Genomic DNA, 143,198 nt, shown 5'->3' with positions numbered 1-143,198 from the left:
TTCATATGACATTTTCCATTTTAATTTTAAATCACAGCAAAGGGTGAAATTCCCACCTTGTTTTATACTATATGTAGACTTCAACTACACTTGAGGAGAGACCTTGGAGTTGCAGGTGTACCTCATTCAGTCTGTGGAACATTCTCCCAGGAAATCTGAATGGGAAAGCCAGTCAGTCCTACAGTCAGACCAACAGCCAGATGGAGTTTGCTCTCCGTCAGGAAAAGTCTGACGGCATTTTCCAGTTCAAATACACGTGCTCAGACATTGGTGGCCGTCATCTCATTTCTGATTCCGGATCTAGGAAGGAAGGGGGTAGAGGGGAAGAGAGAAATGGCTCCGTGCTCTGGTGGCCCCGACTCTGCTCGGGTCTTTCTGAGAGCCGTGTGTCTGTCTGCTCTCTTATGCTCATGGTAAAGCACAGGTCAGGGCTGGAAGGCTGATCACGTACACGCTTTCTTGTTAATAGATCCAAGAAGGAAGTTTTGAAGGGGAGGAAAGAGCATATTCCCAGCCAGGTTAGGTCAGGGAGAGAGTTCCCTTGGAGTTAGGCCTCCGTCTTCTCCCGAGGGCTCCTCTAGCTCCCCGGGAGCTGCCTGCCTGCCCAGCTCCTCCTTCCCAAGATGCAGCTCGACCTTGCCCTCTGCTTCCCCTGAGCAAGTGCGTTCTTTTTTTTATCTTATTTTAATTTTTTGGTGGTGCTGGGGATTGAACCCAGGGCCTTGTGCATGGGAGGCAAGCCCTCTGCCAACTGAGCTCTATCCAGCCCAGCCTGCGAGCCATCTTCTCACTGTCAGTTCACATTTCTTCCGTATCCTCACAGTGGATCGTGGTGACACAGTCTCTGCTCTTGTTTAGCTATTGTTTACAGGCTTCTGAATGCACAGGTCAAAATTAATTAAAATGTTTTCTTCATTCTAGAGCTTGAGCGTTTGATGGCGCTGAGCAATGAGATAAAGAATCCCAGTAAGTAATCTGCTGCCCTGCTGCATACTTGTAAGCCCACGGGGCAGCTCCCCAGGGCAGGGCAGACCCACCTGGGTCCCAGCCTGTGGACTCTAACTACAGTTGCAAGTGCCTCTTGATACTCTGGAGAGCTACAACAATGTGTCTATCAAATGCTGTCTTCAGTCCCGAGTCGCACTGAGCACGGAGGAACACAGGCAGCTGCAGTGGCAGACGGCACCCTGAAGGGGCCCCCAGGACAGGGTGCGAGGCGTCAGTGACGCATAGGCTCCTCACCGACTCACCCTGAGTTCTGGTTCCAGTGCTCAGTGCAGCTCTCCAGGGCTGTGCTGTCCCGTGTTTCAGGCTGATGTTTTTCTGCGATCGGCTGCGCTCCTCCCCACGAGGACAGGGCATTGACTTCAGGTTTCCTTCCTCCTGCAGCCATTCCTCTGAAATCAGAATTAGCTTATGAGATTTTCGACAAGGGCCAGGTCCGCTTCTGGCTCCAGGCTGAGCAATTATCGCCAGACGCCAGCTTCCTATTCGTCATTAATGACAGAGAGGTCTCAGACAGCGAGGTGAGTTCCTGGAGCATGCTGTGGCCCTGGTGGAGCCGGGTTTGGTGGCCATCTATGGCTCTGGATCAGTATTCTGTGTGTCCGCCTTCCTTTTGAGCTTTGGAAACTGGGGGTAGGCGGTTGACAAGACAGTGAAGATGGCGGGTCCTCGAGGTGCTCAGAGATTGCTCTGGGTTGGATGAGACTCAGTAGTCTTTGAAATCCAAGCCTGTTGGAATCCAAAAATGACAAATTAGGTTCTAGGGACTCGGAGCTCAGCCTTATGAAGAGGTTCTGGACCTGGGGAAATGTCCCCACTGAGCAGCTCCTCTGGGGGTGGCCTGGAGGGCTTGAATTCTGTCTCTGTCCTGAGAACCTTCCTGCATCCTGTCCCCGATGCCTTCCCATGGGAGAAGCAGCACACTGGAGCTTCACACTGCTGCCTTCTTGTGGAACATCTGATCTGGCCAGGGGCGGCTAAGCCACCCTGTGGACCTCTGCCCTGTTCTGCCTTAATTGTAAGACAAGCCTCACCATGACCATAGGCCCCTCAGGAGTCCTCCTGTGCTCTCTGAGGTGTGGGTCCTGTGGGATCTGTTCCCTCTTGCTGATACAGCATGCCAGCGCACCCCGTCAGGGGTCCACCTATTTGAAGGGGTCTGTATTATTTGGTGGTGGGGTTGGTGCCTCTCGGATCCTTGTGAGCTCTTCTGACCCCTCTTCTCTTGACACTGAGTGAGTGTCATTGATGCACTCAGCTGGCCTGTCACGTCCTGATGCCCTGGTCATGCTCGAGGTGCACGGGTCACCAGGCCATGTGGGCAGCCCAGTTCTCTTCTCCCGAGTGGCCGCCTCATCTTCAGTCCTGCTATTCTGCAAAGCCAAGAGGGGTCAACTGCAGTCCTTCAGATAGAAATCTCACATGGACGAGGATCGCATACTCATCACCTGATCTGCTCAGTCTGTCCTGAGGGAATCACAGCATGCTTTAGGACTTGTCCGGGTGGCAGAGTTGGCTAGTGGAGAGCACGTAGATTCTTTGGGCTGCAGAAGAGCCAGCTGTCCAGGTGCCATCATCGGGAGGCACTGCCTGATAGGGTGGCCGGAGAGGTGTCTCTCTGAGCAGAGATCACGCCAAGAGATGAAGCGGAATTCAGTGTAATTGCGCTTCATTTGCAGAACATCTTTTAATTAGCTTTTCCTACCTGCTTTTCCTACAATCTTTAGAGATTGTATCCTGGCTGCCCGGCTACACTTTGGAATGTGGTGCACTATTTCACTTCTTAATTAGCAACCCACAGGAAGCCTTTACACTTGAAGACTGATGCTGCTTTGTGAAGGTCACATAAAATCCTGTGTTTTTGGCACTCACAGAATCATTGAACTTTATCTGCTGCATAATGGCAGTAGCAGGAAACCTAATTATTTTTCTGAAATCTGCCCAGATACTGCAGTGCAGAAAAGACTGTGGCACTGCTGAGGGTCTGGTGGGTGAGAATCCTGCCTTCACGCTCATCAGAGCTGAGGAGAGTCTGCTAGGCTGGAGACTGCAGGCCTGGGTGGGCCTCTCGCAGGGTCAGGGGTCCTCCTCCGGCTCAGGTGTGGTCTCACACTGCTTCAGCTCCAAGGTCGAGGGTCAGTGTTGCTGCTGTGCCTCTGTCATTCATTCCCTCCCCAAACAGGTGGGACCACGCCTTCCCCTTTGCCCCACCCTCTGTCATGTAGATTCCCCTTGCAGGTCACCTTGGAACACATGTCCTGCTCTCTCCCACATGTTGTGGTTTTCAACAGTGAGTATTGGAAACTCTCATTGTACAGGTGATTTGAGGTTTCATGAAGACGAAGCGTGGGGTGGGGGAGCAGGCTCTATTCTCTTAAAACCTGAAGTCGCACTGCAGATATTCACAACAGCTGCATTGCAGTTAGCCCGGAGGACAGTATGCACCCAGGGGTGGCTGGAAGTGTTCTGCTCCTCACCTGGTGGCTTTCTGCTGTGGCGTCTCTCTTCTGCCACTGGAGTTTGGGTATAAAAACCAGAAGCAACCTTAATGAGAAAGGGACATTGTGGGAATAGATGGGCAGGTAGGAATTCCCTGTGGAGCCCCGAGGGGAGGGTGCGGAGGCCTGGGCTCACACAGGTGGCTGGGCTTTCATTCTGTCATGCTTCCTGAGGGCCCTCACTTTCATGCCTAAAACCAGGACATCCTTGACAAATACGGCCTGTTTTTAGCTCAGGCCCCGGGGTGCGGGGAGGTCAGGCAGAGGAGTCAGTCCTGCTGTGATTTACAGGAGGTGCCCTGGGCCCTGCCCTTTGAGTCTGGGCTCCCCCAGGTTCCTGCTGCATTTGGGACGAGCTGTTCATTCACGTGGGTGTGGCTCTTCCTCCACCACCCCTGCTTAATTTCAGATGGTGCATTATCTGGGGGTGAATCAAACACAGCACCTGAGCAACCATAAAACCTTCCCGTGTCTGTGGCTCATCACACAGCGAGAGGGCAGAGTCTCAGGGCATGTGAGGTGTGGCTAGGCTGGAGGCATTGAAGGTCACCAACCAGGGCCACCCAGATGGGCTGTGTGCTCAGGGCATGCTGGTGTGGTTGGGGAGTGGGTGGCTGTTGAAGGAAGGGAAGTGTCAAGGACAGGGAGGGACTGAGAAGGGAGGTCCTGGTGCAACCTCCCAGTTGACTCTGATCCAGGAGACTCGCCTGGTCTCCGACAGCCCCGTGGCCCTCACCTACCGTGCCCCTTCTGTCCCTGTTCCCTCCATGCAGCATGACTTTGCATCTGTTAGTCTCCCTGTTAGTGCTTATCCCTGAGGCCCGTGTCCTGCCTGGCTCATCTTCAGGTGCGTGGTTGTCCCAGCCAGGCACTTAGAGGGAGCTGCTTCCTTCTGCAGGGCCGCAGGCAGCTCAGAACTCACAGGTGGAGAGAGAGGAAGGCTCAAGGACTAGGATGCCCCCAAGGAAACCCCAGTGCCAGGCCACAGCTGCAGGAGGCCACAGGGAGAGCCCGCTGCCTCTCCACGGGGCTGACTTATTATGTTACTTTTATTGGTGATTTTTGCTGGCTAGGTGCAGTGCTGGGTGCTGGGAGAGGTTGCAGATAAGAGATGCCGGCTTCTCCAGGACCCATTGCTAGTGAGCCAGCAAGGAGACATTTGGATGGGGGATACAGAGACCCACAGGAGGGCATCCAGCCTCACCCAAAGGTGACTGGAGAGTCTCTCCTGGGGACTATCACAAGAAGTGGGGCTCGAGCGGGTCAAGGGCAAGAGGGCCACCAGATTGTCATTGGGATACAGACACTGAGGCTCGGGAGCTGGGGGACAGGCTGCACTGAAAAATGTGAGGTGAGGCCTCCCTCCAGCTCTCCCACACAGAGCAAAGGAGGCAGGGAGGCCAGACCTCCCTGAGGAGGTCCTCCCCTACCTGTATCCTGAGTGCGCTGGATGGCATTGGGGGCAAGGTCTCAAGCCTGCTGTGCTGCATCTGTGCTCAGCAGAGCCTGCTGCACCCACGTGGGCCGCACTGCAGAGGCTGTGGCTGTGCACCCCAGGGACTGAGGACCACCGTGATGAGGGCCGCACAGTCGTAGCTCTGTGCATGGGGTCTCTTCTTTCTTCTTTCTCTGTTGGATTTTAACTGTTTGCACAGATGCTTGTTTTGGGTACAAGGCTTCCATGCTGGGCATGAGTGTGTGGGGTGGCACTTCCAGGGATGTCCCCAGGGAACCTGGGCTTTGTCAGGATGCGGGCTCCTGCTCTTTGGTCCGTGGTCCACCAGAGGCTGAGTTGATGACATTTCACTGTGTTACTCTGCAGCACCAGCCCCTAAGTCACAATAGTCAATGCAACTTCTAAGTGCAGGGAGGGAGGGAGCCAAGGGATTCCGTGGGGTGACTCCCTGTCCCTTTACTTGCAGACACACAGAATCAAGTGTGACAAATCAACTGGCGTCATTGAGATGGTGATGGATCGGTTCACCATTGAGAATGAAGGCACCTACACTGTGCAGATTCAGGATGGAAAAGCCAAGAGTCAGTCTTCCCTGGTTCTCATTGGAGATGGTACGCTGTATTGCATACTTTCAGTGTCAAAGAAAATTCTTCAGTAGGGGAAAGCCAACCTGCTTATGTCTCTCTCTTGGATGTTGACCGTAGCCTTCAGGACCGTCCTAGAAGAGGCTGAGTTTCAAAGGAAGGAGTTTCTCAGGAAGCAAGGTAAGCTGCCTCCCCGAGGCGCAGCAGGGAGCCAGGACCGGGGTCTGAGCCCTCGCACCCTCTCAGGACTCTGCGTCTTCAGTGGCAAAGCCACGCTCTTCCGTGGCCGAGGGAACCTGGATGCTTCTCTGTCCTCTGCTTTGTGCGCACCCTGCCTGTTGGTCTAACTTGAAACCCCAGGACTCTCTTGTTCCTGTGTCCTGTCACAGCCCATGGGGAAAGTGTCCATCTGGCCAGTCTCTGTGCCAACTTGCTGACTAACTGGTGTTCTGCACGCTGTCCTTCCCAACCACTCCCTGGCTTTATAACACACGTTGGCAACTCCACACAGCGTGAGACACGTGGGCGCACTCCCACTCCGTGACCCCCGGTGTGACCACATCGTGTCTCCCACCTCACCCAGTGCAACCTCTACCAGTCAGCAGTCAGATGGACGTCTGCAACGGCCTTCACGGTCCAGGGGCCTGTCATTTTCTGGCTCTGCTTCTCCTTCTTACTCTGTCTCCATCTGAACCAGGGGCCTGTCATTTTCTGGCTCTTAGCCCGTCTCCATCTGAGCCAAGTGTGTCGAATGTGATTTTATGAAAGGAGTTGACACTTTCTAACCCTGCTTTGCATTTTTGTGTTGATGGGACAGTCGTATTGTTAATATATTGCTTCTACATTTATTTTAAATAAAAGTGATTGAGATTTTAAACAAATGTACATAATCTATCCTTGATTTTAAGAGCCGCACAAACATGCTGTTAGCCAGGTCGGCTTTAGGGCCGTGAAAGCACTCAGTTTCATAGTGAACGGAAGTGCTGTATGTAAGCAGTACACACATGTGTATATCCACACACAGCTAGAAGCACACACCACACATATGTGTATTCAACATCTGTACAATACACACTTACTCATGGGTATAAGCTCTTTCCCTTTTCCCCCCAGGTCCTCACTTTGCTGAGTATCTGCACTGGGATGTCACGGAAGAATGTGAGGTTCGGCTGATGTGTAAGGTGAGGACCTGGTTCCAAGGTGGAGCAGACAGGGGCCACTCTTGGTCTCGGCAGAGGTTGAGGGTTGGGCCCTGTGGTCTGGCTCAGGTGTGTGCAGAGGGACGGCTTGGTTCTGGTGGCCTTGAGGACTCGGCATTCAGGGCTTGCCCTTCCTTCTTTGTGAGAAGACGGCAGGATGGTGACCTGCAAGAGAAGGCTCAAGTGGGTCTTGTTTAAGTTTTGGCAGGAGAGTTTGTGAGAGAGCCCCTGATGGAGTCCACCCATTGTGCACTGCTCTTGGCACTTCACTGGGCACATTGGGAACGTGATGTTTTTCAAGTTTCAATAACTCAGCAGTTAATCAGCTTTCATTTTGGTTAGATTCATTTTCCCCAGGAGACCTGTGACGTGTTCGCCCACTCAGTGACTGCCACTGGGCTGGGTGGGGGTAAGAGGTCCGTTATGCACGGTCTCTCTCCTCAACGTAATCGCAGTCTGAGGGGACGGGAGACACAAGCAAGCAGGGAGTTTTAGCAAGGGGAGGACTCCAGAGCCGAGTAGGGCAGCCCAGGACCCAGGTCAGTAGGTGAAGGGCGGCCCGCAAGCCCAGGAGCAGGAGCTGCCAGGTACCCCAAGCCCCCGGAGGGGAGCACGTACAGTACCAGTGTCCTGTACAACATCCAGAATGAGGCTGGGGCCAGGAGGGCTGGACACGAGCAGAGCAGGAGGGTGGCCCCTGGAGGCTTGTCCAGGAGGGAGGAGAGTGGGGGGAGAGTGGGGGAGAGCTGGATGCACCCGGGACCCACGCGCTCCCTGAAATCTGTGGGACAATTTAACTGTCTATTTCCTGACCATCACTAGTGTTGGTGATTGATTTTCAGTGTCCTATTGACACATCTCTTCTTAGTGAAAACTAGGGCTAAAGCTTTGGCGTTTAATATGCTTAAGGTTATCCTACATTTATTATAAAAAAATTACTTAGTATTTTTGTAGTGAATTTCTTGCCCTAATATGTTTAATAGGAATATTCAAAGACAAATCATTTCTTTTTCTTTTTGTGTTTAGGATTGAACTCGGGGTGTCTTACCACTGAGCCACATCCCTAGAGAGTTTTACTTTTTATTTTGAGACAGGGTCTCACTAAGTTGCCCAGGGCCTTGCCTCCCCAGCCTCTGGGATTGCAGAAACACTTATGAAAGACGTTTACTTGCCAAGAGGTGGCAGGAGAGCTGCCTCAGCCGGGCTCCCTCAACAAGTGAGAGCGTTTCAGGTAGTTAAAGGAAGATGCCCCTGGATGGCCAAGGGTAGCTATCCACTAAGCTGTTCACGCTGGTAAACAGCAGTTTCCTCAATGGTCACCATGTGTGGGGAGGTGTGCGTCTTCTGGACATCAGTCCACGAGGTGGTCAGCACTTAGCACACACGGGGGCAGGTGCTTGTATGCTGGCTCTTCTCTTTCTTCTGACCACTGGGAACCCGGGGACATGCACAGCCATGGGCAGCAGCAAAAATAAGAGTTCTTCCCTGGGGACTCTGATGTCACCTCAGTGGTGGATTACTCTCTGCAGGTGTTTCAAACTACCCTGTGTCCTCGACTAAAGGCTTTACCAACCTTTAAACTCAGGTGTCGGAGAAACCAAATAAATATTGCTTGAGATCTGAGTATTTTTGCAATTTAATGCACCGACTTTACATGAGTAAAGTCAATTCTGAAATTCTGTGGACCAGTCTTCCACTGAGTTTTCATCTAACGATACTGTGGCCGATGGCTATTTTAAACTCTATGTATGTGACAAAATATGGGGAAGGTGGTCTATGACTTAGAGGAAGGTCCTGCCTCCCAGCCCCTGTGTACTTGTCCCCAGGTGATCCTCAGACACTGTGCCAGGCAGACTCCCAAACTGGGGGCAAGTGTGACTGGGCAGGCGGAACCCCTGCTTTATGGGGACTGTATTTTGGCATTGCTGCTGCTGATGATGACAGCAGTGCACACAGCTGCTGTGGGAAGCCTTCAGCGTGCTGCGTGGTCGCTCGGTCACCCCGAGTATGTTTCCTAAGCATCTGTGCTTCCCAACCCTGCTATTGTCTCCTGGTCCGAGTGGGTTAGGGATGCAGACTGCCAGGCTGGAGTGGGGGAGCACAGCTCCCCTGTGCAGAGAGCGATCTTCACCGCCCGCAGCCTGGGGCCTGTGTGCAGAGCACCTGCCTGGGCTCCCCCAGCCCAGCTTCTCAGCCAGAGACAGGCCGGCGGGCGGGGCGTTCAGGAGAGGGAGAGTCCTCTTTCTGCCTCCCCCTCTGCACGGCAGCACCTGGAGTCACACTGTACGGGAGCAGCCACTGGGTAGTTTCACATGCTCCAAGGACAGTCTAGCTGTTTATAAATAAGATGCACCGCTGATGACTTGTCCTGATTAGAGGCACTTCACATAAACCAAAAGATCTGATTTCATGGTCCAAAATGACTTCCCACCTGTGAAGTGGGAATCTAGGAAAGTATTGTCATTAGAAGTGATAAGGGCCGGGGTATAGCTCAGTGGTAGAGCACTTGCCTCACACCTGAGGGTCCTGAGAGGAGGGAAGGCTTATCCATGGGCCTCTGTCTGAGAGTACAGTGTGTGTGTGTGTGTGTGTGTGTGTGTGTGTGTGTGTTTAAGATCTTTAATTTACAGTCCTAAAGTCTTTCGACAAGCCAGAGTGATTCATGTGCTACACTAAAGATTTCTGTTTTGTAGGTTGCAAACACCAAGAGAGAAACGGTTTTCAAGTGGCTCAAGGATGATGTTCTGTATGAGACTGAGACCATGCCTGACCTGGAGAAGGGGATCTGTGAGCTGCTCATACCAAAGGTACTGATGCTCAGTAAAATCAGAGAACCCAAGCAAGTTAGGTTTTCTGGTAACTCCTGAATTCTGCATTGTCTTCCAGTGTGTGTTCTGAAATTCCATAGTTTGCAAGGAAATGGATTAGCATTTGCTACATTTTGTGCCCCAAACATATTGATCGTACATAAATATGGGGTGTGCTCTATTTGTAGTTGTCCAAGAAGGACCACGGTGAATACAAGGCGACCTTGAAAGATGACAGAGGTCAAGACGTGTCCACCCTTGACATAGCTGGCAAAGGTAAAAGGAACCCTTCATCCTGCCGGGAATCGCCCTGTCCCAGGACGAGCTGGCTGAGACGTGCGTGCTCCTGTGTCCTCAGCGGGTACACACACTGTTTCTGGAGCAGAAACTCATAGAAGGAAACATTCATTGCATTCAGAGCTGCTGAAGTGTTTTAGAGAAATGTATGATTCTACTGCAGCTTAGGGGAAATGTCATCTGGACCCTTCACGGGAAGCCAGCTCATCCCACACCAACAGAGCTGAAATGCTGGCAGCTGTGATGGAGAGGTTCATTAAACCTACAGCTGGATTTGTGCTGAATGAAATGTTCTTGCCCATACTTTGAAAGAGACTAGATTAGAAGGATTTATCGCCCACTTGGGCCTTTTACGGATGAATATTACCTTTTTCATGCTTCATTTTTCAAATGAACATCCTGGTTTCTGGCGTCTAATGCAATGTTGGAAAGGCTGCTTTCTGTGAGAGGACATGTGGTCACGGTGCATTCCCTTCTCCCTTCCAGTGTACGAGGACATGATTCTGGCGATGAGTCAGGTCTGTGGTAAGCAAGTGCCCTCTACTTCTCCAGTCACTTTGCATGCTAAAGTCTATTGCCTGAGGTGGCATGCGCCCCTCCAGGGACGGAGCCTGTGGGCCACAGTGCACGCAGCTCCATGGTGCTCCCTAAGTGCTTTTCCACGTTGGCTCTGGAGTCTGTGTTTTGCTTTAAAATCAGAATTCATCACCTCTTCCAACATGCCTTGGTTAAGCTGGACAGTTGCTTTATCCAAATTTGTTATCAGCATCTTTATTTCGAATGATAAATAGCAATAATAAAATTTTAAAACTCTGGCTTTGTGTCACAGGCATTAGATTAATTTTAAATCTGCAAATAAATTCTCTCTCTTGATTTGCCTTCCCGTGGAAACTGTGAGAGAAAAATATGGGTTAATAACTCAATAATAATATATGTACACAGTGGTTTATGCTGACAATCATGTGATTTCACTATGTAGGCTCTTTAGAGAGGTCATAATCTGCATCTTCTGATGCAGTAACCGAGACCTGGGGGTCAGGAGGTCTGACTGCATGGGCAGCCAGCTGCGGTCAGGACCCCAGCAGAAGCCCTCGGCTGAGCACAGGGTCCACTGCAGTCTCACACTCCGTCTCTGGCATTCCTGTGAGATTGCCTGTCCCCACTGCTTTCCCCAGGCAGTGGGTAAGGAGACTCTCCAGCTTTGCCAGCAAGCCTGCCTGGTTGTGCTGGACCGGTGTTCTTCTCTCTGGGAAGGTAGACCGGGCCCGTGGAAGGCAGCCTCTCCTCGCCCTCTCAGGAAGCCTCTCGTGCACGTAGGGCATGCAGCTGGGGGCCACCAGGGGTGAGGCTTAGATTTTTCTTCTGTCCTCTCACCCAGGAACTCCTGGTGCTGGAGGACTGACCCCAGGCCCCCATCTCCTTGACCCGCGCCACTCCTGCCGAGTGTCACTCCTTGGCTGACCTTCCATGACACCTAAGATGCAGGCCAATGAATGAGTGTTTTCCATGCTGCACGTTTATGCCCTTCTGGCTCGTCCTCTGAAGCGAAGCAGCTAGGGGCAGATGCCGATCCTCTTCCAAAGCCTTGAGTCTCTAATGTGTTTAGCAAAGGGCTTTCCAAATCATCCTGGCCTGGCCAATGCTCATGTAGAGAATGAATATTACACGGGAATGTGGAGCAAAAGTCTTTGGCTGCATAGTTCACCACCCTCCAACGAGAGGATGGGGGTGTGGGTGGACACACTGGAGTGTCAGGATCAGAATGGACACGGCCGAGTGCAGTGGGTGTGCCTGGGGAGGTGTGTGTTTGAAGTAGAGAGTGTCACTGAGAATAGGACCTGGGGGCTGGCACACACTTAGGGCATCCCTCACCAGAAAAGTGTGCTGTGTGGTCAGCAAAGATAAAGAGTGTGGTTACAACAGCGTGTGACAGCCTATGGCTCTCTCACCACTGCCAAGCAGAGAGACTTTATATGTGGAATCTTTAAGACATCCACAGTATTCCACACACAATATCCAGTGTGCCGCTGTAGATGGCTCACGCTGCTCCCCGACACCTGCGTGGCTCTGTGTCTGCAGGGGCGTCTGCCTCTCCACTGAAGGTCCTGTGCACCCCGGAGGGCATCCGGCTCCAGTGCTTCATGAAGTACTTCACAGAGGAAATGAAGGTCAACTGGTACCACAAGTGAGTACTAGGCAGCAGCCGTAGCCCAGCACAGGGCCGGGACGGGGCTGGGTGCCACGGCGTGGCCGGGACCTTCCCGATTTCAGTTCTGAGCCGTCGGGAGCCCTGGGCTGGGGTGGGGGCCGTCTGGCTGTGGGGAGGACCTGCAAAGGAGAAGGAGTGACTCCTGTGGTTGTGAGATTTTCCCCCTGCACCGGGCTGCTCCTGGTGCGCCTCACTGGGAGCGAGCAGGGAGGGAAGAGGGAGCAGCCCCTGGAGGCCAGGGTGCACATCCCCAGCAGCTCCATTAGGAACCCGGGGCCCAACATGCCAAACTGAAATCATGCAGAGGCCGCTCTCCTGCCATGCGAGCAGCATGGCCTCTGTCCCGCTTACCTGGGAGGGCCCCGGCACCGATAGAGCAACTGCGTGGAGCTGTCCCTCAGCCACCGGGGTCTGGCCCTTCAGATCTGAGCTGCAGGCTCCTACCTGAGACCAGGCAGGTGGCATCTAAGTCCCAGGGTTTCTGTGTTGGGATCACCATCCCGGACCCCACAGCTGCTGATGTGGGGACCTGAGGAGGGGCAGATGGAGCCAGTGCTGCTTTGCTGTCCCTCGTGACCCGAGAGAGGCCAGAGGGCAATGTCCATGGGCTGTGCTTCCAGGGTGTCCCATCTCTGTCCTGGGTGTCCATACTGTGCCTTTGGACATTGCATTTGCCAGAAGGCAAACATGGTCATAAACAGTATGATTAATTTTAAACAGTATCATTCTGTCCAGGTGGGTCTAGCTATGAGCAACTCCTAGTTTTAAAGCGCTACGTGTTCCTGTGTTTTTCTGTTGAGAGTTGGCATACTACAGCCTTGTCTCGGATGCTGGGCTTAGAAACGGAATAGTATGGCCCTCAGAGCTTGGTGCCTCGTGCTTGGAACTGGCGCTGCTGTGCTCTGGAGTGTGAGAGCCAGCACCGGCAGACTCCTTACAGACCCGTGCGGAGGAGCTTGGTGGAAAAGTGTATTGGAGGCAGGGGACTAACACTCGGGTACGCTTTGTGGTTTGTTTATAGGACTTATTTGTTAAGATGATGAATCTCTCTCCAGCTGAATCAAACCCCCGGAACCCAGGATCTATTTATTACCTCTTCTCTGTTTCCTTCTGGTTTTTTTTAAATCAGAAATTGAACCCAGAGGTGCTTGACCACTGAGCTGCATTCCCAGCCTTTTTTTTTTAAATTTGTTTATTCTGAGACAGGGTCTTGCTGAGTTTCTTAGGGCTTTGCTAAGTTGCTGAGGCTGGCTTTGCACTTGCAATCCTCCTGCCTCGGCCTCCCAGGCCTCCTCTTTTATGGCAGCGTGATTCATGGAAAGCTGTACACAGGTGCAGCTGTGCCCTGCATCTGGCCCTGGTGGGGCTGGTCATGGTGTCCATGCCTGGACAGGCTGCGCCCCTTCAGCTTGTCTGGCTTGTCCGAGGGGTGTGCTCTGTGCTGGGTCTGGGGGTTTGGAGACCACACTCGCCCATACACACCTGCACGGGCACACACAGTTGTGTGGATGTGCGATGTCAGCCCTAGCTTGTGGCACTTGTGCCCAACACCTGACACATGGTTTCATGTGGTGCCCACAGATGCCCGGTGACTTGGGTATTGATGCCCCATTTTAGAGATGAGGAAGTTCAGGCCTAATGAGAGAAATGTCCCTTGTTCAAGGCCACACAATTAGTAAGTGAGGAGCAGGGAACTGAATGGAGTCTGCAGTTCCTACCAGGCATTCGTGAGTGACAGGGAGCCTCATGAGGGTGTTCGTCCCAGACAGTCAGGGCACAGTGCACAGGTCTGACCACCACCATGCAGCATGCAGGGAAGAGTCACTAGAGACACAGAGAGGCAGAAACACTGCAAATTCCCGACTTGTTAAAGGGGCATTATTTCTGCTTGCTCTTCTCCAAACAGGGTTTGTTAGACAATAAAACTGGCACTTCTTTAGCAGTTTTATAACCCAAGTATAACCTTTGGGCCTCAAGGTGTTATATAAACTGGAAAGGATGTACTTTTGGCTACATTTTACCATTGACTATTAAACAGCATTGAGCTGTGTGTTCATCTGCTCTGTGGTTGTAGTCCATCACTGAGATGCAAGGCTTGGCCATTAAAAGTAGATGCTCTACTTGGCTATTAAAAGAGCTATCAGGTGGCAACTGCAGACAGAGAGCACTGAGCAGGGCTAAGGGGCCTGGGCTGTCCTTAGGAAGGCTTTGGTGGACCACCTGCAGACCCTGCCATCTGCAGAGAGATCGCCCAGGGGTCGTCTCGTGAGATTTTCCCACCCTTCCTGGCATGGGGCACTAATGAAAGAAAGGGAGATGTCTACTGTGCCTTGAATGACCACTCTGTGCCCGACGGTGGACCTGGTCCACTGCGCTCCTCCCTGTGAGGCTGGTGCTACCTCATCCCTGTTACTCCTGCAAGTGACAGGTCAGAGGCCTCCTCCTTGTCTGGAGCCATTCCCTGAGATCAGTGTGTGGGCCCAGGAGCTGCCTCCTGGCCTGGCCCCTGCAGCCCCCTGAACCCCATCCTGGGCTGCCGCCAGGGTGATAAGACACACCGTGAGTTCCAGGGCTGGCTCTCTGCAGAACCCCTACTTGGCCAAAGTTACTGCGGCCTCTGCTTGAAGCTGGTGGGTGGAGAGAGACCTGCGTCCTAGTGTGTGTCGCCCTGGAGTCTGCTTCCCTGTGCCCAGGACTGTGACTTCTGTGAATCTTTCCCTCACCCCCTAACTCCCAGTGACTGGGAGGTGGTCTCTGCAGGCCTGTCAAACAGGCTGGCCTCACAGTGTGGCCTAGGGGTCAAGCTGGAAGGCAGGGCTGGCACCTAGTCCTTGGTCAAGCTTGAAACCCCCTGTAGGTCCACAAAGCGGGGGCTCAGCGCCTCGGCCGTCTGTAAGCTGACAGCACGATGACACGGAGCGCAGCTGGCCCGGCTGTCCTCCTCGGAGCTCCTTCACCTTGTGGACTGAAGCTCTGTCCCCACGGAACACCGGCTCCCTGGCCCTCCCCCAGCCCCTGGCAGGCACCAGCCTACCTCTGTCCCAGGGCCTCCTCTGAGTGGGCCCCATGTGGCTGTCCCTGTGTCTGCCGTTTCACCCAGCTGGCGTCCTCGGGGTTCACTCAGGCTGTGCTGGGGTCGGAAGCTCCTTATCCATTTAGGGCTGAGTGAATCCCGCCATCTGTAGAGACCACCTCGGCTCATCCTTCTCTCAGGGGACATGGGTTGCACACATCTGGCTGTGTGTGCGGTGCTGCTGTGAGCTTGGTGCAGGTCTTTGGAGTGTACTCCCATAAGTGCAATTGCTGCGGCATATCAGAGTTTCATTTGCAGCTTTCTGAGGAGCTCATGCTGTATGAAGTATTTTGAAGTTGATCATGTGACAGGTGTATATTATATACTCATGCACCTTTAAAATTAAGTACAGTATAATTTCAGGAAGCCTCAGGTTTGAGTTACTGATGTTCTGGGTGAAACTGTAGTAGCCAGAACATCTCCAGGCCATTGGCATCAATGAGCAAGACCCCACCCCAGCGTACATAGTGTTGCCCCCAGCACTCTGCGTCGGACATGGAAACTGAATCGAAGTGTTGCTGTGGCTTCTTTAAAGAGATGCCAAGATCTCGTCCAGCGAGCACATGCGGATAGGAGGCAGTGAGGAGATGGCCTGGCTGCAGATCTGTGAGCCCACCGAGAAGGACAAAGGCAAATACACTTTTGAGATTTTTGATGGCAAAGACAACCATCATCGCTCACTTGATCTCTCTGGACAAGGTAAGAGACCTGTGCATTATCTACCCGTGCCTGGTGCCCAGTGATCCCTTCAGATCCCACACACGGGAGATGTCCTGACCCTTCACCGAGTGTGTGACTTCATTCAGAGAAGATCTCTTCTGGGCAGTGCATTGCTCATTTGGTCATTGATCATTTCTGCTGCTCAAATCTGTAGTGGAACATCTGCAGATAGGAGGTGAGCTCTTCCACAGTTAGTAACGTGTGCACTGTTTCCTTGCAGCCTTCGATGAAGCCTTTGCGGAGTTCCAGCAACTCAAGTAAGACCCTCATACATGATTATTTTTATATCAGAGCGTGGTCTGGCTGGCTCAGGGCATTTTGCTATGTGAGGGAAGGTCTATGAACGCCCAGGTGATCCCGGGAATGTGCTGTTCAGGTGGTTCACTCTGTAGCGGGCAGCATTCTTCTAAACCAGAAACACATTTATGAGTCAGCTTTTCAGAGTTGTCACGACCCTGCTTACTTTACATGATAAAATTTCTGAAGTCATTGAAATCATGGTGACACATCAAACAGAACAACCTTTAAACAAATGATTGGGGGTTTCCGCATGCCTGTCTGAGTCTTAGAGATTCAAATGAGCGCTTGCTAGTCATGTGTCACATCTGCACAAGTAAGATAAACCCAAACCCACCAATTCAGAATCACTTTAAAAGTCTTCAATGTGATCTGGTGAATTTGGTGAAAGAAAGTAAGTTTCTCCACCTGGTGGGTCTGCCTGCGGCCTTACCTCTGCGACCCAGCGTCTGCTGGTGCTCCCCATCACAGAAAAGGCAGAGGAAGAGATCAGAAAAGTCACCTTTGGCCTTCGTGAGCAGAGGGTCCATATCCCTGGGTTCAGCCAACCGCGGTAAAAAGTACTTGGAAAGAGATTGCATGTGTGCCGACCACGCACAGACTTTTCTCATCATGATCCCTAAAACAATTCAGTGTAAGTGCGCCTACCAAGGGTCCACATGCATTAGGAGTTACAGGCAGTCTAGGGATGACTTAAAGGAAACCAGGTGCACTAGGTTCTATGCAGACACCAGTCCTCTTCATCTGAAGGGCTTGCGCACAGTGGGGTTTGGTGTCTTTGGGGACTGAGGGAGACTGCACAGAGGAGCAGGGGCATTCCCCTCCTGTGCTTGTGTGTGGTGCGTTTTGACAGCAGCATGTCTGTTCTCTCTCTCCTCCCCGTGGTGTTAGGGCTGCGGCTTTTGCAGAGAAGAGTAAGTACAAGTGGGATGATAACAGGACGGCACGTGACCTGGGTGCAAAGGGTGCACGTTTCCCGTGACTGACTTGGTGTGCAGACAATAAGCGGCCAGCGTTCCTGCCCCCATTCAAACATGTCCAGCCTCCATCTAGATTCGCTTTTCTTAACCTGGACCTTTCTCCTTCCTGTCTTCCACCTGCCTTTGCAAATCCTGCTCCCCATGCCACAACCCCTCTCCTCCTCCCGGGTATGGGTTGGCACTCTTCTGTCACCCTCGGACACACATCCCACATTTCCTCTGGAGCCTGTCGCCTGCCCCTCAGCAGGGTCTGCTATTCTGGCCTGCCTGCCCGTGGCCTGTGGTTCCTCTCCACCGTGCATGTATCCTTCTCTTCCCTGTCCCCTCCCACTTCCACCTTGGTGCCACGTGGTGCCAGGGAACGTGCTGTCAGTGCCTTCCCAACACAGTGGCTTCCTGTTGCAGATCGTGGCAAGGTGATCGGAGGCCTGCCTGATGTGGTGACCATAATGGAAGGCAAGGTGAGAGCAGGCTGCAGCGTGCAGAGCTGGGCCAGAGGGCCGCTACGCAGGGGTGTGCAACCCCATCCTCAGGGCAGAGGGCAGCCAAGCAGGGGTGTGCAACCCCATCCTCAGGGCAGGTGCTGCCTCCAGCTTGCTAGCTGTCGGAACACGCGTTCTCTGGGTGTGAAGAGGAACTGGTAAAGGATTCATTTCTGACATAGAGGAACGGTTGGGGCACCTGCTAGGAGATGCAGAGCTCGATGCCCACACGTTCTTGACCCCCCCAGGCCCCCTCCCAGCTGGCGCTCAGCCAACCACGCCTTTGGTTTCTGGTGAGCTGCCATGAAGCGGGCCCTCCTCTACCTGCTCTCCCAGGACTGTGAACAGGAAGGGCTGTCAGAGCGTGCAGCAGGGGTCCCAGGGCGTGCAGGGAGGGCTCTCTGAGCTGTGGGAAGGGAGAGGTCTCTGAGGTGAGCAGGGAGAGGTCTCTGAGGTGATCAGGGAGAGGTCTCTGAGGGTGTCCAGTGGGCTCTCTGAGTGAGCAGGGAGGGCTCTCATGGCTTGTGTGGTTCTCTCTGACGCTGTCTGGGGTGACTTGCTGCCCGGGTGTGGGACAGGCTTGCAGACTGGTCACTGTGGGGAGACGGCCTGACCTCCCTTTTCCCCTCTCCCCCCCTCCCCCCTTGTCCCCCTGAAGACCCTCAATCTGACCTGCACGGTGTTTGGAAACCCGGACCCTGAGGTGGTTTGGTTCAAGAACGACCTGGGCCTGGAGCTCAGCGAGCACTTCTCAGTGAAGGTGGAGCAGGCCAAGTACGTCAGCCTGACCATCAAGGGGGTGACCTCCGAGGACTCCGGGAAGTACAGCATCAACGTCAAGAACAAATACGGGGGAGAGAAGATCGACGTCACCGTCAGCGTGTACAAGCACGGGGAGAAGATCCCGGACGTCCCGCCGCCCCAGCAGGCCAGACCCAAGCTCATCCCAGCGTCCTCCTCTGCGGCAGCGGAATAGGGTCCCAGCCTAGGGTGGGCGGGAGGGGCTAGAGGTCACGGGGTGCCGTGTGCTGTGTGAGCGAGTGCCACCTGAGTGGGCTGCATGTGCGTCCAGAGCGGTCACGCGTTAGTTTCTGGTTTGGGCGTTTGGTGATTGTCCTCATTGGCTTTTCCCAAGGCTGGACGGCTTCTGTGCTCGTGGGGCCAGGACACAGCTCTGTTCTCCTGGTTGTGGGTGGGGCCCAGAGCTCTCACGTCCCACTGTTCCCTGGCCAGCTTTCTCTTGCTCTCAACTAATAAAACTTTAAAAGTCGCCTTGTGTTTCTGAACTGATCTTCCTGACTCCACGTCCCCTCCTGACTTGACCAGGTCAGGATTTCCCTGCAGTGGCACGGCTACGTCCAGAGGAGAGCCAGGGATGTGGGCGCCCCTCCAGGAGGGCTCCACCTCACAGCTCCTCCCCTGGGGCTGGGCAGCCACCGCTGACATGGGCAGAGGGGCCCTGAGCGCCCAGGTCCCCGGGAGTGAGCCTGTGTGTGGGGCTGGAGAAGCTTCCTGGTGGCACCAGGTCCAGATGCCTCCGCGGGAGAGCACAACCCTGGACGGCTGCCTGTCCTGTTTCAGAGCTCATTAAGTGGGAAGGGAGGGCCACCCACAGGCCACTCACTGGAAAGACCCAGGACACCTGAGGGGGCAGAGACCCAGCCGACCTTGGGCCTCCTGAGAGGTTCCAAGGCTTCACGTGTGAGCTCTCCTTCCCTCGAAAACTTCCTTTCTGTTTTGGAAAGAGGCTGATTCCCCTGGCAGAAGTGACCCTACCCAGTGGTTCAGTTCTGTTTGCTTTATTTGGGGTGTTTTTTTTTATGTGGTGCTGGGGGTGGAACCCAGAGCCTCACACGTGCTAGGCAAGTGCTTTTGGCCGCCCCTGCAGGCCAGACCGAAGGTCATCCCAGCATCCACCTCGGCAACCGCTGAATAGGGGTCCCAGCCGGGGGTGGGCGGGAGGGGCTAGAGGTGTGGGGAGCCCTGTGCTGTGCGAGCCCCCGCTGAGCCCCGCCCGACCTTCTGTCTGCTGGATAGCAGGAAAGCGTCAACATGACGAGCCTTTTCTCTCTCGCTGTGTCGGCCAACACAGATCCACCGTTTTGGTTGTCTTTCCCTGAGGTTTTACTAGCCACCCACACGTCCTCAGGAAGCCACAGCCTGCCAGGAGGTCCCATAGCTGCAGAACCAGGGCCAGCAAGAATTTTGGGGTGTCATTTTTGCTTCTCTGTCAGGTGGGTGGCTGTGGCATTGAGTGGTGGCCAGCGGTCCTGGGAGCACCTTTGGTGAGGGTGGGCGTAGGCAGAATGTCCGGCACTTGACCTTTATTTTGTGACCAGCTTCACTTATTTTCCAAGTTGCAGTAGTCTTTTTGTTTAGCAATTGTGGTTTTTAGGAAAGAAGCAAACAAAGAAATGAGTACCTTAAACCACATCTTTAAAATTACAGGAGCAGTTTCAGGTTCAGAGAAAAATTGAGAGGAAAGCACACAGACTCTTCCTACACCCTGCCCCCATTCATGCAGAGCCTCCTGCCAAATTAAACCTCCACAGAGTTGTGCACGTGTGTGGGCTTGCACAGACATGCATGCCACCACAGGCCACCGGGCTCACCAGGGTCCACTCTCCGCCTGGTTCGTTTTCTGTTAATGTCATGCAGTGCCTGAGGCCTGGTGCCTTGGCTGACTTTGGAGGTTCCAGGGCGTCTGCTGATGGCTGTCATCCCGGCTGTGGTGAGGACTCGCGGTAGGTGGCATCACAGCAGCAGAGGTGCACAGAGGGGAGCTCGCGCCACCAAACAGAAACCAGAGCTAGCGAGGGGCTCCTTCCTAATAGCTTGCCTTTGGGGCCCTACGAGGACTGTGCTGTCCCTTTGAGGGCACACCGATGGCCTTGGTGCCTCCTCTAAGCCCCGCCTCTTCAATGCCGCATCCCTGCCACACTGGGCTCAATCTTCCAGTGCTGCACCCTGGGGACCCGTTAACCTACCCAGCCCCCGGGAGCAGGTGGGCAGGTGCCATGGCATGGGAGCCCCGGGGCCTGCACCGTCAGCCCCCACGCCTCCCCGACCACTGATCTCTCCACCAGCACCTTGGCTGATACCTTCAACGTTTCCTGAGGAAACCGCCTTTTGTTCCGAGTGCTCCGAGCCACCCTGAGGCTGTACAGACGAGGCAGAGGCCCGCAGCCCCGGGACAGGCTCCGGTCGCCTCCCGCTTTCCCAGGCTCTGGCACGGCTGAGAGCCGGGAGTGTGGTGGCCCTCTCCTCCCTTCCTCCGAGGAGTGGGCCGGTGTGGCTTGTCCTCTACTCCAGGGTGTGGGGTGTTCTTCCATCGTGTCGGGCGCCCGTCTCTGTCAACCTTCACGACTTGCTGAGGTGGTGTCCTCTGCTCTTGCCCATCTCTACTGTGGCCCGAGCCCAGCCCTCCCCTTCTGCACGTACTAATTGAAATTCTCTCCCAAGTAAGGCTCGCCTCCTCTCCCTCATTTGCTCGTTCATGGGATCTGTGCTGTGCACCGGCTCGGAGTCCACACCGCCCTCTGTCCTGTCCTTCACATTGCTCCAGCTCGGCCACGTGCCCTTTCAGTGTAGCCTGTGTGCTCCCGGCTTGGTTTGCCGAGTGGCCCCAACCTCTGGTACCATGCGACACCAGGGTCATCTTGTGCCGTCTCTGCTCCAGCCTGGAGTCTTCTCCCAGGGCCCGTGGTTGGAGAGTGGGGTTAGAAACCCAGACGGGTGGAGGGTCCTCCGGTGTGTCACACACCTTCACCCCACTGCACTGGAGTAAGGGGAGGACGAGTGAGGGGGAGACTGCTCTGACGGCCAGTCGCCCCTCAGAGGCCGGTGGGAAGAGCCAAGGACCTGGGGAGGATGTCTAGGCCGTCCACTAGCTTCCTGTGTGGCTGGGACCGTGGCCGAGAGCGGTGCTGGAGTCAGGAGGTGGGAGGTCGGGCCACCCGACCTCCCTGGTTTCCCTCTCTGTCGGCCTCACATGGTGGCCAGGAGCTGTGCACGGGCCACCACACCAGGCAAGGAACAGTGGGGAAGTGCAGAGAGCCCTTCTGGGCCGCTGATCTTGGGCGGGACAGAATGGGCTCTCCCAGGACCCCAGGAGAGCCTCTGCCCAGGAGCCGTGCTCTGCCTTCTGGTCGGTAACGCTGTGGCCCACGCTTCCTAAGGGCAGAGGACGTGGGGCGGTCTCCCGTCACCATGGTGCAGCCATGGAATCCAGGGAGCTCAGGCTTGGCACTGTGCACCATGACCACACCCCAGTCTCCCCAGTGGTCACTATCGTCCTTCACCACCCGTCTGCGGGAGTCCAGGCCAGGGGAATCAGCCCTGTGATGTCACCACTTTACTTTGCAAAAAGAAGTTTGTCTTTAATCCACTGATGATTTTGAAGGCAAGAAGACAGTGACTCAAGGCCAGCCTCAGCAACTTAAGAGAGACCCTGTCTCAAAATCAAAATCAAAAGGAGCTGGGGTACAGCTCCGTGGCAGAGTGCCCTGGGCTCCATCCCCTACCCCCGGAAGCCCAGGGTGAACGATGCCACTTGTGATGAGGATGACACCCTCAGAGGGCTCGGTGGTAGCCGGAGTGAACTTGGGTCCTGTGACCTTGAAATGGGGCACCGGGGCTTTGTACCCGAGCAGCTGCCTGCCGAAGCGTCCATCAGTGCCACAGGAGGTGTGGGTCCAGGCAGCTCTGCCGTGGGCCGTCTCACTCCAGGAGCCTGGAAAGGGACTTCTCCCGCTGCTCGATTCTTAGCCGAAATCCCAGATACCAGGCCCCGGGGCCAGGGCCATGTGTGGCCAGCGTCCCCGGTGTTCTCAGGCGAGATGGCCCCACCATGCGGCAGGCTCCAGGCAGCACCCACCACATCAACACAGGCGGCTTCTCTCTTGATTGCTTAGAAAGCTTTTCTTCACCAGCACTTTCTTTCTTTTAATTATTCTTCTTTGTGATTTCATTAAATTTAAGCCATTCTTTATGGAATCTCCCATTTTGTCCACCGAATTTATTTCTTAAATTTCATCTCAATTGACAAAATGGTTGCATATGTGGATGGTGCAATGTTCTCATGCCTGTTTACAACCTGGAGTTGTCACACCGGAGCCACCAACGTATCTGTGGCTTCACATACTTGCTTCTCTTTAGTGGTGAGAAGTGCAGACTCCACTCGGTATCGTGAAGTGCAAGGTGCACTTCTGTGTGGCTGTTGCTCCTCTTGCATGGGTCGTAGCCTCCTGTCTTTGGTCAGCCCCCCCCCTCCCTGCCAGCCCCAGGTGGACACGGTCGCTCTTCCTGGGGCTCGCTGCTCGACACTCCACCGGGGGACGCCCATCCTGGTCCTGCAGCTGCAGGTTCCCCAGGTCACCTCGAAGAGCAGCACCCCCCCTCTGAGGTCGGGCTTCCCATCGCGGGCACCACCTTGTCCTTGAGACGATAGCCTGTCCTCTCAGGGTGGCCACTGCCTGGTGCTGGGTGCCCTGCTACCTGGGCTTCGTGCCCTTGGGAATCATGCTCAGTGGTGGGGCCACGGCATCCTGTGGCGCCCCCGTCAGTGTCCTGAGGAGCCTCTGCAGCTCCCCGCGGCCCCACTGGGCACGTGCCCTCTGCCTGCCCTCTGTGTCTTTGTGACAGTCGCCTGGGGTCGATTGGCCCTTCCCTGACGGTCACAGTGAGCAGCCCTGTGAGGACCTTTGGCCGTCTCTGTTCTCTGACAAGTGTTCATTTGGGCCCTGTGCCCATTTTGGGGCATTTTGAGCTATTGTGCCGTGGAGTTGTGCCCTGGCGTGTCTGTGTCTGGGCATTAGTTCTTGCCCTGCATGGGGGTCACTAGGTTTTCCAACCCCTCTTCTGACTTCATCTGTGTTCACGTTTGCCGCCTGTCTCGGGGTGTGTCCACGGAATCTGTGCAGACCGAGTCCTGGGGCGTTCCCTGCAGCCTCCTGGAGTTTCCAGGTGGGGCCTTCCATCCCACTCCCTGATCCCTGTTGAGAGACTTTTCCCTGCGGTGGAGGTGAGCCTCCAGTTCCACTCCTGGGCTGTGGACTCGCAGTTTCCAGCAGCATTTGGAAGAGACGATTCCAACTTCCTCCTGTGTCTTTGGCAACTTTGTCAGAAGTCAGGGCCGTGACCGCAGGTCCAGGTCTGCCCTCTGCCCTGGGCGGCTGTCCCTGTCTAGCTTGGTGAAGTGTCACATGGTGTCAGGGTCTCTCCCACACCACTTGCACGTGGCCTTAGAGCCACGAGGAAGATTCTCTTTCTGTCTCTGCAGTTCACTGGAAAAGCAGGGCAGTTGGGTGCCCCTCAGTGGTGCAGTGCCGGCCCAGCGTGCACGAGGCCCTGGGTTCTATCCCCAGGGCAGGGGGAAAAAAGAAAAGGCTGTTGGTAAGTTGGGGTTGTGTCTCACTTCTTTCAAAATTGCTTTCCCCCCAGCAGTTCAAAATGGAATTTTGGATACATCAGAGGCCATAATTACAACAAGACTTGTCAAATGTATAAGTACATGACCTCCGTTCAAATCAAATCACAGTTAACCCCAGGGTTCTGCATGAAGAGAGTCGCCAATGCCGGTGACACCCAGCCTGACACTTGGTGCAGGAGCCCCCACAGACACACTCACGGCCATGTGGCTTTGCACAGCCTGGCGCCCTCTGTGCATTGGCCCGCCAGACTCACAAGCTCTGAAATGCCCATGGGCCCCTGGCTGCTGCGCCCTGCACCGTGTGGGCCTTGGTGGGTCAGCGGGATGTCGGCCAGTCACAGGTGGGGGACCCCTGAACTTCTGAGCCGGTCAAGCTGAGAGGAGGGGCTGCCCAGGAAATGTCTTTTCAAGTGTCTGCGTCCCGTGTGCGGCCTCGACGCCCAGCTCGCTTGTTAGAAAAGCTCTCCTTTAAGGCTCCCAGCCTGAGCCTCCCAGCGGTCTGCAGCTAGCACAGTCAGCCTGGTGCACCCCGGGGCGCTCCGGGGCTCAGTGTGCCCCCTACCCAGCCTCAGTCCTTTCCTAGGACCTGTCCTCTTGGTTTCTTTCTGTCCTGGCATGTGACCCATGGAGTTGGAAGTTTCAGCCTTTTAAAGTTTTTAAAGGCCTGGCCTGCGGTCATGGTCCTGGGGGACCACTAGATGGCGCTCATGCAACAGACACGGGGGGGGGGGGCATGCACAGGCCAGCTGGTCCCCTTGTGCAAAGGCGTCACTTAGGGAGTGAAGATGGGCTGAAGGCAGAAGGCTCCACCCCAGTGACAAGGGCGGGCTGGCCAATGTCCGTTTCCAGGAACTAGCAGGCCATTTTGAAGGCAGATAGAGCTTCTGAATTGTCCGGTGATTTGCACCTGGAGGAGGAAACACACCTGGTGAGGTGCAGGGCTCTGACTGCCTCAGCGCAGCCATGAAAGCGTGATCTACCTGGACAGCAGGTGTGGGGCGTGGATTCTGCACCCCGTCAGGGAGTGTGTGAAAGGCAGCAGGTTCCCTTGTTTGTCAGAGCCATAAATCAGGGCACTGACATTCCCCCTGGAGCGCAAGACGGCTTCGAGCTGTCACAGCAGGGCCTGACCAGGACCCCGGTCCCTGTCGTCCTCCGACACTTTCTCTGCCCTTGTTCTGCTTCTTGATTTTATAGGACTCTCCTGGGCATCTGGGCGGAGCTGGGCCTGCAGGCGTTGGATTTCACGGTGACTAAACATGATTAACTTTTGTCATCTTTGCTTTTCTGTTTTAATTGACTCTGTGAGGTTTAGTTAGTGATGAACGGGATGAAAGCTTACTCATGATAGTCTCATTTTTCACTGGCTTAACGTGGATTAATGTCTTATTTAGATCTTACCCGTGGAAACATGACCGTATTTTATAAACAAAGGGAGCATCTTACAGAGGCACACTGGAGGAGGACGTTGGAGGAGGGTATGGAAAGAGTAGATGGCACTTGACACCGGGCAGAGAATCGGATCCCTTTGCTCTGGACCCCAGCAGAGTGCGCAGTGGCCTTGGGCTCCCTTTGTGGCTTCACTCCCCCAGCCCTGACTTTCTGCTTTGGCGCTCTTGAGAGTCCGCTGCTTCCCCAGCAGGACTGCGCCTGTGCTTGGCCGAGTTGCTGAGAACTGGGACCTGGAGGAGAGTGGGGGGGATTCCAGATCCACAGCCTTGACACCCGCGTCCTTTCCTGTGCCTCCATTTCCTGTGGCACCAGCATCCTCAGGCTCGGTGGTGTCTGTGTGTGCTCCTGGGTCCCCTGGCCACAGCGGGGCCTCCTCCCGGCCCTCCAGGTTCAGCCTGTCTTGGCCTCGGGCTTTCCCATGATTCCCTCCTGCAGGCTCTCGGATGCTCACTTCTCATTTAGGATCAGGTTCTTTCTCAGGTTCTTCTTGTGAGAGATAGAAAGTCCAGTGGTCCATTTTCAGAATGCACTATTTAGCCTTAAAAAATCGGCTAAAATTGGGATGTAGGAAAGGCAGCACATGGGAAATAGCAGAATGGAAAGCACCTCAGCCTACGGATGTGGCAGATCCAAAGTCCACCACCTGAGCAGCCCCTGGACAAGCAGGTAGGGGAAGGGGTGGTCTGACCAACAAAGAGAATCTCTCTGTTAAGAAAGAGTAACTTAGAAGAGGAAGTAGGAGCTGCATACATGTCAGAATGCATGCACCCCAGGAAGGCTTTCCCGCCACCAGAGAACAGAGGGAGGGGGGCATAACTGAAGGGGTACTTCTTAAATAACCCAATTAGCCAATTGTGTAGATTGTAATCCCGAGTTCTTCCTGTCAGGTCAGGGGCACTCAGGGATAAGAGCCGGTGGACGCCCACCCGGTGTCCTTGCTCTCCAGGCCTTGTTTGGGAGCACACCCTCTGCAGAAGTCCCTGGCCTTGCCTGGCTATTGCAAGCACCTGTCTAATTCCTCATGACACCCGGCACACCCAACAGCCTCAGGTTTGTCTTTTTCTGATGACTGTAAACACAGAACCACAGTTCCTGGCCTCGATGAGCTGAATGTGGCTGTGCTGACCAGAGGTGGGCGCCAGGGAATGGGCACTGCTCCCCTTCCTGCCTTCTGAGCCATGTCCAGGCTCCTGCCCAGGCAGCCTGCAGGAATCTGAGGTCCACTGGGGAAGTCCTGGATCCATGGTGCCCACTGCAACAGCAGACAGCCTGCTCTTTCTTCCTTTGGCATTCTTCACAGGTCCTAGTCAGACTGTTGGGAACTCATCCGTAAAACTGTGAAGGGAGAGGGCAGCTGGTCCCCAAGCTCCCAGGCAGAGGGCAAGCATCTCCAGGGCTCACCCGCAGCCTCAGGAAGCAATCTCAGGCCCGTGTAGCACAGAGGAGCCCAGCAAGGCAGGAAGGGCATCTCCAGCAGGTGCAGAGGGAGGCCAGTTGGGGCATGAGGAAAGCGGGGTCAGCTCATGGGGTATGCACAGGTTAGAATCCAGTAGCAAAGTAAGACTAAGACTTTCCAGGGTTCTGGTGCCAAGGAGCATGCAGCTCCCTGTAGGTGCAGAATCCTGCTGAGGCCCAGGCAGGGCCTGTGGCTTAGAGGGAGCGGGTCCTGGTTGTGCAAGCCCAGGGAGGCTGCTTTGAAGGGTTGGGGGACCTGCCGGATAAGGTGCAGACCCTCCCTGCCACCCAAGGATGGCATCTCCGCCAGAGTGATTGTTTCAAGGTGCTCCACATTTTTTCTTGAACACAGAAGTTCCAGGCATATGTCTCCACATTTCCCCTTCTAAAGATTAAGAGAAAGAAACAGAAAATGAAAAGAGAGACGAGTTCTTCTGTTCATCCCTCTGCTAGGCAACCTGAGTCAGCAATGGAGACCTCCCAATGAAGCCAGATTTAAAGTTAGGTAGTCAGTGCAGTTAGGTAAATCGGGTCTAATACCGAGTGAAATCTAAAATGGAGGCCATGCTGGGAATGACTCAGGGAAACACAGGACAACTCATGGAATGTTAATGAAGTCCTGAAGAGGCCCTAGGCCAAAGTCCACCTGGAAGAAGTATTAATGAATAGCCCCCAGCAGATTTGGAGATAGCCCATCACCAAGAAGTGATAATGAAGTCCTTCCTGCTCAGACCACTTCTTTGGCCCACCTGTGTCCACCCCTCAGGCCTTCCAACCTACATTCCATCACTGAAAGAACTATAAAAAGGGGAGACAACTGCACTTCCACGGATTCCACCTTCTGGGTCCCCTTCTTCCTCCGGGAGAAGTCTTTTCTGCTGTCCTTTAATAAATTTCTAATCTCTACTCTGGCCTTGCCTCGGCGTGCTTCTTTGGTGTTATTCTTCAACATCGGGGAAGCAAGAACTCGTCACCGGTCAACAGCGGTAACACCACCGGGCCCCAGCCACCTGCTTGCAGACTTTAGAAGTGTCCTTTCTCTGGCCAAGTGGTGCAGCCTCTGCTTCATCCCACCGCTGCCCAGGGCAGTGAGACCAGGCAGCATGGCTCTGCTGGCCCACTGAGCCCTCCGGTGCATGCTCAGCTGCTCACAGGGTGTTAGAGGAGAGCAGAGGTCAGGGAGGATGTGTTTCTTTCAGCAGGAATCCGCTTCATCAGCCGGGGAAATGGTGCTTGAACGGGCAACCTGAGATAACGCAGTTCGGTACCCACGTAAGTTTCATTCAGAATTACCCACGAGCAGAGGATTTACCAAGCATGATGACGAGTACGAACGAGGTCACAGGTCTCCTTGTTCATACAAAGCTGTTTTCCTGTCATCTTCAAGCACTATTACATCAGGCAGTGAGCCTGTGGCTTCTTTGTGCCACGGCTCCCCCAGGGCAGAATGCGGTGCTGCTCCCTGCTGCACCTCTGCTCTGAGAGTCATGCAGCAAGAACCAGCAAGGGCATATTCTGTTCACCTCCAACAGAGCTCGCAGCAGGTGCTCCGTGGCTGTCCCGCAACGTGGGACCACCGAGCTAGCCAGGGGAGTCTCTGCTGGGCACTCTGGGCTGGTCCACTTTGCATTGCTAGAGGGAGCTGAGGAAGCACCAGGTCAGAAGCTTTGAAACTCAGCCCTGCACACATCAAAGGGAACATAGTTGTATAAGTTGTAATCTGTCAACCAGACTCAACTGGTTGTCTGTCTGTGCATAACCAATTCAAGGACAATTTAAAAGCTGATGGTGGTGACTTCTGGACGGGTCACCATCCTCTGTGGATTTTCTCCTCTCTCCTTTCCAGGCACTGTGTACTGTGCTGCTTCTGTTTGTAATGTAAAACCTAAGACAGAACGCTTTAGGAAACTGTGGATAAAGGGCACACACACACACGTGTGCACACACCCTTGGATTCTGGATGCAGCTCAACCTCCTTCCCTCCCCTCTCCTTCCTTGCATCCAGAATTGCCACCGAGGGCCCAAGGCTGAGCAGAACTCCCTTAGAGCTCTGGTTCTTAACTACCTGTGTAGTTCCACCTGCTCCTGTTGAGAAACAACTGGCCTATTTCCAATTTTTGATGTCGTAACCAGTATTAAATGAACGTCCTTATTGCTGACTTTTGTGCATTTATGAGCCTTTCCTAGGGTACAGATGCAGAAGCAGGAGGAGCCACATGCCATCGAGAGTCTGGGCACTGCCAGGCTGCTCTCTGCAAGAGCTGTTACACTCATGCTGCAGCTAGCTGAGTGTGGCGTTCCCGTTGCTCTGCGTTCTTGTGCACACCTGTCCGGATGGCGCACGGCCTCGGCTGCAGGATGGTGTGTAGTTGGAGACAGTTCCCTCTGGGGTTGGTTCTGATGGCTTGCAGATCCACTTTGGTTTTTTCAGCTGACAACTGCATGGCTTACAAATGCCCAGTTCCTTTCTTTCTTTACGGTTCTCATGAGCTTTACTTTTCTTATTGGGTCTGCAAGCTCCACCCTGGGGACCCTCTGAGTAGGCACTGGTGTAGGAGGTGGCAAGTGCACTGGGCACTGTTTCTAGGTCCGCAGGTGCTTTTGTGGACACCACGTGAGGGTTAGTGAAGCCCCTTCCCACTCCTCCTTGCTGGCATGGCTGGTGTTTGATTTCACGTCACAGAATTCTTCGGTGTTCATCAGGTCTGTTCGGTGCTCGTTAGCAGGTTGAATCAAACACAACGCCTTCTAGGGTTCAGCTGTCCTTGAAGTCTGGGTCATTTACAAATAACTGTTGCTGGGTTATTTGCAGCTGTGTAATTGGGGACATTGCACTGGTGTTCCTGTGACCAGCCCTGTCACTGCTCCTGGTCTGGGTGTCAACCAAGGTCTGGCAGAAATCTCCTGTGGCGTCCTCTGGATCCGGTGCTCTTTGGGATCTGCCCTACAGTATCACAGGTTGATTGTGCCCTTCTGTGAATTCTGAGGCGACCAGAGCAGTGTAGTCTTACTTTCAGGTTCATTTTGTGCACACATGGCAGGCTCACTACGGCGGAGTCCTGCAGCCTGTCTTGTGACTTAAACCCCCTGTTGTTGCCAGAGTCGGACCCCCACGTCCATTGAGTCTGTGCTGCACTCTTCAGTCGACGGCGAGGGCCTTGGGTTCTGCTGTGCACGGCTCAGGCGCAGCCTGTTTCTGACGGCCTCCTCGAGGTCTCCGCTCACAAGTTCCTGCTCTATTTTGCCGTGGTAACTCTGCTGCCCTCTCCCTCAGGGATGGACGCCTAGTTCATTACTCTCCAATCTGTTTCCCTCACTGAGGCGGGCGTCAGACACACTTTCCACCCACCTGCTGTAGCTCCCTCCTGTGCCCTGGGGCCTGGCCGGTCCCCACCGCGGGCTGGGGCTGTCGCTCCCAGTGGCTGGCAGTTTGCCAGGGCCCAGCATGGCAGCTCAGGTAGGATTCTCACTCCCTGTAGGCCTGAGCCTTAGAGAGTGCCTGTGCACTGGAGCAGCGACACGGAGGGAAGCCCCGCCCGCACCCTGGCTGCTCCCCAGTCCAGACCCCCACCAGAGCATGGCGTCTCTCAGTCAGCCGCGGCCACACGTCTCCCGGGGCCCACAGCTGATGGACCAGGGGCTGCTGCGGGGCTGCGCATGTGCCCACTGTTTCCACAGCTCCCCCTTCCCCCAGGTGGGATGCAGCTGGACTCACGCTGCACCTGCCCCCTCAGATTGGCGGGTCTCACTTCCCCTGCACCCAGGCTCCTCCTGGTCCTCGCCGTTGGCGAGTGGGTCTCTATTGCTGACAGTGCCTCCGTCTGCGTGTGCCACCCCCCGCTGAGGGCACCTGGCAGCGAGTGTGCCTGGCAGTTATGGGAAGCCGCTCTCCACATCAGTGGTTTCCCTTGCTCCTTGTTACCCCTGTCGATAGGCCACTTCTCTGTTGTGACCGCTGCCCTTCCAAGGGCCGCCCGGTTCCCAAGGCCGGGGTGTTCTCTAGGAAGCAGAGCTGGAGTTCTGTAAGGACATGTGATTCCCAGGAGCCTGGAACCCTCTTCACAGGTGATCCACGTGTCTTCTTGCACAGTCCAGGCCAAGCCCTCGAGGGCTTCTGGTCTCCTGCCACCTGACCACCCAGCTCCCCGCTGGCCTTCCTAAAGCAGAGCCTCCATAGGGACCCCTTCCAAAGCCTTCCAGTGACTCCCTGTTGCCTACAGACGGAGTCTAATCCAGTCCACCTTCCCTGAACCACTTCTTTATTTAAAATATTAATTAATTAATACATTTGTTCTAATTTGTTATACATGATAGCAGAATGCATTTCAGTTCACAGTACACATAAGGAGCACACTTTCTCATGTCTCTGGTTGTTCAAAACATAGAGTCCCACCATTCCTGTCTCCAAGCATGTACCTAGGGTAAGGATGTCCATCCCATCCCACCGTCTTTCCCGCCCCGTGCCCCTCCCTCCCCTTTGCCCTATCCATGGAGACATTCCTCCTCCCCCCTCCATTATGGATCAGCATCCACTGGTCAGAGAGAATGCCCAGCCCTTGGTTTTGGGATTGGTAACTTCACTTAGCATGGTATTCTCCAGCTCCATCCACTTACCTGCAAATGTAGAACAGAGGTTGAATCACACAGGTCACTTGCTGAGTGCTTAGATGGATTGAAAACTGAGGTCCTGCAGTGCCTGGTGTCCCAGGAACTGCTGCCACTTGGAGTCATGTGACAGTTTTGGTCATTCAGATGGATTTCTGCAGCTGCCTCCTCAGGATCGAACCCTGTCTTGAACCACCTGCCATCTCTGCCCGTGGCGAGCTTGGTTGCATTGCCACATCTTTTTTGAACATTTAGTGAGTGTGTTTGCCAGACACATTGGTATTTATTATGTACGTGAAAACACCGCTACTCAAAAGGACCCACGTCATAAGAGACTTCTTCGAGTTTCTCATCTTGACTATAGGGGCTTTCAGATTCTCCCCATCTAGGACAGTGACATCTAGGGTCGTGGCATTAGTGAAAGCATCACACAGCGTGCTCCATGACTGAGGTATGCACCTCACCTGTCACGGTCAAGACCCTATCGTCATCCCGTCATGCTGACACTATTCTCTCCGAGATGTGAGTTTGCCCTGTGTCTTCCACCTCACGCCGTCAGAACCCCCGAACAGAGTGATGGAACAAGTTAGAATAAATCGACCTGAGTTGGACACCCATGTGCCTGTGGCAGAGCCTCTGCTTCTGAGCCTGTCTCCCAGAAACAGGAGGACTCCAGAGGCCTGCGTAAACAAGGACGCTCATTCTTAGTGACCAAGAGAGCCCTGGTGGGCGGTGGGTGCTCACGAGGAAGGGTGGAGGTGCTCACTGGGAAGGTCAGAGGTGCTCACGAGGAAGGGCGGAGGTGCGGGGTGATGCCAGGCAGCCCTGGAGCGAGTATTGACCCAGGGCACTGACCTCAGTGGGTTCTGCACAGCGCTGAGAGTGAGACGGATCAAGGATAGAGACATGAGCCTGTTTCTGTAACGCAGACACTCACCATGAAGGTCGTGCAGCGAGGATGGACGTGGGCATGCTCAGGATCACGTTAGTGGGGGAGTCGTGCCTGCCCCTTGCCGGTGGCCTGGGCGTCTGCAGGATAGGGGTGGTGGTGATGGTGAGGAGGCCAGCCGGGGAGCATGCGTAGGAAGGTACTGCACATGTAATGTGAATCCTGAGCAAAAAGCTGCGTGTGGGCCACAGGGATTCAGACCTAGAAAGACAAGATCGTGGCAGTCTGTTAGAGTGAAAGCAAACTTGCTGCACGGTGTCACAGTAGGACTGGGCTGTGTTGACAGGAAAAGGAACAGGACGTGGTTATAGCTCAGTGGTAGAGCGCTTGCCTAGCACGTGTGAGGCACTGGGTTCCATCCTCAGCACCACATTAAAAAACAAAAACAAAACCAAGAAACAAAACAAAAACAACAACAAAACCCACAAAGTGATCCTGTCCATCTACAATTACAAATGTTTTTTAAAAAATTAAAGGAAGAAAACCCCGTGCATGCAGACAGGTGGGAGATGCCCCGTGCCCCAGGTCCCTGCTGCGAGGATAAGCTGCACTTCATTGTCCTTGTTCATCCTGCAGAAATCATCTAGCAAACAAGGAAAGGAGAGCAAACAAGCAGAGGCCAAACGCTGTTGTAAGGAGCACAGTGGGCAGGAGAGGGGTCAAGGTGAGGGACGGGCCTGTGGCTGCAGGAGGAAGGCCGCGGGGCCCTTTCCTGGCCTCTCCCTCTATGAACATGCACCTTTCTGCTCTGACACACCAGCTGGCCTCAGTGTATCCACTCCTGAATTTATGCTCTTTTTGGAGCATGGGGCTGAGCACAGTCTCTAAGCCAGAAATCACGATTCACAGGTGGGACAGATGACAGCCACAAATCACCTCCTGTGACTTGCAAGCCATAATGTCAGCCAGATTTAAACAGAATCACATCTGTTACTTACAGAAATCACCATGAATCAACTCTCGAAAATTTTGAAGACATTCTGAACCATACCACTACTTTTCAGATTTATAGACTAGGTTTGCAATGAAATATTGAAATACAGTGCTGGGGAGCTGGGTTAATGAAGGAAAGGAAGGTTTTTAAAAATCCAGTTGAACACCATGGATTGAGCCCCCACTCTGTGCGAGACACATGCTGTGTGTGCAGGAAACGCGTGAGCCGTTCTCCTCCCAGTCCAGGGCGAGGCGGACCTGAGAGCCGCGTCCTTGTTGCTGGGATTTGGAAGGATGAGCCCACTTTCCCACGGGGAGGGCGACGAGGAGATCAGATCCTTGGCTCTGCCGCAGCCTCAGCCGCACTGGGACCACCTGACCGCCCAGCTCTCCCAGGGTGGCCCTTCCTCAGTGACCCCTTCCCAGGCCGTCTCTGTGCACACGCACTGGGGATCTCCTCACCGTCCCCATCAGTTAGCAAAGTGTGCTGCTGTTACCTGTGGGGTGGAGCCAGGGGCAGTGGAGTCTGGCACTTTCCAGGTGTAGATAAAAGTGAGTGTGGCTCTGACCTGTGTCTCCCGTTGGCCTTCTTCAGGGGCAGATCTCTAGCTCCAAGGGCCCTGCTCTCGGTGCTTCCTCTGCTGACCCTGGAGGAGCAGAGGCAGTCGCCTGGCGCCCCCTCTTACCTCCCACACGTGCCGGACGCTAGGCAGACACAGGCCCCTGGAAACTTCTGGAGCCCTTTTCTTCCTGGTTCCCGTCCTTCCTCCCCTTTCCTCCCGGCCTTTCCCGAGGCCAGGCCTCTGGTCTGCTTCGACTCCTCCCTTGGTCAGAAGGACTTCCTGCACTCGGGACCCTTCCTCCTTGGGATGTGAGTGAGCCTCTGGGAGGAACCCGGAGCAGCCGGGGCTCAGGTCACAGACTGCCGCCCGTCTCCCTGGGTCTAAGACCTGGCTCCGCGGGTCTCAGCCGTAGTCCCACTTCAGGGCAAAGGCAGATCCGGAGCCTTTCGCTCCAGCACGGCCCAAGTGGAAGCCTTCACCCTGCGTTCCTGCATGTCCATGTGAGTGTGACTCTGTGGTAGCTGACCCTGAGTCTCCTCAGATACGCAGGTGCGTCCTCACTGCGGAATAGCCACCTCTGTCCCAACCTGGAGTCCGTCCCTCTTCACCTGTGGCAGGCGTCAAGTCTCAGAGACAGGACGAGCAGCTGCCCTGCCCTCGGCCAGCCCTGCTCAGCTCAGAGGGACGCAGACAGGCCTCTGCAGGCCCTGCAGCAAGCAGCAGCCTCCCAGGTGCCTCCGACACCAAGGCCAACGAGCTTGAAAGTCCCAGATCACATTACCGTCTGGATTCACTTAGGGACAGCCCACCAGGCCCACGGAAACTCACAGCAGGGGCCCTGTGGGCACTGGGTGTGCGGGAAATCCCACCCAGTTCATTCAGACATTCCACATTTACAACCCAAAAGTGCAATCGACTCTCCTAATTTACACCAGTTCTGTTTTTGACATTTCTCACTTGAAATTGTGGACATTTTCCTGCACTGCTCTGCTTTTCAAAGAACCAGAGATGCTGCTGTTGTCTTGGTGCCTTCCAGGTCGTGCACACCTGCTTCTATGGCAGGGCTGTGTTCTCTCTGCATTCTTTATTGTTGTTACTTCTTTTTTGTTTTCTAATGGTGAATGCTGAAAATACCTTGTGTTTCCCATGGTTGGTAGTAAAATGTTCTAGACGACTAGTATTCACAGAATCACAATTTTGTCCAGATAGCCCTCACACCTGCTTCCATGGACCCAGGGTTGCCTTTCTTGAGGACCCTCTCGCTGGCTGCCGTGGTGAGTTAGGTGCTGCTTCTCCAGGGAGCACGCAGGCTGGGCCCAGGCGTGGCCAGGTGTTCAGAGGTGGTGCTGGGAGGAGAGGCAGTTCAGACACAGACGGCCTTCACATGTGCAGATGGTCATTATTATGGTGACTTTCTCCATGACAGTGATTGTAGGACCAATGACAAAAGATTATTCGATTATTTAATGTTCAAAAAGTCCTTCATATTCGGGCTGGGACCTCAGGGGCTGGACTGTTAAAGCGAGTGTCCAAGGAAACTCACAGGTGCTACCTATCACTAATGTCCACTGAGCAGAGCAAAGAGCCAGAAGCCAGAGCAGAGCACACAGCGTCTGTGCTGGTCAGACTCAGTGCAGGACACCAGCACTGATGGCTTGGGCCTGGTGGGCAAAGGGCAGCTGCTGACACAGCGTCCCTTAGCTTTCCTTCCTCTCTGGTGACCTGCTGTGGACTGGCTGCATTCTTCAGAGCAGTTCACAGGTCGCAGCCTGGTTTCAATAACCAATCAGACCACGGAGCTGCTGCCAGGGCACTGCCGAGTCAGTGACCCCCACAGAGCAAGCCGGCAGACAGCCGTGGTCTTGCGATGTGTGCACCACTGGAGAGCCATGCAGGGCCCTAGGCCGGGTGTCCAGGTTCCTATGGGCGCCTGAAGCAGGTGACCTGGTGACACGTCCTGCCCCGTGGGAGTCAGGATCAGTATCAGACACATCCCGAGTTTTGGGTCTTTGAGTGGCAAGTCCCAGCCAGCAAGCATCCTAGCCTACCTTCCCATTCTGGGGTTCAGGGCATTTCAAGATCCTTGTTAAGATAAAAATGGATTCAGATGAATTTAGAAAATGGACCTAGATGTTGGCCTTGGCCTGCCTGTGACCATGACCCTGCCTTCGCCGCTGCAGGTCAGCAGGCCCACTCTGGGCCAGCTCTGCACTGCCGTGCGGCAGCCCTCACTGACATGCGGAGACTTGCTCAGCTCCCAGCTTCCCCTGCTGACCAGCTGAAGTCTTGCATGGGGGACCATCGCTCCTGCAGAGACCTGTCTCCCCCTTAGATTTGGGCTAATGGGGAGCCCTAAACCTCAGCTCTCCTCTGCTTGAAACTGTGGCTTCAGAGCAGTGCAGCACCCCGGGGTGACACGGCAGGCTCCCAGATCCCAGGAGGAAGCCTGAAGTCAGTGCAGCGGCAACGGGCTCCCTCTCCTGTTGGCGGAGGGAGGAAGTGACGTGGATCTGCACACCGTGCTCACTCACGCTCGGACATAGTAGATGAAGCAGTCTGGAAGGTCCAAGTTTAAGGCCGATGCTTCCAAAGCCGGTCGGTCTCACTCTTCACGAGCGGTTGAGCTGCGTTCCAAGGAGTGCGTTTGTGACTTCCAGTTTGCTTCGTGGTCTTCTGGGCCTTCACGTCTTATTGCTCTGCCCCTGGGCTTGGATTTCTCCCAGACTCCAGAATCCCAGCCCAACAGTCACGTGTAGAAAGCAAGGGACAAGTTGGATGTTTGTGATGAAGTATTCAGAGTCCTCCAGGAAGCCTGGCCTCAGCCTCACACTCTGCCACTCTCTGTACATGGCCGGAGGCTGGGCTGTGAAGCCACTGTCCACTAGGTCACCAGTGATCAGAGCTGACCTGCCCTGCGCCAGGACCTGTGCTGCGGGACTGTGGCGCTGACGGTGAAGGCGCCCAGTTCTCCGGCTGGGGAAGGGACCCTCTAGCCCCCCGCCAGGGGCTCACAGGAGGCAGGTAAGATAACAACCACCTCCTCCTGTGTGTTTCCTGACTATAAATCAGACTTTTCTTCACAATAGATCTCATAAAAGTGGAAGTTCATTTTATCTCTTTTAATTTCTATATTTTCTAAATAAAAGAACTTGTGATTTTTAGGATGATTTTACAGAATGGGTGACGATCAAGTAGGGCGCCTGCTCTCACCTGATGTCCCCTGCTCTTCTTCACTTGGGGCTTCCCTGGGGTCCAGAACTCGCTGGCCACAGGAAGCCCACCACCACGTACAAAGACCTAAAGGGACTGCAAAGCAAGTCACAGCCAGGTCTGGGACTTTGGTACGCCCGCCGTGTGCTGGCTCAGGTCTGTCCCCCGCCCTGTAAAGCTGTGAGAGTCCTCGTGGGCCCACCTGACCTCACCACCTCCCCAAGGCCCGGCCTCCAAGTTCAGCCATCTGTGGACTTGGGGTGACCTGTCTGGCACATGAGCTTTGGGGGTCACACACAGGCAGACGTCCTTGGAGCCCCTCGATGCGGCAAGTGATGGCCCAAGAGAAGGCCCTTGGCCTGGGTTCCCGCGGCGATCTCATCATCTGGGGAGTCCTGGTTCACAGGGCGGACGGGGGTCGAAGCCACGCCAGGCAGACTGCTGGGCCACACCACACTACAACATTAGGTGGACCCTGTCCAGAGTCCCGTGGGAAGTGGGACTGCCCATGTGAGTAAATTCCCACCTGGGCTGGCTCCAGGGGAGGTGAGTGCAGGTGAGGGATGTGGTCTCCCACTGCTGACCTGTGGGCCTGACCTGGCGTTAGCAGTGGAGAACAACAGGCTCAGATTGAGCTGTTGTGTTCAGATTCCCCAGAGCACTGAGGGACAGGTGTGAGGGCAGGGCCGGGGGGCGGGGAACTGACTCTTCCAGCAAGGTACTCTGCAGGCATCTGGGTGGAAAGATAGCAGGGCAACGAGCAAGGAGGACCTCCTGTCTTGAGATGCAGGGGTCCTGCAGGAACACCAGGCCCAGTGCCCACCTAGCCATGGCACGGCTTTGGATCTCCTCCAACCCTGAGCCAGATGCGGGTCAGCCACTAATAGTGACATGAGCATGAGAAAGACCTGGAGCTCACACTTCCCGTGTTCCCAGGGAGCGGTAAGAGTGTCCCGAGAAAGGGAAGGGCACCCGAGCCCCTGGCAGTGCACATGTGGGGGTCAGCCTCACGGCAGCCGTCCAGCTGAGAGCAGGCTCTCTGGCCTGGCCTTAGCAGTTCCTTCCTTCCGCAGTAGGACCAGCGAGCCCACGGCGGACAGCAGTCCCTGCACCCGTGGCCTGTGGCTGCAGCTCTGTAGGGGTGACCGGAACCCCTGATTCACATTCCTCCTGCTCCTGGGTGGGACGGAGATGAAGGCAGCCTGAGCTGATAAACAGAGACGGATCAGCACCAGACTGGCAGTGAGGGCCTCAGCCTGGCTGTGAGATGATGAACCCCGGCAGTTAGATGATAATGAGGCAGACCATGGAGGAGCCGCGCCCGCCCCTCATCTGGCAGATCAATGAAGCTGCCTGGTTTTGGGTCTCTTTGGAGTCATTGATGGGATGCAATATTTCATCTAGCATTAGATATCACAGCATTATAATTAGTAAATACCAACCTCATTATCTCCTCTGACAAGAAGTCGTGAAATTCCCTTGCTGCCTAGAGCCAGGTTCATGTTTTGTTTCCAGGCAGAAGCCACTTGTCCCTGTGGAAGGGGGCGTGGCACTCAGACCCTCTCCGGCTCCTAAGTACCCGCCTTCCTCTTCTGCTAAAGTGCTGGAGTCCCCAAACAGAGCAGAGGGGCAGTGGCTTCCTTTTGGATTGGCCACAGGTTCTGCCCTTCCTTAGTGTGACCCGAGCCACTCAGGACCCCTGTTGCGGTCCCACTGCACAGCTCTAGCTCTGCGTCCCTGACAACAGGACCAAGCAGGACATGGGGCCCCAACAGAAAGGAGGACCACCAAGGTCTCGGCAAGACCACCAGGAGCTGACCCTGGATCTGAGTGGGCTGCTCGTCCACCTCCTTCCGCCACACATTGTAGACTTTCGTGCTTCTGACTAAATTTCATGAGTTCTCATAAAAGCCCTTTGTTGTAGGTCACTGTCATTACAGTGCCCTCACATGGCGGAGCTCGTGTTATGCTCGGATTCGGGACCCCCAAAGACCACCAGAGACCCAAGATCGATGCAAGCAGCAAAGAGGTGTTTATTGCGAGCTACTGGGTCCTCCGCGGGCACACACAGCAACTGGTGACGCTGAGAGGCCCCGAGCCCAGGGTTTGCAGCAGTTTTACACATTCTCTGGAGAAGGCAGGGACCCCCACATACATCATAGCAAATCATCACACACCGCGGGAAAACCAAATAACAACTCTAAAACATGATTAGCACATTCACCGGCGGGAACAAGTTGGGTTAAGGGTGATTGGTCAGTACAAAAGGGGGATTCCTTTGAACTGATTGGTTTAAGCCAAGAGGGGTGTTCATGCTGAACTACATGGTTTCCCAACACCATAAACCACTGGGAGGGTCACCTGGCATCCCAGGTATTTCCCTGTCTCATGCTGATTGGTGGCTGCTAGGGGTTGCTCAGGGTCCCCACCTAGCCTGACTGAGTCAGGGACACCTGGCGCAGCTGATCTCTCCTGTTATTTGTAGATAAACAACTCAGCAGGGTGGGAATGTGCCTAGGAGTGCTCTGTGGGTCTTTCCAAGGACAAAGGCCATGTCCCTTCCTTGGACAGCTTTGCTCTGAGATAGAGGCTGGCTTTTCACTCTGTCCCCACGTCTGTTCTACTCCTGGTGCTCACCAGAATGCAAGACCCACAAGGATCCTGAAGGGCTTGGTCTGTTGAGAGCTCGAGCAGCCCCTGGAACAGGAGAAGTGCCAGAGATGCGGAGGATGAGTGGAAACATGCCCACGGTGTTCAGTGAGGGACACTTGGCTTCTGGGGACAGCTTCCTCTGGCTGCCCTCCAGGGGTCAGATTAGATGAGAGCTTTTCCATCTGCCCAGGGGGTCGCTAACTCAGAACGAACCCCCACAGGGTGAGAGGAGCTCTCCTCTCCTTCCAGGGTCCCAACGCTGGGGACAGCATGGCATAGAGTCATCAGGCTGCCGTTGGACTGTCCCAGGGAGCAGGGTGGACGCTTTGGTGGACAGGGGCCAGCAGGGTCTCACTGAGAGGACAGGGGAGGTGCCCATGACTTCCAGCTTGTGCTCCCTAACTGACCAGGTGGGATAAACAGCTCTTCTCAGGCACACGGTGGGGGGTGTCCTGGTGTCCGATGCAGGATTCACTATAGAAGTTGGAAACACACGGTGACTGTGGACAAACGGGAGGTCACTCACCTCGAGCAGCGAGCCACCGCCTGCTGAGGCCAGTGGCTTGGTGAGTTGTTCACTCCACGGTTCATTGAGAGCCCGCTCGTATCCTCCTTTGACTTTTAGGATGGCTGTTTGGGAGCTAAGTGACCCAGAAGAAGATGAAATTAAAATAGATTTATAGCGGGAGTACCTGACAGTTTGGAGTTTGATAGCCTATAAACACTCGAAAATTTCTCTCTTTGTATTTGGCCCTAGGGCATGAGTCATTGATTGAGCTGACAACCTGGAGCTGATGTAGTGCAAGAGCATTTCACCCATCATGTCTCTGTTGCTTATCTAGTGAGCACCCTCCGCACGAAGGAGGAGGAAAAGAACCACGTGGTGAAAATACCGCCTGCCAGCTGCCCCGGGCGGGAAAGGCCAACAACCAAGTGGCCCTACCTTCTAAGCAGGACTCGTCCTCCTGGCATGGCTGACTGCTCTCTGCAGCTCCGGGCCACCCTTCTGCCCTGAGCGGCCCAGCAAGGGCCACTACCCATAGGCTGCATCCATGGGGCCCAGCGAGGCTGTGGAGGGGAGCTGTGCCTACTCCAGGCTGGCCACCGCGCGGGACCAGGGGCTGGCCACCGCGCGGGACCAGGGGCTGGCCACCTGTGGACAATGCTCAGACAGTCACCAGAAAGGTGGTGTCTTGCCTTGTGACAGGTCTGATCTCCATCCCTGGTCACCAGTTCACCACAATGTCGTCTGCAGATGACAGCGTGCACTGTGTTTCCAGGAGCTAGATGAGGGTTTTCACCACAGGGAGGCGCTAAGGCCTGAGGAGCCGCCGTAGCCTGACCTGAACCTTGCACACTGTCTCTTGTCTCCAGATGTCGCTGGGCCCTCCATGAACATGTGCTATTTCTATGTTTTTATGTATCAGTTATACATTCCTTAAATTTATGATATTTCAACCTGAGCTAACCTTTTTCCAATTTAAATGATTTTATCTCTCTAGGGCTGTGTAAAATGGATTTTATGCCATTGTGGGGGTCGCGTAAGATGACTTGGAGAGACGCCCCCAACTCCAGGTCCCACTCGGGACGTGCTGTGTGGGTCCTGCCCGGCAGCAGGAGGAGCACTGTGTGGCCTTCGTTTCTCTCCCTGCAGATGGACGCAGGCGCAGCCCGCAGTCCCTGGCAGCTCAGAGGAGCCACAGGTGCCGGGGCTCTGCTCCTCCGCCCAGGGCAGGCGCCTCTGCCTCCCGCCCCTGGTGCAGCCGCCAGGTGGAGTCGGCTGCGCTCCCACAGGAAGGTGGTTTCAGTGCACCTCACAGCCCCCTCCCAGTGCCTCTGGGGTGACTCTGGAGTGGGGTACTCGGAGCCTTTCCTCTGCATACGTGTGAGCAGAATCAGAATCACAGTGATGTTTTCCTCAGTTTTGTATTTTCTTCCCATTTCACTTTGTGAAGGTTTTTAAAATCTGTAGCACCTAGAAATAAGGCTTGCACTGGATTTTCGTGGTGTTTTATCACAGGAAACCGGACGTGGATGCCCTTGCGTGTGAAAGCTGCATCTCCTTCGCACTTGGTCGTTCCTCATCCACCTGACCCGCTCTTCATGTGTTCTTGGTCCTACCACAGGACATTTGCCTTTTAAGTACTGTGGGCCCATGTGCTCTCACTGCTGTTCCCTTAGTTATGCACGTGGCTTTTCCCTAGTGAGGCAGAGGCTCTTGTCCCCACCATGCAGGGGACAGCCCACAGACTTCCTGAGCACTCAGCACAGTGAGTAGCAGGCTGGAGGCTGCTGGAGGTCCCTGGGGCCTCCCAGGTGACAGACCCACACCTGAGGTCTCCACCAACTCCTGTGGTCAAGTGCCATGAGAGGGAAGGACCTGAGCGCCCCCTGTGGCCCCACACTGACAGTTCCAGGCTTCATCCTGAGGTCCCACTGTGTGCTGAGTTGGCCTTGAGGGTGTGGCCTCCAGGAGGGACAACCACAGTCTTCTTGGGGAGGGTGGGGCGTCTGGGAGGAAGCAGGGTGGCAGCCCTTGGGGGGCGTCTAGAGGGCTCTGGGAGCCTCCCCAGTGCTTCCTAGGAGGGCCCCACACCCGGGGGATGGTGCTATGTGCGTTCGAGGTCCTCGGGCTGCGCCATTGGCTGGAGAACAGAGCGGGCTGCAGGATCCAGTGTGTGAGCCTGTCAGCCCGGAGCAGCTCCCGGCCTCGCAGGAGGACGGGGAGGTCCCAGTGCAGCGCGTCCCTCCCGAAGCCCACAACACCTGGCACCTTGTGTCGTTGCCTGGTTCCCGTGAGGTGGGGAAGCTCGGATTCCTATCATGTCGAACATCACGAGTGGGTTGTAAATGCATCTGTACTTAATTTATGCTTTTAATGCTTCTAGATGCATTTTTTTTCCTCTCCTGGGGTCTTGCCTGAGACCAAGAAAATCGCCTGTTTCAATTCCCCGAGAGCCGAGTTTTCCCCGTCCTGCACTAACTAAGGGAATATCTGTTGGTTCTGACGATTTCTGCTTCTGGCTGGCTGGGAGTTAAGCAGTGCCCTGCTCCTGAGGGTGCTCTTTCTCAGCACCTCAGCAGAGACACGCAGGAATCCAGTTCTCACCTCCCTGCAGAGCACCTGATCCCCCAGAGACACAGGCAGCGCCTCCCATGGTCCATGTGGCGGGAGGGGCGACTTGGAAATTGAGACCCCCAGAGCCCAGCAGCCTCCTTGTGCACGTCTCCTTTCCACCCACCGGCGTCAGATGAGCTCTGCTAACAAGCAGAAGCACCTGCGGCTCGGATTCCACCCCCTGCCTCCTTTCACACCAGTGCTCCCGGAAGAGGCCAGACATGAAGCCCACTGCCCTAGAGGAGCACCCACCCCCAGTCCCTGGCTCCATGGGGCGTGCACAGGTTGGATTTAAAATCTCTTAGAAGCTTTCTCAGGGGGAGCACACCGGGTCACCAGCACATAGCTGTGATGTTTCAGAGTCTGAAATGCACATAGGTGCACAGACCCCTGCCCGTGGCTCACCGTGACCCCTGTGCTGTAGATTGTGCTGTGCCACTGTGCATGTCTCTTGTTTATGACTCGCTGTCACCACCCAGCAGAGGCAGAAACAGGGGCTCCTGTTATTCCTGCTGCACCCTGGGTTCCAGCGGAGGGAGATCATGTATGTGCATGTTTCCACGTCACGATACATGAGGTGTTTGGCCTATAGGGTGCTACACACCATTCTCTATTGTGCAAGAGGCTCCCGTTATTATATTTTTAAAGGAGAGGCCCTCACAAGCTTGGCACACAAAGCACACATGGAGTTCCGTGAGGCCGGTGGCAGGAGGAGCACCTGTCAGCTTGACTGTGAACCTCTAGGAACTGCCCATCTTGCTCAGAGAAGCTGAGATGATTCTTTTGGAGAACAAGTCACTCACCAATCAGTGATGCCTGTCCTTCCCTGGCCTCTGCTCTGGAGGGGCCCCGAGCACGCTGGACGGCTCCCGGCCCTCTGCACACTCTGCCCTGGCTCTCGGTCCCCCAGGGTTTAACCGCAGTGATGGGGACCTAGGGTGCGGCACGGAGGTTCTCCTGTGTCAGGGCACACCCTGGCTTGGTGAACGGGGCAGGAAGGAGCCGTCACAGACCTGGCCGCAGGCTCTGAGATACTCCATGCTTAGGTTTGGTCTCCAGGCCATCCATCATCAGTGTGAAACAGGAAGTCAGGTGGCATTTATTCCCCACGTAGATCACCGCTGTTGCCTATGACTTTCCTGATAGCAAAATTTGGCTTAAACTATGGGGAAATCTCGTGATGGTGTTTATGGCAAAGTGTTTTAAAAACGGATGACCACACGTTTTCCTAGAGATTTCTAGGAAATCTCTAGGAAATCCAGAGTGCGTGTCCCAGGTGGGGTCACCTGACTCTCCTCTGCGCTGGCGCTGCCCTGCCCCTCCCTAACAGGGGGACTCCCTGGAGACCTCCCTGGGGCCCACCTGCAGCTGTTTCCAGAGACTTTCTCGGCTCAGCTGCTTTCTGGCATGTGGAATTCCTCATAAAATGCGAGATTCTGACTGAACGTCCACCTCTCCTGTCACTGGCCAGCTGAGGGCAGTCGCCCTGGTGTTGGACACACAAGGAGAAGCCATGGCACCTCAGTAGCCCAGGGAAGCAGAGAGATGACTACGACCTGCAAACAGCTTCCAACTGCACCGTGCGCTCCAGAACAGGGCTGGGGTAGACTGGGGTCGCCCTTCAGATCCTATCCTGCTCCTCCTCCACAGGACGCCAATGTCACAGCAGCGCTGAGATCACCGAGACCAGAGGGAGGGCACACCAGGACAACCAGCATGAAGCCTCCAGGGGAACCTCCTGGACTCGGCTGAGGCACTGGGTCTCCAGGGCACCTCCGGGACTTGGCCCACCTGAGTCTTGTTACCGCTGCCGAGGAGGAGCCCTGGGAGGAGGCCATCCATCAGGGGCCTGTGGAGTCAACGCTCCCAGGCAGCAGTTCCTTCTAGATGCCCAAACTGCTCCCCTTCTGTGAAGGAGGGAGGTCCCTGCTGTCTTGGGGGCTGACCTTCAGGTGGCCAGGCTGAACTGTGAAGAAAGAGCACGGAGCCTACTGGGCGGGAGATGGCCATCAGGTGGGTCAGATCCCTGGGCCCCGAATGACCACGTGCTTCCCTGTGCCGAGGGGCTGGGCAGCAAGTGGTGAAGGAGCGCTCTGGGCCACAGGCCTCCCCAAGGTCAGTCAGCAGGTGCAGGAGGTGCCTGCGGCCTCTGGGGAAGGCTGGCGGGAGGGCGGGAGGCAGGGCGCCAGGGCTCCTCCCCGACAGTCTGCAGACTCCAGTTTGCTGGAGTTTGGTGTGTGAAAAGCTGCAGCTGCAAACTGTTGGAAGACACCAGGAGGTGCCCCCATGCCAAGGTCTAGGGACACTTAGGGGAAGTGACAGAAGCCATTTTCTGTTCACAGCTGCTGTTCACGCCCAGTTTGTGAAAGGCAGGACAGAACCTGAGGAGTTTGCTGGGCGGCAGGGATGGGGCCCTCTGGTCCCAGCCTTTGTAGTCGGCTCTCCACAGCAGGGTGCTTACCTTGCCGTCACAGAGAGGCTGCGGACACACAGGCATGATTCGAAGCTCACCCACCTCCCCTGTCCCCCTCGCCCACTCAGCCCCACTGGTCCCAGACGGACCGGAGCAGACTGCACCTCAATGACGCGAGCTCGGTTCCTCTGCATCCGGTGTCCCTGCACACGCGTGGAAGCAGCCACACCCTAAGCAGGCGTTGGCACCTACGGCAGGGCCTGGCTGCAGAGGGCCTCTCATGTGGTATGTCCGCATGGGGACTGTCAGCTGAGGGGAGCAACGTGCTCCCTCCGTTGTTTTGAACCCTGTTTATCATCCCCCAAGTGCAAGCCCAGAGCTGGGAGGAAGACTGAGATAAAGTGTTCCCTTGCTTCAGACACAGAGAAGCCTCTGGCGGGAAGCCGGAGCAGGAAGCCCAGAGGAGGAGGGGTTAATTAACCCTGGAGGCTGTGGTCCTTCCTCCACCTCCTCCTCCTCCTTCTTTAAAGTGACCACTAACAGGCAACGAAGCAGAAGGAAAGTGTGCCTTCAGTGAACCCCTCTCTGGACGGACCTGACCACGCTGCCTGCTCCCGGGGCCCACCGCGGGGAAGACCCGGCTGGACTTTCACAAGGGAGTTTAGATGTATTTTCAAGTCAGGGGACTGGGGACTTTAGAAATGGTCTGGTGAAGGGCGTGGATGGAATCGCAGACGCAGCACCCACTCACACAGCCTCCCTGGGAGGAGGTTCCAGCAGGGCCACACGCCGCCTGCGTCTGCACAGCCCAGGCATGGGGTCACAGCTGCCTGCGTCTGCACAGCCCAGGCATGGGGTCACAGCTGCCTGCGTCTGCACAGCCCAGGCATGGGGTCACAGCTGCCTGCGTCTGCACAGCCCAGGCATGGGGTCACAGCTGCCTGCGTCTGCACAGCCCAGGCATGGGGCCACAGCTGCCTGCGTCTGCACAGCCCAGGCATGGGGTCACAGCTGCCTGCGTCTGCACAGCCCAGGCATGGCCTGCTCATCTTTTCTATGAAGATCTCTTCTAGCTGGCTGATGGGATGTTTAAGTTGCGTGGCCAACTGAGCAGGAAAGCGTTGGTCAGACGGCAGACCTGCTGGGCAGTGCCCGCCATGGCCATGCGTCTCCGGCCTCTGAGAGTGGCCACTGTGCAGTCTCACTTTCCCCTTTCCTCTGTGGCCTGCTGGGGATGAGTCACAAGGAGGCAAAGCCAGATCTCTTCTGTTTCCCCAGGTCCAACTTCGGGAGTTCCTTGGTGGCTGACCCTGGTTTATAGGGAGCAACCCCGATGGAGAGCTGCGTCAGGTCTGGCCGCAGGATTGCCCTGGTGTGAATCACATGCTGGTTCTCTACCTGGGTCACAGGTCACTTTGCCCTGAGGTCCTGGGACCTCAATTGCAGTTTTCTTGCAAGTACATTTACCCTCCCGCAGGCGGAGTGCATCTGTTGGCTGGTCCATCTCTGCTCTAACCGTGAGAAAGCAAGCGCAGCAGGGACCGTGCCTGTGCCGTCCACTCTTTCATCGCCAGCACGCGGAACTGAGCCAGGAGCTTGGCGATTGGTTACTGAGGGAAGGACCACAGGGGACTGTGTGAGGAGGGCCTGTCGAGCCCCTTAGCTAACCTCAGCGGTGCTCTTAGCACTAGTGATAGGTACCGAGCACACGGGAGTGTCACATGGGAGTGTCACACGGGAGTGTCAGGTGCTGTGTTAGGATTCCACTGCGGGAGAGGGCAGAGTGGGCACCATGTGGACAGAGTTCCAGTTGGTAGGTGGCTGCTCTGTTTATAAGTGGCAGCTCGATGGCTTCCTGGACGTCAGGACGCCAAGCTGGTTCTCTAGCTGGGTCACAGGAGCTAGAGGGCTGACCCGCTCTGCCCCCTGTGATGACTGTGAACTGAACGGCCACACGACTTTTTTTTGCTAGTTCAGAAATCACCAGATATTTAAAGGAAAGTTGACTCATTTTCTTTAAGTCCTCTGTGTTGTGAGCCATTCCAGTTTGAGCAGAATTCTAAGCTAGGAAAATAATTCAATTTTTTAAAATTTTATTTTGGGTTCTGCCATTTCTGAAAAGACTCTCCGTTCTTGGATTGTCTTACTGTTAATAAATACTGCAATTCTTAGGAAACGCCCCAGGTCCCTTGCTGCCTGAGTGGCACTGTAGATGCGTGGACTTTAGCTCTCAGTGTGCCGTTTCTAATGGCGGGGGTCGGGGAGTGGCATGGGTCACAGCATCCTGAGTCCTTCACTAGTTCTTTTTCTTTCTGGATGGGGGACTGACCCCAGGAACCCTTTACCCCTGAGTTACACGCAGCCCTTTTGTTTTTGAGCAGGACCTCACTAGTTTGCCCAGGCTGGCCTCAAGCTCGTGATCCCCCTGCCTCAGTTTCATGATGGCCGCCCTGCCTGGCTGATGAGATTCTCACTCAGAAAGCCAAGTGCTTCCTGCCTCTGCTTCCTGTCACCTCATCTGGGTCATCGAGCCCCTCAAGGTTAAGAGTGGGGATGGTTCTATACTGTGACCTCTGAAAGGTCTGTCCAGGGGACAATTTAAAGAGCAGCCAGCTGTGCTAATGATTTGGCCACTTAGGAATGGCTTGATGCTAACAGTTTGCCACATGGTACACGAGGAGGCGTTGACCTTGTTGGTCATGAAGGGAGTGGCCAGCCATGAGATGACAGCCTGCTTTGCTCCAGCTGACCATCTCTGTGGTACACCATGCTTCTCTGCTTTCTTTAATCTCCCTTGTTTATCTTCCGTTCTTAATTGGTCGGTGCTACCTGTTTTCTGTATTCCCTACTAACTGAGATAGATCTGGATGACTTGGTTGACAGAATGAACCATTTCTTGGCTGTACTGGGGACAGGATGCGACAGTGGAGACCTTGTGTATTTTAATTAAAACTCACTCTACAGCACAGATTCGCTCCCAGGCAGACCCTCTTTCTGAGCCTCACTCTGTGTCCAGGGAGGCTGTCCACTCCAGGGAGGTGAAGACCCCCGCGCAGTCTTCTGACACCCGTGTGGTGTGAATCCTGGGTAACTCCAGCTGCATCGCGGCGAAGCCCCCAGGTTTGCTCCTGAAATTGGGGAGACGGAGGGACCGTTGGCCTGGTGGAACCTCACACTGACAACCTGCTTCCACTTCCCTGGGTCAGGGTCTCACTGTTGAGTGATGGGGCCGGGGAGCTGCAGGGCGGCTGAGGAAGGTCCAGTTCCTCCATGGGTCTTCAGCAGAGCTGGGGAATCGGGAGGCCACACGGGGAGCCCTGCTCTGGGGGGCCTGCCTCCCCACTGGGCGCCCAGCTGCAGTGTCTGTGTCTTAGATACTCTCCCTGAGGTGCCCTGGGAGGCGGCCTGGGGTGGAGGATGGGCCACTCAGAGTGAACGGGTTCCAGCGCCACGTGAGCTGGCAGGCGGGGCAGCTTCCTGGGCTTTGCGTTCTCTGCGGTGTCCAAAGATGACCCTTAAACCCTGTTAAGCCCACTGCATGCAGCTGACTCTGGCCCTCAAGGTTGTCCCTAAAGTCCTGCCCTAAGCCTGAAGCCCAGCGGAGCGAGGAATGCGAGGCCTGATGACCCCAGCCCCCATGGGACAGGGATGGGGGGACTCAGAATGCGCACGTCCAGGGAACAGCTGAGAGCTGCCACCTACAGAGCCGGCGGGGATGCTGGGTGGGTGCCTGGGCTCTCTGGGCGCGGAGCTGTGGTGCAGAGCCCCGAGGACCAGGAAGCACCACAGCCCCTCTGTGTGCGGCTGTGTCAGACTCCAGCTCCACTTGCAGCCTTAACCCTGGAGGATGTCTCTGTGGGCAAGTGTGTGACGCACAGAAGACAGAGTGACGCCCTCCGCAACCAGCAGGCGTGAAGAACGCTGGGTGGTGGAGCTCCCCTGAGCAACCCGGCTCCTCCACGGCGCTCAGTGGTGAGGCCAGAGTGCACGCTCACACGCACGCACACATGTACACACGCACACACGCACACATGTACACACGCACACACGCTCACACGCACGCACACATGTACACACGCACACACACACACACGCACGCACACACACATGCATTGATAGACCCAACCTGATCTTTTCTTAAAATTGGGCATCTCGCCACAAAACCATGAAAAGATAATTTCGGCTTTACTATAAATTACTGCAAATTCTGAACCTGCTTGGAATGCCTGCCCATGCCTTGAACTCACCCATGCCTGGCTCTCTGACCAGAGAGCAGCCCTCTCTGAAACTTAGTGACCCCTCACAAATCTTGGCCTTCCCTGGCCAGACAACAACCCTCTCTGAGGCTCTAATGGTCTTCATAAATTCTGATGTAAACTACCATTAGTGTGATGCTTGTCAGAGTTCTGTTATCTGTAACCCCCCTTGGTGTAACTTTCTGGGCTATAAAGCTGGGCTGCAGGAAGCTGGGGTGCTGTCTTGTTCCCACCGCTTTGGGAGGGAGAGGCAGCCCGGCCGGTCAAAATAATAAGCTTGCTTTAATTTGATTTTAATTGGAGTCAGTGGTCTTTTCTTGCGTCCTGGTCTCACAGCATGCAGAGGGGGAGGGTGGTGAGAAAGGTATTACCAGGAGCTGGCGCAGGTGACTGGAGGCTGGCAGGACTCAAGCTGCACTGTCCAACAGCTGGGACCCTGGAGATCCATCAGTGTGGCTGCTGGTCAGTCCAAGTCCTCAGGCTCAGTCAGGCAGGTGGGAGGATCCACCCTTCTGTACCACCCCTTCAACTGCTTGTGTGAGTTGTACAAGGCCCACCTACGGGAGACGCTGCTGAGCTCAGTCCACTCATCAGCTGAGCATCTCCTCCCTCACAGACACACCCAGAATGAGTGGGCCATTGCGTGGACACGGGCTCACCACCACACATCTAGGCTGGGGCCGAAGCTCTGTAGAGAGTCCTGCTGTGAATGTCCTCCCCCACCGGGAAGCTGAAGGGTCCTGGCAGTCTGATCCCACCCTCCTTGGCCTGGTGCGGCCTCTCCTAGGGAGTGCAGGGTGGGTACACTGTGAGTCCCTCTGGAAACCTGCCCTGGGGACGGGGGTTCCTGCTGCTGCCATGAGTGGCCCTGCAGATGGGACCTGCTGCGACTGTCAATGAGCCAGGGACTGCCTCAGAGCACTCGGAACTCCGCCCATCCTCAGTAGGAGTCGTGGTTCATCATGACCCGCTGCACCTTGAAGACAACACAGAAGAATGGCACCTCCACGTCCTCAGAGCCCTCGGGACCTCCACTGTTCAGAGCCTCTACTTCACAGGACTGGTGGAGCAGAACCACCCGGATGTGTCTGTTCTAATTCTGTATCCATAGTCATAACTGTGTCTGAGTCTGTCTACACAGCCATGCCTACGTCTATAACTGTGACTGCATTCATATCTACTTACCTCCACCTCCACCTGCATCTCCATCTCACCTCCACCTCCATCTTCCCTCCCCCTCCTTTTCCACTTCCATCTCTATCTCTACCTCCATCTCTGCTTCTACCTCCACTTCAATCTCTCCATCTCCATCTCCACCGCCACATCCCTCTGCACCTCTGCCTTCTCCTTCACCTCCATCTGCATCTCCTCCTCTATCTCTACCTCCTCCTCCTCCACCTTCATCTCTACCACCTCCTCCACTTCCTCCTCCATCTCTGTCTCCACCTCCACCTCATCTCCACCTCCATCTCTGCCTCCACCTCCACCTGCATCTCCATCTCTGCCTCCACCTCCACCTGCATCTCCATCTCTGCCTCCACCTCCACCTCCACCTTTCCAACTTCATCTCCATCTCTACTCCTCCTTCATCTCCCCTCCCCCTCCATTTCCACCTCCACCTCCACTGCCATCTCCATCTGCACTGCCACTTCTATCTGCACCTCCACCTTCTCCACTTCCATCTGCAACTGCACTTCCACCTCCACCTCCATCTCTACCTCCTCCTCTACTTCCATTTCCTCCACCACCTCCACTTCCTCCTCCATATCTACCTCCACCTCCATCTCTTCCCCATCTTCACCTCCAGCTGTACCTCCACCTTCTCCACTTCCATCTGCATATGCACTTCCACCTCTACTTCCACCTCCATCTCTACCTCCCCCTCCACTTCCACCTCCTCCACCACCTCCACTTTCTCCTCCATATCTACCTCCACCTCCATTGCCGCAGGCTTCCCGCCCCGGGCCGAGCGGGCTGGCTGAGCTCCGCTGCTGCTGCCGAGCACTGCCTGCCACACCCCTGCTGAGCGCTTCCCTGCTGGGCTGTCAGTGCACGCCAGCTTGCAATCTTGCAACCCGGTTGGGCACAAAAACACAAGCCAGTCAAACTGAGACAAAGTTTTATTTAGTGAGAGGCCGTGTGCGTCCCCTAACAAGTGGGTCCACCACGTGTGTTCTACCTGAGCTGGGGGCACTCCACTTCCCCCGGAACACCCTCCTACCATCCTTTCCCAACCAATGGGAACTCTCCCATTACAAGAGTGACATGAGTAACCTGAGTCCCGAAACGGGCACAGGTAAACAGCAGGAGACAATTACCATAATAATGTAACTTAACATAATCATAATTTGAATTGCTGGCTGGCAGTCACTAAACCCAAAGGTGCCTGTATCAATATTTTTGCTGTGGCTCCTAGCACTCCATCTCTTCCCCACCTCCACCTCCATGTGCACCTCCACCTTCTCCACCTGAATCTCCACTTTCTCTTCCACCTCCACCTCCACCTCCACCTCCATCTGCACCTCCACCTCCAACCCCATCTTTACCCTTACCCTTCTTCTGTGGATCCCCCTTCTTCTGTGGTCTTCTGTGCACCCCAGAGTTCCAGTGTCCCTGGCAACCCTTCACTGCTTACCCCAATGGCTGTCAAGCTCTGGTGAACTGGAAGTGAATTGGAAGGTTTCACCTTCAGCCCAAAGGTGGGCAGTGTAAGGACATAGGATGCCCTGCCCTCACCCGTAGGGGAAAGCGGTCTTAAAATCTCCTGTCCAAACATTCCCAGGTTCTCTAGTGGAAATAAGCCAAGGTCCGATCTCATTCCCTGGCCCAATATCCTGGAGGTGGAGGCCCCGGGATTGCTGGGCCTTGTGTGAACCTCTTCCATTCCTCATCTATCAAACAGGAGAATGGCTCCAAATTCTATGGTCACTTTTTTAATTTCCCATTTTCTTTTGGATTTTATTTGTCTCATTTTCTCAAAAACATTTTTTTGGGGGGCATTTACCTTAAGCCCTGGGATTGGACATTCAGGTTGCTTTTCATGTATTAATTTCTGTTATTTGGATGGATGAAGGAATTTCCCTATTCATAAATCTTGGTAGGTGATTCCCCACCAAGTGGGAATTGGTAGGTGGGGAATCTACCATAGTGGGCTACTTGAGGGACTTGCCTTGAGATACAGAGAGAGTGGAGTGGGGAGCAGCTAAGCCCAGTGCTGGTTAACGACCTCTTGGTCTCTGTGACTGTGGAGAAGGACATGTGACATGCCTCCTGCAGACTGTGAAGCTCTCCTCCTTTTAGTCAGTGGGGTGGAAGCCGGAGGAGGCCAGTGCCATGGCTGTGTGTCCAGTGCTGAGCCTGTCCTGTCCGGTGCTGTGCCTGTCCGGCTCCTGGTTGCCTGCAGTGCTGTGAACTGGACATTGCCTTGGTCTGCCTGGCTGTGACCTTTCCTCTGAACTTCACCTGTTCCTTTCTTGTTCCTGTGGTCACAGGACATGGGACTTCCCCTCCTCTCTCTCCTGACTGTGCAAGGCTCTGAGGTCGCAGTCCAGAGCTTTGAGGTGAGCCATGAGGCAACTCCACCTTTCCTTGTGTCCACGTTTTCTTTGCCAATGCCTTAGGCAATTTGCCTCGCCCCGTGAGGTGTGGTGTTCTGTCTTGGACCTGGGTGGCCCCTGTGTCTTGCATGTGTCAACAGGGCCACCACCTTCCATCTCCAAGTTGGCTTTCAGCTGTCCCCCATCACCAAGGGAAGGCTTGTGCCCTGTGTGACATCAGGGCATGGGTGATCCCCATTTTATGGCCCACTGCACTTGCTCTCATCATCCGACGTCCAGTCAAACTGGCCAGTCCCCCAGTGGTGGGAGGGGACCTCCTAACACCTGCCACCTGGCCTCAGGGCCGATGGGGAGCGAAGCTGAGTTTGTTTTCTCCGTTTCCCATGGACACCAGAGTGTCCCTGCATGTAGCCCTCAGCTGCAGTTCCAGCCAACGGGCCTATAGGTCAACACTGTTGTGAGTTTCTGACACACAGCTTCCCATTCTGGCAATCGTAAGGTGTCTGGTGTCCAAGGATGGAGACCACAGGGACAACACTAGGGGATCTACTGGCCTGTTCCTCGAGAGGCCACACAGCAGCGCCAGGCCCTCTGCTGGCATCTCTTCCTCGAGCCTTGGCCCTTCTCTCCAACCCTAACCCATTCTTCAGCTGGAGGGAAATTGGAACCCTGGATGGATGCTACAGTCTGGACACAGCGGGCAGTGGATGGTACTGGCCTGGAGGACGGTGCCTCCTCTTCTCCTCCAAGCTCACTCCCATGATGTGGTGGTGACCTAGGCTGCAGGAGCCCCAGAGCCCCTCACAGTGGGCAGAGCCCCAGCTGTCCCTGGGAGGTGGGCTGGAGGACAGCAGAGCCCCTCACAGTGGGCAGAGCCCCAGGTGTCCCTGGGAGGTGGGCTGGAGGACAGCAGAGCCCCTCACAGTGGGCAGAGCCCCAGCTGTCCCTGGGAGGTGGGCTGGAGGACAGCAGAGCCCCTCACAGTGGACAGAGCCCCAGCTGTCCCTGGGAGGTGGGCTGGAGGACAGCAGAGCCCCTCACAGTGGGCAGAGCCCCAGCTGTCCCTGGGAGGTGGGGTAGAGGGACAGCAGGTCCCCTCACAGTGGGCAGAGCCCCAGCTGTCCCTGGGTGGTGAAGCTGGAGGGGCAGTAGACTCCCTCACAGTGGGCAGAGCCCAAGCTGTCCCTGGGAGGTGGCACTACAGGGGCAGCAGATCCCCTCTCGGTGCCGTGGCTGCATTTCTGGGGCCTTGGCAGGATGGCCTGGTGAAGGGTGAGTGTAGACAGGCCACTCTCGGGTCTGAGTGGGTGGTGAATGCTGTGCCCGGGGACCTTGGCTGCCTCTGTCCCCAGCTCTTGACTGTTGGAGGTGGGGTTGGAGGGACGTGGCTGTCCGTCACCAAGGCTGCTCTCAGGCCCTCTCTGGGAGCCTGCAGTTTCCTGGCAGGAAGTGTCCAGGTGAGTGGGGCAGTATGCTTGCAGGGCCAGGAGAGCCTTGTCTCAGAGGGAGCCGCTCAAGATGATGTCTCCGCCCCTTGGGTTGTGGGCTCCCTCAGCTGGCTTCCTGGTGGGCTTGGTGGTGGTGGAGTCCATGTCCTGCCACCCTCAGTGTGACCAAGCCAAGGCTGGCCTCGGAGAGCGAGGCACCTGGGTGCTGGGCCCAGCGAGCTGCCTGTGGTGGAGCCCTGGTCCTCCCAGAGGCCCCTCCACCACGAGGGAGCAGCTGGCTCCTGCAGCCACAGGACGGCCTCCCGAGACCAGGGCACATGGTGGCACGACCCATGGGAAGTGTCCCGGCAGGATGTGACTCCTGCTCTGAATGAGTGACCGATGCGGGGCACTGTCCTCCAGGGAAGGAGCAGGGAGGCCTGAGGACCCAGAGGGAGGGCAGGGTTTCACCTCTTTCTGATTTGCCCAATGTCCACATGACCTGCTGGCTTCCAGCTTGGGACCCAGGTGGGCTGTGGCCGGCACTCATGGGGCCTCTTGGCTCAGGGAGTCTCCTCAGGGGCCCTGGTTCTTGGGATTCCAAATCCCACGTCAGTGTGACCCTAGTCCCACCTAGTTTAGGGCCATTCCCCTCCAACTGGGACTTGCATATCCAGGTCCCCTGTTCTCAGGGCTTTGTGCTCAGACTCGGTCACACCACTGCTGTCCCGGCCCTTCAGCCTGCAGGTGAGAGGGGGACTTACTGCCTTCCAGGGCCACATGAGCCATCTGTGTCTGTATCTACATTTGAGGCTGTAGCTGTGTCTTTCTATATCACCCATATCTTTCTGTTATCTCCGTCTACCTGGATCATGTATACCCACATCATCTGAATGTCTCCGTATCGTTATATCTTTCTATATCTCTAGATCTATGTAGATACACACAAATAGGTATCTACATGTCGATAGCACGTGCATGTCTCTGTATCATATCTTTCTACATCCACATATATATATACCTAAGTACGTGTCCATATCAACAGTGTTTACATGTCTGTCTCTCTACACCATCCACATGTCCATATCCACGTTATCCAGACAAGCCCTAGCCTGTGTACCTCTAGCCCTGACCACCTCTCGCCCTACCACCTCCCACCCTGTTTCTCTGGGACCCCGGCTGGCACAGCAGCCGTCGGCATCACAGGAAAGTGGAGCACCACTCGGGATGAAGATTTTGCCTGTCATCACGGCACAGGGACATTTGCGCACTTTGGAAAACAGGGAAATGGAATTCAAAAGAAAAAGAAAATGAAGAAATGTCAAAAACAAGTCTCTCCCCACTGAAGAAGAGGAGGCCATAGATAGGCCCCCAAGAAGGAATGTGGGGGCAGCAGGGGTGCAGTAGGCAGGAGCCTTGAGCACCTCCACTCAAGGAGAAGGGCCAGTGTCTCATGCAAGAGGCCTGCATAGGACGGGGCAGGGCTCCAGAATGACACGGAATGTGTAGAAATAAAATGGTCATTGAAAAAAATGCACGCAGGCTTTATATTAGATGAAGCCAAAGAGCCAAGTTGAGGAGCTGGAGGGGTCTGAGATTCTTACCTGGATGTGTTATGGAGAAAAAAGAATCAGTCTGGGAAATGGGCTAGAATGGAATTCTGAAGGGGCGATGGAAGAATGAGAGAGGAGAAGGCTTGGGAAGATCTTGAACCAGAAGAGCCCCAAATGGGGTGAACTCGCATCCTCGGGTGGAAGAAGCACAGTCCCGAGTGGCATGAAGACACACCAATGCATGCCAAGTGGCTGCAAATTGAAACACTGGGATGACTGGGGAGACACCCGAGGGGCACCCAGAGAGGAAAGCCCCTAGCGGGAGGCAGGGAGGGAGCTGCAGGGAAGGAGTCACGGTCAGGGTGGGAAATAGCACAGCTCTCAGACACTCGTGAAAGCACAGAGCAGATGATACGTGCCGTGGGGCCCACTCACAGTCCAGGGCCTGCCTGGGGAGCCTCAGTGGAGTGTAGGCAGGCAGGTGGGTGGGCAGGTGGATTGAGGGCAGGTGGGATAGGGGCAGGTGGGTGGGGGACAGGTAGCGGGGGCAGGGACACTGAGGGCAGGTACACTGGAGGTAGGTGGGGGTCGAGTGGGGTGCAGGTAGGCGGGGGCAGGGACACTGAAGGCAGGTGGAGGACTGGGGACAGGTGGGCGGGGGTAGGTGCACTGAGGGCAGGTACACTGGAGGTAGGTGGGGGTCGGGTGGGGGGCAGGTGGGATGGGGCAGGTGCACTGAGGGCAGGTACACTGGAGGTAGGTGGGAGTTGGGTGGGGGCAGATAGGCAGGGGCAGGGACACTGAAGGCAGGTGGGGGGCAAGTGGGGGGGCAGGTGCACCTGCCGGCCCTGGGGAGTCTGGGTTGAGCCACCCCTGAACAAGGGCACAGGGAACCGTGTCCTCCCTGGCGCCTGGGGAGTCCACTCCCCGTGCAGAACCTGCCTGGCGTGCTTGGAAGAGTAGGTGGGCAACCCCTGGAGGAGAAGCAGAGCCAAGAAGACAGGCAGAAGCCAGGCAGCATGGCCGAGCTCGGAAGGCCCAGGGCGGCCGTGCAGGGCTACAGCCACGGGAGAGCCCGACCAGCTGCCCTGAGGAGTCAGGGCTCCCACCTTTCCCAGGAGCTCTGGCCCCCCACTGCAGGCAGCCGCAGCTCATCCTGCGGGGAGCGAGGGAGAGCGAGCCCTGGAGCCCAGCAGAGCCTGTTCCTAGCAGAAGCCAAGGCCTCCCTAGGGAAGTGCTCCCGGAGGACAGGGAGATGGGGGCTCCAGTGGGAATAGGAGCAGTCGCAGCCCTGGGAAGCCCAGGGGTGCCAGCCCAGGGGGTGCGAGGCCCAGGGACGACAGTCCAGGGAGAGAGGGCTGGGCAGCAGGATGATGCCCAGGTGAAGAACAGGTGTGAGACGAGAGCGAGGGACACAGGGAGAGTGGAGGGAGGTGCTGAAGACCAGGGTGCCTGGGCCCGAGGGCAGACATCCCAGAGGGCCACTGGGGCGTGCGAAGCTTACTTCCTGGATGTCTCTCATGCTCTCCCCAACTCCTAGGAAACATTAGGAAGGAAAACAAGCTCCAGAGACTAAAAAGAGAGATGGCTGGCAGCTGCCCTCATGCCCTGAGTCTGACCTTGATGCCAAAGCAAACCAGAAAAGGTAGAAACAACATTCCTGACAGTAGTCCTAGTTCTCTTCAGGTTTTGTGATCCACCTGAAATGATGATGATGATTTTAAGATCTTTTAACGGTGTGCACGGCCTGTTTCTCTGATCTACAGGCTTGAAGATGAGGGAGATCATTGCATTTGTGGAAAGAGCTGGCCTCGTGGAGACCACAGGGCCAGGGCTGCAGGGGACAGAGCAGAGCAGGCCCGTGGGCTTGCAGCCGCGGCAGCCATAAGCAGGGGCCCGCGGAGGAGGAGGCCGGAGGGAGTGAGACAGCCAGCTGCTCAGGACACCGGAGGCCCCGTGGAGGGCCGAGTGGCCCTGGGCCCGAGGCTTTGGTACAGGGGCTGTGCCCGGGGAGGAGCTCAGGCCAAGACCCAGAGGGTCTTACTGCCAGCCATCCCAGCTCCCCGGGGAGTGGAAAGTCACGGGGTGGATGCCCTTTCACATGGTCACATGAGCTGCAGAGAGGCTCAGGGTCAGAGTTCAGCCCTCCAGGCCTGGCACTGCGATCCAGAACACGCAGGTGTATCCAGGCCCAGGCCAAGGACCTATGGAGTCCCCAATGGCCACATCAGAAATAAGAGAAAAGGGTTCGAGAAGGAGCAATGAGTTCAGTGGTAGCTTGGGCCAAGGTGGGGTGAGAGCTGTCCACCCCTCCATCCTGCAGAGCGTTGCGTTTCCCAGGAGCAGCACCCAGGAAACGGGCACCCGTGGCTTCAACCGGTGATGCTGGCGGGACACACTTCCGGTTCTGGAGCTCTGGGCTGCCGTGTTCTTTGGCACCAGGGCTTTGCCAGATGGGGCAGTGCCCGCCTCCGCTCTCTGCCTGAGCGGTTGCCTGTGGGAAGTCGGGTTGGCTGGAAGTGGCTGGGGGCCAGAGGAAACCATCTGGGGCTTCTAATTCAATGGCCCCATTTCCTGGGGACACTTGAACCTGAGGTGGCCTGTCTCTGCCCCCAGCCCAGCCTTGGGCCTCACGTTCTTGGCAGAATGGGGTTCCATGAGTGTGCCCTCCTGTCAGGACTTCAGCTCCCATCACACACTGGCCAGGACCAGTCCCTTCAGCCCATCCCCTGATCAGAGCCACGGTCAGCAATCTCCAGCCACAGGGGGCAGCCAGGCGCAGTGCCAACCTGAGCCAGGGACACTTCACAGAGGAGAGCTGGGGTCTGGTCCAGACACCATTCAGCCCCCTCTCCCTGTGATGTGAACTGGTCTGTCTGCCTGGTGGCATTAACCCAAACTCAGCTGGAGGTGACCTTGGCAGCCTGTGACAACATGTGTCTGTGGGCTGAGCTACTGTGGTGACACGTGGTTGGCATCTGACCCGGAAACACGGACACAGGCCTCCCTGCCCAGCCTGGACTCCTCGAGGGAACTGCATCTCTGTTTTCCCTTCTGTCCTTGGTGACCACAGTGGTGGCTCTTTGGGCTGTGCTGTGACCCTGAGAATCCACGAGCCCTGACCACATGGGGCTGCACTTGGTGGCAGGGCCCACCCAGGGTGACAGAGGGGAGGTGACATCACAGGGAGGCTCTGACGGGATCCACGGGGGCCTCCCGCCTCCAGGGCTGGGGAGTGAAGTGGTTTTAAGCCGTCTGCCCGGGTCACTGCTTACAGCCCCGAACGCAGCGCCTGAGTGGGGGCGGCTCCGTGGACCATGGCCCTCCTTTTCACGTCGCGGAAGCTGCCTCAGGTGGAGGATCCTCTGCGGCGTGGTAAGGTGAGTGTTTCTTTCAGGTTCTCCAGGTTCACGTGCCCACGACGTAGCCAGCTAGGAGTGTCCGGTCAAGGAGGTTCCGGCTTCTCTTTAAAAAGGGCATTCACCACTTTCCCAAGTTTAATCTAGTCCTCGGCAGGAGGCACAGCCAGTTTGTGACCATGAACTCAAAACCATCCCTGCGTCCCTGCCTGGGGTGCAGGAAGACGGGGCAGGGGTGAGATGGTGAAATACTGTTCTCGGCTCCCGATCTGCGGGAAGCTGGGGACAGATGGCCCATCTGAATAGAAACATTGTATTTCTTTGGAAAATAAATTCTACCCCAGGCGAACAGGGTGGCGCTGGCCGTGCGGAGAGGTAGCGGTGCAGTGCCACGCGCTACTCTCACAGATCGTTAAGCCCATATTTATTCATTAAAAAGGGATAAAAGCGTTGGAATCCATAGAGGGGCTTCACAGGCAGAGGGTGTTTGTGAGATGTGGCAGTTCCCAAGGGCAGGTTAGATGGAAATTCAGGTTCTCCGTTTCAGGCTTCTGACACCTGGTGGGTGCTGTGGCATGTCACAGCTCACGAGAAGGCATGCCCTCAGGACTCTGTCCCCTTTCCAGCAGACATTTTGGAAAGGATCGATTTGAACACAGATTTGGGGCCAGAATGGGGCGACCTTACTTATTTGGTAGCACTGCCCGTCTCCTGAGTTGCTGGGAGGCTCAGATTTCTTAGGAATTCACCAGTTGGTCCATGTGCATTTGTCACCTCTTAATGCTCTTTGTAAACACGTGTCCCCTTGTCAACATTATTGCACGTTAACAACAGGCTTGCAGGATGTTAGGAATTCTTGTATTTCTGTATGAATTCTTAGGCAATATGTTCACAATTTTCTGAATCAAGCAATGATTGTGGACGTTAAAAATTTGTCCCACAAGGTCATGCTTAAAGGTAGACTAAAGGTAGACTCGGAAGGTGTCTTTTTTCACCTGATTGATTGGTTCATCTTAGCCGTACATCACACTAGGTTCATCTTGACAATCTTTGATGCACACGTGTGATCCGCTCCATTTCACTCCCCAGCACCCCTCCCCGTCCCCTTCCCTCTATCCACCCATCTTCCTGCTATTTACGTGCCCTTGTTTTCCTTAGGATCTGGGGGTAGACGTGAAGGGGAGATGCAGTGTAGTCATTCATTGTACCTAGGAAGCCTCGGAAGAGCTCTTTCTCACTGGCCCTGCCATTCCCCTGCACCCCACAGTCCTGGGGTGACACAGGCTCACCCCCAGGCCCCCCAGAGCCACTCTGTTCCCTGCTGTTGACGCCAATTTGGCGGGAGCAGACTCTCCTGGGGAGACTAAGCACGGACTAAGTGCGAACCTGCTCGTCTCCATGTACCAAGGAGCTCTGTGCCGTGTGGCCTTGGCACTGCTGACAGTGGTGACAGCCTCCACAGGGCCAGGGTCGTGCTCCCTGTGACGGGTGGTGTCTTCCTGTGCCCACCCATCCTCCTGGCCGCCTCCCTGCACACGCACACACACTTCGTAAGTGCTCTGCTGGAAGACCATTTATTTTGGAGGATTTCATCTCTGCTTCCTGCGGTTTTCTTGGCCTTAGGCCCAGCCACGGGGCTCACCTCTAATGGCCTTGCTCCCCTCCCGACTCAGAAAGGCTTTTGGAGTTTTGGGAGACGCTGCAACCCAGCCCCTCTCCCCCAGGGCATGAGGCCTAAGGGAGCAGCACCCACCTTCCAGGCAGCCTTCCTGCACTCAGCGCCTCTCACAGGACGGCCTGTCTACAGGATGTCATGGAACCCGCAGGTGTCATGGGTCCCTGCAGACCGCACACGGTCTCCGGCTTGTTCCCAGGTGGCTCCCCCTCCTCCAACCACGGAGTATTTCCTGCATCTTGGCACACGGGCGTCTCAGCAGGTGCTGGAGGGACAATGGTGGGAAGCAGCCCCGACCCTCGGGGTGAGCCCTGGGCTGACGTAAGGACTGTGTGCTGAGTGCGTTACTGTCACGGCAACCTAACTCGCCCTCAGCGATCGGCTCTGGGACAGGCAGGACCAGCAACACGAGGGCCAGCACAGGAGGCCGCCAGCCCAGGCCGGACTCTGGGTTGGGGAGACTCACCTTGCAGCCCACAGGATGCAGATCTCCCTTCCACAGTGACCTAGAAGGCCAGGGGAGCATCCTGGTGTGGGTGACGGCTGGAAGGGGTGTCAGTTGGCAAGCTTAGAGGGGGACAGAGAGGCCAGCTCCCCGGGAAGAGTAAGAAGACTGGTCTTCAGTCTCCTCATTCAGCAAGACTCTAGAAGACCAGGCCACCGCAAGTGACCCACAGCAGCTGGGGCGTAGCAAGGGAACTGCACTGGACCCTTGCGCAGGGAGTGTCTGACCACAGCCAGCGCCTGGGTCTGTGGCATAGCAGTTACTCCAGAGAGCCGCTCCTGCTGTCCTCCGGGTTCCCCGCACCTGTGATGGACCAGAGTGCCCCACACAGCCACGTGTGTCTCAGAGCACACCAGAGCTGCCTCTTCCTGAACTTTGTGCATGTGGATTCCCACGGCACTTGCTTGCGTGTGGGCTGCTTCCTGTCTGCAGTGTGTTTTGAGCTTCCCTGTGGACAGCTGCTCTCCTTCACCATGAGCAGAATCCCGCTGTGTGAACATCACACTGTAAATCTGCACGTCCTCTGCGTTTCTCTCATTTCCCCCTGGTGTAGACCTGTAGGTGTGTGGCCGCTGACTCTTAGGGAAGCCCTGACGGAGGCCCACCAGGGGAAGAAGTCCTTGAACGCTGTTCCTGCTCCACCACCTTCCTCTGACGCAGCCTTCTCCTCGGTCCTGCTGGACGGTGTCCATCACGGCTTTGCGCTGTGGACCGACCATCCCCACGAGAGCCTGCTGCCACGTCTAAGGGATTGCTCAGGCGATCGTATGATTAGAGCATTTTCTTTCCTAATGACCAAAGCTACTTTAATGAAACACCTTGTGTTTAATTAAATGCAAAATAAATTAGGAAATGCAGCTGGCGGTTATGGTATAGACACTTCACTCACCGTGTGGCTCGCGGGTCTGTTGGAGTTTTTAGCAGACAGGGTAGGCGGGGAAGCTCTCCTAACCCCAGTCCGCGTTTAGAAGGCCCGATGAAATACCTGAGCGTTTTAACCAACAGGTAACAGACACTGGACACCCAAACCTGAATTCACCCACCTGACGGAGCAGCAGCCTGGTGAGGTCTGGCTCGCTGGTGCAGGGCGTGTTGAGGTCTCAGCAGGTGCGTGACAGAGCCGCCCATCACACTGCTGGGAAGACGCTGGGCACACCACAGAGCGTCCCCTCTTGGTTCTCTTCACGCCGGCACCAGAGGCCTCCGGTGCCACGTGCTCGCCACTGTTGACGCCCTAGAGCTTCAGGCATGGGATGGCGGAGCGAGGGCAATTTCCTGTCCTCTGCTGGGTGGACCCCTCCTGGAACCCACTGCCCACCAGAGCAGCAGGAGAGCTGGACGGACCTGGAGCCAGCAGGAGGTTGTCACGATGGCCCGTGTGGCACTGTCCCTGCTGGGCTGCTTCCCACACTGAGGTTACAGCTGCCTTCTGCCCGTGGCCACCACTGTGTCCCCTGCCTCCACATTCCCATCTAGGGTGCTGGGGTCCTCGTCTCCTCTCAGCCAAGAACTGATGACCAGGACAGGACAGCACGCACCAGCGGGCTCCCTGAAAAAGCCGTGGAGAGAGACCTCCCAGGAGAGAAGGGCCTGGAGCTGGAAATCCAGCGGGGGGGTGCTGGCCTGTCCTTTCCTATGTCCTCCCTGTCCACGCGCTCCTCAGTACTGGTGCCCTGTGCCCACGCGTCTAGTTTAGCTTTCCTACCAGACCCCTGCTCAGGAGCACGAGTGGGAACTGTCTGTCTGATGGTGTCCCCGAGTGCTTTTGTCAAGCAGGAAGCTGACCTCTTCAGAAGGCCCTCGCCCTGCCCCTGTGCTCTGGCCCTGCCCCCACCTCCTCACTCGCCGTCTGGCCCTGGCTGCCCACTCCCTCTCCATCTCCCGGGTTGCCGCAGTCTGGCTGGGCACAATTCAGGAGCCACTTGTCAAAAGAAACAAACTTTATTTTTAAAACTACAAACGCCAAACAAAACAGCTCCTCAGGAAAAACCCTCAGAGCCCAACTGCCACCACCGGCTTCCACAAGCCTCTCCACACACCAACCACCACCTCCCACAATCCTCCTGCTCTTGAGGCCGATTGGCTGGGTCGCATGGGCGGAGCCAAAGAAGTCCCCCAATGAGCAGTTCCATAGTCTGAAGGGCAGGGAAACAGCCCAATGAACATGACCGCAGAGGAGCCAATCAGCTAGATGTTGCTGGGGCCACTGTGAGCCAATCATCAGCCGGCAGCTGGAAGTTTGCTGGCAGCTGGAAGTTTGCTGGGGCCCCTTTGGCTGTGGCTCTCAACACCGGGTCACCATGGCTTGGTGGAGATGTGGATGTCACTTGGTCTGGAGAAGGGGCCGCGGCCTCCAGAGCTGAGGGAAGCTAGTGGGTCCTGCACCCCGGCCTCTGAACACCTGCCCTCGGGGTTCTCACGCTGCCGCAGAGGGACTGGGCAGCAGCTGCAGAACTGAGAGGAGAACTTGCCCAGCAACAGCCGTGGGCACGGGCAGGAGGTGAGGAGCGCCTAGAGTCTTGAGGCTGCGCACCTGGGAGGACTTCTGGGAGGACTTCTTGGGGGGACTTCTTGGGGGACTCGGGGGCTCTGCAGAAGGGCCCCGTGGGGCTGGCCACGCTGTGGGGCTGGCCCCACGGGGCCCTGCAGGACAGCCTCTAGGCTTCCTTCCTCGTCTGGGAAGAGGGGATAATGACCCCAAAGCCCACGTTCTGAGGTCACTGTGTGGAGGAATCGGGGAATGGAGGTAGGTGCTCCAGGGTGGATGTGTGGCTCTCTCAGGGCAGGGTCATGGCGAAACTGACAGCTCACATGCCAAACAGACCAAAGCCGATGTCCTCAGAGAAGGTCCTGCTCCAGCCTCAGAAAGGCCTGGACCTGCTCTGCGAGCAGCTGGTGTCACCGGGGCTCTGGCCCCACTGGGGGCTGAAGAGGGGACCGATGGCAAAACTGGGGTCCCCGAAGGAAATGTGCCTGTGCTGACAGGAGAGGCGGGGCAGGCTGGGGACGGGCAGGAGGACCGCCCCCATGTGGTGGAGGTGGACGGGTTGAGGGCAGGTGAGGACCTGCCACTGAGCATGCCCATTGCTTAGGCACAGGTGGACAACCCCCAGGCCAGCATGTTCATGGCCAGGTGTCAGGAGCCAGGTGGATCCTGGACCTGGAGACCCAGACGTGGGCACACAAGGGCCTGGGACACCAGGAGGCCCTGGAGGGCCGTCCCCTGGAGGAGGTTGTGGGTTCAGTGTGGCTGCTGTTGGGTGGGGTGGGGGACAGCGTCGGGCCTTCCCATCTGGATCTCTAAGAAGTGTAGCCAGCTTGTGTCGAGAGCCTGTGGATACTTGGGGAGCGTTCTCCTCCGCCAGGAAGTTCGTCACCTGAGAGGGAGGTGGCAGGGCCGCGGCCTCTGGGGCTGGAGGGCCATGGCCTCTGGGGCTGGGGCTAGGCACAGCCAGGACAGGTGAGAGGTCCTGAGGCAGGCAGGCAGCAGGCCTCGGGGCCACGCCCCAGGAGTCTCTCTGAACCCTGGAGCAGATTCCTGTGGGGGCCAGGACCCTATCGGCCCTGCACCACGAAAGGAAGACAGGCCCCCTGCAGAGGAGGAATCCAGATAGGAAAAGAAGAAAGAGGACAAACTGAGAAAGGAAGGAATCCTATAAACCCACAACTGCACAGGACAGCCGCAAGCAGGGCTATGGCCACCAGGTGGCGCTCTTGCCCTGCATATGGGCTGCGGGGGCCCCAGGCCTGGGACAGCGGGTCTGTCTGCTCAGCCTCTGGGTTAAGTTCATGCCTGTAACATGGGCAGCTCTGTCCAGGGAGGTGAGCGGAGTCTGTTCCCTTCTGTTCTGGTTGGCAGCTGCCCAGAGGGGCAGACTTCCTGTGGACTGCGGGGCATGGGAGTGAGGGCGGTGTGGAGAAACTCTGCTTCATGTCTGGTGAATATGAACACGCCTTCCCCTTTATCCGTTCTTAAAATGCTTCAAGAAAGAACGTTTGTGGGCTGGGGATGTGGCTCAAGCGGTAGCGCGCTCGCCTAGCATGCGTGCGGCCCGGGTTCGATCCTCAGCACCACATACCAACAAAGATGTTGTGTCCGCCGAGAACTAAAAAATAAATATTAAAAAAAAATTATCTCTCACTCTCTCTCTCTCTAAAATAAAAAAAAAAGAAAGAGCGTTTGTAGGGAGATTTAGACCCAATTCTAAGTGTGCCAGGGAGCCGTGGGCAAACGGGCACTTCAGAGGGGCTCCTCACGCCCCGCAAGGACCCAGCAGCTGGGGGCAGCAGGAGGAAGCCAGCCCTCAGAACCTGCTGGAGGGGAGCGGGTTTAGTCTGCTGCTGTCCACACCCCGTGCAGGCCCCAGGGAGTGGGGTATCACCCAGCTACGTCCTCACACGGCCTTCCTGTCCTGTCCTGAAACCCACTCGGGGTCGACTCTGAGAACCTGGTACCAAGTTTCCATGGGCCCCAGGCTGTGGTCACTCTCAGGCCCCCTGCTTCACTTTCCCTGGGAAAGGGCAGTGTGAGCTGCCAGTGGACAGTCTGGTTGATAGCCCCCAACTCTGAAGTCACAAGATGGGGTGCTTCCTGTCCACACTGTTGGTGGACCCCCACACGTTCTGACATGGGGACCTGATACAGGGAGTCCTCACCAGGCACAGGCCCGGCCACGAGGCAGGAGCTGTGTAGCCCGGGCATGGTGCTCAAGGAGTGGACACACTTGGCTCCTGTTCACATTTCGTTGGTGGCAGGAAGGCCCCCGTGGGGGAGAAGGAGAGGATTCAGCTCAGCGGGGGACCCAGGCCGGGGGCGGCTCTGCGCACTGGCCCCGGGCAGAGGAGACCTCGGTGCCTCTCTTTCTGTAGCACACCTGAGGCGGGACCTCCCTCCTCCTCCTCCTGGTCAGCACTGAGTCTGTGGGGTGTTGGGAGGCCCTGGCCAGCTGCAGTGGCCGGTGGCCATGGCGGGTGTGGGCTCCCAGTGGGTAGTGCTCTGCCACAGGGCTGCGGTCCCACTTCCCGGTGGAGCTGGAGTGAGCGCAGCCGGAGGTGGTGCTCCTGAGCTGAAAGGAGGGTGCTCTCCCGGAGGTGAAGCCCTGGAGAGGCAGGTGGCACCGTGGCCAGGGTGGTCTGGTCCTGGGAGGGGCATTTTGCGTGTGTGGCATCGCCAGGGAAATGTGTTTTCTTCTGGTCCTGGGGGTGGGGGCAAGGGAAGCCGCTGCCCAGGGACAGCTCTGATCCTGAGCGTGGTCTCGGGACGTGCTCTGCGGAGCCCTGTAAGGTCTTGACGGTGTCACTCAGTTCTGTCTGTGAGCAGGTTCTTACAGGAGCTGTTCAGTCCCTGAGTCTCCCCAGGGAAGGACAGGGCTAGCCTCACCAGCGTGCCTCAGTCCAGTGACGCCTCCTCCCGGGCCAGGCACCCAGAGCCTAAGACACAGAGTGCCCTGTGGTCAGCACTCGGTGTGTGCCCGGCCCGTGCCAGCGCCAGCCTGGGTTAGACTCCTAAGCCCCGCGGCATTCAAGCCTCCAGGATCCTGAGAGGGAGGATGGCCTCATAACTCAGGGTCCAGTGGGAACTGAAAATGAGGGTCCACTTGTTCAAAAAATATGAGGAACGCCAGATGGAATGGCAGGCTGTCACACCAAGGGGGGACACCACCCAGGGGACTTGGGGTCAGCCCCAGGAAGCAGACTGCAGTGCTGCCTATCAGGGCCCGTCTTTGGCAGAGGGCAGCAGCCCCCTCAGGAGGTGCTGTGAGGTGTGGTGGGTTCCAGGAGCTTCCATGTGCTCAGAGCCCCGTCCTCTGGGTTGGACATCCCCAGGGGCTGCTGAGCGCACTCCGTGGTTCTGCGTCATGGATGCTGCCAGGGGCCCTGTTGGGCACAGCCCAATGCAGCTTCCAGGCCCCACTCTTGTAGCCTGTCCAGGGACGCGCTGGCTGGGAGCCCGAGGTCTGGGCCACAGCTCCTGCAGTGTCCTCCTGGATCTGAGTGATGTGGGTCGGGAGGTCAGCAGCACAGGAGCCTTGGTCAGCCAGCTCAGGAGCGTGGGTCGGCCAGCACAGGAGTGTGGGTCAGCAGCACAGGAGCCTTGGTCAGCCAGCTCAGGAGCCTTGGTCAGCCAGCACAGGAGCGTGGGTCAGCCAGCACAGGAGTGTGGGTCAGCAGCACAGGAGCACTGGTCAGCCAGCACAGGAGCGTGGGTCAGCCAGCACAGGAGTATGGGTCAGCAGCACAGGAGTATGGGTCAGCAGCACAGGAGTATGGGTCAGCCAGCTCAGGAGCGTTGGTCAGCCAGCTCAGGAGCGTTGCTCAGCAGCACAGGAGTGTTGGTCCACTAGCTCAGGAGTATTGGTCAACCAGCTCAGGAGCGTTGGTCAGCCAGCTCAGGAGCATTGGTCAGCCAGCTCAGGAGCGTTGGTCAGCAGCACAGGAGTGTGGGTCAGCCAGCACAGGAGCATTGGTCAGCCAGCACAGGAGTGTGGGTCAGCAGCACAGGAGCGTGGGTCAGCCAGCACAGGAGCGTGGGTCAGCCAGCTCAGGAGCGTGGGTCAGCCAGCACAGGAGCGTGGGTCAGCCAGCTCAGGAGCGTGGGTCAGCCAGCACAGGAGCGTGGGTCAGCCAGCTCAGGAGCGTGGGTCAGCCAGCTCAGGAGCGTTGGTCAGCCAGCTCAGGAGCGTTGGTCAGCCAGCCCAGGAGTGTTGGTCAGCCAGCTCAGGAGTGTTTTCTTGATGTTTCCAACTGATGCAGGGTCGAGAGGGGAACTGCCACAAGATTAAGACGAGCTGGGTTTCGTGGAATCCAGGGGAGTCCTAGGCCACTCTGAGGTGTGTGCTCGACTGTGGTGCAAGGGTCCTGTAACTGAGAGTGCTCGCCCGCGTCCTCCTGGGCTCTGGGTGCTCCCCTGGGTTGACAGCAGCCCTGCCCACAGCACACCAGCCTCTTGGCTCAGCTCCGGACACGACACCCTTATCTTATCTATCTGTGTGGTGCTGAGCAGTGAACCCAGTGCCCCGCACACACAAGGCAGGCGCACCACCACAGAGCCACAACCCGCCCACGGAGTCTTTCTGCCCCTTGCTCTGGTGTGGATAGCTTTGACTCCCTGCCAGGTGGACTTTCCATCAGAGGAGTTTCCTGTATCTGGGGCGGGGAGGTTGACACTGGGGTCCTCCGCTGGCTTCAAACTTGTCTGACTGTGAAGACGGGCCCTGACCTCAGTTCACCCAGAGGGATTTTTATTTGTGCCCGTCCCCTGCACTTTTCCTCCAGTGGAGCTGGTTGAGTGCTGGTGGAACGGTCCTGTGCATGTCCACCTCTGTTAGTGCCAGGGCTGGGCTCTCCCCCGGGTGCCGATACCTGTTTGCGCCTTGCTGCTTGGGTGTAGAGGACAGAAGATTCCATGTTCATCTGTCCCCGCGCCCCGGGGTGCCAGGACTGTCCGAGGCTGCAGCTGAACCCAGGGTGGAGTGCAGGGCTGGCCAGTGAAGGCCAGGCAGGATGGGCGCTGGTGTTCTGAAGCCTGGTGGACAAAAGTAAATGCACAAATGAGCCAGTCACAGTGACAGCCAAGGGCAGGGGGACAATGTGAGAATGGTGCCTGCATGCCTTTTACTAAGTGGTGCTGTCCCCGAAATAAGAAGTTCACTTAGCGTAGGGATTCTGGAACAGCAGGTCGGGTCACTTCAGTGTGCAGACCTTTAACGCTGGTCCTCGGACGCGTCCTTGGGGAGGTGGGCTGGGGAACCTGGGCAGCTGCAGCCTGGGCCTGCATCCCTCTCTCACGGGGTGGCATGGTCCATGCTCTTTCGATTTTACACACAGATGATTTTTACAGAGGAATTGTGCTCATGCCCACTGCCCCACAGCATCACAGGACACACAGACCTCAGCTGCTGCAGAGACCGAGACCTTTAAAGACAGCACATTCCCAAGCTCGAGAGCCTAACTGAGAGGCGAGAGCTCCCCACACCTGCAGGTCCTAACCACCATCCAACGGCTGCACGTATTTCTTCTCTTTGGGGCGAAGTCAAGGTTGATCAATTCACTTAGGACAGTAAAACCAGCTGTCATTTTCCGTCAAGTTCCTGGGTAACACCACCCCCACAGAAAACAATGACGTGTGAAAATTAAAGTGCCCGGTGACTCTCAGGACTGTACAGTGACTTCTCTATTCAGGTCCCTGGCACCAAGCACCAGCAAAAGAGGTGCTGCCCCAAACCATGATGCTGGAATGATACCCAACTTCTAGAAGCTTCTAAGGACCCAATGTCACCTTGGGGATGCTGAAGGTAAAGCCACGGTACTCTAAAATGTGGGTGAGAGTAACATTCTTAATGACTTCACTGAAGAAAGTGAAATGGCTTTTTTCTTTTTGTTTGCTCCCTCAACAAATTTCAAGTTATCACACATCCTGGGGAAAATTCATTCCCAGCCCAGCAAGTTCTCTTTACAGCCCCTGGGCCTCTCCCTTCCTCTGCCCCTTGTATGCCTGTAATCCATGTGGATGAGGTGTGAGGCTTACACTGTTATGTGTCTTCGCAGAGAGGGTTTTGATGCTGTCAGGGTCCCAGATGACCAGATCGGCGTCAGATCCCACAGCGATGCGGCCTTTCCGGGGATAAACGTTAAAGACTTTGGCTGCATTGGTGCTGGTTACAGCCACAAACTGGTTCTCGTCCATCTTCCCAGTGACCTGAGGGGCAGAGCACACACGACAGCAGGTCAGAGAGCTGCAAGGTGGGATGCTATCCAGCATAGAGAAGGGACATGTCATTGGAACACAGAGGTTGCATGTGCCTCTCAACAAAAGAGAGGTGCAGCTGGGTGGTACACGCCTGTAATCCCAACGGCTGCAGAAGCTGAGGCAGGAGGATTGCGAGTTCAAAGCCAGCCTCTCAGCAAATAGTGAGGCACTAAGCAACTCAGTGAGACCCTCTCTCTAAATAAAATACAAAATAAGGCTGGGGATGTGGCCCAGTAGCCAAGTGCCCCTGAGTTCAATACCTGGTACCAAAAAAAAAGAGAGGGAGAGAGGCATAGATGTCGCCTCGCATCTAGTCTACCTGCAGGTCTCAGCTCTGCCTCTGGCTCCACAGAATACAGTAGGCGCCAATCACATTAGCTCAAGTCCTTTCCTTTCCAAATCTGTTCTAAATTCAGTACAACAATGGGCACAGGAAATGATCATGCAGCAAGAGAGAGTCAAAAAGGTACAAATGGCCAAAAAGCACACAAAAGAATATTCACTCTAATCAGTAGCTGAAGAAATTAAAGGTCAAACAATAAGACTCAACATTCACCTATCAAATCAGTACTACTTTGAGCTTTTGGCTCATAGTACCCATTTGGACATGGAGAAAACACTGGGGTGCAATCTTCCTAGAAGGAATGCTAACAATAATATGCATCAACAGCCTTAAAAATGCACACACCCTTTTCCTTGATGATGCCTAGAAACATTATTAAGGATGTGTCCAAGGATGTATCTACGTGGATGCCTATCCTGGTAAAAAATATCAGAAATGTTCAAAGCATTGCCAGTGAATCATCATTTAGCACCAAATGGAAAAGTCTGCTATCAAAAACCAAGTGCATTTAAGGATGTGGAAACTTTTTCATGGTATATTAAAACTGCCCAAAAAACAGATCTCAAAATACTATGCATGATGCTAATGTTATCGACACGCTCTCACATAACATATGTAACCGTGCACTTAAGCACTCCTTAAAAATGGAAGGGCACTTGCTAGTTGGGTCTGAAACAGGTGATTTTTATTTACATAATCTAAAAATTCATCAAGAAACAGAAAACCTATTGCTGTTACATTTTAAAACATTAAAATGAAACAGACCAAAGATTTCCCCAAAGCTCAGTGCCTGTTCAAACTGGGCATTCCAGAAGCCTGAGGTGGGACAGAAATGCTAAATCCAGACAGCCTTCAGAGAGCCCATTTCCACCGGGACAAGAGCTAGCTGATTGAGTCACCAGGTGGCTGAGGAAGTTCTCTCCTGACGGGCACAGAAGTCACATTTAAAGACTACATGTTTTCAGGCTCCGCTGTCCCAGAGATGATGATAAGAGACATGTAATATTTAAGGTGAAATGACCTTTCAGGAGTAGTCATGGAGACTACTCCTACTTGTGTAGGAGACTGCCACACAAGTACCAGCTTCTAGAATGTTCTCAACCAGCATCTCAAGTCCATGCCTGCAGATGAGGAGGCAGGGGAGCACCAAGGCGCACCATGAGTGAGACCCTTGGTCCTTACCACAGCCTTGTCCCAGATGATGGACATCCGCTCCTCCGTGCCGTTGGTGCCCTCGGGAATCAGGGTGAAGTTGTCCTTTCCTACGGCTTTCTGGGCAGTGTTGAAAGTGCAGTGGGCACTGCCAGTGACCTGGAGGTCTCCACTGGAAGGAAACATATAATAGGATAACACTGTGCCCAATCTGTCCTATGAGGAATCTGGGGGAACTCGTGGCACCAGAGAATCAGAACACCCAGGGCTCAGTCCAACAACACTAAAGAGTGTGGAGGCCACCTTCACCAGGGGACACTCGCCGGCAGCCCACCAGCACTCTCCTCAGGCCTCCAAGGAGATGGCATCCTCGATGCACAGGTGAGACAACTTGTGGTCAGGGAGGTCAAGGCCTGCAGCCAAAGAGGGGTCTTCGGATACCAACTCATGCCTCATGGCTGACTGTCACGATGGCCCAGCTTTTTATCAGGAACACCCTCCAGGGACAGTGACACAATGACAATTCCTTGTTCGCATCTATCAACCCCAGTTTGGTGCATAAGGGTCTATTTCCAAGCCTGCTCTGGGCCACCGCATGGTCACCTGCAGGTCAGCTTGGCCTGAGGAGTCAGAGAATGTGGAGTGTGAGCAGGGGGCCAGGACTCACCAGGACAGCAGGGAGTTGAGAAAGTCTGGAGTGGTTGGATCTGGGCTCAGGGGTGGCGAGGTGACAAAGGCAGCGGCCTTGGCCCAGTTCTTGCTCCAGTAGTGAGAGCCGTCAGTCCCCAAGCTGGCGGTGATGGGCTCGCCGTACACCACAGTTCCTGAGGGTCAGAACACACATGGCTCAGTCAGACAGGAGGAGGAGTGGGGCCACCTTCACTGGGGGACACTAGCAGCCCCCACTGCTCTCACCAGCCCTGTGAAGGAGACGGTAGCCTTGTCACAGGTGAGGCAATGCATGCCAGGGAGGCCACGTCCCTCATCTGGCCAAAGCCACCTATAGGGCATGTGCTCCCGGGAATTTCCTGTGAACCCCCTGTGAAGCCTGCGCATTGTCTCCTGTGGTCCCAAACAGCCCCCAGGCTTCTGCCTCCCACGCCTGCTCCCAAGCTCCGGGAACAATCTCCAATTTACTTGGCTTCAAGCACCCTGCCCCAAGTGCCACCTCAGCTCTTCTCGGATGCACTCGAACGTGCCCTTGGGGCTCAGCAAGCGCCCTCTCCACTCACACGTGCCCGGTGCCCTGCCCTGTCTAGTTCTGTTGCAAGGCCAGCGAGAGGAAATCACCCAGGACAGGACGAGCCGAAGCCCTGGACAGCAAACACACCACCTCCAGACCTCCCGAGAGGAAGCCTGGACCCGGGTGGCCACGTGAGGGGAGCTGCCCATGTCAGCTGCCACACCCATGGCCGACTTTGGTGGAGTGGCCACAGCCACACTAGTGCGGTCTCAGAGCTTCCAAAGCCTTGGCGAATTTGCTACAATGTCCAAGAAAGAACGCCAGCTCCTGCTGCCCAAGTCCTGTCCCCAACTCTGCCAATGCAGAGCCAGCCAGGGTGTTGGGAGTCATTTATATACACGGGAAGGCAAACTGTTAGTGCCCTAAGCACAAAAATTTTAAAATTAAAAAATAAAAGTAAAAATAAAATAAAAACCACTCCTCACCGAAACATCTACTGCCCTCACTATCCAAAGGTCTCCCCTTTGACACCATGCCAAGAACAACTCGGCCTCACACCATCTGCCCCAGAATCCCATCCTCCGCTCCACTGAATGCCCAGTTTTGAATTTTTTTGACTCCTCTCAATGGCGACACATTGAAGGCAATTTATTCATCTGCACAGAGTAGGCACTCAAAAACTACGTTAGATGGATCAAACGGCCCAATTATGCATTAATTAAAGGCATCAGAGCCGGAATTTGAGCTCGGCCAGCCACATCCACCTCTCCTACCGCAAGGTTCGCCCCCACCCACATCGGCCAGCCTAGATTCCCTTCTCCCCAAACACAGGACCCGGTCAGGAATGCGCTTCTCTCCCTCTCCACAGCTTCCAAAGCCTTATCACCAGATAATGTTCCACAGCACCCTCTTTGCCCGCCACTTAGAGCTGGCTCAGAGGAGCTGCCCCCTCCTGCCTCAGGAATTCCACAAAGAAGTCGCTGTTCAGCTGGGAGTGGTGGAGGCCCCGGCAGGCCGCTGGCTCCGGGCAATCAGTCCCAGTCCCAAGCAGGAGGAGTGACCCCAGGACCAGGGGGCCTGCCCAGAAGAAAGCCCCCAGGAAGAAGAGTGCCACTCAGGAGGACTGGAAGGGACCCTGCCTTCCTGATCCACTCAAGGACTCCCCCAGAAGCTGGTGCAGAGAGCCCACTCAGCTCACCCCAAAGCAGAAAAACAGCCTATGTGACAAGGACTTGTTACAGCCAAGGTCCTTCACCAGATGCCAACAGCTGACCAGGACCCAGGGGCAGCCTCTCACAGGACCTCAGCTCCCAGCTTTGGGGTGGTGCATCCAAAAGATCTTGTTAAGTCTAACTTGATCTGGTTAAGTCTCACTCTCCCGGCCCAGCCAGGTCTGGACGTCCCACCTACTGCTGCCTGCCTGTCTGAGCCCAAAGGTGACATCTGTGTAAGCCCTAGGAACACCAAGGATTCACAGTCCTGAAGGTCTTCTGGTTCTATCCCCACGGCTGTGAGAAAGTTCATGAGAGAAAGGGTGCTTGGAGTAATAAAAACCAACCCAACAACCAGTAAAAACCCATGGTCGGAGGGCCTGGAGGTCCCTGAACCAATGCCCACATTTCCCAGGGTTCCACGTAACTTGTCGCGACTCATCCTCTCACTTGAATTTGCTGCTCAGTCCTGCCCTTGGAAACTGAGCACCAGGAGGGGATGGTGCTAGGAGTGCTGGCTTCATCTCTCCCTGTGATATACCACTCGGGTTGGGGTAGGGAGCTGCTCAAAGGTCTCTTCCTTCAGCACCCAGGACACCCACCTCACAAGAGAACAAACTCAGCCTTCAGCCTCTGGAAACCTCTTAACTTGATGGGTTGGGGCTCCCAAGGCCACTGCTGACCAGAGCCTCCCTGCTTAGACCAGGATAAGCAAGGACTCCTAAACCTGAGCCAAACCAAGATGGCAGCAGCATGGACAAGAAAGGGGGCACTAAGAGAAAAGGGGAGCCTCTGGAGGGTCATTTCTGCTTTGTTCTGTTCTAATTCACGGAGGGATTCAGAGGTTCTTGCTGTCTTTGGACTTTATTTCTGTTCTTCAGTTCCAAAGGCAGGGCAGGGATTAACTACCAGTCCGAGGCCTCCACCTCCAGGCAGCATGGGTCTACAGAATGAGGCTCTCCCCAGTGGCCTGGTCACCAGTGGCCTGGTGCCTCCCCCAGGGCTCCTCTCCCCATTCTCTAAACAGCATGCACGAGGAGCCCTGAATGAGCTTCCGGAGCTCAGTCAGGCCACGGACACCAGGGAGCTTGCATGCCAGAAACAATTGCCACTCATAATAATAAACCACGGAATGGCTTAATCGGCCTTTCTGCACTTCTCTAAACACACTGCTGACGCTTTCTTGGCGGCCCTCGGAGCTTCATGATTTTCTTCTCCAGGGAAAGTCTAAACTGAAGGATGTGACCCCCAGCCAGCCTCTGGCAGGCTCACTCATAACCCTGGGAAATGCAGGGACTCACAGGGGACACACGGGTGATGTTTATTCACAACCAGCCTGGGGCCAGGGTGCATTCGTGAAGAATAAATGCAAGGTTGGGGTTTAAAAATGTTTGACAGCTCCTGGCTCCTACAGTTCGTCATTTCCCATGAATGAGAAGCAGGAGGACAAATCCAAAGGAGGAACAATGGAAGATCACATGTATGTATAACTCAGAATGAAGCACAAGAGAGACAGAAAAGAGCCTGGGACAGAAAGACAGAGAGACAGGCACACACCACACACACACATACACACACACCAGACTTGCTCTTTCAGAGAACCCATGCCGCACCCATCAGCCTTGGGACCTTGCTATCAGATTTTGGTACTAAGAGTGGTTCTAGGGAAACAAAAATCTCAAGACTGAGTTTTCAGGATGGCTTCTGAGGTTGTTGGAATTGGTTTTCTAATCCAATTCAATTTAAAAGCCTTAAGGTTTCTATTTCCAGTAAAGACAGCCCTTGCCGTCGATGGCACAATGGGGCGACAGATACACAGAATCCGACTCCTGATGCTCCCTATCAACACTTCTAAGAGGCAAGATTCTGGGCGACACTGTAGAACATTTTTGTCAAACTGACAAAATGTCATGAGACTGACTGTTGCTCTTAATGGTGCTGGAACCAAGTGGAGAAAGAAAACAATGGATTCAGGGGTTCGAATTCCCACATCAAGCACCACATAAATGGCCTGAAAGAGACTCCTAAGTCTCACAGATGCAGAAGTGAGATGGCTGAAAATCAAAAGCAGGATCCAAGCTGAATTAGAATGTAAACTGAATTCTCGCCAAAAGGGCACGTGTTGTTCAAAGGAGAGAGTGTTGACCCAGAAGGGCTCATCTCTGGACAGCCTGTGGACTCGGGTGAAAACCTCCTCCCTGGGGTCTCCAGCCTGCTAGCCCACCCTGCGGGCTTCAGACTTGCCAGCCCCACACTTGCATGAGCCAATTCCTTAAAATAGGCCTGTCTCCATCCCCCACCCCCTTTGGTTCTGTTTCTCTGGATCATCCTGACTAATCCAGACTTTGGTAAATTTTATTTCACAACCCAACCCACCTGCCACTCTCAGTTCTAATTCTAGGTTGCTGTGTGGTGCACTAGCTGAGCCCTAAGGGTTCATCCCAAGCTGAGGGGGTCCTCACGATGCCCGAGCACACCTATTGGCCTGCAGGGCATAAGAACTCTTGTCCTGAATCAGGGTTCCCGGGGCTTAAAAGCCCTCAGCAGCCACAGCTGACTGTGTCTGCCTCTGGGTTCTGGGGGTGGTTTGAGGAGGAAGAAAAAATAGCAAGTCCACAAATGATGTCACTGGGCAGCGCCCACGGGCCGCCATTCACCTGTGAAATCTGCCATTCACACACCAGTTTTCACGTAGTGACAAAGGCAGTCAGAAGGAGACCATTCTAGGAGAGAAAGACCCACAGTGAACCCCTTGGACAGAAAGATGCCCGGGAGTCTGGAACTACTTCCCCCAGGCCCCATGATCTGGGATAAGATTCAATTTCTGCCTTCTGGTTCCTCTTCCAGGAAACAAAGCACTAAACTGACCAGTGTCTGAGATCCTTTCAAGCACAAAAACTGTCCCAGGCATCCTGGTCCTCGCTGTGCTTTCATTTCCTAATCTGCAAAATGGGTTGACGTCATCTGTCCTGCTATGGCCTGGCACAGAAGGATGGAGGCAGCCGGTGTCCAGGAGAGACGGGCTCAGTCAGGTCGGGTCAGGCCAGCATGGGAGAAAAGAGTCCTCACCGATGTTCATCTCAGCTCTCCCTTTTATCTCAGATCCTCACTTTCCTAAACATCTAGACACACAGACGTCGTAAAGGACCACAGGGGACACGGGAGACACCGAGGTACAGGGGCTCACAAGAGAAGCACCTGTCACTGCTTGTTATGAGTTATCTTCTGCCCACATTGGTAGAGAAATTCTGAGTTCTGGCCCCCTGAGGCTCTGTGTAGGTCCCCAGGCCTGCTTGGCTTATACCTCCTCGGTAGCACTGACCACGTCCCACGGTCACTTTATGGTCAAGAGTCCCTTTCCTACTGGTGAAGGAGCTGGCTGAGGCTTGGGACGGTGTCTTGTCCCTGATACCTAGGCCTAAAGTATCACATAGGAAAAGTTTGCTGAAGGAAAAAAAAGAAATCTCTCTCCATTTCACAGATGAAGGAGTGGAATGGCTGAAGCCTCAGACCTCAGACCTCAGACCTGGGGGCCAGAAGAACCCTCCGAGGCAGAAAAGCAATCCTTAGCAGAAAACCTTTGCCCTGAGTTGGCAGTGTCTTTCCTCTGCTTGCCTAACAAGTCTGAGGATAAAGCAGCCCTTCATTCTTTCATCCTGAGGATAACTGGTAGAAGTTATTGTATACACCTTTACCTACATGATCACATTTAAACGGCATCATTGCCCCAGGAGATGAGTGAGGATGACTACCCTCCCCTTGCAGGTGGGAGGAGGTTGCAGGGGAATCCTTGCTTCCACATTCCCCAAGCTTCTGCCAGGTGTCAGGCTCCATTTTCTACCAGGTTCTTGAGGAGGGAAGCCCCAGCCCAGGGAGACCACAGCATTTCCTAGTCTAACATAATCTCCAAGTGTGCAGGTAAGTCAGTCAAACATTAACGTGGAGATCTGTGGGCTGAAGTCAGACGCCTGGCAATCGAGCCCCAGTTCCACACTTTAATAGCCCTGACCTTGTTGACTCAGCTGCAAAGGAAAACAAAATATAAAAGTTGCTGCCTGAGCTGCCTCCTAAAGTTGTCAGGGAGTCCCAACAAGGTGGAAAGAACTTTAATGGCCGGTGTGGTTGGCCAGGGTTCCTGTCCTGCTCGTTAGCACCCAAGAGCACTGAAATTCCTTCCAGCAGCTCAGGTCTGACACGAAGGCTTTCAAGGACTAAAAGGGTGACAAGACCGAACGCAAAAGCCACGTTGGCAACCATGGTGTGGGTACAGCTGGACTGATCCTGGGAGGTTCTGGAACTAGAAAAGACTGAAATCGTTCCCTTGGGTGCTCACCCCGCAGACACACACAGAGCTGAAAGTTAGTGGAACAACAGAGGGCACCGGCCCCCTGGATGCTTCAGTGACACTCCAGACCCTCATTTAGATGAGAAAACTCAGGTACAGAAAGAAAGGGCTTCAGCACCGCTCAGGGGGCTGGTCCCCCAAGACCACCTGCCCTGACTGCAGTCTGGTGAGGGTCCACACGGTCCATGCTCCAGTCTGGGCAGGTGAGTGTCTGAATTCAGGTACACACTAGATAACAGGGCCACAAATCAAGATTATTTTAAACTGTTTGCCTGACTGGTGAATTATCATCATCCAGGCACAGAATAATTGATAAAAGACACAAAAGTCAACTGCCCTCTAGATTCTCCTTTTTGGACACTGTGTGAATAGCCCCCACGCTACATGGTACTGCGACAGGTGATCAGTGTTGTGGCTGAGCCCCACCGGGCCTTCGCGAAAATGTGTGTCTGGGTGATGAAGACATCATCTGCAAGGTCTCCTTGGGTGGATTATATTACGTCTGAGGAGATCATATCACTTTAGGGGAATGCTGACTGCAAAAAAGCAATTCCTTGCACCTGCCAGGAGAGGGCAGGTTCCCAAGAACGCACCAGCAAAGCAACCCCTTGAGAGCCCCAGAGAGCTCCCAAGCACAGGGGCTGGGAATTGCTGGGTCTGAGCAGGCAGTGCTAGGTCCATCTGGAAGCCATCTCCTGGGACCAGCTGACTTAGTGGTCATTGAGCAATTTGTTCTGGGGCTTGTATGAAGTCACCCACCAGTGAAATAAATCCCACAGCCCTCCCCGATCTGTGTGGATCACCTTCCTCGGGGAAGTGGAAACGGAGCTGCAGAGGTCCAAGTGCTCCCTACCGACAGAAACAGAGAGAGACACAGGTACAGACAGAGACTAAGAGAAAGAGAGGCTGAGAAAGACAAGACCCAGTCAAGAGAAAATTAGAAATGGGCAGGTAGAGAGGCAAGCGGTAGGGAGAGAGAGAAAAAAGTTAGGAAGAAGGGGCTCCTTTTCTCGTGTTCATTTCAGATCAGACTAAGATCCACCATCAAAGCCAACTCTGGGCTCTCAGGCTCCCTGTGTGAGGAGCGAGCTCCCAAGCTGGGGACAACAGGTCTCTGCTGCATTCATTATGCATAAGATGCTCCACACAAGGAAGCGTCCCCTGAGGGAAGCGCTGGAAGCTGCACTCAATGAATTAGTTTCCAGAGCCTTCTCAATGACTCCCTAGTATGAACAGAGAGCCAGCCTTGCCCAGAATGCATCCATAGTTTATTAAAGGGGCGGGGGTGTACTCAAGCCCAGGATCTTATCTGGGGCAGAAAGGCACCCCTGCCCACCACGAGGCTTTCTGACCTACCCCGCCAAGATCACCAGCCTCCAAGGGGAGACACCTTGGCAAAGTAACGGTCCCCAGAAAGGATCTGTAGCAAATGAAAAATGACGTCACCCACGTATGTGCCTAGTTTATTTAGACCGCATCAAACTAAATCCCACTTTTCGACAGGGCGGGGGCGGCCACCGGCCTTGGCTTTAAATAGATAAGAACAAGGCCGCAGCAGAGGAACAAAGGCAGGAAACTGGAGCTCCCTGCCTCGCTGGGCTGTAATTAGGTTAATGCTGGAACGTGATAAAAGTGTCCCAGTTGGCATGAGGGTCGGAAAAGGAGCCCTCCTGGGTGAGGAGCCCTCCCTCCCGCCAACCTGTCCACAGCCAGGTGGCCCAGCCCACAGCACTCACCCTTCTTCCGGGCCTGGGCAATGACTTCAGCCGCGCTCTTGCTCATCACCTTGGTGATGTACAGAGGGCAGTTGGTCTGGTTGCCAATGGTGATGGAACGATTCACGGCTTCCGCCTCCACCTGCAGCAGAAGAGCGAGGTATAAGAATTCAGCCCACCCCAGAGCCCCCATCTTTATCCTCCACCCACCAAGAGACTGACTGCTGTGTCCCCAAGGTTCTGCCCCAGGGGGTACCCAGTGTCAATCAAAATAGGAATGGTGGCAGGGATAGGGCCTTATTCCACAAGCTGACAACATCAGCATCAACCAGGTCCATAAGAAACCCAGATTCCTGGCCCAGGGACCAGATCCCAAAACCCGGGGACCAGAACTCCAGGAGCAGGGCCCAGCCATGGGGGATACAACATGCTAATGTTTGAGAACCACCATGTCCAGGGAACTGGCTGATCTCTATTCAGTACATTGGTTCAGCAGCCAGTCTTGAGCCAAGACATTGAGTACTGTGACTCTGGACTGGGCTTCTGTCAAAAGCTCATGAACGAAACCAGCATCACCCCCAAAACAATGCACCCTCACAGGGCTCAGGACAGGGGCAGGCAGCAGCAGCTGTGAGCACCAAGGGCCCCTGTGTGCACGCACCAACACGGCCGGCCAGCCGCTGCCTGGTACGCCCTTGAGCCCCAGAGGGGAGGACTGAGCTCATAAGCTAACCCAGTATCCCCAAGTTGGCCAGGGGCTCAGATTCCCCACTGGCTGTAACTGGTAAACCTGGCTCTGCACATCGGCTGCCTCAGTGGACAGTATTTTAAAGATCCCCCGTGAATACCCATCAGGGAAGACTCCCCAGGTGCAGTTTATCTTCAGGGCAATCAGCTATGTGTGTCTAAAATGGCAGGTAAGGCTGTGTCCATGCAGCCTCGAGAGGTCACGGGCTCCTTCCAGCAGCCTGTGGTGTGCACTCATCAAGGGGAGGGAAGGGGTGGCCTGCTCCTCCTTGCCCTGCCCCCAACTCTCCCAGGGTAGTGCCTGGTTTGCAGCAGATGCTCGATAATGTTTGCTGCACAAATAAATGACTTCACTTTATTAAGGGTACTTAAAGCTGGGCATTCCTCAGAGCTGGTACTTTCCACCTGGAGTCGCTAACCCCGTATCCCCAAGTTGGCCTGGGGCTCAGGTTCCCCGCTGGCTGTAACGGGTAAACTAATGGCGAGAAGTAAGACAGCTCCATTCACATGTGGCCGTCTGGGCACCACCTATGTGAAGAGGGCTGTCTGGAGGTCCACAGGCAGGGCAAATGGCTCTTGAACATGCTCATGAAGCACCCAAATGTTTTTAATTCCTGGCAGAGCTGGGGAAGGGACCCACCCCCCCTCTCCAGGGCTTCACAAGTCCCCAGAGTGAAGTATGAAGAGGGCTCTGCCTCGGTCCTCAGCACTCCCCAGGGATGCCAGAAGCTACCCAGTTCAATGTCCCACACAGACACTTCTGACGGGGAAGAGGCACTATCAAGGATTCCCTAAGGAGGCTTTCTGACCGACCCCGCCGAGATCACATTGGCAAAGTAACATTCTGCAGAAGGGCCAGCCCTGAACTGTCCCAAGCAAACTAGCGAGCGCAATGGGTCTAATTAGGGGGACAAGGAGCCTTTAACCAGGGGCTCTACCCCTGGGGGACTGACTCCCACCAGGACCAGCCTTGGACAGAAGAATCCAGGTCCAGGGCTCTGTCTGGATCTGCATACCTGCTGTGTGCTATGTGCTGTGTGTGAAGTGAGCTGGTCCCCACCCCTGCCCCAGCCAGCAAGAGGCTCAACCGAAACCTTCGCTCCTTGGAAGAGAAGTCAGTTAAACTCCACCTCTACCACGAGTTTTACTCTCCTTAGGTGTGGGCTTCTGGTGCATAATCACACACTGCTCCACACAATGCTGAAAGACTAGGGTAGTTTAAAAGTAAAATCTCTGCCTCGTTATAGGGCTCTCGGGGACTTGGGAAGTCATCTATTCCCACCTTCTGCAAAGGAGACGACCTATCGAGAGACATACACGGTCAGTACACCACCTGCTCAACCGCACTGGCCCCTGGGCTCCTGGCAGACACAGTGCATGACATTCTGTGAGGCCCAGCCAGGAGTTCCCCTCTCCACGAGGCATTCTTCACCTGCATCTGATCCCCAGGCTCTTCCTAGTACCAGGGTCTTTGGGTTGCTCCTTGCTCCTAGCTCATCACACTCCGTCCTATGTACTTGCTTCCTATCTGCCTCTTTGTCCCCAGCTCGTGAGTCCCTTCAGAAAGGACCATGTCTCTCTCATCTCTCTGCCCTGCAGAATCCTGCACAGCTCCAATCAGAACACCTGCTCGACAATGGAATATTACTCAGCAATAAAAGAGAATAAAATCATGGCATTTGCAGTTGGAGAAGAAATGCTAAGTGAAGTCAGCCAATCCCAAAAGAAAACAAATGGCGAATGTTTTCTCTGATATAAGGAGGCTGATTCATAGTGGGGTAGGGAGGGGGAGCATGGGAGGAATAGACGAACTCTAGAGAGGGCAGAGAGGTGGGAGGGGAAGGGAGGGGGCAGGGGATTAGCAAGGATGGTGGAATGTGACGAACATCATTATCCAAAGTACATGAACGAAGACATGAATTGGTGTGAACACACTTTATATACAGAGATATAAAAAAATTGTGTTATATACGTGTAATAAGAATTGTGATGCATTCTGTTGTCATGTATTTAAAAAAATAAAAGCAATTTAAAAAATTAAATAAAAAAAAAAAAGAAAGAACACATGCTCAGTCACCTCTCGCCCATTACAGACAGTGATCTCCAGAATTCTCTCCAATCTCCTCCATCTTCTCAGATAATGACCAGGGAAAACCCTACTGAGTGGTCTCACATGGTGGGTTGGGAAGAAAAACATGGCGGCAGGAAGGTGTTGGTAAGTTCAAACTCCGTTAACATCATGATGTGAGTGGTTGAAAGACCCTGAAACCGCATGGAAACTGGACTGTGGTATTAGCTGCTGCTTCCTATGTGTTGGGGGCTCTCCCCAATGGGACGGGGGTGCTCAGAGCCACTCAGAATGTTTCCATGTTTCATTCCCTTTACCGCCCACTCAGGGGGTAGCTCACAACAGACCTCTCTTGGCAAACTGACAAAGGGAGAGGAGGTGCAGCTGGAGTGAGCGTAGAGCTCGAACTCTACTGTGCCACCCATCAGGCCTCGAAGACTCCCTGTGTCCCCTCCTCACCTCGAAGGACTGTCACACGGTGAAATTACTCAGGGGAAACACCCCGGGCACAGTGCAGGTGCCTCCAAGTCAGATGAAAAGACATTCCCTGACTGGTGCCTGCCCTGAGTTGTGTCTCCTGAGGAGCCTTGCCAACTAGCTGCACCCGGTGCAACCAGAACAGCTTCCCCCCTGCAGCTCTCCTTCCCAGTAAACCCAGGCGAGCTGCCTTCCTGTTTGCTGTGGGACAGCCCTAAAGCTCTGCTTCAGTGGTCCTGCCCCTTTACAGCCCTCTGGTCAAGCATCTTCCTTCTCCTGTTTCTGTAGGAAAACTCCTAATTTCAAGCCTCTATCTGCCCAGGGCCTTGGCGGTTGCTCTTCCTCCTCCACACCTTCTGTTTTTCCACCAGTTCTTTCTGGAGAACATCTGTTCAGACTCCCTCATTGTTCTCTTGGCTCAGAGCTGCCAGACTCGGCCTTAGCCAGGTCTGCCACAGCTTGACCTTGACCAAAATCTGAAAAGCATTTAAAGGCCAAAAATTCTACTTGGGAAGAAGAGATTGTCCGTCACCTACACCTACACGATTGTGAGCCCCCTTCCTGTTCACAATCGTGACTCACTCATCCCAGCCAGGGCCCTGATTCTTGGCTGTGGCGCCAAACAGGATCCTGCTCTAAATTTTCCTTCCCCAGTTTTAAGGGTCTGTCCACCAAACTCTGCTGATCGTGTTGTGCTGTGTGCAGGCTTACCACGGAAAAGCTTACAACCCCCCAGAGACACAGAAGAGCTTGGTGATCTGCGCTCCTGTTTTGGTAACTGGCTGCTGGTTATAAACTACTAGGCGACAGGAAGATAATCAAGAGCTTCCCAAGGAGGGGCTTGGAAAACCAGAGAGGAGCACTCAGGCCACACAATCCCACCCTCTACCTCTGGGCTCCGTAGAACACTTCATTTTGCCTGTGTAGACATACAATGCACGCGTGCACACACATGTGAGCCATAGCTTCTCAGAGAGACCAGTCTGCACGACAAAAGCCCCGTTCTCAACTGGCATGAAGAAGGCTCTGCACAGCACCCAAGGGACCTCAAGTCCCGTATCCCATCTGGGGGTGTTCACCTCCTCAGGCCGGCTCAGCACGTGTCCCTCAGGGCCTGTGATGCCCAGATCCAGGATCCTCTGCTGTTCCTGAAATGTGTAAAGAAAGCCAGGTGGTCAGGAAGCTGGCCTTCAGGTCTGACCAACAGAGACCTGGGACCAGGGTGACCTGAGCAAAATGTGAAATTGGCTCTGCTGATCACCCTGCCCTCGTCCCAAGACCTTATAAAGAAAAAGGTTCACTGTCTGACCAGCCTCTGCAAACCACTCAGCCTTCCCCTGGGAGGCTGAGAGCAATATGCTCCTGGTCCTCAGCCTCAGCCACAGTGTAAGAAGCCCAGGCGTGACCAGGGAGCTTCCGAACCCCACCCAAGGCAGCTGCACTATGGTCCCAAGGGAAACAGCCTCCTTGAAACAGGGACTGGCTGGCGGGACGCTCATGCCTGCAGGGAGACTGCAGCGGAGTCCAGCCCAGGAACACCAGGCCCTCTGATCTCCCTCCGTGGTGTTCAGCTACCCGCGTCACCCACCAGGAGATGCAGAAATGATGCAAACGAAAGCCCCCTACCTCTGCAATGATGTCGCCGTTTTCCGCGTGGACTTGGGCTATGGCACCAATATCCCGGATCACACTCAGTACTTCATAAATCTGAGAGAGAAGAAGGTGGGATCAGTCAAGGACTCTGCAATTTACAAAGCAGCACAAACTGAAAGAACAGGGATGAGAGTGAGAAGCCAGGGCTAAAGCACTGGGCTCACATTCTCCCCCAAGGCTGAATCACATCCTTAAATGACTCCACCAGCCGAGCCCCACAAAGCCAAGGATGTACGTATACTGGAGAATGCTTTCCCAGGGGGCAGCAGTGACCACGTGCCCACCAGCCCATTCAGAAGAGCTGACGCTTACCTGGGAATCCGTTAGCTGGAAGCGATCTTTGAAAGCCATGTACACGAGGAAGGAGTTGACCCCTGGGGACAGACAAAATAGAAAGGGAGACGTGACTTTTAATACACAAACCAAACCAAATAATCTGGAAGGGAATGAGAAAGTGATGCTACCACACATGTGTGTGTATGTGTGTGTGTGTGTGTGTTGTGTGGGAGAGAGAGAGAGAGAGAGAGGGAGACAGACGGACAGACAGAGAGAGGGGAGAAAGGAAAAGAGACAGAGATGGAGATACAGAGAGAATGATAAGGCAAACCGGGTAAAACATAAACAACCAATGAATTCTGGGGACAGGGTTCATGAGAATTCCTTTGAGTAGTCTTACAGTTGTTCAGGAGGCTTAAAATGATATCAAAATGAAAAGCTGAAGTGGTTATACACCCATGTTCATAGCAGCCCAAGTGGCCATCCGATGGATGATGAGATAAAATCTGGTCTATACATGCAACAGAATTTCACTGAGCCTTAAAAAGGACATTCTGACACCTTCAATAAGACAAATACCATGTGATCCACTCCTGTGAGGGGCCTGGAGAGACAGGAAGTGGAATGGGGCTGGCTGCCTGGGGCTGCTGCCTGGGGCTATAGACAAGGGCACGTGGAGACGCATTGTTTAATGTGCAGAGTTTCAGTGTAGTAAGAGGAAGGGTTCTGGAGATGGATGTGCTTCATGTCACTCTCCCGGACACTGACAGGTGGTTAGAAGGGTGAGTTCTGGGTTATGTGTATTTTACCACAGTTCCTATATTTTTTTTTAAGCTGCCCCCAACACAAGTCTGTCGTGCCTTTAATAAGAAAATGAATTAGAAGTTTCTGTCTGTGAAGATCAGTACCACATGTCTTCTCTTTGGCAAGCAGACTATACTCCTTGCCGATTTTTAAGAAACTCTTTTTTAAATAAAAAAAGGTCCATTGGCTCAACAAGCAGACATCCCGGGCCCATCCTTTTGGCTCGGAGTTCTTGCTTCCCCGACTCCCAAGGCAGCAGACCAAACACCCCTGCCCAACATCCATCACAATGTTAAACAATCGTCCCGACAACCTCCTCGCCTTGGAGCTTAATTCAAGCCACCTGGGGTGCTGGGCGCTGCCAGAGTTAAATGCTCCTGGACATCCTGACCCTTCTCTCCTTGCTAGGCAACAGTTGTCATGGTAACTCTCAGGCCTGGTTTAAAGTAGATTCACTCTAAATATTGAGAGTTAAATCCATTGGAGTCTGGTTATTCTCAAATGTGAAGAAGGTCAAAGGTTACCCACTTTCTTGTTTGTGGAATCTTCAGGCTGGAAAGAAACATCGCAGTGCAGTATGCTCATGTGGGAGATTTTTTTTTTTTTTTTTTAAAGGGAGAACCATAAACTTTAAGCAACTTGCCCAAGGTCACAGAGCTAGCCTGTGGAAGGGCAAAGAAATAAGGCTGAGGTTCTAGCTCTCCATCCTGCAGATTCTGCACCACATCTGTGGCTGCCCCCCATCCCCACCCCATCCACATCCACATCCATGCCCAGGTTTCCCTCCTGCTGTGGATCACAGCACACAGCACGCCTGAGCCTGGAAGTCCCCTACGTGCATGATGCTTCCCTGAAGGTCAAGACCCAGTGAGGTCAACAAGTGGCCCCAGAAACCCAGTCCCCAGCCAAGTTCAAGAAGACCTGGAAACACCACGTGGTTTGACTTCCCCACCAAACCCCTGAGCCCCCAGGCTCCTGTAAACCGGAGTCCTGGAGACACCTTAAGGTGGATTCCTCCCGCCTCCCAGTGAATCTCTCCAATCCCTGGAAATTGTGAAACAGAAAAGCCCCCTTAGGTGTGAAGTGTCCCCCTACTTTCACATCGACCCTGGACTCACGGCTCAGGTGCACCCTGACTGGCCAGCAGCCTCACGGGGCTCAACCAACGCTCACCACATCCCCAACTCCCAGCCTGGCTAGAGAGCAAGGGTCCCTGAGACCAGCAAGCTGTAGGCAGCTGCCACCCAAAAACAGGCCCATAGCAGGGCTCACATTCTCTACCAACCACGACTGCAGGGGGTTAGGCCCTCCAGTGAGCACAGGCTGCTGCCCAAAGCCCGCTCTCCTTGCTCAGGGCCAGGCACCAGCAAAAAGCACAACTGGGATCCAGAGGCAGTACCCAGAGTTTCCCCAGGGCCTTGCCAATGCCTGGACGGAAGTGCAGCCATCAGCAGCAGGTGTCAGGGCAGCGCCACCTACCGTGGTCCTTCACCAGCGCCTCCATCTCCTCCTGGATGCCCTTATGCCACTCGGTGATGTCCACGTGCAGAGAGTAGTCACAGCAGGACTTGCTGTCGGCCCATTCCCTCCACTGGTCGAAGGCGGCCAGCAGGCTCGTCCCAGGCTCGGGAACAACGTGGTCAACTAGGAGAGAAGAGACACGCGTCGTCATCTTCAAGAAACTCACAGGCCACGGCTGGCAGGTGTTTTCCCACTTGGCCCCTGAACAGGGCTTCTTGGGTTCCCAACCGAGACAGCGATGCCTTCGTCAGCCCCTAAGAATGCTCTGAAGCCAGCTGAGTACTCAGGAGGGACGAAGGAGAAACCTGTCCTTGGATGCTCCGGGGAAACCACACGTGAACTGCCCGGATCTGATTTCCCAACTCCAAGTCCCTAACCCCGGGGGCACGCTTCATGGACAATGTGTCCTTATGAACAATGGCAGTGTCAAATGACCGGCCAGAGGAGCCAGAACTTCTTTGTGCTGATAGGTGCCATGAGACACCCCCACCAGACAGCTAGGCACTGGGGGGACTGGAGCGCAGCCACACACTCGGGCCTTTCCACTCTCCCGTGGCCGCTCATGTTTCTGCAGCATAATACCAGTCTGTAATTTAAGGGAAATCTTTCATCTTAAGAGTTCAAAGCATTCTAAAACGGTGGCTGCTGTGATATTATTATGGAGGTAGGCTGACCCGGAGGACAAAGGACCATGGCTCAGGCTACCTGGGGTCTGTTTCCTGGCTCCCCCTTCAAGGTACCCTTGGGTAAACTACTTAATCTCCATGGTCAGAAATGTCTTGCTGGTTTAAAATGGGGGACAATATTACCCAGCACAGACATTTATTATGGGTATTAAATGAGAGGCGTAGCTATCACCCTTATCGAGCTCCCTGATTTAAACCCTCCAACAGTGTCCCATTGCACGTCATATAAAGGTTAGAATCCCAGCCAACCTCCACACATGATCCTAGATCAGCCCCACCTTGCATTCTGCTCTCCAGCGCCAAAGGCTGTTTTGGGGGTGCTGCACCCCCAGCCCGTCCTCCCACCACAGGGCCCTTGCAGGTGCCATTGTCTCTCCTAGGCCTAGGGGAGCTCTCACCCAGCCACTGTGATGACAGGCTTTCTAGACTACTGTCACCCAGCTTTACAGGAAGCACCTCAGAAATACAAAGCAAAAGGATTTGTCCAAGGTTGAATCAAACTTGGGCAACAAGAAAGATGAAGCCCAGGATTCCAGATGCCTAAAGCAATGAGGCATTCTTCCTAAATAAAATATTAGATGTTCTGCACCCAGGTAAACAGTTCTGAGCTAAGAAAATGCCAGCCTTGGCAACACGGTGAGCTCAGATTTCTGAAATGAATCAAACTTGCAGATGCTGCTAAACTGGGATCCCCTGAGCTTGCCTTTATATATGTCAGGGATATGGTCATCGGACATATTGACTACCCTGATCAGATCATTACAAATTGTATATATGCACTGAATGTCACACTGCACCATATGAAAGTACATGCAGTTACTATGTGTCAATTAAAAAATTTAAAAATATGGCACACTGTGGTAAATTTCTTTGGATAGAATCCACTTTTCCATAAATATTTGCAAGCATTAGTATAAAATATATGCATGTCTATATAATCGATCAGTCCTGATATCTGTAATACTCTAACATTATCTAAAAAAGTAAAATCGATGCACATTTTAAATGCAATTCTGTTCCGTTGGTAAAATGTTACCAGAAATTATGACAAAACAATTCTAATTCTTCTTCTTAAATTGTGCCCCTGACTCCCTCCTCACAAAAAAAGAAAAAGAAAAAAAAAAAAAACAGAAAAACCTCAGTAACAATCAGTTTGGACAGTCTCCACGGCCACTCCCCTGCTTCACCTCTCGCCCTCCTCCAAACCTCCCTCCTAAGCAGCCAAGTGAGTTTTCTAAAACCTTTACTCAGCTGCTGCCAGTCGCCGGCTGAAATCCTTCAGGGGCCAGCCTCCATCTACAGAGTCAAATTCAGACTCCTTCCCCAGGTCCCGTGGGTCTGGGCCCAGCTGACATCCCCAATGCACTCTGTCCCCTACCTGCTCACGGCCATGGCCACCCTGACAGCTTGTCACTTCTTTGGGCCGCCCAGCACCTGCCCATCCCAGATGCCCCCTCTCTGGAAATCTACTGTCCTTGTTCCTCATCCTTCTCATCAGGTCTGTCACCATCCCATGGGGACACCACGATTTGAAATAGTTTCCATACAGGCATCACTAATAATGTGCTGTCTGACCACGCCCCCACTAGGACAAATTCCTCAGAGCAGGGACTGAGGGTTGGGACACAGGAAGAGCTCAATAAATGAACTAAGTAAGTAAAAGAATGTCGCCTCTCAGCTCTCACGTTCCGCCACACAGGATCAGGTGAAGCAGCCAGAGTTAGAGTCACCCCTTGGTATTGCGAGGCAAAGTCTTGCCCATGCCAAAATCCACAGACACTCAGGTCCCTTATGTAAAATGGCATAGCATTTGCATATGACCCATTCAAAACCTTGAGTGTCCCCTCCCTCCCTCCCTCCCTCCCTTCCTTCCTCCCTCCCTCCCTCCCTCCCTTCCTTCTTTCCTCCCTTCCTTTTGCTTTATTGTGCTCAGGATCAAATCCAGGGCCCCTAAGCAGGCCCCCTACCACTAGCTAAATCCCACATACTTTATATCATCTCTAGATTATTCATAATACCTAGAGGGATGCCTGCATGAATTTTTAGTATACCGATTTTAAGTCCTTTAGTTATAAACCAATGAGTGGGACAGCTGGGTCAAATGGTGCTTCCGATCCCAGTTTTCCGAGGAATTTTCATACTGCTTTTCAGACTGGCTGCATCAATTTGCAGTGCCACCAGCAATGTATACGTGTACCTTTTCCCCCCCACATCCTCGCCAACATTTACTGTTGCTTATATTCTTGATGATTGCCATTCTGATTGAAGTGAGATGAAATCTTAGAGTAGTTTTGATTTGCATCTCTCTCATTACTAGTGAAGTTGAACATTTTTTCATATATTTATTGACTGATTGTATTGCTTCTTCTGTGAAGTGTCTGTTCAATACCTTGCCCTTTACATTAAAATATATATATATTGTTTATTGCTGGCAAAAATAGAGTATCATTGAATAGTTCCAAAGTTTAGAGACTTCTAAAAAAGTGGCTTTTATAGACTTTCATGAGTTGAAAACTAGTTGTATTTCTAATAGGGTGGAGCTCAGTAATCACTATGTTGCCATCAAGAAAGCCCGGCAGATGTTTGCCCAGTGGAATGAAAGAAAAAAAAAAAAAAAAAAAACCAGAATTGAGAACATCATCCAGGCAAATCAGTAGGCAACTGATTCTAGTTCGAGGCAGACAATTAATCTGTTGACGAATCTACTTTCACAGTTTGTACATAACATTTATGGACTATTATTTTAAATTCTATTTTAAAAATATTTATTATTTAGCCTTTAGTGGACACAACATCTTTATTTTATTTTATTTTTTTTTTTATGTAGTGCTGAGGATCAAACCCCATGCCTCACGCATGCTAGGTGAACGAGCTACTACTTGAGCCATAGACCCAACACTCTCTTAAAGAAATTCTTATTTCCACCTTGCTTCTTTATGATAATGAGAATTCAAATTTATGGGTAATATATCATTCACTGAACAACTTCTCAGTCCAAATCAATCCTTCTACTACTGTATTGTCACTGGAGTGTTATGTTAATCTTCCTACAAACGTGTGCGGAACATTTCATTGATTATGCCAATTCTTAAAGATACAAATGTGCCGAGCCCTAATATCCAGAGTACACAAAGAACTCAAAAAGTAAACATTAAGAAAACAAACAACCCAATCAACAAATGGGCCAAGGACCTGAACAGACACTTCTCAGAGAAGGATACACAATTAATCAAAAAATACACGGAAAAAAATGCTCACCATCTCTAGCAATCAGAGAAATGCAAATTAAAACCACTCTAAGATACCAAATCAGTCCAGTAAGAATGGCAGCCATTAGGAAGTCAAACAACAACAAGTGCTGGCAAGGATGTGGGGGGAAAAGGTACACTTGTACATTGCTGGTGCGACTGCAAATTGGTGCAGCCAATTTGGAAAGCATTATGGAGGTTCCTGGGAAAGCTGGGAATGGAACCACCATTCGACCCAGCTATTCCCCTTCTCGGACTATTCCCAAAGACCTAAAAAGAGCATGCTATAGGGATACAGCTACATCAAGGTTCACAGCAGCACAATTCACAATAGCTAGAATGTGGAACCAACCTAGATGCCAGTCAATAGATGAATGGATAAGAAAATGTGGCATTTGTACACAATGGAATATTACTCAGCACTAAAAAATAACAAAACCATGGCATTTGCAGGGAAATGGATGGCATTAGAGGAGATTATGCTAAGTGAAGTTAGCCAATCCCTAGGAAAGAAATGCTGAATGTCTTCTTTCATATAAGGAGGGGGACTCAAAACAGAGCAGGCTGGAAGAGCATGAAAAGAAGACTACCAATTAGAAGGGACAAGAGGTGGGAGGGAATGGGAGAGAGAAGGGGAATTTCATGGAAATGGAAGGATACCCTCATTGTTACACACAATTACATAGAAGAGGATGTGAGGGGAAAGGGGGGAAAAAAGGAGAGAAATGAATTACAGTAGCTGGGGTAGAGAGAGATTATGGGAGGGGAGGGGACAGAAGGGGGGATAGGGAGGGAATAGGAAAGGCAGCAGAATATAACAGACACTAGTATGGCAGTATGTATAAACCTGCACGTACAGCCAATGTGATCCTGCAAACTGTACACGTGGTAAAAATAAGAATTCATACCCCACTTGAATCAAATGTATGAAATATGATATGTCAAGATCATTGTAATTTTTTCTTAAGCAACCAATAAAAATTTAAAAAAAGAAACGAGACAAGGCCCATATTAAAGAGATTTAAAAATTCTACTGAAATCTATAAGAAAATGTTTGAATGAATCATGAGGTATTAAAAGAAGTACAAACTTAATATCTTGCATAGAATTTATCACCCTATGTTTATAGACTCAAAAAGCTTTCCTTACTTTAACCTTCAACTGTGTTTTAACAAAGCCACATTATTCAGGGCTCTCTACTTCTGGCTTTATTCTTTCTTACTTAGTCTTTTCCCCCATATGAGATCCTCACCATCACAGTCGTCAATGGCTGACCTTGCATTATATTTCAAGGATCACTCCATGTAACATCTTCTCCATTGACTGACTGTATTCAATTGCACTTCATAGCAGGAAATGTATATAACACAGCTTTATGTTGTTCACAATATCTACCACAATACCTTGTACTTTTTGGGCACTGAATATATGTATAAGGATACACTTATGATTACTGGATCCTTTTTGTCACGTGTGCTCGCGAATGAGCCAGGGTTTTCCCTCCATATCCCCCATAGTTTCCAGGAATATTCCAAACATATTGAGAAGAAGAGAAATGCTTTTATTTGGACGGTCAGTTTCGAATACACTAGGTAGGTATCTCTCTCAGATAGAAATACAAAATGACAAACAGCTGTGGTCAGAGTGAACCATGCTAGAAGACCGAATCTGAGTGATCAGAAATGCCTTTCAGCAGGAGGAGCAACAACCACTGGAACCAGATTCAAGCCAAATGGGATAGGTCTTACACTGAAAAAGGATCATTATTTGTGATTTAAAACAATAAACAAACACAGAACACCTAAAGAGAAGGAGGCACCCTGCTATAATTTGGATCTGGAATGTTGCCCAAAGGTCATGTGTTGAAAGCTTGGACCCCAATCCACCAGCATTCAGAACGGACTCTACAGAAAGGTGAATTGAATCCTGAGCTCTAACCTCGTCTGTGGATCAATCCACTGATGGGTTCATGATTGGACAGGACTATCGGGAGTTGGTCAAAACTGTGGGCGGTAGGGCCTAGTTGGAGGGTAGGCCACTGGAGTTGATTCCCTGGAAGGGTACATCATATTCCTCAGTCCTCTCTTCCCCTCACCATTTCCCTGATCTCCATGAGTTGAGAAGCTCTGTTTTGAAGCCAGGCTCTCTGCCATGGTAATCTGCCTCACTTCAGGCCACAGCAATGGAGCCTGAAATTGAACCAAAATAAATATTTACTCATTTAATTTTCTCAGGTATGTTGTCAAAGTGATGAAAAAGTCTTCTAACACACACACACACACACACACACACACACAGGAGGAATGGTCTAAAGGGAGAAAAGGACACTTGGTATTGTTGATGCCTTCTTCAACAGTAGACACAGCTGGGGTACAGCGTGGATTCTCACTTCAGCAGATGCTAAAAGGGGCTTAAATTTTTATTTTAGTCTTTTATGAGGAGACATTGACTAACACAGGCCTGACTTCTCTCTCAGATTTGGAGATGAATAAGAAGGACCAAGAAGATTTCCTTTTCTAGCACAGGACACAAATGCAGTCACTAGTTTCTGATAGCAATCTGAGTAATTATGTCTACTTGCTCTATCTTGAAGGCAAGAGACATTATGAGGTGATTCATATGATCCTCAGAATCTATTTAACCATTAATTTTCCAAAAATTCTTCCTTTTTTTTAAATTTTATTTCTGCCACCTTGGGGTTTTGTTTCCTGAACAGACATATAGAAAGAACAGCTCAAGGAAAAGAGTCTCCTGAATATGGGCTCTGGGAAGAGAGTAATGGGAGCAAACCCAAACCCCTTCTAAAGGGTAATAAGGAAAATGATCCTAAAGGAAACAAAAAGGCAAATATGAACAAAGTGGCAGCAGGCTCCATTTGTTGGCCACTTTCTCTGCACCAGCCATCAGGTGAGAACTACACACACTATGTTCTCATTTACTGTTCAACTCATGCTTGTGAGAGAGGTTTCATAAATGCATTCTGTCAGTTTAGCTCCAAAATTGCTTTGGTCCCAACTGGTCTGTCTGTTACAGCCCACGTGCTTCCTCTCTTTGCTTTGTCCCCAACTCTACAAAACTGCCTCCTCATTAACTTGTTGGAATTTAAACACCTTGGAAAGCAGGGCCTTATCTTAACTCCTTCTGATCCTTAGAGGTATGGGAATTACATTTAGGATTGTTACTCCATAGTAGAAAATTTCTCAACTTTCTATTTCGCTCTGTACTCTTGAAACCTGGATTATATTTGGCACTGATAAACAACCATAGGTGAAGTGAACATCAACCTATTGGCTCTAAAACAAATTTTTCTTAAGTGAAATTTAAGCGGAATTTTTGAGCACTTAAATAAACTTCAATCAGAATCAACAAGGACCAAATAATATTAAAATGAACTCGAAAATGTATAGATTAACAGCAAAAGTTTACTTTTGGAAAGGGTAAAGATGGTTCTTTAGTGAAATTTAATCCGTATTATAATTTGAATTCTGAGACTGATTAAGACTCTGTGATGGTTAATTTTATATGTTAACTCGTCTGGGCTACGATGCCCAGATACTTGGCCAACTTTTATTCTGGGTGTGTCTGTGCTGGTGTTATGGGGTGAGATTTACTTTTGAATCGGGGACTTTTAGTTAAATAGATTCCATTCTCTAATGTGGAGCGAGACCTCACCTCGTCAACTGAATGCAACTGAATGGGACAAAAAGCCCACCTCTCCCAGACAAGAGGGAACTGTCCAGTGAACTACCTTTGGATTTCATCTACAACATTGATTCTTCCTGGCTCCACAGCACACTGCCTTGGGACTCAAACTGGGACACTTTCCTGGATCTCTAGCTCCTCCCAGCCAACCCTGCCCAATCCTGTGAGCCAATAGCTGACAGGCAAGTGCAGGGAAGAAGCAGAGGCCCTGCAGGGGGTGAGTGTGCTACTGGATGCCAGTCCCTGGTCAAAGCGCAGGACAGGCTTCTGAGTTTACAGGCAGGAAGGGATGATTAGTGTTGGTGGAGCCCCAGGAACCCCGCGCTCTGAGGAATTCTGAGCGCTTGGGTCATAATCGACCCCGGCAACGCCGGAGGACGTTCGGGGCAGAGAAGTGGATGGTGATGGACGCGCTTCTCAGAGCTGGTCCGATGGATCGCTGAAGTGGCCACGATGTGGTCCTGGTTTGGAGGCCTGGGCTCAGGCTTGGGCCACTTCTTGGGTCAGGTGGGGAGCAGCTTGGCTTTCCTCACCGGCCAGAGCTCCACCTTCAACAGGGAAATGCTTCTGGATGACTTAGGAGACCCAGAAGCAGCTTTACATCATTGTTGGAGAAAGGAAACGGAAACTACTGATTCCACACTAAGATGTGAGAATGAAGGACCGAAAAAGTGCTGTACTGACCTGGAAGAAAAGCATGAAGCATCAGAGCTACAAATAAACCATCAGTCTGTAAGTTCCCAGAATCAACTGCCACAGAAAGAGGTAGAGATCAGCCATCCTAAAGCAGGACAGATTGTACTGCAAGATCAAATGTTCCAACTACAGGCAGCTGCTCAATCAGTACGCTCGGGAGCTTGTGGTGTACCAACAACAACTGCACCGGCTCCGTTCGGTTCCCTGGTCGGTAGTCATTTTTCAGCCTTTCGTGATGATGACACGGACTTTAGTGACATAATTTTATCACAACAAGAAACAAACGGATTACCAACTGAAGTTGCAAAACATGAATCTGAAGTTGGCCACTCGAGGCAGATTGCTGAGGCTCAGGGAACGCACCATTCTGACTCAAGTGAAATCTGCAAAGTACTAAATACTATCAAGACTCTTCAACCAAACCAAAGTCCAGACATATATGATCATCAGCATGAAATTTCAGTTTGGGAGCAGAGTTCTACTGTGGCAGAAAAGGGAAGAACCCTTCCTCAGCATTCAGCAGTGGAAGAAGTGTTCAGGCTTCAACGAGCCCTGGCTGATGCGGAGAAGGAAATCGTGAGACTAAATGGTTTAAACCAGGATAACCGTCTTGCTGAAGACAATCTGAAACTTAAAATGCATGTTGAAGCTCTAGAAAAAGAGAAGTCATCATTGAGTCAAGAAAAAGAGGAACTTCAGATGTCACTGTCAAAACTGAGCCGTGACTATCAAGTCATGAAAAACAGAGCTTCAACGGACATGAATTTGAATGTACAATTACTAGACTTAAAACTTCACTTGAAGGCAAAGGAGGAAGAACTGAATCAGACTATCAATGAAAAGAAAATGCTGATGGCTGAGTTAGAAGAACTGGATCATCGGAATCGGGAAGCTACAGAGCACATGATTTTGATACAAGATGAGCTATCAAAACAACAAAATGAAGGAGACCTTGTCATCAAGAAGTTGGAACAAGATCTAGATGATGAAAAAGAGAGAGTTCATCAACTTGAGGATGAGCAAATGAACATATCCCAAGAGCTGCATGTGCAGAAGGAGAAGTTAACTGAGAATGCACGGAGCCTCAGTGATTTGCATTTAACCAAGCAGAAGCTTGAAGGAAAAGTAGAAGATTTAGTAGATCAGCTAAATCAGTCACAAAAAAATAGTTCAAACATCCAGCAGGAAAACCTTGGGCTTAAGGATCACATTAGACAACTTGAAGAGGAGCTGTCTGGGTTTAAGAGTAAGTATCGAACCTCTCTGAATGAAGACTCTAACAGTCATTGTAAGGATGACATGCCTAAAGAACGAGAAGCTGAAGCTAGCAACCTAAGTCAAAATCTTTCTGAAGAGGAACAGCTCAACGAAAACTTAACGAAAGTTGCTGTTGAACTCAAGACGGAAAATGAAATGTTGATTTTAGCACGTGACGATGTAAGGCGTAAGTTGGAAGAATCTATTGCTGCTTACAATCAAATCTCTCAAGAAAAAGACACTATCACGGAGACTCTCAAAAGAGACAAAGAAGAGACTGAAGCCAAACTGCACCAGGCAGAAAAAAGACTGTTGGAAGAAGCAAATAATCACAGGCAGACTATTCAGGAACTCTCCAATGCACATGATTGGAATACCTCGGCCTTAAAGCTGAAACACGAATGTGCAGTTCAACTCAATCAAGAGAAGGACTTTGAAATAGCAGGACTCAAAAAGAATATTGAGCAAATGACTGCTGATGAAAAAGAAACTGAGGAAATTTTGGCATCTTATATAGAAGAAGAGGAGCGATTGACACAAGTCATAAATGAGAAAGAAGTTTTTATTGAAAAACTCGAAGAAAAAATTTCACAACTACAAAAGGATTTACATAAGTGTTCTCAGGCCTTAAGAGAAAATGAAACTTTAAGGCAATCCGTTGAAAGAAAGGACAAAAGTCTTACCTACATGAGAGCAGAAAACAACTATCTGCGAGTAGAACTGGAAATACTTACGGAACAGCACAATCAAGCTGCACCAGTGGCTGAGCCTGAAGCTCTTGATGCTATCACAGAACTAGAATTGGAGGTATCTCAACTGAACATAGTCAAAAATCATCTGGAAGATGAAATTCAAGACCATCTGAATATAATTGAAAATCAAAACCAGCATAAAATGCAACTACTTCAGTCTTTACAGGAGCAGAAGGAGGAAATGCATGAATTTAAGTACAAGTATGAGCAGATGAATGCTGCGCATAGCCAGTTAATTTTAGAAAGAGAGGAGGAAATTAAGAACTTGCAGAAAACTATTGAAGAACTAAAAGCCCAGTTGCCTGGAGAGAGAGGAGACGCTCAAACACTGAATTCTGATATTTTTCAAGAGACCAAAGTAAAAATCCTAAGAGAAAACGAGGTTCAACACTTCCAAGAAGAAGAGAAAGCTCTGCATTCTGCTGAACTAGCCAAAGAAAAACAGTCAATAGCTGAATGGAAGAACAAGGCCGAAAAGCTAGAAGGAGAAGTAACATCACTGCAGGAACGTTTGGATCAAGCGAATGCTCTGTGGGATTCTGCTTCCAGGCTGAGAGAAGACTTAGATCTCAAGGAAGAGCAGATGGCAGAACTGAAAAAACAAAACGAGCTCCGAAAAGAAATGCTGGACCACGCACAACAGAAATTGTCGACTTTGGTCAACAGCGCAGAAGGAAAAGTGGACAAAGTCCTCATGCGAAACCTTCTAATCGCTCATTTCCAGATAACAAAAGGCAAACGTCGTCGTGAAGTATTGCAGTTGATGGGGAGCATCCTGGACGTTCCAAAGGACGAAATGGAGCACTTGTTGAATAAAGATTATGGTGGTGTCAGAAAGTGGATGAGGAGTTGCCTTGGAGGGGCTTCAACAAGTGTCCCCAGCACACCTCCGAAACCAAATCAACAACCCCAACCCGTGCTTCAGAGTTCTTTTTCAGAACCCCTTTACCAGGAAATGTTAAAGATGGAGCCAAATTAAGAGCTGGCAGAAGCACCAACGGGAATCCACTCTTGGTCCCACGTTCTGCAGCGGTGCCTCTTAGTAACCTCGCTGGAGTTGGACTTGGTGGACCTGGGCGTCCTCTTTTCACACCCATTGCAGATTTCATGCCCACCTTTACACCGTCGCCAGTGTCCCTGCACAACAGGGCCAGAGCTGTACTCCAGGATCTTCTAAATATTTAGCATTATTCTAAAGAAGCCATAACCCTTTTTGATGTTTTACAGCATGGCCTTTTGAAAAAGCACGCATGTGCTTGTAGACAAAAAGAGAAAGCAAAACAGCTGGTATATGTAAGTGTATAGCTACTAGGTATTTTATTTCATTTCTTTAGTTGTTGTTGTTGTTGTGATTTTTTGCTATAGTACTTTTTAAAAAATTTGTTTTGTTTTTTGTAGCACTTTTTGTTTATAGAATTTTGTTCCAATGTAGCAGATAATCATCACCAGTTATCAATTCTGATGTACTTTTGTGAGCCACTGTACAGAGCAGCCTTCTTGAACCACTAGTTCCAACCTCACTTAATGGCATTAAGATAAAAACGATACATGCAATCACAGGAAACGAGAGAAATCCAACCCATAAGAAGGATGTCTCAGATTTAGAGTACATGAAAACCAAATATAATGTTGCAAAACGTTGAGAATATTTAGTTTATCCAAGATAACATTGTACAACTACCAAGCGAAAATTCCAATGGGGAGGACCTAAACAGGAAGCTTAGTGGATAAATTCTAAGATGCTTTGAATCCAAATTCTATGACCCCTATCCATTTTGCTGATTTCCATTTCTCTACGAAAGTCACTTCACATTAATTCAGTTTTCCAGATGATAAATATGTCCAGAAGGAAGAGTATTTTTATGAGGCAACCCCGAAGTGGGATCACATGATCCATTGCCAATGGAAAAGTTAATTAGTAAGAATGTATCATTAAATATCTGGACTGCTTATCTACCTACTATTGGGGGCTCTACAATCGTTCTTATAAACACATTTTATAAAACATTTGATCAAAACAAGTTGGGGAGAGAAATAAGCTGACAACAGTTTTTGGAAGATGAAAAGCTTTACAACAGGAGTAGTTATAACCTTTTGATAAATTAAGGTAAAAGATGAATCAAAAGTTTCTAGCTTAAGTAGGTGAAATCCGAGAAGCGAAAAAGCAGATTGCATAGCACATACTTCTCTGACACCCGTAGTTTCTAAAACCATTCAGAACGTTTTTATTAAAATTAATTTAAACAAAATTTAATATGTTTTTAAATATAAATTATACTATCATTTAATATAAATTAATCTAATTTAAATCAATCTAATTTAAATTAATTTTATTAGTAGTATTATTTAAATTTCTTTTATTAATACGATGGTTTGATTTAAATTTATTTTATTAATTGATATTGTTTATTAACTTATGTTAAATTATAGTATGATTTATATTTAAAAATTCATTAAATTTTATTTAAATTAATACAATTTAACAAAGTAAATTTAACATAATATAGATTGAATTATTTAATATTGACTATATAATTTAATATAAATGTCAATAAAGTTAATTTTAATAAAAATGCTCTTAGTTGTTTTGGAAATTACAGGTGGCAGTGAAGTATTAGCAATGTTATCTTCTTTTTTCTCCTCTTTGATTTTACCTAACTTAAGCTAGAACCTTTTGGTTTATCTTTTGCTTTACTTTACAAAAATAAAAAAAAGGAAGAAAAACACCTAGTAGCTACACACATATCAGCTTTTCCTTTCTTATTTCTAAATTTCACCTTAACATTTACATTATTTTACCAAAATTAAGATGCCATCAGTTGTTAGGCATGAACAAAATCACTGAAACAACAACTGGAGGACGCATCCCAAAGGCACATTGGCCAAGTATTCAAAACATATAAATGTCTGAGAACCGATGAGCTCTGATAGTAAAGTTTCCCACCTATGAAAAGTTTCCCAATGCTATGGAAAATGATGACATTTCTCTTTTTGTGTTTTTTAAGCTGAGAACCAACCTAAGGTATGTTATCAGAAATTGTATGTAACTCAAGTCTTTAAATTTCTTATTTTTCCTGTACTGCAGACAAAGAGGCTCACAATTCCTTGAGCTCTACTAGCATTTTAGTGACAGGAAAAAATTCAATGATGCATAGTTGTTTATTTGCATTCAATGTCTATCAATCTTACATACTTTGGGAAGGGTCACAAGCCACGGCCCTTATGCCTCCTGCTCTATTTCAAAGCCTCCAGCATCAGTTGCAACAATTCTAGGAAACACTGGGAATACTCTATGGTACAAAATGCACAATTACTTTTATTTGAAAGCATCTCTAAGACATGAGTCATTAGGTGACTTTCTTGTTCTAAGTAAATTTACTGAATTATTATTAAGTGATAACACGGTAAGCCAAAATGAAAAATGAAAGCATATGCTTCAAATCAGAGCAAGGAAGAAATAAGAAGGTATGATGTGTGGTAAAAATACACGAACATGCAAATATTATCCAGCCTTCTTACGTCAAATGTCCTCTCTTTTATTTATTTATTTTTTGGAGGTTACATTCTTGCATGATATGCATGGAACAACTTTTGGGGGGATACGATCAGAAATTCAGCACTAAAATCTGCCTTCCTGTAACATCACACGGCTTACTCCCGAGAAGAATATCAAAGTATATATTTGGCTTCGACTTGCCAAATTACTTGGAATCTTATTCCAGTAGACTTCACACGGTTGGGAAAAGCAGAGTTCAGATTTGTCATGAGAGATTTTTATATATTCTGCTCACTCCATTGTGTCTAGGTGAGCCTTTGGGTTTCAATGCCTGGAAACACACTTCTTATATTTCAGAATTGAAGAGCTCTTGGAAACGGCGACCTCACTGCATTCTTGAGAAAAATATGTTATACAGGTACTCAGAAAATTACAAAGATTAATCTAGATCCAAGGTTTTTTTAAGACAAGGGGTTTAATGGAGAACACAGCAAGATAGCCTTAGAAATTTCATACTCCCTGCATTCTTAGGAAAAGCTGCTATATTGTAAAGAATAACACCAAACAGAAAAGTTCCTAAGAAAATATTGTGCTTTCAGTTTCCTTGTCTCATAAATTTTATTAAAGTTTCATTAAAGACCCTGTATTTGCTAGCCTTTTTATTAAATACTTTTTTGAGATATTCTATTAATGTCTATGACTGGATTTTACTTGGTCTCACATGAATGTCGCTCCCTGTGACAAAGGGTACATGGGAGGCAGGCAGGATCAGCCTGTCCTCTCCGAGGCACCAGCTGTCCGAACCAGGCTCTGACAGAGGTAGTGAAGGGCACTAGCGTCTCCTGGACTGAGCGAGAGGGTAAGTATCTGAGTGATATTAATTGTGTATAAATGCCACATTTTTTTTTTTTTATGCATTTATCTACTAAGTTGTTTCCACAATTTAGCTAATGTGAATTTTGCTGCTATAAACATTGATGCGGCTGTGTCCCTGTAGTATGCAGTTTTTAAGTCCTTTGGGTATAGACCAAAAAGAGGGATAGCTAGGTCAAATGGTGGTTCTATTCCCAAATTTCCAAGGAATTGCCGGCAAACTGCTTTCCATATTGGCTGCACCAATCTACAGTCCCACCGACAGTGTAGGAGTGTACATTTTTCCTGAAATCCTCACCAACACTTACTGTTGTTGTCTTCATCATAGCTGCCATTTTCAAAAATCGCTGACATTCTAACTGGAGGGAGGTGCAATTAAACCCCTATCTCTCACCATGCACAAAACTCCACTCAAATGAATCAAGGACCTAGGAATAAAACCAGAGACCTTGCATGTAACAGAAGAAAAAGCAGGCCCTAATTCCAATCATATGGGATTAGTCCCAAAATTCCTTAATGAGACTCCTATAGCACAAGAATTAAAACCAAGTATCAATAAATGAGATAGATTCAAACTAAAAAAGTTTCTTCTCCACAAAACAAACAATCTGGGAGGTGAATAGGGATCCTACATCTTGGGAGAAAAGTTTTGCCCCATCACACATCAGATAGAGCACTAATCTCTAGGGTATAGAAAGAACTCACAAATCTAAATACACACACACACACACACACACACACACACACACACACACACAAATAAATAAATAAATAAATGAATGAACAAACGAACGAATAAATAAATAAATAAAATAAAATAAAATAACCCATTCAATAAATGGGCCACGGACCTGAACAGACACTTCTCCCAAGATGATATAAAATTAATCAACAAATTTATGCAAATATGCTCATCATCACTAGCACTTAGAGAAGTGAAAATCAAAACTACACTAAGATTTGAGGTTCAATCTTAAAGGCTGAAAGTGAGCATGTTTCACCTCTCTTTCTCCTTCTACCACCAAATCCTCATAGAAGTTAGAAAAGGACATTTGAAATGCTCAGTGATCCAAAATAAGAATGAGAATTTCAAGGACTGAACACAAAAATAGATTATGAAAGAGTAGATCAAGTTGAAAAGACAAAAGCAAACATAGAACGTGCAAGGAAACAGTTCACTTGCAGAAGCTGAGAGGTAACAGGCTGCTTCATGCTTTCAGTATTACATACCAGGGATCACAGAGCACAGGACAACAATAAGATAGTTATCTGGGGTACCACACCGTGGGGTACATAGAGCAAAAACATGGGAAACCCTGCAGAATAAAAGGCATCAACTGAACATCCCTCTCTCAGAACCCAAACAAGGAACCACCAACAAGCAGGGGGGAGGGATAGAGAAGAGCTGTGTAATGCACTTAAGAAGCCTGACTGAGGAGCTATACCAAGAAGTTGTACCATGCACACAAAACTACATATCATGTTCAAACACACAGGCTACAGCCACCAAAATTTACCATGCCCTAGACCACAATGAAAACGCCAGCCAATTCCGTAAAGGTGTTATCACACAGGCTGCAATTCCTTGTGCATCTAAAATTAGAAGAATTTTGACTCCTCAAAAAAAAAAAAAAAAAAAAAAATTCCATATACAATGAAATTAGGGCCATAGAAACAATTCCAAATAATTGTTAGATTAAAGCAAAAATCAAGATGGAATTAAATTAAAATACTATAATGGCAGAAGCAACAGGGATTTTAGATATATGTATTTGAAAAGAGATTGAAATCAAACGGCATATGCTTTTAACATAAAAACATAAGAAAATACCTGGATACTGGATAAAATAATGTAAATGTTAAGGCAAAATTTAGAAAAAAACAAAGGAAAAGCTGATGTGTGTAGCTACTGGGTGTTTTGTCTTCCCATTTTTATCTTGGTAAATTAAGATAAAAGATAAACAAAAGTTTCTAGCTTAAGTTAGGCAAAATGAGAGAGCAGACAAAAGTAGAATATATAGCTAATATTTCTCTGATACCTGTAGTTTCTAAAACCACTAAGTGGATTTTTATTAAAATTAATCTTATTAATATTTTTATTATATAGTTCATATTAAATGATTTAATCTATATTAAATGTTATTTAAATTGACTTTGTTAAATTGTATTAATTTAAATGAAATTTAATGAATTTTTAGTATACCGATTTTAAGTCCTTTAGTTATAAACCAATGAGTGGGACAGCTGGGTCAAATGGTGCTTCCGATCCCAGTTTTCCGAGGAATTTTCATACTGCTTTTCAGACTGGCTGCATCAATTTGCAGTGCCACCAGCAATGTATACGTGTACCTTTTCCCCCCCACATCCTCGCCAACATTTACTGTTGCTTATATTCTTGATGATTGCCATTCTGATTGAAGTGAGATGAAATCTTAGAGTAGTTTTGATTTGCATCTCTCTCATTACTAGTGAAGTTGAACATTTTTTCATATATTTATTGACTGATTGTATTGCTTCTTCTGTGAAGTGTCTGTTCAATACCTTGCCCTTTACATTAAAATATATATATATATATATTGTTTATTGCTGGCAAAAATAGAGTATCATTGAATAGTTCCAAAGTTTAGAGACTTCTAAAAAAGTGGCTTTTATAGACTTTCATGAGTTGAAAACTAGTTGTATTTCTAATAGGGTGGAGCTCAGTAATCACTATGTTGCCATCAAGAAAGCCCGGCAGATGTTTGCCCAGTGGAATGAAAGAAAAAAAAAAAAAAAAAAAACCAGAATTGAGAACATCATCCAGGCAAATCAGTAGGCAACTGATTCTAGTTCGAGGCAGACAATTAATCTGTTGACGAATCTACTTTCACAGTTTGTACATAACATTTATGGACTATTATTTTAAATTCTATTTTAAAAATATTTATTATTTAGCCTTTAGTGGACACAACATCTTTATTTTATTTTATTTTTTTTTTTATGTAGTGCTGAGGATCAAACCCCATGCCTCACGCATGCTAGGTGAACGAGCTACTACTTGAGCCATAGACCCAACACTCTCTTAAAGAAATTCTTATTTCCACCTTGCTTCTTTATGATAATGAGAATTCAAATTTATGGGTAATATATCATTCACTGAACAACTTCTCAGTCCAAATCAATCCTTCTACTACTGTATTGTCACTGGAGTGTTATGTTAATCTTCCTACAAACGTGTGCGGAACATTTCATTGATTATGCCAATTCTTAAAGATACAAATGTGCCGAGCCCTAATATCCAGAGTACACAAAGAACTCAAAAAGTAAACATTAAGAAAACAAACAACCCAATCAACAAATGGGCCAAGGACCTGAACAGACACTTCTCAGAGAAGGATACACAATTAATCAAAAAATACACGGAAAAAAATGCTCACCATCTCTAGCAATCAGAGAAATGCAAATTAAAACCACTCTAAGATACCAAATCAGTCCAGTAAGAATGGCAGCCATTAGGAAGTCAAACAACAACAAGTGCTGGCAAGGATGTGGGGGGAAAAGGTACACTTGTACATTGCTGGTGCGACTGCAAATTGGTGCAGCCAATTTGGAAAGCATTATGGAGGTTCCTGGGAAAGCTGGGAATGGAACCACCATTCGACCCAGCTATTCCCCTTCTCGGACTATTCCCAAAGACCTAAAAAGAGCATGCTATAGGGATACAGCTACATCAAGGTTCACAGCAGCACAATTCACAATAGCTAGAATGTGGAACCAACCTAGATGCCAGTCAATAGATGAATGGATAAGAAAATGTGGCATTTGTACACAATGGAATATTACTCAGCACTAAAAAATAACAAAACCATGGCATTTGCAGGGAAATGGATGGCATTAGAGGAGATTATGCTAAGTGAAGTTAGCCAATCCCTAGGAAAGAAATGCTGAATGTCTTCTTTCATATAAGGAGGGGGACTCAAAACAGAGCAGGCTGGAAGAGCATGAAAAGAAGACTACCAATTAGAAGGGACAAGAGGTGGGAGGGAATGGGAGAGAGAAGGGGAATTTCATGGAAATGGAAGGATACCCTCATTGTTACACACAATTACATAGAAGAGGATGTGAGGGGAAAGGGGGGAAAAAAGGAGAGAAATGAATTACAGTAGCTGGGGTAGAGAGAGATTATGGGAGGGGAGGGGACAGAAGGGGGGATAGGGAGGGAATAGGAAAGGCAGCAGAATATAACAGACACTAGTATGGCAGTATGTATAAACCTGCACGTACAGCCAATGTGATCCTGCAAACTGTACACGTGGTAAAAATAAGAATTCATACCCCACTTGAATCAAATGTATGAAATATGATATGTCAAGATCATTGTAATTTTTTCTTAAGCAACCAATAAAAATTTAAAAAAAGAAACGAGACAAGGCCCATATTAAAGAGATTTAAAAATTCTACTGAAATCTATAAGAAAATGTTTGAATGAATCATGAGGTATTAAAAGAAGTACAAACTTAATATCTTGCATAGAATTTATCACCCTATGTTTATAGACTCAAAAAGCTTTCCTTACTTTAACCTTCAACTGTGTTTTAACAAAGCCACATTATTCAGGGCTCTCTACTTCTGGCTTTATTCTTTCTTACTTAGTCTTTTCCCCCATATGAGATCCTCACCACCACAGTCGTCAATGGCTGACCTTGCATTATATTTCAAGGATCACTCCATGTAACATCTTCTCCATTGACTGACTGTATTCAATTGCACTTCATAGCAGGAAATGTATATAACACAGCTTTATGTTGTTCACAATATCTACCACAATACCTTGTACTTTTTGGGCACTGAATATATGTATAAGGATACACTTATGATTACTGGATCCTTTTTGTCACGTGTGCTCGCGAATGAGCCAGGGTTTTCCCTCCATATCCCCCATAGTTTCCAGGAATATTCCAAACATATTGAGAAGAAGAGAAATGCTTTTATTTGGACGGTCAGTTTCGAATACACTAGGTAGGTATCTCTCTCAGATAGAAATACAAAATGACAAACAGCTGTGGTCAGAGTGAACCATGCTAGAAGACCGAATCTGAGTGATCAGAAATGCCTTTCAGCAGGAGGAGCAACAACCACTGGAACCAGATTCAAGCCAAATGGGATAGGTCTTACACTGAAAAAGGATCATTATTTGTGATTTAAAACAATAAACAAACACAGAACACCTAAAGAGAAGGAGGCACCCTGCTATAATTTGGATCTGGAATGTTGCCCAAAGGTCATGTGTTGAAAGCTTGGACCCCAATCCACCAGCATTCAGAACGGACTCTACAGAAAGGTGAATTGAATCCTGAGCTCTAACCTCGTCTGTGGATCAATCCACTGATGGGTTCATGATTGGACAGGACTATCGGGAGTTGGTCAAAACTGTGGGCGGTAGGGCCTAGTTGGAGGGTAGGCCACTGGAGTTGATTCCCTGGAAGGGTACATCATATTCCTCAGTCCTCTCTTCCCCTCACCATTTCCCTGATCTCCATGAGTTGAGAAGCTCTGTTTTGAAGCCAGGCTCTCTGCCATGGTAATCTGCCTCACTTCAGGCCACAGCAATGGAGCCTGAAATTGAACCAAAATAAATATTTACTCATTTAATTTTCTCAGGTATGTTGTCAAAGTGATGAAAAAGTCTTCTAACACACACACACACACACACACACACACACACAGGAGGAATGGTCTAAAGGGAGAAAAGGACACTTGGTATTGTTGATGCCTTCTTCAACAGTAGACACAGCTGGGGTACAGCGTGGATTCTCACTTCAGCAGATGCTAAAAGGGGCTTAAATTTTTATTTTAGTCTTTTATGAGGAGACATTGACTAACACAGGCCTGACTTCTCTCTCAGATTTGGAGATGAATAAGAAGGACCAAGAAGATTTCCTTTTCTAGCACAGGACACAAATGCAGTCACTAGTTTCTGATAGCAATCTGAGTAATTATGTCTACTTGCTCTATCTTGAAGGCAAGAGACATTATGAGGTGATTCATATGATCCTCAGAATCTATTTAACCATTAATTTTCCAAAAATTCTTCCTTTTTTTTAAATTTCATTTCTGCCACCTTGGGGTTTTGTTTCCTGAACAGACATATAGAAAGAACAGCTCAAGGAAAAGAGTCTCCTGAATATGGGCTCTGGGAAGAGAGTAATGGGAGCAAACCCAAACCCCTTCTAAAGGGTTATAAGGAAAATGATCCTAAAGGAAACAAAAAGGCAAATATGAACAAAGTGGCAGCAGGCTCCATTTGTTGGCCACTTTCTCTGCACCAGCCATCAGGTGAGAACTACACACACTATGTTCTCATTTACTGTTCAACTCATGCTTGTGAGAGAGGTTTCATAAATGCATTCTGTCAGTTTAGCTCCAAAATTGCTTTGGTCCCAACTGGTCTGTCTGTTACAGCCCACGTGCTTCCTCTCTTTGCTTTGTCCCCAACTCTACAAAACTGCCTCCTCATTAACTTGTTGGAATTTAAACACCTTGGAAAGCAGGGCCTTATCTTAACTCCTTCTGATCCTTAGAGGTATGGGAATTACATTTAGGATTGTTACTCCATAGTAGAAAATTTCTCAACTTTCTATTTCGCTCTGTACTCTTGAAACCTGGATTATATTTGGCACTGATAAACAACCATAGGTGAAGTGAACATCAACCTATTGGCTCTAAAACAAATTTTTCTTAAGTGAAATTTAAGCGGAATTTTTGAGCACTTAAATAAACTTCAATCAGAATCAACAAGGACCAAATAATATTAAAATGAACTCGAAAATGTATAGATTAACAGCAAAAGTTTACTTTTGGAAAGGGTAAAGATGGTTCTTTAGTGAAATTTAATCCGTATTATAATTTGAATTCTGAGACTGATTAAGACTCTGTGATGGTTAATTTTATATGTTAACTCGTCTGGGCTACGATGCCCAGATACTTGGCCAACTTTTATTCTGGGTGTGTCTGTGCTGGTGTTATGGGGTGAGATTTACTTTTGAATCGGGGACTTTTAGTTAAATAGATTCCATTCTCTAATGTGGAGCGAGACCTCACCTCGTCAACTGAATGCAACTGAATGGGACAAAAAGCCCACCTCTCCCAGACAAGAGGGAACTGTCCAGTGAACTACCTTTGGATTTCATCTACAACATTGATTCTTCCTGGCTCCACAGCACACTGCCTTGGGACTCAAACTGGGACACTTTCCTGGATCTCTAGCTCCTCCCAGCCAACCCTGCCCAATCCTGTGAGCCAATAGCTGACAGGCAAGTGCAGGGAAGAAGCAGAGGCCCTGCAGGGGGTGAGTGTGCTACTGGATGCCAGTCCCTGGTCAAAGCGCAGGACAGGCTTCTGAGTTTACAGGCAGGAAGGGATGATTAGTGTTGGTGGAGCCCCAGGAACCCCGCGCTCTGAGGAATTCTGAGCGCTTGGGTCATAATCGACCCCGGCAACGCCGGAGGACGTTCGGGGCAGAGAAGTGGATGGTGATGGACGCGCTTCTCAGAGCTGGTCCGATGGATCGCTGAAGTGGCCACGATGTGGTCCTGGTTTGGAGGCCTGGGCTCAGGCTTGGGCCACTTCTTGGGTCAGGTGGGGAGCAGCTTGGCTTTCCTCACCGGCCAGAGCTCCACCTTCAACAGGGAAATGCTTCTGGATGACTTAGGAGACCCAGAAGCAGCTTTACATCATTGTTGGAGAAAGGAAACGGAAACTACTGATTCCACACTAAGATGTGAGAATGAAGGACCGAAAAAGTGCTGTACTGACCTGGAAGAAAAGCATGAAGCATCAGAGCTACAAATAAACCATCAGTCTGTAAGTTCCCAGAATCAACTGCCACAGAAAGAGGTAGAGATCAGCCATCCTAAAGCAGGACAGATTGTACTGCAAGATCAAATGTTCCAACTACAGGCAGCTGCTCAATCAGTACGCTCGGGAGCTTGTGGTGTACCAACAACAACTGCACCGGCTCCGTTCGGTTCCCTGGTCGGTAGTCATTTTTCAGCCTTTCGTGATGATGACACGGACTTTAGTGACATAATTTTATCACAACAAGAAACAAACGGATTACCAACTGAAGTTGCAAAACATGAATCTGAAGTTGGCCACTCGAGGCAGATTGCTGAGGCTCAGGGAACGCACCATTCTGACTCAAGTGAAATCTGCAAAGTACTAAATACTATCAAGACTCTTCAACCAAACCAAAGTCCAGACATATATGATCATCAGCATGAAATTTCAGTTTGGGAGCAGAGTTCTACTGTGGCAGAAAAGGGAAGAACCCTTCCTCAGCATTCAGCAGTGGAAGAAGTGTTCAGGCTTCAACGAGCCCTGGCTGATGCGGAGAAGGAAATCGTGAGACTAAATGGTTTAAACCAGGATAACCGTCTTGCTGAAGACAATCTGAAACTTAAAATGCATGTTGAAGCTCTAGAAAAAGAGAAGTCATCATTGAGTCAAGAAAAAGAGGAACTTCAGATGTCACTGTCAAAACTGAGCCGTGACTATCAAGTCATGAAAAACAGAGCTTCAACGGACATGAATTTGAATGTACAATTACTAGACTTAAAACTTCACTTGAAGGCAAAGGAGGAAGAACTGAATCAGACTATCAATGAAAAGAAAATGCTGATGGCTGAGTTAGAAGAACTGGATCATCGGAATCGGGAAGCTACAGAGCACATGATTTTGATACAAGATGAGCTATCAAAACAACAAAATGAAGGAGACCTTGTCATCAAGAAGTTGGAACAAGATCTAGATGATGAAAAAGAGAGAGTTCATCAACTTGAGGATGAGCAAATGAACATATCCCAAGAGCTGCATGTGCAGAAGGAGAAGTTAACTGAGAATGCACGGAGCCTCAGTGATTTGCATTTAACCAAGCAGAAGCTTGAAGGAAAAGTAGAAGATTTAGTAGATCAGCTAAATCAGTCACAAAAAAATAGTTCAAACATCCAGCAGGAAAACCTTGGGCTTAAGGATCACATTAGACAACTTGAAGAGGAGCTGTCTGGGTTTAAGAGTAAGTATCGAACCTCTCTGAATGAAGACTCTAACAGTCATTGTAAGGATGACATGCCTAAAGAACGAGAAGCTGAAGCTAGCAACCTAAGTCAAAATCTTTCTGAAGAGGAACAGCTCAACGAAAACTTAACGAAAGTTGCTGTTGAACTCAAGACGGAAAATGAAATGTTGATTTTAGCACGTGACGATGTAAGGCGTAAGTTGGAAGAATCTATTGCTGCTTACAATCAAATCTCTCAAGAAAAAGACACTATCACGGAGACTCTCAAAAGAGACAAAGAAGAGACTGAAGCCAAACTGCACCAGGCAGAAAAAAGACTGTTGGAAGAAGCAAATAATCACAGGCAGACTATTCAGGAACTCTCCAATGCACATGATTGGAATACCTCGGCCTTAAAGCTGAAACACGAATGTGCAGTTCAACTCAATCAAGAGAAGGACTTTGAAATAGCAGGACTCAAAAAGAATATTGAGCAAATGACTGCTGATGAAAAAGAAACTGAGGAAATTTTGGCATCTTATATAGAAGAAGAGGAGCGATTGACACAAGTCATAAATGAGAAAGAAGTTTTTATTGAAAAACTCGAAGAAAAAATTTCACAACTACAAAAGGATTTACATAAGTGTTCTCAGGCCTTAAGAGAAAATGAAACTTTAAGGCAATCCGTTGAAAGAAAGGACAAAAGTCTTACCTACATGAGAGCAGAAAACAACTATCTGCGAGTAGAACTGGAAATACTTACGGAACAGCACAATCAAGCTGCACCAGTGGCTGAGCCTGAAGCTCTTGATGCTATCACAGAACTAGAATTGGAGGTATCTCAACTGAACATAGTCAAAAATCATCTGGAAGATGAAATTCAAGACCATCTGAATATAATTGAAAATCAAAACCAGCATAAAATGCAACTACTTCAGTCTTTACAGGAGCAGAAGGAGGAAATGCATGAATTTAAGTACAAGTATGAGCAGATGAATGCTGCGCATAGCCAGTTAATTTTAGAAAGAGAGGAGGAAATTAAGAACTTGCAGAAAACTATTGAAGAACTAAAAGCCCAGTTGCCTGGAGAGAGAGGAGACGCTCAAACACTGAATTCTGATATTTTTCAAGAGACCAAAGTAAAAATCCTAAGAGAAAACGAGGTTCAACACTTCCAAGAAGAAGAGAAAGCTCTGCATTCTGCTGAACTAGCCAAAGAAAAACAGTCAATAGCTGAATGGAAGAACAAGGCCGAAAAGCTAGAAGGAGAAGTAACATCACTGCAGGAACGTTTGGATCAAGCGAATGCTCTGTGGGATTCTGCTTCCAGGCTGAGAGAAGACTTAGATCTCAAGGAAGAGCAGATGGCAGAACTGAAAAAACAAAACGAGCTCCGAAAAGAAATGCTGGACCACGCACAACAGAAATTGTCGACTTTGGTCAACAGCGCAGAAGGAAAAGTGGACAAAGTCCTCATGCGAAACCTTCTAATCGCTCATTTCCAGATAACAAAAGGCAAACGTCGTCGTGAAGTATTGCAGTTGATGGGGAGCATCCTGGACGTTCCAAAGGACGAAATGGAGCACTTGTTGAATAAAGATTATGGTGGTGTCAGAAAGTGGATGAGGAGTTGCCTTGGAGGGGCTTCAACAAGTGTCCCCAGCACACCTCCGAAACCAAATCAACAACCCCAACCCGTGCTTCAGAGTTCTTTTTCAGAACCCCTTTACCAGGAAATGTTAAAGATGGAGCCAAATTAAGAGCTGGCAGAAGCACCAACGGGAATCCACTCTTGGTCCCACGTTCTGCAGCGGTGCCTCTTAGTAACCTCGCTGGAGTTGGACTTGGTGGACCTGGGCGTCCTCTTTTCACACCCATTGCAGATTTCATGCCCACCTTTACACCGTCGCCAGTGTCCCTGCACAACAGGGCCAGAGCTGTACTCCAGGATCTTCTAAATATTTAGCATTATTCTAAAGAAGCCATAACCCTTTTTGATGTTTTACAGCATGGCCTTTTGAAAAAGCACGCATGTGCTTGTAGACAAAAAGAGAAAGCAAAACAGCTGGTATATGTAAGTGTATAGCTACTAGGTATTTTATTTCATTTCTTTAGTTGTTGTTGTTGTTGTGATTTTTTGCTATAGTACTTTTTAAAAAATTTGTTTTGTTTTTTGTAGCACTTTTTGTTTATAGAATTTTGTTCCAATGTAGCAGATAATCATCACCAGTTATCAATTCTGATGTACTTTTGTGAGCCACTGTACAGAGCAGCCTTCTTGAACCACTAGTTCCAACCTCACTTAATGGCATTAAGATAAAAACGATACATGCAATCACAGGAAACGAGAGAAATCCAACCCATAAGAAGGATGTCTCAGATTTAGAGTACATGAAAACCAAATATAATGTTGCAAAACGTTGAGAATATTTAGTTTATCCAAGATAACATTGTACAACTACCAAGCGAAAATTCCAATGGGGAGGACCTAAACAGGAAGCTTAGTGGATAAATTCTAAGATGCTTTGAATCCAAATTCTATGACCCCTATCCATTTTGCTGATTTCCATTTCTCTACGAAAGTCACTTCACATTAATTCAGTTTTCCAGATGATAAATATGTCCAGAAGGAAGAGTATTTTTATGAGGCAACCCCGAAGTGGGATCACATGATCCATTGCCAATGGAAAAGTTAATTAGTAAGAATGTATCATTAAATATCTGGACTGCTTATCTACCTACTATTGGGGGCTCTACAATCGTTCTTATAAACACATTTTATAAAACATTTGATCAAAACAAGTTGGGGAGAGAAATAAGCTGACAACAGTTTTTGGAAGATGAAAAGCTTTACAACAGGAGTAGTTATAACCTTTTGATAAATTAAGGTAAAAGATGAATCAAAAGTTTCTAGCTTAAGTAGGTGAAATCCGAGAAGCGAAAAAGCAGATTGCATAGCACATACTTCTCTGACACCCGTAGTTTCTAAAACCATTCAGAACGTTTTTATTAAAATTAATTTAAACAAAATTTAATATGTTTTTAAATATAAATTATACTATCATTTAATATAAATTAATCTAATTTAAATCAATCTAATTTAAATTAATTTTATTAGTAGTATTATTTAAATTTCTTTTATTAATACGATGGTTTGATTTAAATTTATTTTATTAATTGATATTGTTTATTAACTTATGTTAAATTATAGTATGATTTATATTTAAAAATTCATTAAATTTTATTTAAATTAATACAATTTAACAAAGTAAATTTAACATAATATAGATTGAATTATTTAATATTGACTATATAATTTAATATAAATGTCAATAAAGTTAATTTTAATAAAAATGCTCTTAGTTGTTTTGGAAATTACAGGTGGCAGTGAAGTATTAGCAATGTTATCTTCTTTTTTCTCCTCTTTGATTTTACCTAACTTAAGCTAGAACCTTTTGGTTTATCTTTTGCTTTACTTTACAAAAATAAAAAAAAGGAAGAAAAACACCTAGTAGCTACACACATATCAGCTTTTCCTTTCTTATTTCTAAATTTCACCTTAACATTTACATTATTTTACCAAAATTAAGATGCCATCAGTTGTTAGGCATGAACAAAATCACTGAAACAACAACTGGAGGACGCATCCCAAAGGCACATTGGCCAAGTATTCAAAACATATAAATGTCTGAGAACCGATGAGCTCTGATAGTAAAGTTTCCCACCTATGAAAAGTTTCCCAATGCTATGGAAAATGATGACATTTCTCTTTTTGTGTTTTTTAAGCTGAGAACCAACCTAAGGTATGTTATCAGAAATTGTATGTAACTCAAGTCTTTAAATTTCTTATTTTTCCTGTACTGCAGACAAAGAGGCTCACAATTCCTTGAGCTCTACTAGCATTTCAGTGACAGGAAAAAATTCAATGATGCATAGTTGTTTATTTGCATTCAATGTCTATCAATCTTACATACTTTGGGAAGGGTCACAAGCCACGGCCCTTATGCCTCCTGCTCTATTTCAAAGCCTCCAGCATCAGTTGCAACAATTCTAGGAAACACTGGGAATACTCTATGGTACAAAATGCACAATTACTTTTATTTGAAAGCATCTCTAAGACATGAGTCATTAGGTGACTTTCTTGTTCTAAGTAAATTTACTGAATTATTATTAAGTGATAACACGGTAAGCCAAAATGAAAAATGAAAGCATATGCTTCAAATCAGAGCAAGGAAGAAATAAGAAGGTATGATGTGTGGTAAAAATACACGAACATGCAAATATTATCCAGCCTTCTTACGTCAAATGTCCTCTCTTTTATTTATTTATTTTTTGGAGGTTACATTCTTGCATGATATGCATGGAACAACTTTTGGGGGGATACGATCAGAAATTCAGCACTAAAATCTGCCTTCCTGTAACATCACACGGCTTACTCCCGAGAAGAATATCAAAGTATATATTTGGCTTCGACTTGCCAAATTACTTGGAATCTTATTCCAGTAGACTTCACACGGTTGGGAAAAGCAGAGTTCAGATTTGTCATGAGAGATTTTTATATATTCTGCTCACTCCATTGTGTCTAGGTGAGCCTTTGGGTTTCAATGCCTGGAAACACACTTCTTATATTTCAGAATTGAAGAGCTCTTGGAAACGGCGACCTCACTGCATTCTTGAGAAAAATATGTTATACAGGTACTCAGAAAATTACAAAGATTAATCTAGATCCAAGGTTTTTTTAAGACAAGGGGTTTAATGGAGAACACAGCAAGATAGCCTTAGAAATTTCATACTCCCTGCATTCTTAGGAAAAGCTGCTATATTGTAAAGAATAACACCAAACAGAAAAGTTCCTAAGAAAATATTGTGCTTTCAGTTTCCTTGTCTCATAAATTTTATTAAAGTTTCATTAAAGACCCTGTATTTGCTAGCCTTTTTATTAAATACTTTTTTGAGATATTCTATTAATGTCTATGACTGGATTTTACTTGGTCTCACATGAATGTCGCTCCCTGTGACAAAGGGTACATGGGAGGCAGGCAGGATCAGCCTGTCCTCTCCGAGGCACCAGCTGTCCGAACCAGGCTCTGACAGAGGTAGTGAAGGGCACTAGCGTCTCCTGGACTGAGCGAGAGGGTAAGTATCTGAGTGATATTAATTGTGTATAAATGCCACATTTTTTTTTTTTTATGCATTTATCTACTAAGTTGTTTCCACAATTTAGCTAATGTGAATTTTGCTGCTATAAACATTGATGCGGCTGTGTCCCTGTAGTATGCAGTTTTTAAGTCCTTTGGGTATAGACCAAAAAGAGGGATAGCTAGGTCAAATGGTGGTTCTATTCCCAAATTTCCAAGGAATTGCCGCCAAACTGCTTTCCATATTGGCTGCACCAATCTACAGTCCCACCGACAGTGTAGGAGTGTACATTTTTCCTGAAATCCTCACCAACACTTACTGTTGTTGTCTTCATCATAGCTGCCATTTTCAAAAATCGCTGACATTCTAACTGGAGGGAGGTGCAATTAAACCCCTATCTCTCACCATGCACAAAACTCCACTCAAATGAATCAAGGACCTAGGAATAAAACCAGAGACCTTGCATGTAACAGAAGAAAAAGCAGGCCCTAATTCCAATCATATGGGATTAGTCCCAAAATTCCTTAATGAGACTCCTATAGCACAAGAATTAAAACCAAGTATCAATAAATGAGATAGATTCAAACTAAAAAAGTTTCTTCTCCACAAAACAAACAATCTGGGAGGTGAATAGGGATCCTACATCTTGGGAGAAAAGTTTTGCCCCATCACACATCAGATAGAGCACTAATCTCTAGGGTATAGAAAGAACTCACAAATCTAAATACACACACACACACACACACACACACACACACACAAATAAATAAATAAATAAATGAATGAACAAACGAACGAATAAATAAATAAATAAAATAAAATAAAATAACCCATTCAATAAATGGGCCACGGACCTGAACAGACACTTCTCCCAAGATGATATAAAATTAATCAACAAATTTATGCAAATATGCTCATCATCACTAGCACTTAGAGAAGTGAAAATCAAAACTACACTAAGATTTGAGGTTCAATCTTAAAGGCTGAAAGTGAGCATGTTTCACCTCTCTTTCTCCTTCTACCACCAAATCCTCATAGAAGTTAGAAAAGGACATTTGAAATGCTCAGTGATCCAAAATAAGAATGAGAATTTCAAGGACTGAACACAAAAATAGATTATGAAAGAGTAGATCAAGTTGAAAAGACAAAAGCAAACATAGAACGTGCAAGGAAACAGTTCACTTGCAGAAGCTGAGAGGTAACAGGCTGCTTCATGCTTTCAGTATTACATACCAGGGATCACAGAGCACAGGACAACAATAAGATAGTTATCTGGGGTACCACACCGTGGGGTACATAGAGCAAAAACATGGGAAACCCTGCAGAATAAAAGGCATCAACTGAACATCCCTCTCTCAGAACCCAAACAAGGAACCACCAACAAGCAGGGGGGAGGGATAGAGAAGAGCTGTGTAATGCACTTAAGAAGCCTGACTGAGGAGCTATACCAAGAAGTTGTACCATGCACACAAAACTACATATCATGTTCAAACACACAGGCTACAGCCACCAAAATTTACCATGCCCTAGACCACAATGAAAACGCCAGCCAATTCCGTAAAGGTGTTATCACACAGGCTGCAATTCCTTGTGCATCTAAAATTAGAAGAATTTTGACTCCTCAAAAAAAAAAAAAAAAAAAAAAAAATTCCATATACAATGAAATTAGGGCCATAGAAACAATTCCAAATAATTGTTAGATTAAAGCAAAAATCAAGATGGAATTAAATTAAAATACTATAATGGCAGAAGCAACAGGGATTTTAGATATATGTATTTGAAAAGAGATTGAAATCAAACGGCATATGCTTTTAACATAAAAACATAAGAAAATACCTGGATACTGGATAAAATAATGTAAATGTTAAGGCAAAATTTAGAAAAAAACAAAGGAAAAGCTGATGTGTGTAGCTACTGGGTGTTTTGTCTTCCCATTTTTATCTTGGTAAATTAAGATAAAAGATAAACAAAAGTTTCTAGCTTAAGTTAGGCAAAATGAGAGAGCAGACAAAAGTAGAATATATAGCTAATATTTCTCTGATACCTGTAGTTTCTAAAACCACTAAGTGGATTTTTATTAAAATTAATCTTATTAATATTTTTATTATATAGTTCATATTAAATGATTTAATCTATATTAAATGTTATTTAAATTGACTTTGTTAAATTGTATTAATTTAAATGAAATTTAATGAATTTTTAGTATACCGATTTTAAGTCCTTTAGTTATAAACCAATGAGTGGGACAGCTGGGTCAAATGGTGCTTCCGATCCCAGTTTTCCGAGGAATTTTCATACTGCTTTTCAGACTGGCTGCATCAATTTGCAGTGCCACCAGCAATGTATACGTGTACCTTTTCCCCCCCACATCCTCGCCAACATTTACTGTTGCTTATATTCTTGATGATTGCCATTCTGATTGAAGTGAGATGAAATCTTAGAGTAGTTTTGATTTGCATCTCTCTCATTACTAGTGAAGTTGAACATTTTTTCATATATTTATTGACTGATTGTATTGCTTCTTCTGTGAAGTGTCTGTTCAATACCTTGCCCTTTACATTAAAATATATATATATATATATTGTTTATTGCTGGCAAAAATAGAGTATCATTGAATAGTTCCAAAGTTTAGAGACTTCTAAAAAAGTGGCTTTTATAGACTTTCATGAGTTGAAAACTAGTTGTATTTCTAATAGGGTGGAGCTCAGTAATCACTATGTTGCCATCAAGAAAGCCCGGCAGATGTTTGCCCAGTGGAATGAAAGAAAAAAAAAAAAAAAAAAAACCAGAATTGAGAACATCATCCAGGCAAATCAGTAGGCAACTGATTCTAGTTCGAGGCAGACAATTAATCTGTTGACGAATCTACTTTCACAGTTTGTACATAACATTTATGGACTATTATTTTAAATTCTATTTTAAAAATATTTATTATTTAGCCTTTAGTGGACACAACATCTTTATTTTATTTTATTTTTTTTTTTATGTAGTGCTGAGGATCAAACCCCATGCCTCACGCATGCTAGGTGAACGAGCTACTACTTGAGCCATAGACCCAACACTCTCTTAAAGAAATTCTTATTTCCACCTTGCTTCTTTATGATAATGAGAATTCAAATTTATGGGTAATATATCATTCACTGAACAACTTCTCAGTCCAAATCAATCCTTCTACTACTGTATTGTCACTGGAGTGTTATGTTAATCTTCCTACAAACGTGTGCGGAACATTTCATTGATTATGCCAATTCTTAAAGATACAAATGTGCCGAGCCCTAATATCCAGAGTACACAAAGAACTCAAAAAGTAAACATTAAGAAAACAAACAACCCAATCAACAAATGGGCCAAGGACCTGAACAGACACTTCTCAGAGAAGGATACACAATTAATCAAAAAATACACGGAAAAAAATGCTCACCATCTCTAGCAATCAGAGAAATGCAAATTAAAACCACTCTAAGATACCAAATCAGTCCAGTAAGAATGGCAGCCATTAGGAAGTCAAACAACAACAAGTGCTGGCAAGGATGTGGGGGGAAAAGGTACACTTGTACATTGCTGGTGCGACTGCAAATTGGTGCAGCCAATTTGGAAAGCATTATGGAGGTTCCTGGGAAAGCTGGGAATGGAACCACCATTCGACCCAGCTATTCCCCTTCTCGGACTATTCCCAAAGACCTAAAAAGAGCATGCTATAGGGATACAGCTACATCAAGGTTCACAGCAGCACAATTCACAATAGCTAGAATGTGGAACCAACCTAGATGCCAGTCAATAGATGAATGGATAAGAAAATGTGGCATTTGTACACAATGGAATATTACTCAGCACTAAAAAATAACAAAACCATGGCATTTGCAGGGAAATGGATGGCATTAGAGGAGATTATGCTAAGTGAAGTTAGCCAATCCCTAGGAAAGAAATGCTGAATGTCTTCTTTCATATAAGGAGGGGGACTCAAAACAGAGCAGGCTGGAAGAGCATGAAAAGAAGACTACCAATTAGAAGGGACAAGAGGTGGGAGGGAATGGGAGAGAGAAGGGGAATTTCATGGAAATGGAAGGATACCCTCATTGTTACACACAATTACATAGAAGAGGATGTGAGGGGAAAGGGGGGAAAAAAGGAGAGAAATGAATTACAGTAGCTGGGGTAGAGAGAGATTATGGGAGGGGAGGGGACAGAAGGGGGGATAGGGAGGGAATAGGAAAGGCAGCAGAATATAACAGACACTAGTATGGCAGTATGTATAAACCTGCACGTACAGCCAATGTGATCCTGCAAACTGTACACGTGGTAAAAATAAGAATTCATACCCCACTTGAATCAAATGTATGAAATATGATATGTCAAGATCATTGTAATTTTTTCTTAAGCAACCAATAAAAATTTAAAAAAAGAAACGAGACAAGGCCCATATTAAAGAGATTTAAAAATTCTACTGAAATCTATAAGAAAATGTTTGAATGAATCATGAGGTATTAAAAGAAGTACAAACTTAATATCTTGCATAGAATTTATCACCCTATGTTTATAGACTCAAAAAGCTTTCCTTACTTTAACCTTCAACTGTGTTTTAACAAAGCCACATTATTCAGGGCTCTCTACTTCTGGCTTTATTCTTTCTTACTTAGTCTTTTCCCCCATATGAGATCCTCACCACCACAGTCGTCAATGGCTGACCTTGCATTATATTTCAAGGATCACTCCATGTAACATCTTCTCCATTGACTGACTGTATTCAATTGCACTTCATAGCAGGAAATGTATATAACACAGCTTTATGTTGTTCACAATATCTACCACAATACCTTGTACTTTTTGGGCACTGAATATATGTATAAGGATACACTTATGATTACTGGATCCTTTTTGTCACGTGTGCTCGCGAATGAGCCAGGGTTTTCCCTCCATATCCCCCATAGTTTCCAGGAATATTCCAAACATATTGAGAAGAAGAGAAATGCTTTTATTTGGACGGTCAGTTTCGAATACACTAGGTAGGTATCTCTCTCAGATAGAAATACAAAATGACAAACAGCTGTGGTCAGAGTGAACCATGCTAGAAGACCGAATCTGAGTGATCAGAAATGCCTTTCAGCAGGAGGAGCAACAACCACTGGAACCAGATTCAAGCCAAATGGGATAGGTCTTACACTGAAAAAGGATCATTATTTGTGATTTAAAACAATAAACAAACACAGAACACCTAAAGAGAAGGAGGCACCCTGCTATAATTTGGATCTGGAATGTTGCCCAAAGGTCATGTGTTGAAAGCTTGGACCCCAATCCACCAGCATTCAGAACGGACTCTACAGAAAGGTGAATTGAATCCTGAGCTCTAACCTCGTCTGTGGATCAATCCACTGATGGGTTCATGATTGGACAGGACTATCGGGAGTTGGTCAAAACTGTGGGCGGTAGGGCCTAGTTGGAGGGTAGGCCACTGGAGTTGATTCCCTGGAAGGGTACATCATATTCCTCAGTCCTCTCTTCCCCTCACCATTTCCCTGATCTCCATGAGTTGAGAAGCTCTGTTTTGAAGCCAGGCTCTCTGCCATGGTAATCTGCCTCACTTCAGGCCACAGCAATGGAGCCTGAAATTGAACCAAAATAAATATTTACTCATTTAATTTTCTCAGGTATGTTGTCAAAGTGATGAAAAAGTCTTCTAACACACACACACACACACACACACACACACACACACAGGAGGAATGGTCTAAAGGGAGAAAAGGACACTTGGTATTGTTGATGCCTTCTTCAACAGTAGACACAGCTGGGGTACAGCGTGGATTCTCACTTCAGCAGATGCTAAAAGGGGCTTAAATTTTTATTTTAGTCTTTTATGAGGAGACATTGACTAACACAGGCCTGACTTCTCTCTCAGATTTGGAGATGAATAAGAAGGACCAAGAAGATTTCCTTTTCTAGCACAGGACACAAATGCAGTCACTAGTTTCTGATAGCAATCTGAGTAATTATGTCTACTTGCTCTATCTTGAAGGCAAGAGACATTATGAGGTGATTCATATGATCCTCAGAATCTATTTAACCATTAATTTTCCAAAAATTCTTCCTTTTTTTTAAATTTCATTTCTGCCACCTTGGGGTTTTGTTTCCTGAACAGACATATAGAAAGAACAGCTCAAGGAAAAGAGTCTCCTGAATATGGGCTCTGGGAAGAGAGTAATGGGAGCAAACCCAAACCCCTTCTAAAGGGTAATAAGGAAAATGATCCTAAAGGAAACAAAAAGGCAAATATGAACAAAGTGGCAGCAGGCTCCATTTGTTGGCCACTTTCTCTGCACCAGCCATCAGGTGAGAACTACACACACTATGTTCTCATTTACTGTTCAACTCATGCTTGTGAGAGAGGTTTCATAAATGCATTCTGTCAGTTTAGCTCCAAAATTGCTTTGGTCCCAACTGGTCTGTCTGTTACAGCCCACGTGCTTCCTCTCTTTGCTTTGTCCCCAACTCTACAAAACTGCCTCCTCATTAACTTGTTGGAATTTAAACACCTTGGAAAGCAGGGCCTTATCTTAACTCCTTCTGATCCTTAGAGGTATGGGAATTACATTTAGGATTGTTACTCCATAGTAGAAAATTTCTCAACTTTCTATTTCGCTCTGTACTCTTGAAACCTGGATTATATTTGGCACTGATAAACAACCATAGGTGAAGTGAACATCAACCTATTGGCTCTAAAACAAATTTTTCTTAAGTGAAATTTAAGCGGAATTTTTGAGCACTTAAATAAACTTCAATCAGAATCAACAAGGACCAAATAATATTAAAATGAACTCGAAAATGTATAGATTAACAGCAAAAGTTTACTTTTGGAAAGGGTAAAGATGGTTCTTTAGTGAAATTTAATCCGTATTATAATTTGAATTCTGAGACTGATTAAGACTCTGTGATGGTTAATTTTATATGTTAACTCGTCTGGGCTACGATGCCCAGATACTTGGCCAACTTTTATTCTGGGTGTGTCTGTGCTGGTGTTATGGGGTGAGATTTACTTTTGAATCGGGGACTTTTAGTTAAATAGATTCCATTCTCTAATGTGGAGCGAGACCTCACCTCGTCAACTGAATGCAACTGAATGGGACAAAAAGCCCACCTCTCCCAGACAAGAGGGAACTGTCCAGTGAACTACCTTTGGATTTCATCTACAACATTGATTCTTCCTGGCTCCACAGCACACTGCCTTGGGACTCAAACTGGGACACTTTCCTGGATCTCTAGCTCCTCCCAGCCAACCCTGCCCAATCCTGTGAGCCAATAGCTGACAGGCAAGTGCAGGGAAGAAGCAGAGGCCCTGCAGGGGGTGAGTGTGCTACTGGATGCCAGTCCCTGGTCAAAGCGCAGGACAGGCTTCTGAGTTTACAGGCAGGAAGGGATGATTAGTGTTGGTGGAGCCCCAGGAACCCCGCGCTCTGAGGAATTCTGAGCGCTTGGGTCATAATCGACCCCGGCAACGCCGGAGGACGTTCGGGGCAGAGAAGTGGATGGTGATGGACGCGCTTCTCAGAGCTGGTCCGATGGATCGCTGAAGTGGCCACGATGTGGTCCTGGTTTGGAGGCCTGGGCTCAGGCTTGGGCCACTTCTTGGGTCAGGTGGGGAGCAGCTTGGCTTTCCTCACCGGCCAGAGCTCCACCTTCAACAGGGAAATGCTTCTGGATGACTTAGGAGACCCAGAAGCAGCTTTACATCATTGTTGGAGAAAGGAAACGGAAACTACTGATTCCACACTAAGATGTGAGAATGAAGGACCGAAAAAGTGCTGTACTGACCTGGAAGAAAAGCATGAAGCATCAGAGCTACAAATAAACCATCAGTCTGTAAGTTCCCAGAATCAACTGCCACAGAAAGAGGTAGAGATCAGCCATCCTAAAGCAGGACAGATTGTACTGCAAGATCAAATGTTCCAACTACAGGCAGCTGCTCAATCAGTACGCTCGGGAGCTTGTGGTGTACCAACAACAACTGCACCGGCTCCGTTCGGTTCCCTGGTCGGTAGTCATTTTTCAGCCTTTCGTGATGATGACACGGACTTTAGTGACATAATTTTATCACAACAAGAAACAAACGGATTACCAACTGAAGTTGCAAAACATGAATCTGAAGTTGGCCACTCGAGGCAGATTGCTGAGGCTCAGGGAACGCACCATTCTGACTCAAGTGAAATCTGCAAAGTACTAAATACTATCAAGACTCTTCAACCAAACCAAAGTCCAGACATATATGATCATCAGCATGAAATTTCAGTTTGGGAGCAGAGTTCTACTGTGGCAGAAAAGGGAAGAACCCTTCCTCAGCATTCAGCAGTGGAAGAAGTGTTCAGGCTTCAACGAGCCCTGGCTGATGCGGAGAAGGAAATCGTGAGACTAAATGGTTTAAACCAGGATAACCGTCTTGCTGAAGACAATCTGAAACTTAAAATGCATGTTGAAGCTCTAGAAAAAGAGAAGTCATCATTGAGTCAAGAAAAAGAGGAACTTCAGATGTCACTGTCAAAACTGAGCCGTGACTATCAAGTCATGAAAAACAGAGCTTCAACGGACATGAATTTGAATGTACAATTACTAGACTTAAAACTTCACTTGAAGGCAAAGGAGGAAGAACTGAATCAGACTATCAATGAAAAGAAAATGCTGATGGCTGAGTTAGAAGAACTGGATCATCGGAATCGGGAAGCTACAGAGCACATGATTTTGATACAAGATGAGCTATCAAAACAACAAAATGAAGGAGACCTTGTCATCAAGAAGTTGGAACAAGATCTAGATGATGAAAAAGAGAGAGTTCATCAACTTGAGGATGAGCAAATGAACATATCCCAAGAGCTGCATGTGCAGAAGGAGAAGTTAACTGAGAATGCACGGAGCCTCAGTGATTTGCATTTAACCAAGCAGAAGCTTGAAGGAAAAGTAGAAGATTTAGTAGATCAGCTAAATCAGTCACAAAAAAATAGTTCAAACATCCAGCAGGAAAACCTTGGGCTTAAGGATCACATTAGACAACTTGAAGAGGAGCTGTCTGGGTTTAAGAGTAAGTATCGAACCTCTCTGAATGAAGACTCTAACAGTCATTGTAAGGATGACATGCCTAAAGAACGAGAAGCTGAAGCTAGCAACCTAAGTCAAAATCTTTCTGAAGAGGAACAGCTCAACGAAAACTTAACGAAAGTTGCTGTTGAACTCAAGACGGAAAATGAAATGTTGATTTTAGCACGTGACGATGTAAGGCGTAAGTTGGAAGAATCTATTGCTGCTTACAATCAAATCTCTCAAGAAAAAGACACTATCACGGAGACTCTCAAAAGAGACAAAGAAGAGACTGAAGCCAAACTGCACCAGGCAGAAAAAAGACTGTTGGAAGAAGCAAATAATCACAGGCAGACTATTCAGGAACTCTCCAATGCACATGATTGGAATACCTCGGCCTTAAAGCTGAAACACGAATGTGCAGTTCAACTCAATCAAGAGAAGGACTTTGAAATAGCAGGACTCAAAAAGAATATTGAGCAAATGACTGCTGATGAAAAAGAAACTGAGGAAATTTTGGCATCTTATATAGAAGAAGAGGAGCGATTGACACAAGTCATAAATGAGAAAGAAGTTTTTATTGAAAAACTCGAAGAAAAAATTTCACAACTACAAAAGGATTTACATAAGTGTTCTCAGGCCTTAAGAGAAAATGAAACTTTAAGGCAATCCGTTGAAAGAAAGGACAAAAGTCTTACCTACATGAGAGCAGAAAACAACTATCTGCGAGTAGAACTGGAAATACTTACGGAACAGCACAATCAAGCTGCACCAGTGGCTGAGCCTGAAGCTCTTGATGCTATCACAGAACTAGAATTGGAGGTATCTCAACTGAACATAGTCAAAAATCATCTGGAAGATGAAATTCAAGACCATCTGAATATAATTGAAAATCAAAACCAGCATAAAATGCAACTACTTCAGTCTTTACAGGAGCAGAAGGAGGAAATGCATGAATTTAAGTACAAGTATGAGCAGATGAATGCTGCGCATAGCCAGTTAATTTTAGAAAGAGAGGAGGAAATTAAGAACTTGCAGAAAACTATTGAAGAACTAAAAGCCCAGTTGCCTGGAGAGAGAGGAGACGCTCAAACACTGAATTCTGATATTTTTCAAGAGACCAAAGTAAAAATCCTAAGAGAAAACGAGGTTCAACACTTCCAAGAAGAAGAGAAAGCTCTGCATTCTGCTGAACTAGCCAAAGAAAAACAGTCAATAGCTGAATGGAAGAACAAGGCCGAAAAGCTAGAAGGAGAAGTAACATCACTGCAGGAACGTTTGGATCAAGCGAATGCTCTGTGGGATTCTGCTTCCAGGCTGAGAGAAGACTTAGATCTCAAGGAAGAGCAGATGGCAGAACTGAAAAAACAAAACGAGCTCCGAAAAGAAATGCTGGACCACGCACAACAGAAATTGTCGACTTTGGTCAACAGCGCAGAAGGAAAAGTGGACAAAGTCCTCATGCGAAACCTTCTAATCGCTCATTTCCAGATAACAAAAGGCAAACGTCGTCGTGAAGTATTGCAGTTGATGGGGAGCATCCTGGACGTTCCAAAGGACGAAATGGAGCACTTGTTGAATAAAGATTATGGTGGTGTCAGAAAGTGGATGAGGAGTTGCCTTGGAGGGGCTTCAACAAGTGTCCCCAGCACACCTCCGAAACCAAATCAACAACCCCAACCCGTGCTTCAGAGTTCTTTTTCAGAACCCCTTTACCAGGAAATGTTAAAGATGGAGCCAAATTAAGAGCTGGCAGAAGCACCAACGGGAATCCACTCTTGGTCCCACGTTCTGCAGCGGTGCCTCTTAGTAACCTCGCTGGAGTTGGACTTGGTGGACCTGGGCGTCCTCTTTTCACACCCATTGCAGATTTCATGCCCACCTTTACACCGTCGCCAGTGTCCCTGCACAACAGGGCCAGAGCTGTACTCCAGGATCTTCTAAATATTTAGCATTATTCTAAAGAAGCCATAACCCTTTTTGATGTTTTACAGCATGGCCTTTTGAAAAAGCACGCATGTGCTTGTAGACAAAAAGAGAAAGCAAAACAGCTGGTATATGTAAGTGTATAGCTACTAGGTATTTTATTTCATTTCTTTAGTTGTTGTTGTTGTTGTGATTTTTTGCTATAGTACTTTTTAAAAAATTTGTTTTGTTTTTTGTAGCACTTTTTGTTTATAGAATTTTGTTCCAATGTAGCAGATAATCATCACCAGTTATCAATTCTGATGTACTTTTGTGAGCCACTGTACAGAGCAGCCTTCTTGAACCACTAGTTCCAACCTCACTTAATGGCATTAAGATAAAAACGATACATGCAATCACAGGAAACGAGAGAAATCCAACCCATAAGAAGGATGTCTCAGATTTAGAGTACATGAAAACCAAATATAATGTTGCAAAACGTTGAGAATATTTAGTTTATCCAAGATAACATTGTACAACTACCAAGCGAAAATTCCAATGGGGAGGACCTAAACAGGAAGCTTAGTGGATAAATTCTAAGATGCTTTGAATCCAAATTCTATGACCCCTATCCATTTTGCTGATTTCCATTTCTCTACGAAAGTCACTTCACATTAATTCAGTTTTCCAGATGATAAATATGTCCAGAAGGAAGAGTATTTTTATGAGGCAACCCCGAAGTGGGATCACATGATCCATTGCCAATGGAAAAGTTAATTAGTAAGAATGTATCATTAAATATCTGGACTGCTTATCTACCTACTATTGGGGGCTCTACAATCGTTCTTATAAACACATTTTATAAAACATTTGATCAAAACAAGTTGGGGAGAGAAATAAGCTGACAACAGTTTTTGGAAGATGAAAAGCTTTACAACAGGAGTAGTTATAACCTTTTGATAAATTAAGGTAAAAGATGAATCAAAAGTTTCTAGCTTAAGTAGGTGAAATCCGAGAAGCGAAAAAGCAGATTGCATAGCACATACTTCTCTGACACCCGTAGTTTCTAAAACCATTCAGAACGTTTTTATTAAAATTAATTTAAACAAAATTTAATATGTTTTTAAATATAAATTATACTATCATTTAATATAAATTAATCTAATTTAAATCAATCTAATTTAAATTAATTTTATTAGTAGTATTATTTAAATTTCTTTTATTAATACGATGGTTTGATTTAAATTTATTTTATTAATTGATATTGTTTATTAACTTATGTTAAATTATAGTATGATTTATATTTAAAAATTCATTAAATTTTATTTAAATTAATACAATTTAACAAAGTAAATTTAACATAATATAGATTGAATTATTTAATATTGACTATATAATTTAATATAAATGTCAATAAAGTTAATTTTAATAAAAATGCTCTTAGTTGTTTTGGAAATTACAGGTGGCAGTGAAGTATTAGCAATGTTATCTTCTTTTTTCTCCTCTTTGATTTTACCTAACTTAAGCTAGAACCTTTTGGTTTATCTTTTGCTTTACTTTACAAAAATAAAAAAAAGGAAGAAAAACACCTAGTAGCTACACACATATCAGCTTTTCCTTTCTTATTTCTAAATTTCACCTTAACATTTACATTATTTTACCAAAATTAAGATGCCATCAGTTGTTAGGCATGAACAAAATCACTGAAACAACAACTGGAGGACGCATCCCAAAGGCACATTGGCCAAGTATTCAAAACATATAAATGTCTGAGAACCGATGAGCTCTGATAGTAAAGTTTCCCACCTATGAAAAGTTTCCCAATGCTATGGAAAATGATGACATTTCTCTTTTTGTGTTTTTTAAGCTGAGAACCAACCTAAGGTATGTTATCAGAAATTGTATGTAACTCAAGTCTTTAAATTTCTTATTTTTCCTGTACTGCAGACAAAGAGGCTCACAATTCCTTGAGCTCTACTAGCATTTCAGTGACAGGAAAAAATTCAATGATGCATAGTTGTTTATTTGCATTCAATGTCTATCAATCTTACATACTTTGGGAAGGGTCACAAGCCACGGCCCTTATGCCTCCTGCTCTATTTCAAAGCCTCCAGCATCAGTTGCAACAATTCTAGGAAACACTGGGAATACTCTATGGTACAAAATGCACAATTACTTTTATTTGAAAGCATCTCTAAGACATGAGTCATTAGGTGACTTTCTTGTTCTAAGTAAATTTACTGAATTATTATTAAGTGATAACACGGTAAGCCAAAATGAAAAATGAAAGCATATGCTTCAAATCAGAGCAAGGAAGAAATAAGAAGGTATGATGTGTGGTAAAAATACACGAACATGCAAATATTATCCAGCCTTCTTACGTCAAATGTCCTCTCTTTTATTTATTTATTTTTTGGAGGTTACATTCTTGCATGATATGCATGGAACAACTTTTGGGGGGATACGATCAGAAATTCAGCACTAAAATCTGCCTTCCTGTAACATCACACGGCTTACTCCCGAGAAGAATATCAAAGTATATATTTGGCTTCGACTTGCCAAATTACTTGGAATCTTATTCCAGTAGACTTCACACGGTTGGGAAAAGCAGAGTTCAGATTTGTCATGAGAGATTTTTATATATTCTGCTCACTCCATTGTGTCTAGGTGAGCCTTTGGGTTTCAATGCCTGGAAACACACTTCTTATATTTCAGAATTGAAGAGCTCTTGGAAACGGCGACCTCACTGCATTCTTGAGAAAAATATGTTATACAGGTACTCAGAAAATTACAAAGATTAATCTAGATCCAAGGTTTTTTTAAGACAAGGGGTTTAATGGAGAACACAGCAAGATAGCCTTAGAAATTTCATACTCCCTGCATTCTTAGGAAAAGCTGCTATATTGTAAAGAATAACACCAAACAGAAAAGTTCCTAAGAAAATATTGTGCTTTCAGTTTCCTTGTCTCATAAATTTTATTAAAGTTTCATTAAAGACCCTGTATTTGCTAGCCTTTTTATTAAATACTTTTTTGAGATATTCTATTAATGTCTATGACTGGATTTTACTTGGTCTCACATGAATGTCGCTCCCTGTGACAAAGGGTACATGGGAGGCAGGCAGGATCAGCCTGTCCTCTCCGAGGCACCAGCTGTCCGAACCAGGCTCTGACAGAGGTAGTGAAGGGCACTAGCGTCTCCTGGACTGAGCGAGAGGGTAAGTATCTGAGTGATATTAATTGTGTATAAATGCCACATTTTTTTTTTTTATGCATTCATCTACTAAGTTGTTTCCACAATTTAGCTAATGTGAATTTTGCTGCTATAAACATTGATGCGGCTGTGTCCCTGTAGTATGCAGTTTTTAAGTCCTTTGGGTATAGACCAAAAAGAGGGATAGCTAGGTCAAATGGTGGTTCTATTCCCAAATTTCCAAGGAATTGCCGCCAAACTGCTTTCCATATTGGCTGCACCAATCTACAGTCCCACCGACAGTGTAGGAGTGTACATTTTTCCTGAAATCCTCACCAACACTTACTGTTGTTGTCTTCATCATAGCTGCCATTTTCAAAAATCGCTGACATTCTAACTGGAGGGAGGTGCAATTAAACCCCTATCTCTCACCATGCACAAAACTCCACTCAAATGAATCAAGGACCTAGGAATAAAACCAGAGACCTTGCATGTAACAGAAGAAAAAGCAGGCCCTAATTCCAATCATATGGGATTAGTCCCAAAATTCCTTAATGAGACTCCTATAGCACAAGAATTAAAACCAAGTATCAATAAATGAGATAGATTCAAACTAAAAAAGTTTCTTCTCCACAAAACAAACAATCTGGGAGGTGAATAGGGATCCTACATCTTGGGAGAAAAGTTTTGCCCCATCACACATCAGATAGAGCACTAATCTCTAGGGTATAGAAAGAACTCACAAATCTAAATACACACACACACACACACACACACACACACACACACACAAATAAATAAATAAATAAATGAATGAACAAACGAACGAATAAATAAATAAATAAAATAAAATAAAATAACCCATTCAATAAATGGGCCACGGACCTGAACAGACACTTCTCCCAAGATGATATAAAATTAATCAACAAATTTATGCAAATATGCTCATCATCACTAGCACTTAGAGAAGTGAAAATCAAAACTACACTAAGATTTGAGGTTCAATCTTAAAGGCTGAAAGTGAGCATGTTTCACCTCTCTTTCTCCTTCTACCACCAAATCCTCATAGAAGTTAGAAAAGGACATTTGAAATGCTCAGTGATCCAAAATAAGAATGAGAATTTCAAGGACTGAACACAAAAATAGATTATGAAAGAGTAGATCAAGTTGAAAAGACAAAAGCAAACATAGAACGTGCAAGGAAACAGTTCACTTGCAGAAGCTGAGAGGTAACAGGCTGCTTCATGCTTTCAGTATTACATACCAGGGATCACAGAGCACAGGACAACAATAAGATAGTTATCTGGGGTACCACACCGTGGGGTACATAGAGCAAAAACATGGGAAACCCTGCAGAATAAAAGGCATCAACTGAACATCCCTCTCTCAGAACCCAAACAAGGAACCACCAACAAGCAGGGGGGAGGGATAGAGAAGAGCTGTGTAATGCACTTAAGAAGCCTGACTGAGGAGCTATACCAAGAAGTTGTACCATGCACACAAAACTACATATCATGTTCAAACACACAGGCTACAGCCACCAAAATTTACCATGCCCTAGACCACAATGAAAACGCCAGCCAATTCCGTAAAGGTGTTATCACACAGGCTGCAATTCCTTGTGCATCTAAAATTAGAAGAATTTTGACTCCTCAAAAAAAAAAAAAAAAAAAAAAAAAATTCCATATACAATGAAATTAGGGCCATAGAAACAATTCCAAATAATTGTTAGATTAAAGCAAAAATCAAGATGGAATTAAATTAAAATACTATAATGGCAGAAGCAACAGGGATTTTAGATATATGTATTTGAAAAGAGATTGAAATCAAACGGCATATGCTTTTAACATAAAAACATAAGAAAATACCTGGATACTGGATAAAATAATGTAAATGTTAAGGCAAAATTTAGAAAAAAACAAAGGAAAAGCTGATGTGTGTAGCTACTGGGTGTTTTGTCTTCCCATTTTTATCTTGGTAAATTAAGATAAAAGATAAACAAAAGTTTCTAGCTTAAGTTAGGCAAAATGAGAGAGCAGACAAAAGTAGAATATATAGCTAATATTTCTCTGATACCTGTAGTTTCTAAAACCACTAAGTGGATTTTTATTAAAATTAATCTTATTAATATTTTTATTATATAGTTCATATTAAATGATTTAATCTATATTAAATGTTATTTAAATTGACTTTGTTAAATTGTATTAATTTAAATGAAATTTAATGAATTTTTAGTATACCGATTTTAAGTCCTTTAGTTATAAACCAATGAGTGGGACAGCTGGGTCAAATGGTGCTTCCGATCCCAGTTTTCCGAGGAATTTTCATACTGCTTTTCAGACTGGCTGCATCAATTTGCAGTGCCACCAGCAATGTATACGTGTACCTTTTCCCCCCCACATCCTCGCCAACATTTACTGTTGCTTATATTCTTGATGATTGCCATTCTGATTGAAGTGAGATGAAATCTTAGAGTAGTTTTGATTTGCATCTCTCTCATTACTAGTGAAGTTGAACATTTTTTCATATATTTATTGACTGATTGTATTGCTTCTTCTGTGAAGTGTCTGTTCAATACCTTGCCCTTTACATTAAAATATATATATATATATATTGTTTATTGCTGGCAAAAATAGAGTATCATTGAATAGTTCCAAAGTTTTTAGAGACTTCTAAAAAAGTGGCTTTTATAGACTTTCATGAGTTGAAAACTAGTTGTATTTCTAATAGGGTGGAGCTCAGTAATCACTATGTTGCCATCAAGAAAGCCCGGCAGATGTTTGCCCAGTGGAATGAAAGAAAAAAAAAAAAAAAAAAAACCAGAATTGAGAACATCATCCAGGCAAATCAGTAGGCAACTGATTCTAGTTCGAGGCAGACAATTAATCTGTTGACGAATCTACTTTCACAGTTTGTACATAACATTTATGGACTATTATTTTAAATTCTATTTTAAAAATATTTATTATTTAGCCTTTAGTGGACACAACATCTTTATTTTATTTTATTTTTTTTTTATGTAGTGCTGAGGATCAAACCCCATGCCTCACGCATGCTAGGTGAACGAGCTACTACTTGAGCCATAGACCCAACACTCTCTTAAAGAAATTCTTATTTCCACCTTGCTTCTTTATGATAATGAGAATTCAAATTTATGGGTAATATATCATTCACTGAACAACTTCTCAGTCCAAATCAATCCTTCTACTACTGTATTGTCACTGGAGTGTTATGTTAATCTTCCTACAAACGTGTGCGGAACATTTCATTGATTATGCCAATTCTTAAAGATACAAATGTGCCGAGCCCTAATATCCAGAGTACACAAAGAACTCAAAAAGTAAACATTAAGAAAACAAACAACCCAATCAACAAATGGGCCAAGGACCTGAACAGACACTTCTCAGAGAAGGATACACAATTAATCAAAAAATACACGGAAAAAAATGCTCACCATCTCTAGCAATCAGAGAAATGCAAATTAAAACCACTCTAAGATACCAAATCAGTCCAGTAAGAATGGCAGCCATTAGGAAGTCAAACAACAACAAGTGCTGGCAAGGATGTGGGGGGAAAAGGTACACTTGTACATTGCTGGTGCGACTGCAAATTGGTGCAGCCAATTTGGAAAGCATTATGGAGGTTCCTGGGAAAGCTGGGAATGGAACCACCATTCGACCCAGCTATTCCCCTTCTCGGACTATTCCCAAAGACCTAAAAAGAGCATGCTATAGGGATACAGCTACATCAAGGTTCACAGCAGCACAATTCACAATAGCTAGAATGTGGAACCAACCTAGATGCCAGTCAATAGATGAATGGATAAGAAAATGTGGCATTTGTACACAATGGAATATTACTCAGCACTAAAAAATAACAAAACCATGGCATTTGCAGGGAAATGGATGGCATTAGAGGAGATTATGCTAAGTGAAGTTAGCCAATCCCTAGGAAAGAAATGCTGAATGTCTTCTTTCATATAAGGAGGGGGACTCAAAACAGAGCAGGCTGGAAGAGCATGAAAAGAAGACTACCAATTAGAAGGGACAAGAGGTGGGAGGGAATGGGAGAGAGAAGGGGAATTTCATGGAAATGGAAGGATACCCTCATTGTTACACACAATTACATAGAAGAGGATGTGAGGGGAAAGGGGGGAAAAAAGGAGAGAAATGAATTACAGTAGCTGGGGTAGAGAGAGATTATGGGAGGGGAGGGGACAGAAGGGGGGATAGGGAGGGAATAGGAAAGGCAGCAGAATATAACAGACACTAGTATGGCAGTATGTATAAACCTGCACGTACAGCCAATGTGATCCTGCAAACTGTACACGTGGTAAAAATAAGAATTCATACCCCACTTGAATCAAATGTATGAAATATGATATGTCAAGATCATTGTAATTTTTTCTTAAGCAACCAATAAAAATTTAAAAAAAGAAACGAGACAAGGCCCATATTAAAGAGATTTAAAAATTCTACTGAAATCTATAAGAAAATGTTTGAATGAATCATGAGGTATTAAAAGAAGTACAAACTTAATATCTTGCATAGAATTTATCACCCTATGTTTATAGACTCAAAAAGCTTTCCTTACTTTAACCTTCAACTGTGTTTTAACAAAGCCACATTATTCAGGGCTCTCTACTTCTGGCTTTATTCTTTCTTACTTAGTCTTTTCCCCCATATGAGATCCTCACCACCACAGTCGTCAATGGCTGACCTTGCATTATATTTCAAGGATCACTCCATGTAACATCTTCTCCATTGACTGACTGTATTCAATTGCACTTCATAGCAGGAAATGTATATAACACAGCTTTATGTTGTTCACAATATCTACCACAATACCTTGTACTTTTTGGGCACTGAATATATGTATAAGGATACACTTATGATTACTGGATCCTTTTTGTCACGTGTGCTCGCGAATGAGCCAGGGTTTTCCCTCCATATCCCCCATAGTTTCCAGGAATATTCCAAACATATTGAGAAGAAGAGAAATGCTTTTATTTGGACGGTCAGTTTCGAATACACTAGGTAGGTATCTCTCTCAGATAGAAATACAAAATGACAAACAGCTGTGGTCAGAGTGAACCATGCTAGAAGACCGAATCTGAGTGATCAGAAATGCCTTTCAGCAGGAGGAGCAACAACCACTGGAACCAGATTCAAGCCAAATGGGATAGGTCTTACACTGAAAAAGGATCATTATTTGTGATTTAAAACAATAAACAAACACAGAACACCTAAAGAGAAGGAGGCACCCTGCTATAATTTGGATCTGGAATGTTGCCCAAAGGTCATGTGTTGAAAGCTTGGACCCCAATCCACCAGCATTCAGAACGGACTCTACAGAAAGGTGAATTGAATCCTGAGCTCTAACCTCGTCTGTGGATCAATCCACTGATGGGTTCATGATTGGACAGGACTATCGGGAGTTGGTCAAAACTGTGGGCGGTAGGGCCTAGTTGGAGGGTAGGCCACTGGAGTTGATTCCCTGGAAGGGTACATCATATTCCTCAGTCCTCTCTTCCCCTCACCATTTCCCTGATCTCCATGAGTTGAGAAGCTCTGTTTTGAAGCCAGGCTCTCTGCCATGGTAATCTGCCTCACTTCAGGCCACAGCAATGGAGCCTGAAATTGAACCAAAATAAATATTTACTCATTTAATTTTCTCAGGTATGTTGTCAAAGTGATGAAAAAGTCTTCTAACACACACACACACACACACACACACACACACACACACACACAGGAGGAATGGTCTAAAGGGAGAAAAGGACACTTGGTATTGTTGATGCCTTCTTCAACAGTAGACACAGCTGGGGTACAGCGTGGATTCTCACTTCAGCAGATGCTAAAAGGGGCTTAAATTTTTATTTTAGTCTTTTATGAGGAGACATTGACTAACACAGGCCTGACTTCTCTCTCAGATTTGGAGATGAATAAGAAGGACCAAGAAGATTTCCTTTTCTAGCACAGGACACAAATGCAGTCACTAGTTTCTGATAGCAATCTGAGTAATTATGTCTACTTGCTCTATCTTGAAGGCAAGAGACATTATGAGGTGATTCATATGATCCTCAGAATCTATTTAACCATTAATTTTCCAAAAATTCTTCCTTTTTTTAAATTTTATTTCTGCCACCTTGGGGTTTTGTTTCCTGAACAGACATATAGAAAGAACAGCTCAAGGAAAAGAGTCTCCTGAATATGGGCTCTGGGAAGAGAGTAATGGGAGCAAACCCAAACCCCTTCTAAAGGGTAATAAGGAAAATGATCCTAAAGGAAACAAAAAGGCAAATATGAACAAAGTGGCAGCAGGCTCCATTTGTTGGCCACTTTCTCTGCACCAGCCATCAGGTGAGAACTACACACACTATGTTCTCATTTACTGTTCAACTCATGCTTGTGAGAGAGGTTTCATAAATGCATTCTGTCAGTTTAGCTCCAAAATTGCTTTGGTCCCAACTGGTCTGTCTGTTACAGCCCACGTGCTTCCTCTCTTTGCTTTGTCCCCAACTCTACAAAACTGCCTCCTCATTAACTTGTTGGAATTTAAACACCTTGGAAAGCAGGGCCTTATCTTAACTCCTTCTGATCCTTAGAGGTATGGGAATTACATTTAGGATTGTTACTCCATAGTAGAAAATTTCTCAACTTTCTATTTCGCTCTGTACTCTTGAAACCTGGATTATATTTGGCACTGATAAACAACCATAGGTGAAGTGAACATCAACCTATTGGCTCTAAAACAAATTTTTCTTAAGTGAAATTTAAGCGGAATTTTTGAGCACTTAAATAAACTTCAATCAGAATCAACAAGGACCAAATAATATTAAAATGAACTCGAAAATGTATAGATTAACAGCAAAAGTTTACTTTTGGAAAGGGTAAAGATGGTTCTTTAGTGAAATTTAATCCGTATTATAATTTGAATTCTGAGACTGATTAAGACTCTGTGATGGTTAATTTTATATGTTAACTCGTCTGGGCTACGATGCCCAGATACTTGGCCAACTTTTATTCTGGGTGTGTCTGTGCTGGTGTTATGGGGTGAGATTTACTTTTGAATCGGGGACTTTTAGTTAAATAGATTCCATTCTCTAATGTGGAGCGAGACCTCACCTCGTCAACTGAATGCAACTGAATGGGACAAAAAGCCCACCTCTCCCAGACAAGAGGGAACTGTCCAGTGAACTACCTTTGGATTTCATCTACAACATTGATTCTTCCTGGCTCCACAGCACACTGCCTTGGGACTCAAACTGGGACACTTTCCTGGATCTCTAGCTCCTCCCAGCCAACCCTGCCCAATCCTGTGAGCCAATAGCTGACAGGCAAGTGCAGGGAAGAAGCAGAGGCCCTGCAGGGGGTGAGTGTGCTACTGGATGCCAGTCCCTGGTCAAAGCGCAGGACAGGCTTCTGAGTTTACAGGCAGGAAGGGATGATTAGTGTTGGTGGAGCCCCAGGAACCCCGCGCTCTGAGGAATTCTGAGCGCTTGGGTCATAATCGACCCCGGCAACGCCGGAGGACGTTCGGGGCAGAGAAGTGGATGGTGATGGACGCGCTTCTCAGAGCTGGTCCGATGGATCGCTGAAGTGGCCACGATGTGGTCCTGGTTTGGAGGCCTGGGCTCAGGCTTGGGCCACTTCTTGGGTCAGGTGGGGAGCAGCTTGGCTTTCCTCACCGGCCAGAGCTCCACCTTCAACAGGGAAATGCTTCTGGATGACTTAGGAGACCCAGAAGCAGCTTTACATCATTGTTGGAGAAAGGAAACGGAAACTACTGATTCCACACTAAGATGTGAGAATGAAGGACCGAAAAAGTGCTGTACTGACCTGGAAGAAAAGCATGAAGCATCAGAGCTACAAATAAACCATCAGTCTGTAAGTTCCCAGAATCAACTGCCACAGAAAGAGGTAGAGATCAGCCATCCTAAAGCAGGACAGATTGTACTGCAAGATCAAATGTTCCAACTACAGGCAGCTGCTCAATCAGTACGCTCGGGAGCTTGTGGTGTACCAACAACAACTGCACCGGCTCCGTTCGGTTCCCTGGTCGGTAGTCATTTTTCAGCCTTTCGTGATGATGACACGGACTTTAGTGACATAATTTTATCACAACAAGAAACAAACGGATTACCAACTGAAGTTGCAAAACATGAATCTGAAGTTGGCCACTCGAGGCAGATTGCTGAGGCTCAGGGAACGCACCATTCTGACTCAAGTGAAATCTGCAAAGTACTAAATACTATCAAGACTCTTCAACCAAACCAAAGTCCAGACATATATGATCATCAGCATGAAATTTCAGTTTGGGAGCAGAGTTCTACTGTGGCAGAAAAGGGAAGAACCCTTCCTCAGCATTCAGCAGTGGAAGAAGTGTTCAGGCTTCAACGAGCCCTGGCTGATGCGGAGAAGGAAATCGTGAGACTAAATGGTTTAAACCAGGATAACCGTCTTGCTGAAGACAATCTGAAACTTAAAATGCATGTTGAAGCTCTAGAAAAAGAGAAGTCATCATTGAGTCAAGAAAAAGAGGAACTTCAGATGTCACTGTCAAAACTGAGCCGTGACTATCAAGTCATGAAAAACAGAGCTTCAACGGACATGAATTTGAATGTACAATTACTAGACTTAAAACTTCACTTGAAGGCAAAGGAGGAAGAACTGAATCAGACTATCAATGAAAAGAAAATGCTGATGGCTGAGTTAGAAGAACTGGATCATCGGAATCGGGAAGCTACAGAGCACATGATTTTGATACAAGATGAGCTATCAAAACAACAAAATGAAGGAGACCTTGTCATCAAGAAGTTGGAACAAGATCTAGATGATGAAAAAGAGAGAGTTCATCAACTTGAGGATGAGCAAATGAACATATCCCAAGAGCTGCATGTGCAGAAGGAGAAGTTAACTGAGAATGCACGGAGCCTCAGTGATTTGCATTTAACCAAGCAGAAGCTTGAAGGAAAAGTAGAAGATTTAGTAGATCAGCTAAATCAGTCACAAAAAAATAGTTCAAACATCCAGCAGGAAAACCTTGGGCTTAAGGATCACATTAGACAACTTGAAGAGGAGCTGTCTGGGTTTAAGAGTAAGTATCGAACCTCTCTGAATGAAGACTCTAACAGTCATTGTAAGGATGACATGCCTAAAGAACGAGAAGCTGAAGCTAGCAACCTAAGTCAAAATCTTTCTGAAGAGGAACAGCTCAACGAAAACTTAACGAAAGTTGCTGTTGAACTCAAGACGGAAAATGAAATGTTGATTTTAGCACGTGACGATGTAAGGCGTAAGTTGGAAGAATCTATTGCTGCTTACAATCAAATCTCTCAAGAAAAAGACACTATCACGGAGACTCTCAAAAGAGACAAAGAAGAGACTGAAGCCAAACTGCACCAGGCAGAAAAAAGACTGTTGGAAGAAGCAAATAATCACAGGCAGACTATTCAGGAACTCTCCAATGCACATGATTGGAATACCTCGGCCTTAAAGCTGAAACACGAATGTGCAGTTCAACTCAATCAAGAGAAGGACTTTGAAATAGCAGGACTCAAAAAGAATATTGAGCAAATGACTGCTGATGAAAAAGAAACTGAGGAAATTTTGGCATCTTATATAGAAGAAGAGGAGCGATTGACACAAGTCATAAATGAGAAAGAAGTTTTTATTGAAAAACTCGAAGAAAAAATTTCACAACTACAAAAGGATTTACATAAGTGTTCTCAGGCCTTAAGAGAAAATGAAACTTTAAGGCAATCCGTTGAAAGAAAGGACAAAAGTCTTACCTACATGAGAGCAGAAAACAACTATCTGCGAGTAGAACTGGAAATACTTACGGAACAGCACAATCAAGCTGCACCAGTGGCTGAGCCTGAAGCTCTTGATGCTATCACAGAACTAGAATTGGAGGTATCTCAACTGAACATAGTCAAAAATCATCTGGAAGATGAAATTCAAGACCATCTGAATATAATTGAAAATCAAAACCAGCATAAAATGCAACTACTTCAGTCTTTACAGGAGCAGAAGGAGGAAATGCATGAATTTAAGTACAAGTATGAGCAGATGAATGCTGCGCATAGCCAGTTAATTTTAGAAAGAGAGGAGGAAATTAAGAACTTGCAGAAAACTATTGAAGAACTAAAAGCCCAGTTGCCTGGAGAGAGAGGAGACGCTCAAACACTGAATTCTGATATTTTTCAAGAGACCAAAGTAAAAATCCTAAGAGAAAACGAGGTTCAACACTTCCAAGAAGAAGAGAAAGCTCTGCATTCTGCTGAACTAGCCAAAGAAAAACAGTCAATAGCTGAATGGAAGAACAAGGCCGAAAAGCTAGAAGGAGAAGTAACATCACTGCAGGAACGTTTGGATCAAGCGAATGCTCTGTGGGATTCTGCTTCCAGGCTGAGAGAAGACTTAGATCTCAAGGAAGAGCAGATGGCAGAACTGAAAAAACAAAACGAGCTCCGAAAAGAAATGCTGGACCACGCACAACAGAAATTGTCGACTTTGGTCAACAGCGCAGAAGGAAAAGTGGACAAAGTCCTCATGCGAAACCTTCTAATCGCTCATTTCCAGATAACAAAAGGCAAACGTCGTCGTGAAGTATTGCAGTTGATGGGGAGCATCCTGGACGTTCCAAAGGACGAAATGGAGCACTTGTTGAATAAAGATTATGGTGGTGTCAGAAAGTGGATGAGGAGTTGCCTTGGAGGGGCTTCAACAAGTGTCCCCAGCACACCTCCGAAACCAAATCAACAACCCCAACCCGTGCTTCAGAGTTCTTTTTCAGAACCCCTTTACCAGGAAATGTTAAAGATGGAGCCAAATTAAGAGCTGGCAGAAGCACCAACGGGAATCCACTCTTGGTCCCACGTTCTGCAGCGGTGCCTCTTAGTAACCTCGCTGGAGTTGGACTTGGTGGACCTGGGCGTCCTCTTTTCACACCCATTGCAGATTTCATGCCCACCTTTACACCGTCGCCAGTGTCCCTGCACAACAGGGCCAGAGCTGTACTCCAGGATCTTCTAAATATTTAGCATTATTCTAAAGAAGCCATAACCCTTTTTGATGTTTTACAGCATGGCCTTTTGAAAAAGCACGCATGTGCTTGTAGACAAAAAGAGAAAGCAAAACAGCTGGTATATGTAAGTGTATAGCTACTAGGTATTTTATTTCATTTCTTTAGTTGTTGTTGTTGTTGTGATTTTTTGCTATAGTACTTTTTAAAAAATTTGTTTTGTTTTTTGTAGCACTTTTTGTTTATAGAATTTTGTTCCAATGTAGCAGATAATCATCACCAGTTATCAATTCTGATGTACTTTTGTGAGCCACTGTACAGAGCAGCCTTCTTGAACCACTAGTTCCAACCTCACTTAATGGCATTAAGATAAAAACGATACATGCAATCACAGGAAACGAGAGAAATCCAACCCATAAGAAGGATGTCTCAGATTTAGAGTACATGAAAACCAAATATAATGTTGCAAAACGTTGAGAATATTTAGTTTATCCAAGATAACATTGTACAACTACCAAGCGAAAATTCCAATGGGGAGGACCTAAACAGGAAGCTTAGTGGATAAATTCTAAGATGCTTTGAATCCAAATTCTATGACCCCTATCCATTTTGCTGATTTCCATTTCTCTACGAAAGTCACTTCACATTAATTCAGTTTTCCAGATGATAAATATGTCCAGAAGGAAGAGTATTTTTATGAGGCAACCCCGAAGTGGGATCACATGATCCATTGCCAATGGAAAAGTTAATTAGTAAGAATGTATCATTAAATATCTGGACTGCTTATCTACCTACTATTGGGGGCTCTACAATCGTTCTTATAAACACATTTTATAAAACATTTGATCAAAACAAGTTGGGGAGAGAAATAAGCTGACAACAGTTTTTGGAAGATGAAAAGCTTTACAACAGGAGTAGTTATAACCTTTTGATAAATTAAGGTAAAAGATGAATCAAAAGTTTCTAGCTTAAGTAGGTGAAATCCGAGAAGCGAAAAAGCAGATTGCATAGCACATACTTCTCTGACACCCGTAGTTTCTAAAACCATTCAGAACGTTTTTATTAAAATTAATTTAAACAAAATTTAATATGTTTTTAAATATAAATTATACTATCATTTAATATAAATTAATCTAATTTAAATCAATCTAATTTAAATTAATTTTATTA

General features: G+C 48.9%; 2 protein-coding genes across 7 annotated transcripts in view; one reads left to right on the top strand and one right to left on the bottom strand.

Annotated features, from left to right (window-relative positions):
- LOC144251493 (myomesin-2-like) overlaps positions 1 to 18,877 on the top strand; it is a 54,452-nt gene extending 35,575 nt beyond the window's left edge. The window contains exons 19-32 of the mRNA XM_077794364.1: positions 922 to 966; positions 1,390 to 1,526; positions 5,426 to 5,570; positions 5,664 to 5,723; positions 6,657 to 6,724; positions 9,436 to 9,549; positions 9,738 to 9,825; positions 10,333 to 10,371; positions 11,926 to 12,031; positions 15,664 to 15,827; positions 16,069 to 16,105; positions 17,037 to 17,059; positions 17,531 to 17,586; positions 18,266 to 18,877. Of these exons, the coding sequence (XP_077650490.1) occupies positions 922 to 966; positions 1,390 to 1,526; positions 5,426 to 5,570; positions 5,664 to 5,723; positions 6,657 to 6,724; positions 9,436 to 9,549; positions 9,738 to 9,825; positions 10,333 to 10,371; positions 11,926 to 12,031; positions 15,664 to 15,827; positions 16,069 to 16,105; positions 17,037 to 17,059; positions 17,531 to 17,586; positions 18,266 to 18,583 (1,400 nt within the window). The 3' untranslated portion in view covers positions 18,584 to 18,877. The remainder of the gene's footprint in view (positions 1 to 921; positions 967 to 1,389; positions 1,527 to 5,425; positions 5,571 to 5,663; positions 5,724 to 6,656; positions 6,725 to 9,435; positions 9,550 to 9,737; positions 9,826 to 10,332; positions 10,372 to 11,925; positions 12,032 to 15,663; positions 15,828 to 16,068; positions 16,106 to 17,036; positions 17,060 to 17,530; positions 17,587 to 18,265) is intronic.
- Positions 18,878 to 63,685: 44,808 nt separating this feature from the next.
- Positions 63,686 to 103,093, bottom strand: LOC144251495 (dihydropyrimidinase-related protein 2-like). 6 transcript variants are annotated; one of them, XM_077794366.1, is made up of 11 exons: positions 102,982 to 103,093; positions 87,922 to 88,086; positions 85,675 to 85,736; positions 85,336 to 85,416; positions 84,789 to 84,857; positions 80,439 to 80,559; positions 72,631 to 72,787; positions 71,994 to 72,135; positions 70,247 to 70,417; positions 69,082 to 69,244; positions 63,686 to 65,310 (listed from the first exon to the last, which is right to left on the bottom strand). In XM_077794366.1, the coding sequence occupies exons 1-11, from the start codon at positions 103,025 to 103,027 to the stop codon at positions 65,093 to 65,095; spliced, it is 1,395 nt and encodes a 464-aa protein (XP_077650492.1). In that variant the 5' UTR covers positions 103,028 to 103,093; the 3' UTR covers positions 63,686 to 65,092. The 6 variants fall into 6 exon arrangements, with proteins under 6 accessions (XP_077650492.1, XP_077650497.1, XP_077650495.1 ...); XM_077794371.1 differs by lacking the exon at positions 102,982 to 103,093 and adding an exon at positions 88,192 to 88,242; XM_077794369.1 differs by having other exon boundaries at positions 65,218 to 65,825.
- Between the last annotated feature and the right edge of the window lie 40,105 nt (positions 103,094 to 143,198).

The sequence above is a fragment of the Urocitellus parryii genome (assembly GCF_045843805.1).
Source record: "Urocitellus parryii isolate mUroPar1 chromosome 14 unlocalized genomic scaffold, mUroPar1.hap1 SUPER_14_unloc_1, whole genome shotgun sequence".
NCBI lineage: Eukaryota > Metazoa > Chordata > Mammalia > Rodentia > Sciuridae > Urocitellus > Urocitellus parryii.
The sequence above is the reverse complement of the archived record's forward strand: the minus strand, read 5'-3'. Positions and strand labels throughout refer to the sequence as shown.

Coding starts and splice junctions, on each gene's coding strand:
- LOC144251495 (XM_077794366.1), bottom strand. CDS start 103,027: ATGTCAGCGATTTTTGAAAATGGCAGCTATGATGAAGACAACAACA. Junction 88,087..102,981: donor CTATGATGAAGACAACAACA/GTAAGTGTTGGT, acceptor CTTCTCTCCTAG/TTGACCACGTTGTTCCCGAG. Junction 65,311..69,081: donor AAGCAGCAAGGCGCAAACAG/GTATCGGCACCC, acceptor CCTCCTCTGCAG/GGGGCCTGTCTTCCTTTCGT.